General features: G+C 40.5%; 2 protein-coding genes and 1 pseudogene across 4 annotated transcripts; 1 reads left to right on the forward strand and 2 right to left on the reverse strand.

Moving 5' to 3' along the window:
- Positions 1-36,064: 36,064 nt before the first annotated feature.
- Tbx19 (T-box transcription factor 19) lies at positions 36,065-95,631 on the reverse strand. 3 transcript variants are annotated; one of them, XM_074047547.1, is made up of 9 exons: positions 95,604-95,631; positions 92,669-92,768; positions 60,327-60,591; positions 58,842-58,976; positions 55,441-55,502; positions 53,915-53,976; positions 51,169-51,357; positions 40,431-40,521; positions 36,065-37,398 (listed from the first exon to the last, which is right to left on the reverse strand). In XM_074047547.1, exons 2-9 carry the CDS (start codon positions 92,692-92,694, stop codon positions 37,104-37,106), a joined length of 1,125 nt encoding a protein of 374 aa, XP_073903648.1. In that variant the 5' UTR covers positions 92,695-92,768; positions 95,604-95,631; the 3' UTR covers positions 36,065-37,103. The 3 variants fall into 3 exon arrangements, with proteins under 3 accessions (XP_073903648.1, XP_073903647.1, XP_020034472.1); XM_074047546.1 differs by having other exon boundaries at positions 40,431-40,566; XM_020178883.2 differs by lacking the exons at positions 92,669-92,768; positions 95,604-95,631 and adding an exon at positions 68,150-72,306 and having other exon boundaries at positions 40,431-40,566.
- On the reverse strand, positions 92,422-107,803 carry Sft2d2 (SFT2 domain containing 2). The gene is made up of 8 exons (XM_020178884.2): positions 107,628-107,803; positions 102,944-103,030; positions 102,624-102,709; positions 99,206-99,287; positions 98,000-98,035; positions 97,853-97,911; positions 95,604-95,633; positions 92,422-92,768 (listed from the first exon to the last, which is right to left on the reverse strand). The coding sequence occupies exons 1-8, from the start codon at positions 107,688-107,690 to the stop codon at positions 92,729-92,731; spliced, it is 483 nt and encodes a 160-aa protein (XP_020034473.1). The 5' UTR covers positions 107,691-107,803; the 3' UTR covers positions 92,422-92,728.
- A 43-nt stretch (positions 107,804-107,846) lies between these two features.
- Positions 107,847-116,003, forward strand: LOC109696036 (c-Myc-binding protein-like; annotated as a pseudogene).
- The last annotated feature ends 7,585 nt before the right edge of the window (positions 116,004-123,588 follow it).

Consider the following 123,588-nt stretch of genomic DNA (forward strand, 5'->3'; position numbering starts at 1 on the left):
TCAAAGAGGCAGGAACCAGGAAAGGTGGCAGGGAAGGGTTGTGACAGGAGGACAGGCAAAAAGCTAATGTCCAAAGATGAAAGGGAACAGTTGGAAGAGATAACAGGTCCATTTAAAAACCTGTATCTACCCCTTTAGGTGTCACTTCCAGCCTGGGGCTTTCCCAGTGCCATAATAAGGTCAAGTCTTGGAATAAATGCAGAAAATACTTCCTTTCCCACAAACACCTGATGGTGCCAGATATAGACTTCCTTCAGCCATAAGTCAGCTAAGCACTTACAGGGCACATTTCTAACAGAGCTCATGCAAGCAGCCCCATGTGCAGGGGGATTGTACTTCATCTGTGTCTCAGTTCATTTTCATAATCTTAATAATAATTCTTATGGTATTATTTTTGCGAAAAGTGACTGCAATCCAAAACTACCTGAAAAAACTCATTTCCACCCAAAGTATAGCTGAAATAGTAGACATTTACAAAACAGAAAAACAGTAGGGAGGAAAAGAATGAGTTTGATGTTAGGAATGAATATCTAAAAGATTAAAAGAAAAAAGATTTTAAAATAAATGACTAAAATTAGATTGGGAGTTCCTTTAGGGCATAATTGGGGGTTTTGGTGGTACTAGGGTTTGAACTCAGGGCCTTGTACTTGCTAGGCAGGTGCTCTGCCACTTGAGCCTCTCTGCCAGCTCCAATTTTTCTTCCTTTTTAGTTGTTTTTCTGCTTGCAGGTGTTTTCCTGCCATCACTGAATGTTTCTGTTCATTAAATTTCAGTGTTTCAGAATAAAGCAGATTCCATGAAAAGTAAATTAGGAGGTATCTGGAGACTTGTGCTGGAAAGTGACTTCTGGAATGTTAGTGACTTCCTGACTGCTCCAGTTGCCTTGTTTCACCTCAGACATAGAACTTTCCTTTCTCTTCCACAGATATATTGATGCCATATTCCTGCAATTATCAATGATAATAAAAATTGTCTACAAATAGACTAAAGAGAAAACAAAAAAAGAAGTAAAGAGGCAAATGTTCCTAAGATGCTTGGAAAAAAGTTGAGGGGAAACGAACATTATTAAACTAGAAAATAATGAATGAAAAAGAAGAAGGGGAGAGGCAAAAAGAAAGAGAAAAAAAGGAGGAGAGAGGGAAGGAAGAGAGGAAGAAAAGACAAAAAAGTACGGCAAAACAAGATGAGGGGAAAGCAGTGGGTACCATGCTATTCCCAGGTAGGAAAGAAAGGCTTTGGCCAGGAATGGACATTAGAGCTGGCACTACAGGGGAACTTTTGCAACACTGACAGCTGTCCAACAACTAACTGTCTTAGTCTGTTGGTGCTACTACAACAAAATACCTGAAACTGGTTAATTTATACAGAACAGAAATTTATTTTCTAACAATTCTAGAGGCTAAAAAAAAATCCAGGGTCAAGGTGCCAGTGTTTGGTTTACATCCTTACCTGGAAGAAGGGTAAGAGAGCACCGAAGAGCAAGCTAGCAAGAAAACCTAATGCTAAGACTCCTCTTTTATAAGGACACAATCCAATTAATGAGGGTAGTTCTCATGACCTTGTCACCTCTTAAAGTTACAATATTATATAAAATTGCTAATACCTGAATTTTGGAGGAGACACATTCAAACCATAGCATTAACCACTTCTTATTTAGGAGAATTTACAATTTTGTGAGTCTTGGTAGGAGAGAGTCCATCCCTTCCAAGCCATAAAAGCCAGTTGAATTCTGTCATCCAGCATGATTAATAAAGCACCTTGTGTTTCCTTCTTTATGACCCATAGGAACCAACATGGTTCCCACCTATTGGACAGCCCTGGTTCTCCAGTGTCCTAGTGAATTGTAAGCCTCAAACTCTGATTCTGTTATTTATGCACAAGAGAGTTGTACCTGGCACTAGGATCAGTGAATTTAGTTGTTCCTCAGTTTCACTTCTTTCCCAGTGACATCCTTTTTCACCTCATCAGGTCACTTCCTCACCCAGAAGCCGCAGACTATCTTGAAGTCAAACATCCCAACCAAAGCAGAGGTAAACAGTACCCCACACGCACACCAAGGGACTTTCCAGGCCAGCACTTCTGCCCTTGAAGAGCTCTGATTTGGGGCAAGTACCCATTTATGTCAAAATAATATCCAGCTGTTCAAAACTTCTACTCACTCATCAAATGTTTAGAGAGCACCTATTTTGTCCTAGGATATAAATAAAACAGTTCCTGCCCTCATGGAGGATACTTTCTAGTGTGGTAATAATTTTAAAACAATAGGAAATTGTTGTTCAGTCCTTAGGCAGGCATTCTTCTAAACCCCTGGAAAGAATTGATCATTTAATGTTTACAGTTGCCCAGTGAAATGTAGTTCAATTTTTAGCTCCCACTTGTAGATTTGAAAATGGAGTGCAGAGAGATTAAGAAACATGGCTGTAAGGAACTGGGACCAGGATTTGGAACCGGGCAGTCAGACTCCACAGCACAGCACCATACACAAAAGTGACACAGCATCTCAAAAACTGCCTGGAAACAAGCAATGTGGTTATTCAGTGGTTAACGTGTTGTGAAGGGAAACACAGTAGAGAGCGTGGTAAGGAGGAAAAAGAGTGACATCTGAAATTTTAGGAGGATGCTCCGAGAAGGCCCATTAGAATGGAATTGCTGTGAACTGAGAGGATAAAGACTGGAGAAGAGCAACTAAGAGAACTAATGCTGACTTTGGGTGCCATTAAGAACTAATTCTATGTAAAATCTCTTCTATGTAAAATCCCACTTCTTTGTAAAATCTCTCCTGAGATTTGCAGGTAGCTTTCGCGTTCCCCCTTACTCTTCTGCGAAACACTCCATAATTCTGTGTGTTGCCTTCTTTCCAGTTCCCTGCCCATCCCGAGTACTGCTCTGAGCACGCCCCTCACTCTCAATGTCCTCCCTAAGCTGCCCCAGACCCCAGACTGCAATATGCCAGACCCCGCACAGGCACAAGAGCCTTCACATTTAATGTAGGTCCTGCCAGGCTCTGAATTCTCATTTTCTCTTTAGCTACTGCATCTTATTATTCCCGGAACTTTCCCCAAGAACACTTCTGTCTATATTTAGACAATCACTTCTTTCCAGAACTGAGACATTTTAACGTCATCCTGTTAGTTTCAGCCCATTATCCCAGCACTTCTAAATGACTTTGAAATCTTGATTCTGCCATCATTGTTACTCTGAGCTTTGTCTCACCTGCTAGATTACAAAATGTTTCTTTCTTCAACCAGGTCACGAATAAAAAACACACACAAAACAAAGTCAAGTTCAAGAACAGAGTCAGAGACCAAACCCACAGGCTAAGAAAGGAGACCAGTTATCAGGGCTGGGCACACCTGACAACAGTACCATCAAGCCAAGTATTACACACGCTTCTCCAACTAGAGAGCATGGGACACTCTTTCTTAAATGCCAGGCAGAAATGACAGTGTGCTGTATCCATCACTGCTTTTAAGTGTGCAGATTAATTGCCCTGGTTTAAAATGTAGAATCGTTACTTTCTTCTAGTTTCTTATAGAAAGTGATCAGTGCATCCATTTCAAAATACTCACCACCTCATTAAGTGGATTTTTTAATGCTATCTGTGTAGATAGCTTGCTTATCTGCATGTAGCTCTTTGTGGCTTCTCAGCTGTCACATGCAAAGCTTCTAAGTCACATTCACACATTTCTCCAGCAGAGCTCAGCTCCACCTCGCCAGGGTTGACAGTGGCTGGTGTCTTTTTAGTTTTCCTTTCTCCTTTCTGGGGAGAATGTATTCCTTTTGGAATACATTGGGGAATAAATAAGCATGCATAAAGTAATAAGAGAATCACAAGAGATTATTTTTTAATATTGAGTCAATTTCTCCACACAGGGAGGATTTCAAAGTCTTCGCTGTTACACCTGCCAGTTTTTAGGAGCCTCTCTCCTACCATGCTTTTCCCTAAGTATGGAGTCTAGTATCGTGACCTTTTCTTTCAGACCCCCCTGGGGGCTGCACCCTAGGTGCAAGGGTAGGAGAAGAATGATAGACCTGGCTTCTCCCTGACTCTGCGTGGGGTCTGTTTTGAGTCACTCTGTAACCGCAGGCCTCAAATCCAGCACCTGCTTACTCATTCCTAGAATCTGGCTTCAAGGAACTTGGTGGAGACCAATGGCTGAGTCGGTGACTGAATATTTCCCCTCAAGGTAAGGGGGAAATTATGCACCCTACAGCAAAGATGCTAAGACCCCACTGCTGTGTGTAAGGCACACCTGGCAACAGGCTGCTTACAGACAGCAAAGCCTGCTTTCTCCTAAACAAAATCTCTTTGTTAAGATTTTGTGGGCAAGGAAATGGTGCTTTTGGAGAAATGGTAAAAATGATAAGACCTAAGGGTAAAAGGTAAAAGTACTCATTTATTGCTTGTCACAAGAGAAATTAACATAACCATGTTGGATTGTTAATTAAAGCAAGGACAATAACAAATTTACAACTTTTGACTCAGTCACCTCACCCCAAGGAACTTACCCTGCAGAAACAAAGAAAAAATATATATATATATAGGTGCCAAGACATTTGTAGCAAAATGTCAACCCTATAAAGTCGCAAGTATGTACTAAAAAATTTGCTGAACAGTTTCCTAAGTCCAATAGTTTTATTTGATTAAGATTTAAGAAATTTCCTATCAACACATAAAATGTGTATAATATATTAAGCTTCAAAGACAAAAAAATGTTTAATGAATTTCAGTACTGTTAAAAGAAAAAATTAGAGCAAATTTAATTTTTGTGAATTTTTTGAGACAGGATCTCACTATATAGCCAAGGCTGTCCTGCCTCTGCCTCCCAAATGCTGGCATTACAGCACAACCACACTGGCTTCTAATTTTGTATATCCTTATGGGCTCTATTTGTGATTTAAACTCCGGTATCAATGTGGACTAAAAATGTTCCATCACACCACATGGGAAGGTTTTATATATGTAGCCAGGAAACAGGAAGTGAGTACAGAAAAGGGAAGGGAAGTACAGAGACAGACCAACTGGTTACTTTTCATCCTGTCTTCTTTGAACAGTTTGAACAGTTGGCTACTTGTGATTGGCTAAGACTCAGCTACTTGTTCCAGGACTGGGTAGTCTGTTCAGTCGTCAAGTCAGGTTGCAGTTCACTATAGGCAGAGAAATGTGAAAATAAGTGCAAAGACTGCTCTACACCAAATGACTCAACTTAGCAGTACACGAACAAGATGAACTATTATGTAGAAATTAAAACTATAAAGGAATACAATGGAAATATGGGGAATATTGTATAGCATAAAATTATAAAAGTGCCACACCCAAAATAGCATATAAATTGATGGCAATCAAACATTTATAATCATAAGGATAATATGATAAAATAAACATCATGCAAATTGAGAGAACTGAAAGCATTTCATAAGTTTTCAACTTTAATTTTTTTTTATTTAAAAAGATTTTTTTTTTGGTGGTAATGGGGTTTGAACTCAAAACCACATGCTTCCTAGGAAGATGTTCTATCACTTGAGCCATTCCCCTATCCCTTTTTACTTTAGTTATTTTTTTAGGTAGGGTCTCATTTTTGCTTATCTACATCTCTTCCATTGCTAGTGTGAGATTACAAGCACACACTACCACACCTGATTTATTAATTGAAATGAGGTTTCACTAACCTTTTGCCTGCACTAGCCACAAACTACAATCCTCCCAATCTCTGCCTCCTGAGTAGCTGGAATTACAGGTATGTAACACCATGCTCAGCTAGAAAATGTGTTTAGAGAAAGAAAAATATATGCTCATGAAGACAAGAGAGTAATGTTCTTTGAGATAAATTTCCCCCCGAATTTTGTTTTATAAACATTTTATTGAGGTACTATTGACATATAAAAAGCTGCACATATTTAATGTCTACAGCTCAGTGAGTTTAGGGATAAGTGTGCACTCATGAAATCATCACCATCAAGGTCATAAACACATCGACCACCTCCCAAAGTCTCCTCCTCTTTTGTCACTATTGTTAGTGTGTGTGTGTGTGTGCACGTGTGTGTCTGTGAACACTTAATATAAGATCTAGCCTCCTGGCAAATTTTAAGTACCCAATACAGTATTATTAGCTATAGGCACTGTGTTATATACTAGATATCCAGAACTATTTCTCTTGCATAACTAAAACTTTGTACCTTTAACTATCACCTCCCCTCTTCTCACTCCCCCCGCTCCTGGAAACTACCATTTTACTCTCCCCTTATATGGGCATGCCATCTTAGGCTCTATATACACGTGAGATCATGCAGTAGCCGTATTTCTGGGTCTGGCTAATTTCACTTATCATAATTCCCTCCAGGTCCATCCATGTGGTTGCATAGGGTAGGATTTCCTTCTTTTCTAAAGCTACATAATATTCCATGATTGATAGATAGATAGGTAGAGAGAGATAGATACTTCTTTATCCATTCGTTCCTCCGTGAACATTTAGGCTGTACCCTGGCTACTAGGAATCATTCGCAAATAAACATGGTACTTCTTTGAGATCTTGATTTCAATTTCTTTGAAGATATGCCCAGTGGTTGGATTGCTGGATCATATGGTACCTCTATTTGCAGTTTTTTGAGAGACCTCTGTATTGTGTTCCATAATGACTGTACTAAAATTTTAAATGGTCATTTAAAAAGCCATTTTATATGACTCTTGCAGGGTGAAACTGCCCAAAGGAAATGCCTGTCCAAAAGAGGGGCTGCCCTTGTGGGACACAACAAGGGTGTCACACTTAGACAGAATTTTCCAAACTAGATTCATCCTTGAAATTCAAAATCACTACACTTACCATCTCAACAAAAATGAATATTAAATATCTGCTCTGCCTCCAAACTCTCGTACTGTTTCTGAAGTTACAAGCACCTCTCTTTTCCTAACTTTGTCTCCTACTTCCTTGAGCATCTGAAAGTGTTTAGCAGGACTCATCTCCTCTTTCTGAAGGTCACAAAAGGAGTAGCCCCTGTTTGACCTATCCCCTGTACAGGGCAAAATGAGGGCAAGAGGGGAGATCAGGTACCCTGAGGACAGGAGAGCTGGGTGAATATATACTGGGCATCTCTGGCATCTTCTCCCCACTGAAACACTCATCAGCAGAGCACATTTTCAGACAGGCAATGATGCTGGTTAAATATAGAGGGTGCCTCTAGCTACAGGGGAAATAAGTCCAAATCTTCAAGGTAGGAGGAGAGTGCGGAAGTGAAAAGGAATACTTCCGGTTCTCAGCTTTAGTGCTGAAAGTGGACATGCAATGAGCAATGGCACACATGGGATCCTTGAGTGTGAGAGGAAACTCTCCTCTGCTCCAGCCCTGGCCAGTCCTGGTTGAAGGAACTCATTGATTCTCCCAAAAGATCTCAGGCCCAGGCAGTCACCTAAAATCCTAGCAGCTGCTCTGATACGAGACAGGAGCTTGGGTTTACTTGTTTCTGCTGCCATGGCTACCTACAATGTGCCTTAACCTCACAACAGCTTAAAAAATAAGCATTAGTATTCCCCACTGTACAGATGAGAAGGCAAGGGTCAGCCAGCTTTAAAAATTATGCCAAGCCGGGTGTGGTGGCTTATGCCTGCAATCCTAGCTACTCAAGAGGCAGAGATCAGGAAGATTGTGGTTCAAGGCCAGCCAGGGCAAATAGTTCATGAGACCCTATCTCAAAAAATACCCTTCACCAAAAAGGGCTGGTGGAGTGGCTCAAGGTATAGGCCTTGAGTTCAAGCCCCGGTACTGCAAAAAAAAAAAAAAAATTATACCAAGTCACCCCTGCTCATCAGTGAAGGGCCAGAATTTCAAGCTAGGAGTGCCTGTCTCCCAAGACAGTGGAGACTTTCCTCTCGCCCAGCCCATAGCACCACAGCTGGAGCAGAGGAGGACTCTGGGATGGAAGAAGAGCTTGATCCTTCCAGTACCTAGCTATCTAGGGCCAGCTGCTCAGAGCCACAAGAATAAAAACCATACCCGCATTGGCTTCTGCTTACTTGGGCTCTTTTTCTAGTTTTGTTGACCACAGTGATGGGATCCTTTGAATATGCAGAACATTTGTCTGGGTTTTCATAAAGAAAATTTCACTTTTCCTACAATACACACACTAAGTTTGAAAAAGTGGGAGACAGAGAAGACAATGAAAGAAAACATATGATCAATTAACCCAACTAAGGGTCCATTTCACCTTATCTGTCTTAACTTGGCCCACAAGGGCTTTGTCCCTAATCACCACAAATGTGCACTCAGCACCTAGTTATGTTAAACTTTAAACAGTTTAAGCCACCCAAGAAAAGTACAGGCTTCATAATCAGTGTCTTTCCCACTGAGGGCCTTGACCAGCGCCCTAGCTGACCTCTGAGCCTCCTCAGCGGGAGGGTGGGCACCTCAGCTCACAATGGCTCAGCAAAGGACAAATGATATAAAATATCAGAAATCCTTCTGTAAGTTATAAACCACCAAGCCCACGTTTGGGGCATTTTATCTTATACATGGATTTACTTAGCTTTCATCCTGTCAGCCTCCTCATTTGCATACCTTCTGGCAACTAGAAATATGAGACCCAACCCAGTGATTCTGGAAGCAGAGAAAATTCAAAGTATGAGCAAACCTGGCATAATTATACAAATTAACCAGGAAATCTTTTACATCGTAAGTAATTAATTTGGATGCATGAATGTAAGGGACTAACCAGCTCCCATTCACTAGTCAAAGGCTTCCTGAAGGAAAAGCAAGCTCAGGCAATTTGTAAATACCAGAAAGGCAAACCTAAGACACACTAGCTTGGGGCAAGCAGTCTGCTTAGTCAGGACAGAAAGTTAAATTCAACTCACCCAACCACCCAGGCTTATGGTTTGGATATGAAATGTGCCTCACAGGCTTGTGTGATGAGTGATTGGTCCCCACTGGTGGCACTATTTTGGGAGACTCTGGAAGCTTTAGAAGGTAGGGTCTAGCTGGGAGAAGTAGTCACTGGAGGCTTTTCTTTGAAGGTCATACCTGGTCTTTGAAGCCTCTCTTTGTGCTTCCTGTTCACCATGAGGTAATGAGCTTCCTCCATCACTCACTCCCACCATGATGCTCTGACCAAACAGCCACAGACTTACCCCTCTGTAAAGGTGGTCTAAAATAAATATTTCCTTCTTTAACATATTTTATCACAGCAATGAGAAAGCTGACTAATACAAAGAAAATTTCAAGAGAAGACACAGAGCATACAGACTGTGTTCCTGCTTCACTGTGAGTCACAGCAAGATCTTGAAAGGTGAGAAAGTCAGCAGAGTCATATGAAGGGCAAACTCCAGCTTCTGCTCAACTTAGTCTTACAGCTCTCAGCTGCCCTTGAAATTCAGAGTTACTAAGATTATGGAAAGAGAGAGAAAGAAAAGGTATTTGACCAGGGTGACCACCCTTGCTCTGATTCTGGCTTCCTCTCCATGGGCCGTTTGTGTCATTTCCTTGAGGTCTCTGGAGCCACACAAGTAGCTATCAAACAAGCTGGAAAACTCATCTCCAGCGAGATTATTTTTGCAAGCATAACAGCTTCAGCTGTTGGCCAGTTTCATTATTGTTGTTGCTTTTGTTTTTGTTTTGTTTTTTTGAGACAGGATCTATGTAGCCCAGGCTGACCTTGACCTTGCCATCCTCTTGCCTCCACCTCCCAAGTGCTGGGTATTACAGACATGAACCACCACAAATCCACTTGGGTTGACCTTAAAGGACTTTAACAGCACTCTTTTAACAAGAAGAGGATGAAGGAGGAGATGGAGAAGAAGGAGAAGGTGGAAAAGAAAAAGGAGGAGAAGGAAGAGGGGGAGGAGGGGGAGAAGGAGGAGGAGGAAGAAGAAGGAGAAGAAGGAGGAGGAGGAGGAGGAGGAGGAGGAGGAGGAGGAGGAGGAGGAGGAGAAGGAGAAGGAGAAGGAGAAGGAGAAGGAGAAGGAGAAGGAGAAGGAGAAGGAGAAGGAGAAGGAGAAGGAGAAGAAGAAGAAGAAGACCTGTTGAAGTAGCAGTCTATGTGGGAGGGAACAGAGACCCCAGGCAATTGGGGTGGACTTACCAAATACTAAAGACCAAATGATCTCACAGTGGTTGACCCAGATGTTCTGAGCCCTAACAAAGCACCCTTGCCTTCACTGACTGTATCTCATTTGTCATTGTCCTAGGACACAGCAATGCAACAGGGTTCACATCTACCTTCCTAAGTCTCTGCCAGAGAAGCAGATGAACGCTACTTCCTGAGCTAATCCTCCTCCATCAAAAGCTTCTCCACCAGCTCAGTCTTGGCACCTTCCTGGGGTTCATACATTATCCACAAGACACTCATTAATTCTACAGGCCCTCGAGGAAAACAAGCAGACCAACTCCTCCAGAGTCAACAGCTTTCAAAATCTTCTCATTTTCCCTGTCAGTCAAAGGGAACTTCAGAAAGCCACACCTTTCCCATACTGAATTGTCAGCTCCAAAGCACCACAACCAAAATTGCACCACAATCTCCTCAAAGAAGCTTCATAAATGGTGGTTTGGTTTGGGGGTTTTTTTGTTGTTGTTGGGTTGGTTTTTTGCCTATCATGCTCAGAAGGCAACTTTCTTCCTTTATAACCTTTCGGTTATGGCTTTCTTTAAAGTTGCTAGTCACAGATGTGCTTGAGTAGCGCTTTCTCTAAAAGGAAAATCTGCAGTACCACTTTTTTTTTTAAGTTCTGCGGCAAAGGACAACCTGGATGGCAGAGCCAGTGAGTCGGGCCTTTGCTGCCACCTAGTGTCCAACTGGGTTGGAGCCGCGAAGATGCCGGGACCGCGGGGGGCACTGATGCTCTCCCTTTCACAGTCGCAAGGATGAAGATTTGCAGGCCTAACCTGCAGCGCGGTGGGTGTGAGCGATGGTGCAGACATCTAGGGCACACGGTTGACTCTGATTAAAAGAAGCCGACCACACATTCCCAAGTACAGAAAGCCCCAGGCAGGTGCCTGCCTTCCTACCTGTCACCAGGGCGTGGAGGGGGGCGGGGGAAGTGGAGAGGAAACATGACCAGCTCCCACTTCTGCAAACCCTTCCCCTAGCTCTTGGCTAAGTCCTCGTCCACCTGGATCCTGCACCTGCTTCCCCAGTGAATATATGGAGGGAGAACGAAGTGGAGGCAGGAAAGCACACACAATGTGATTTTTCTCTGACTCCTCTGTCTCCTGCAGAGAGAGCTCTGTGCACCTAGACTGTGGAGAGGTCTCAAAACCCCAGTCCTGAAATATCTTGAAGATGCAAACCATGAAGATGATATACCTGACTTGCCACAATGGGGGGGCTGTAGGAAACCCTGTTGTCTCTAAAGCAAACACTCAGAAAAAATGGCTGAAGCTAATTCAACTAAAAATGAGTCTGATGTTTGGTTGTGATCCTCTGCAATTCAACCCCCACCGTCACCCCATAGCACCTAGTGTGTGTTATCCATGCCTGGAACTGGATACATTCACACACGACTTCTTCAATAATAATGCTGTGAACTCAGTTCATTAGAGAGGCAGGAGTCAAAAAAAGTCTGATTAATTTCATTTTCTAGCTAACTGGAAGTTAGTGAGGAAATTGTCTCTGTTTTCCAGAAAAGTGGTTTCTGGCAGTTACAACTTTCAGTGCTCACCTGCATCCTACTGACTATTTTTATCAATGCATGAGAAGACTTTGAGACAGGTTTGTCAGATTTTATATGGCACAGGCTGGGAAGATTGGCTAATGCCCTGCATGGCAAAATTTCACTCAAAAATAATTCTGGGTTTATAAGGTTAGAGCCCTGGAAGTAAACTTTTTTTAGGTTAATCACATAGATATAAGCTGTGGAAAATTGGCTAAATAGTAATTGGTGTAGGAAAACGTAGGCATTTTAGCCATCTAGTGTGGCTGCCAAAAACACCAACACAGTCTTCAGCAGCACTGATAAAGAAAGGATGTTTGAAGCAGGAATGGTGGTAGTGCTATCAAATCCGGCAAGAGTAAAAGCTGCATTCTACACTGCATTCTACAGCACAAGAGGAAAGAGAACCACACTGGTGAAAACCCCGGAAATCAAGTAGTTTGAGAAAATCTGAGGCTGCTGAGGATGGTTAGAAAGAAAGAATGGAAGACCCATGAGAAACTGAAGAGCTATATTCAAACATGTGAAGGTTGTCATGGGAAAACACATTTGGAATGGTTAAAAAACCAAAACTTTAGGTCAGGTGTGGTATCCCAAGCCTGTAATCCTAGCTACTCAGAAGGCAGAGATCAGGAGGCTCATGATCTGACCATTGTGTGATGTCATAGAAATATTCCTGACCTGGGTCAGGGATTGGCCTAACACACACACATATACACACACGCATGCACATACACACACGCACACACGCTCCAATAAAGTCTCTTCCTGGCTCAGCCATTTATCTGCCCCAAGTTTCTTTTTTTATTAATCTTTTATTCATATGCGCATACAGTGGGTCATTTCTCCCCCCTTCTCCTGACCCCTTCCCTTTCCCCCTACCCCCTCCTTTCCCCACCCCCCACCCCCTCACTTCCAGGCAGAAACTGTTTTGCCCTTATCTCTAATTTTGTTAAAGAGAGAGTATAAACAATAATAAGAAGGACCTAGCATTTTTTCTAGTTGAGATAAGGATAGCTATACAGGGAGATTCCTCAAGTTGATTTTCTGTACATGTGTGTTACATTTTAAGTTGATTCTTCTGGAACCAACCTTTTCTCTAGTTCCTGGTCCCCTTCTCCTATTGGCCTCTATCACTTTAAAGTTTCTGCATTAGTTCCTTTGCATTGAGGACATCAAATGGTACATGTTTTTTTGGGTTTCTTACCTATCCTCATACCTCCCTTGTGTGCTCTCGCCTTATTGTGTGACCAAAGTCCAATCCCCTTGTTGTATTTGCCCTTGATCTAAAGTCCACATATGAGGGAGAACATACAATTTTTGGTCTTCTGAGCCTGGCTAACCTCACTCGGAATGATGTTCTCCAGTTCCATCCATTTACTTGCAAATGATAAGATTTCATTCTTCTTCATGGCTGAGTAGAATTCCATTGTGTATAAATACCACATTTTCTTAATCCATTCGTCAGTAGTGGTATCTGCCCCAAGTTTCTTAACCTCTCCACACCTCAGCTTCCTTGCCTGTGAGAATGAGGGCAACTATGTCACAGAATGGCTGTGAGAACTAATCACGATAGTACACATACATCGTTTAATGCTTGGCACATTAGAAAGTGTTCCATTGATGAGCTAGTATACCAACTCTGGGAATTAAGGATCTGAACCTCCCCATAAGTAATGGAGAGATGAACAGCACAGGAGAGACATCACCAACAGTCTGGGTTTTGAGCTCAACCCTACCACTGCTGTCATTTAACTTCTATTTCTCCATTTCCTCATTCTATAAAATGGATATCATAATAGTCTCCACTTCACAGGTTTGTCATGAGTATTAAAAGAGGTAATATCCATAAAGTATTTAGAAGAATCCCTTGTATGTGTAAGTGGTTTCATTCACTATATTAGGAACTTTTGGTGACATTTGAAAGAAGAAATCAACTCATAATTGGATTGGGGATTCTGGGAAGGGAGGGGTTCTCTCAGGAACTAGTGAAAAGGTCAGGTAGAGATGAAACAACTTGAGTTGTACCACATTTATACATGGAAGCAATGCTAGGAATCTCTCTGTATAGCTATCCTTATCTCAACTAGCAAAAACGCTTTGTCTTTCTTATTATTGCTTATGTCTTCTCTTCAACAAAATTAGTGGTAAGGGCAGAACAGGTTCTGCCTGGAAGTGAGGGAGAGGGGTAGAGGAAGAGGGAGGGGGCGGGAGCAGTGGGGAGAAATGGCCCAAACAATGTATGGACATGTGAATAAATGAATAAAAAAAAATTTTTTAAAGCCAATAGCAGGAATGTAGCTGATCTTCAGGAAGTGATTTCAACTGGGCCCTGAAAAGCCCTCAGGATCTCACATGCCATCTCCCTCCTCTGCCTGTATCCCAGTTAATAGGAGTTCTCTGCCCTCTGCCTCTAAGTCTGCATGGAATGGGCCAGGGAGCACCCCAATAACCAAGGCTATCTCTCTGCCATTTGAGAGGCCAGCTAAGCTTGGACTGGAAAGTGAATACCAATTCCAAATTCCTGAGGACAAGAAGGCAAACAGCCTACTATGTCACAGTGAAGACAACATAGTACATACAGAGATGTCAGGGGTCTTAACTCCACTGTGAGTGAAGGGTCAAAGGACATGTAATACATTCATGTTCAGTAAAGATGGCCTTTCCGTTGTTTGCCAGTAGAGGGAATGTGTTTATACTAAACTGTGCCCTCTGCAGCCTCCTCAGGACTCTCAGGACCAAGGTCATCTTCTGATGGTTCCTGATGAGAATATCTCACTTGCCCAAGGGCGATTTTGCGTGGATTTCCTAGAACTTATTTGGGTGACTCTATGCCCTCTCCACAGAGTTTCAACCCTGGGTAAAGGACAGTATCTGATACTCCTTCCTGGAGATCCCATCCTGCTTCTTTCTCTACCCAATCCACAAATATTTCATCTCAGAACAATATCAGCTGATCTGCATCTGTTTCCCATACAGTCTTTCTTGACTCTTTTTGATGATATAGATCATAACACCTGGTTCTTTGGGTCTTTCCAAGTAAAACATTCTTTTCTTTTCTTCTGAAAAAAATCCAACTTTTACAAGTTTTAAGAGCCTATTTTGAATCATGAAAGCTGGCCTTCCTTCTAGGTTAAATGCATGGAAGGGCTAAGAGGATAATGCATGCCAACAAAGAAGGGGCATGCAGTAACTTTGGGGGCTGTGGAGATGGGCAAAGAATCTCACCATTTTATTCTGCTTCACGTTAGAAATAACCTAGAAATAAAAATGGCAGAAATGTATAGAATAGAATCTCACCCTTGGAATTGTTATTTCTAGGTGCCCTTCCCTTAGAAATCAGAGATACAGGAATCCTGATGACTAAAAAAAAGTGTGGGGTCAGCCTGGGAGCAAAGGACCTGGGGAGATTTTTTTCCTGGAACACTTGAGTGTTACATATTAAATTGACCCTCTCCCTCCATGTTAATTGATAGATATCTGAGCCCATAGAAAAGCCTTCAAATTGAGCAAATTACTCTGCTAAGCCATATACTCAACATTTGTCCGTTCTCCTCCAGAAGCTCAGAAAATCTGGGATAATCCCAAATGCTCCTGGCATGAGGCGAAAGCAATGGCCCAATGACTGGAAGATCATTAGCAGACAATGAATGTGGGGAAAGTGACTGGCTCTCCAGCAGAGGGTTCTCTTTCCAGTTAGATCCATGGACCCAAGAACTGAAACTTCCTGTGTGTAGGGCATGTTGATGGAATACACAGGACACAAAAAGAGGCATGGTTCTTAGTCTACAGGGAGGTTACAGAATAGTTAAGGAAATAATACACACTCATTAAAAGCACTTCACAGAAATGATCCATTGGGTTCTTGCTACCACAAATCTCCAAGAGATTGTTAGATGAAAGTATTGATCCAAATCTCTGTCCATTTATAACTCCTTTACTCCTCTCAGTAAAAGTTCAATTCCTTCCTCAAAGGATCCATGAGAAGTTTACCTTATCCTTGGTCATGGCAAGAGTAAGGCAAGTGTCTACCCAATGGGTAAGGAGGAAAGAATGAATCTTACCCTGACAGTTGCTCTATGATGAAGCCTTCCTGAAGTGCCCCGAAACCATCACCCCTTCCTCAGTGCTCACCACATTATCCACAGGTCCATTCCAGAACTGGTATACCGTATCACTGTGTATGGGCCTATTTCTCTCCACAGGCAGAGCCAGTGCACAGTGGGCATGTATTGCACATACTGCATTGAGATGAAATGAGAAGTGTTAAGCAGGAGATATAAATTCACAAGTCATACATATCCCACCTTTATTTCCAGTTTCTTGTGCATCTTCTTTAGAACTCAATACAGAAGGAAAAAAAAAAGAACTCAATACAGCTTGCTAAAAGGATTTCTTCTATTAGCCAGAGCTACCTGATCTATTTTCTGTCTTTCTTCCACTCAGAAGCCCCAGTTGGCTCAGAGTCAATGTTTAATAATTATGACATGTACTAGAGAACAAAGTGCCTGCAACCACACAACATGACAGGATCAAGAACAAAGACTTTTCATATTGATATTATTTTCCTGTTCTAAGATATTTGTTCCCAGGAAGATAAAATTGCAAATTACTTTATTCTTTGTTTCAGGAACTTCCTAAAAATCCATGTGCCTGAATAATATATCACTTAATAGGCCCCCTTCCCCAGCAACTAGGTAAACCACTTGCTTATTAAGCTATTTATTCATCAAAATCTGCTTCAAAGCCCTTTAACCTTAAACTATCATATCATGAACTTTTTCCCAGTCTCAATCCATTATTATCATCATTGAAACATGTATCTTAAACCACACCCTCAAACCGTAACTCTCCACCCTTGACCTTTCTCTTCTGACACAGGTGTGAAGATGGTGAAGATGGTGAAGATGGTGTGCTGCCTCACTGCATTAAGTAGTAAGTTTGGCTTGCTTCATCAACACGTTATGTTGGTGGTCTTTTTCAGTGATTTGCAGTCTACATACCAAGTTTTATTGAACTGAACTCTGTTGCAAAACTGGCCCTAAACTTTCCTATTTAGAATCAAAAAGCCTCAATCTTCTATGGGCTTCAACCCCAATTATTATGTATAGAAAGGCCAGTGGACAAGGAATTGACAAATAATATTCTTCCTAGTAACACAGCTTAGGTTTTGTTGTGACTTTGGAGTAAATCACAAAGATTGTATTTTTAGTAGATTCTAATTTTCACAAAAGAAAGGGGCAGATGTCTCTAAGAGAGACTACCATGGTTATATTCAAGATACCTTGAGATGACAGAGCTCTTGCCAGACTGGAGTGCCCTGACAAGAAGCTAGCCATCCACCCATGATAGGATTGAAGTCCTGCAAGTACAGACATCCCAAACCACTCTGATTATCTGAAATCCCACAATTTTTAAATCTCACTCCTTTTCATTTCTAGGACTTTGTATTTGAAGTGGAATTACTACCCTGCCACTGTTTCAGCCATTCTGTATGAAAACTTATAGTATGAATTTGTTGCCATGTAGTTTACAGCAAAGACCTTCCTTGGGCCAGAGAAAATATCTTAAGAGCAAGAGAGGAGGCTTCAGATGCAAAATGCCATGCAGTTGAATGTTCTTTGTTAAGTTCCTTGATGTATGTGGCATGCTTACCACAGAGGGTATGTATAATTGTGACCCAAATTTAACCCAAAAACAAAAAACAACTTAATTCAAAAATGGGCAAAAAACACGAATAGATATTTCTCCAAAGAAGATATCCAAATAGCCAGTTAGCACATTAAATGATACTTGAAAAAAAAAAGGATGTCTGTTCCTCAAAAACTTAAAAATAGAATTAGTGCATGATCCAATAATTCCACTTCTGGGTAGATACCCAATAGAATTAAAAGCAGGGTCAAAGAGATATTTTTACACCCCCATGTTCACAGCAGCATTGCTTACAATAGCTAAAAAGTGGAGTCCATCCAAGTGCCCATTGACAGGTTAGTGGTAAACAAAATGTGATATGTGTATGCATATAGGCAGATATACATTTATACAAACATATATACACACACAATGGAATATCCATCTTTTAAAAAGAATGAAATTCTGACACATGCTACAATATGTATTAAACTTGAGGACATTATGCGAAGTGAAATAAGCCAGTCACAAAAACACAAGAGTGCATGACTCCACTTCTATGAGGCAGTTAGAATAATCAAAATCATAGAGACAGGCAGTAGAATGGTGGTCCAGAGGCTGGAGGGAGGGGGAATGGAAAGTTATTATTTAATGAGAACAGAGTTTTTGTTTTACAAGATAAAAGGTGTTATGGAGATGGATGGTGGTGATGATTATACAACATTGTGAATGTGTTGAATACCAATGAATCATACACTTTAATATGATAAAAACAGAAAACTTTATGCTGTACATATTTTACTCACTAAAAGCATGTTTTAAATGACCCAAGTTTGTCGCCCCTCTTTATTCCCACAGCCTTTACAATGTAATGTAATGCCTGCCTTTCAGAAGGTGCCTATTTTCTAATTTTTCTAAAATCTGGCCTGGCCACGTGACTTGCTTTGGTCATTAGAATATGGTGCAGTGACAGTATGCCCATCCTGGGCTGAGACTTCCCACTTTTGCTCTCCTGAACATCTGCCTTGATGCGAGAACAAGACCAAGCTAGCTTGCTGGAGAATGACAGAGTACATGGAAAAGAGCCAAAACTGCCCTTACCAATGACATTCAGCTGGTCCCAAACACAGAGACAGCTCAGCCAAGGTCAACAGAGTTTATCCAGCACTTAGCCAATCAGAGACACATGAGGGTGCCTTCTGAAAGCAGAACTTCCAACACAATCCATAGACTTCAGACCAACAAGTGACTATTTGTTTTAAACCACTGAGTTCAGGGGGTGGTGCATTAGACAGTGTTTTTGGGACAAAAAACTGACATAATAATATATGTTATGTAAGTCCTCTGAAACTTTCTTTGACTCATATATGCTGCTTTTTTTAACTTTTGCATATCTGTAAAATATTCATCATTTCCTATATAGTCATTTTCTTTAAGACTTGTTAAGGCACAGTCCCCTTATCTTTACTCTTTTACACTTGCCTTCTTGGAATTTAAGATCCAGTGGAGGAGACAGATATTAATCATATAATCACACATTCAGTATTTAAAACTGTAAATATTTTAAACTCTGGCAACTGGGCATGAGATAGTGCATCAGGGAACTTAACCTATTATCCAGAGGAATGGAAAGGTTGTTTGCTTTTATTTTATTTTATTTTTTTTTATATTCTACCATGTGTAGTAACAGAGGAACTGCCTTAAATTAAGGAAGTGCTCAGGGAGCAGCCAGTGCCTCTCCACCTGAACTAAGTCTGGGAGACATGTGCCTTTGGTTTTAATTGGTGTGATCTGATCAAGCAAATCAAAGGAATGCAGTATGTATAAGCTCTGGAGTGCATGTTATTCTTTAGCCCCCTCAAATTATTTTTGTTTTAGAATTCAATGAGGAGAAATAGTTCTCAGCTGGTATAACACCACTCTACATGGTCATTGGGGATGTCTTAGCAACCACAGATGCTATGCCACCTGCAAAATATGGACAGTCCCATGCAAAGAAAACATTGTTCTACCTAAAATGCTACCATTGCCCCCATTAAAAAAAACTGTGTTATGCAATGGGATGTGACCTCCTCAAATATTAGTAGATGGAAGAAAGCTCTATGGATGGGGAATTCATGTGGCTTTACTTACATGGTAGCACCCAGAGGCAGGACTATCATGAAGCTAATACCAGAGCCCTCACTTGCAAGGAACCTACCAATTTCATAGTCATAATTTTTGGCGTTCCCTAAGTGATTCAGCTTCAGGCACCACACAAACTGGGTTTCTCCCTCAATCTCCAGTGTACTTAACCTGGCCGAGGGGTGTCTGCCACAGATGACCTTGAAAGACAGGCCATTTCTACTCCTATGGGGAGAGGCAAGCAAAAGGTAGAGAAGTGGTGGAGTTTTCTCTCCAGAACTACTCCTAGGGGAAATACATATCACCTGAAGACTGTTTCTTTAAGGGCTAATAACGGAACACTGGGAAAGGAGGGGAAAATATTGTAGTCTGTGAAGAAACCAGCTAGATGCTCATCGAATTCATTAACTCTTCCCCATGGGCACAGACCTAGACATTCCCCATCTTTTCTTGTAGATTGGGACAGATTCTAATAGAAGATCAGAGCAAGAAGTATCACCATTTCCAGCATTGGCTGATAAGAGTACAATTGGCCATAAACTTTTCCCTTCTGGTGACCAGAAATAAAGAAAATATAGGATTCTTGAGAGACTGTGTTAAAAATGCTAGAAGTATTTCTCTTAATATTTTTCTGTTAAAACTCCATCTAGGGCTGGGAATTAGCTCAGTGGTAGAGCTCTTGCCTAGTATGTGTAAGGTCCTGGGTTCAATTCTCTAAACTGCAAAACAAAACAACTCCTCCCCAACAAAACAGCAACAATGAAAGACAAAACTTTTAAGGTCTAGCAGACAATCTACTTCATGGCACTTTCTTTGATGATAAAAGTTTTCTCTACAAGTTCCTTTACCATATTTTTCATATTGCCTCTATCTCTGATTTTAACAACTGGTTAACTCTAAATGTGTCTGTTTTTCATCACTACTTATATAGGTAGGTGCCTTTGTTATTACCTGCCGTAATTGATAAAAGCCTGATTCTCAGTGATTTTACACAAGATTTTAGTTTTCACTTAGGTGACACCCTGATGTGGCTTCTGGTTGGAGGCACATTGTTGGAGAGCTTGGCCTTTTTACAAAACCTTCCATAACTACACAGGACAAATAGGAGGGAGAGTAGAAGTTGTTTTTCTTTTGTATTTAGGCAGAAACAAGAATGGAAGTATCACCCCATGGGGGCACAGAAATGGAAAGATGATTTCCACCCCAGTACCAATAAAGGCCATTATAGTGAAATATTTATGCCTGCTGCTTTGCAAATACAAGGAATCACATAAATGCTAAACTCATGACATTATTAATTTATCAGACATTTATAGCCCTACATCTCCAGGAATCACAGGGAGTCTTTAAACATCAAATGACTTTAAAAATAATACCAACATAAAATAATGAAGTCAGCAGAAATGAATGGATGCTCAACAAAAAACAGAACCATGACTTCACCACAGAAGAAAGAAAGTTCACCTTGGTGCAGTGCAGTCCACGCAGAAGCACTCAGTGAACCTTTACTATGTGATGGGTATTTATGTCAATTGCTAGAAAGATGAAAATGAAGAACACACAGCCCATGCTCTGTAGAGTTTCATCTAGCAAAGGAGAAAGATGCTTTAAATAAACAACACTGAGAAAAATCTACATCAGTAAAAGAGTGAACTTGAGAAAGACCCACCCACTGGCAAGGAAAACACATGTAGAAGGTTTTCCATCATTTCCTGGGCTCTGGAAGATAGAAAATTTCTCCCTTGATAGCTTAAAACCTTGACCTGAAATCTTGGATTTAGGCTGTTTAGCTTAAAACCTTGAACTTAAAACTTTGGATTTAGGGTTGTTTCAAAATTAGGGGAGAAAAATTCAAGTTATGAAATTAATATTAAAATTGGTAGCAGTCTGGTATGGCGATTGGTTTGTTGTTATTGTCGATGATGTTTTTAAAAATGGCCACAAGAACTCTTCCCATGGCACATGCTTTTGTCACAATGTGACTTGGGCACACTAACCATCAAAAGGCAGAATCCACATTCCTTCTCCACATTCCTTGAATCTGAGTGGGCTGTGATCGTGACAGAAGTGATGACATGCGACATTTCCAATGACAGGAGATAAAAGCAAGACAGCTTTTCCTGGTTCTCTTCTGGATGCTCACACTTAGAACCCAGCCCCATGCCGTAGGGTAGGCTTGGGATCATAAAATTTTCATGACAGTCAAGGTTCCTGATGACATTCAATGTCAACCTCCAGACACTGAGTGAGGAAGCCTTCAGATAGTTCAGTCTCCAGCCTTTGGCTTTTCTCTGCTGAAGTGCCCCGTATAATGGAGCTGAGACCAGCCTATCCCTCCAGAGCCCTTTTGTAATTCCTATCCATGAGAATCCATGAGCTAATTAAATGATAATTGTTTTGTGCCACTTAACCTGAAGTAATTAGCAATAGTAACTGGAACTGTTGGTGGCAAGACAGAGATACAGAATGAAAACAAATGCAAACCTTTTTTTTTTTTTTGAGACAAGAAAAGACATATTGCTATGTAGCCCAGGCTTCCTGAAATTCATGACCTCCTGCTTCAGCCTTCCAGATTCTGGGATTACAGATGTATACCACCACACTCAGCTCAAATGCAAACCTTTGGGAAAGGACATGCCCGTGACTCAAACACAAAGAATCACACATATAGCCCCCAATGAAGATGAGTTCCCACTCAAAAGGGCTGGTGGAATGTCTCAAGTGGTAGAGAACCTGCCTAACAAGTGTGAGGCCCTGAGTTCAAACCCTAGTACTGCCAAAAAATGCAAAAATACAAGTAGGAAATCAATGAATGAAAAGCCAATAGACACAATAAGTTGCAGAATTGGACCCCAAGAACTTGAGCTAATAGTGCAATACTCAGGAACAGAACATGAAATAAGTATATTTAAAGTGATTCAAATTGCTTCTTTAAAAAAAAAAAAGCCTTTACAAAACTTAGGAATAGTTTTAGCTGCAGCAAATAACACAAAACCCAAAATAACTGACTGAAATGAAACTGAAGATTACTTTGTCTTATGTAAACAAAGCCCTGAATTCTAGGGCCAATATGATGGTTCAAGAGGATGGTGAACTCAGACTCCTCCTATCTTGTTACTCCACCGTCCCTAAACTGTGTTTTCCACCTCATGGTTCAAGATGACTTCCAAGCTCCAGTCACTACATCTGCATTCTTACCAAAGAAGAAAAGGGAAGCAGAGGGAGGGCCAAGATGTTCTCAACCTTCCTTTCAGAACACTTTCTTCAAGTCGTATGAAAGAGTTTGCTTACACCCCATACTGGGTTAGATAGTGTTCCCCACAAATGGGTATTCTCCCAGAACCTCAGAATGTAACCTTTCTGGAACCAGGTCTTTACGATGTAAGCTAAAAGGATATCACACAAGATTAGGAAGCATGAGTCCTCCCTTAGAGTCATTAGAAAGAGTGTGATCCTGCCCACACCCTGATTACTGACCTCTGCTTCCAGAACTGTGTAAGAATAAATTTTTAAGCCATTCAGTTTGCGGTACTTTGTGACAGAAGCTCCAAGAAATCAATACACTCCCTATTAGCCAGGTTTAGGTACAGACACATACGTCACATCAGCAGGAGAGGCTAGGAGATGCTTTGCACCAGGCTGTCAGAAATGATACAATAGTTATATGAAGTAGGAAAATTTTAAGCTATAATCTCTAATCACTTCTTAACTTCCTCACCTCTTCAAAATGATTTATAATTTTATTTTCTATAGTGAAACTAAAACAATTAGTCTAGACAATTTAGTCTTTTCTCTAACATAACTGATCAAAATTTGGTGGGAGGAATTTTTTGGTATTATTTTAGAAAAGTTTCTTTCTGCTTTGCAATTATTTATTGGTAATTTCATGTAAATTCTATAATTGTCAAATTTTGGAAAATTGTATCCAATTTCACATGCATCTTCTGTTGATTCCTAAAGAGGAATAACGTGTGGTGCATGTATGACTATATTTGCTGTTCTATCAAGTATATTTCTGTCAGGAGATAATTTCTATTTTGACTAGGTGTCATTGATTACTGAGTTCTCTGCTTACAGATCTACACATTTGATGTCTGGATCAAATAAAATTCCCTCCTGGAGCCTCTGGGTCTGTACTTTTCAATCTTGCTTTCCTTCCATACCCAAACTCTTCTGGCGCATGTGCCACAGGATATGTTCATACCACAGTGCAATTTCTGGTGCTTTATTTTCATGTCATGAAGAGCAGGAGTGCCCCTGGAAGATATGTCTGCAGTGGGAGAGCCAGCAATCACATGGAACTGCCTGAGAACTCTGTCACTATAGTTCACTAAATCCGAATGTATCCCCACTCAGCTTCCCCTTAGCTCGATTCCACAATGCCCAGCGTCACTCAACATAAAGAGATGGGTTGCAGGAGGAAGTAGAAATGGAAAGAAAATTGGTCTTCACCAAACTGTGTGAAAATAATTTTCTTTTACAATATTTTAAAAATATAAGATCATGTAAACATGTGGCCCCTCCCAAGACACTGAAAGAGGCCTGACCAAGCAAAAGATCCTAAAGTCAAGTTTCATTAGCTGTACACTAGATTTGCTCTGCCAATAATGAAAATTCAAAACCTGTAAAAAAGCTGAGCACCAGCGGCTCGCTCCTGTCATCCTAGCTACTTGGGAGACTGAGATTGGAAAGATCATGGTTCAAGGCCAGCCTGGGCAAATAGTTTTCAAATCCACCCATTTTCAGAACAACCAGAGAAAAATGGATTGGAGGTGTACCTCAAGTGATAGTACATCTGCTTAGCAAGCATAAAGCTCTAAGTTAAAAGCCCAATTCCACCAAGAACATCATCTTAAAAGAAGTTAGCCAGGCTCAGAAGGCCAAAAATTATATGTTCTCCCTCATAGGCAGATTATAGACCTAAAACAAATGCAGTAATATTATTGGACATGGGTCACACACCAAGGGGAGAACATACAGGAGGAATAGGGAAAGGGAGGGAAACCTAAAACTTGAATGTGTTTGATGTGCCCACTGTAGAGGAGCTAATAAAGTAATCTTAAACTGAGAGGCCACTATGGGAAGGTGACTGGGAAGTAGTGAAGAGGTCTGGCAGATATGAATCAATTCAGGTTATAATACACTTGTGCATGGAAGCAATGCTAGGAATCTCTCTGTATAGGTATCTTTACCTCAAGCTAGCAAAAATCCTATGTCTTTCTCTATTATCTCATATGTTTTCTCTTCAACAAAATTGGAGAGAGATCAGAACAGGTTCTGCCTGGAAGCGAGGGGAGGGGGGCGGAGAGGGCGAGGGGTGGGGGGAGAGATGGCCCAAACAATGTATGCACATATGAAAAAAATGAATAAACAATAAAAATATATTGATGGCAAGGATATATATGTCTACTGTATCATCATCTATTCTTTTCTAAATGTTTTAAATATTTAATCATTTAAAGTATTTCTTAAAATGAAAATTTTAAGCCTTATAAAGATAATTGGAGCCAGGTGCCTTCATGTTGCTCTTGACTCTGAATCCTATCTCTATTTGCCTACACTCTCACACAGTGGTATCTCCAGAACCATCTCTGGGCTTGCCAGTGGAGCCTCCATTCCAGGCTTCTTCTCTGTCTCCAGGACCCACAGAGGAGCCTACAGTTGGTCTTTGTGTGCACAAAAGATTCACATATATTTCAAAAGAAATTCTGATTAATTTTCCTTAGAAAAGCAGATGGCTGTCTCTAAGCATTTTTTCAGTTGAGTTAAGAAAGCATGAGGCTTATTAGTATGGCTTTCACTTCTGGCTGAATGAGGGTAATGACAGTTGGAATTGAGAGAAGGAGATGGCAGAGCTGAATCAAAAACATATCTGAAGTAGCATAAACCAGACTTACTGGCTACTCAGATGTGGAAAATGAAAGAAAAATTCTCTGATATCTCACAGGTTTGGACTTTAGTATCTACACAAGTGATGCTGCTCATCAACAAGAGGAATATAGAAAAAATAATTACTAAGTTGAGTTTTTAAAGTATTGATTTTTGAGGAACCCATATTACACAAAGTGGAAATGTCCTATAGTGTAGCATAGATGAGTTTGGAACCAAAAGAGAAGGTTTATTCTGGAGAAATATTTATAAGCCTTTAGTACAGCCATGGAAAGCTGAAGCCACGAGCTGGATATATCATTCAACAAGTATGTAGAGAGGTAGACCTTAATTTTGGAATCTAATGGAGACTATTGGAAATCTAATAAAAGCTATAGATGCCTTATCCTCAACCTGTCTCCACACCTCCCAAAAATTACCCTGTGCACCTAAAATTCTGCCTACATCAAAGAAAACATTGAGGAGTCATTAATGTCACAGTTTTCTGTTCAACTCTGAGGACATTCAAGAAAGTTCCCCAAATCTCCCCGCATCCTACTTACAGCGAAACTCCTCAACACTCACAGGCACTGGCCCTTCGTGAGAGGAAATTAGAGCATTGGAAGGATGTCTCTCTACTTCCTGTTCCTTCCCTATGCAAACCCCCTCTCTCAAATGGCCCACCCCTCAAACAGCAGTCTAGTAATTGTTCCTGGACAATGTCATTACCATTCCGGGGTCTCTGTTGGAATGCCTGGAGTCTGAACTGGTAAATAAACCCTATGCCTGCGTTTTAGAGTACTGGGAGCCTCATGACCCCCCAACTCTGATTGTTGATCTGTTATGTGAAACAACCAGAAAAAAGAAAACCTTAAGACCACATGCATTATTCCTAGGTCTTAGAACATAACCATGCATTTGGGGGTAAATTCAATAGTGCTTGGATGGATGGACAGGGTTGTCTACAGTGAAACAAGCTGCTTTTACTGCATCCAACACTTCTAGATGCCTCTATGCAGGAGTTTTCCTACTGTAAATAGTTGTACTAAACAACAGACCCACCTACAGGATGCTGAGAAAAGTGCAGGAGTAGGAATTCTAGGCCACAAAGGAGTGACTCATCAGTTAGCTTCTCCACTTCTTCTCTGCTCTGCTCTACGTGCAATAAAAATATTCATTCCCTGTGTGGTTAAAATAGCAGAATCCTTAGCTCCCTCCAGGCATCCCACAAGTACATCCCACATGCCCTGATATAATAAGCTGACCAGATCATCTGCCCTGGTATTAAGTTGAAAAGCCCATATCAGTGGTGCCCCGAATCTTATCCTCCACAAGGCATGACATTCATGGCATCATCTTGCTGGTGGCCATCCTAACAATAGGTTCGCCAAACACTGGCCCCCAATTCAGACTAATCATTATAAATACAAATAGTCACGTCTGTGAATTTTTAAAATGTAAATTCTTAGGTTTCTCAATGTTTTCAGCTATAGCACTTTTTTTTGTTAAGTGTCAATAAGTGCACTTTTTAAAATCTAACCAAAAATCAATCACCTCTTTCCCAATTACTGTTAATATTTTCCAGGCTTCACTAGACTTTAAGATCACATTTCCATTAATAATTCAAATTCCAATGGACTTAAACCCACATTCTACTACTGCAGGAAATACAGTTTTTACCAGAGTCTGTCCCAAAGGTTTTCTGGGAATCCCCCAGAGATGTTTTTCTGACAGTCCTTCCTGGAACCAACAAGCTACCACCAAGCACCTGAGACTCTGTGGTTCATGAGGCGCTGCTTATTCCATGCCCCCCTGTCTTCCACTTCCCAGCCTTCCTACCAAAGAGCACGACCTTTTCCTTAATTGCCATGGCTGTCTTGAAGACCTGTAGTGAATGTGACAAGATAATAAGGGAGGCACCAATGGATTCACAAGAAGGGCAGCCCTGCTTGGGTCTCCTCTCAGTGTAGGACTGACTGGAGTTGTGGATAGGGACAGGACTATGCCATCAGAGAGGCCTATGGTCTGTGCCACTGGAAACCCCATCCCATCTTTGAAACGGCAGTATCTCACCAATAAAGAAACTTGTACACAGTGTTCAAAGAGCTATCATCTGATGAATGAGTAAACAAATTTAGCTATGTAAGAACTTTTATAAATGTCACAATGTACCCCAGTGTAACAATAATATAATAAAAAGAAATAAATAAACTTAAAATGAAAAACGCAGTTATATCTATACAATAAAATATTATTTGGCAACAAAAAGGGATGAAGTACTAGAGCATGCCACATCAGCAAATCTCAAAATAGATGAGGTAAGTGAAAGAAACCAGTCACAAAAGACCATACATGCCATGAGTCCACATAAATGAAACATCCAGAACAGGGATCTATAAAGAAAGAAAGGATACTTGTGGTAGGCTAGAACTGGGGGTTGGAGGTTAAGGTTTCTTTATAAGATGGTAAAAATGATCTAAAATTACTTTATGATGATGGTTTCACACAACTCTGTGAATGCTTTTTAAATCAACAAATTGTACACTTTAAACAGGTAAACTTTATGGTATGTAAGTTGTATAGTAATGAAGTCATTTTAAAAATAACGATAACTACCTTGTAGGTTTGTTATAAGGATTCAGCTAGATAATGCATGCAAAGTGCTTAGCACAGAGCCTGGCACATCCCAGGTGCTCAATAATGTTCGTAATTATGGTCAGCACACAGCAGTCCAACTTCAATACACTTAAGAGTCACTCTTTTTTTATTATTTTTGTGCTGGTGGTACATCATGACATTTTACAAAAGTTCACTCCCTCCACCATTCTCCTTTAGCCCTCCTCCCCCCATTCCTGGAATAGTTTCAACAGGTCTCATTTTTCAATTTACATACATGTGTACACAGTGCTTGCACTATATTCACTCTCCTATATCCTTTTCTCACATTCGTCCCCCTCCCACTGGTACCAACCCCTGAGACAGGGCCTTCTCTGCCCTCCTGTTCTCCATTCTTGTAAAAAAAATGACATTTTTGTTTGTTTAAGATAACTATACAAGGAATTTCCTATGACATTTTCATGCATATATGTATTATAACCCAAATTGGTTCATTTTCTCTATCTCCTTTCTATCATGGTCCCCTTCTTATGGTGATTTCAATGGGTTTAAAATTCTATATTCATTCTTATATAGAAAGTAAATCAACCATACTCACTTTCTTAACTTCCTTCTTTTACCCTCCATCTCCTGTGTATGACCTCCCCTTTGTGTGACCTTTTTTCATAATATTGCTTGTGTTTGTATTAGTTCTATATTCCACATATAAGAAAGAACATGAAGCCTTTGGGTTTCTGAACCTGGCTAACTTCACTTAAGATGTTGTTCTCCATTTCCATCCATTTACGTGAGGTAACAAAATTTCATTTTTCTTTATGTCTGAATAAAATTTCATCATATATAAATACATTTTCTTAATCCATTCATCCATAATGGGGCATCTTGGACTATTTCCATAGTTTAGCTTTTGTGAATAATGCTGTAATAAACAAGGGTGCCTTTATTGTAACCTGACTTATATTCCTTCAGGTGTACCCCTAGGAGTGCAATTGCTGGATTATATGGCAGTTCTATTTTTAGTTTCTGAGGAGCCTCCATACTGTTTTCCATAGTGGTTATTCTAATTTGCATTTCCACCAACAGTGTATGAGGGTTCCTTTTTCCCTGCATCTTCACCAACATTTGTTATTTGTTTTCTTGATGATAGCCATTCTAACAAGAGTGAGGTGAAATCTTAATGTGGTTTTGACTTACATTTCCTTTATGGCTAGGGATGTTGAGCGTTTCTTCATGTGTGTGTGTTTTTTGTTTTTTTTTTTTTTTTTTAGCCATTTGGACTTCTTCCTTTGAAAAAACTGTTCAGTTCGTTTGCCCATTTCTTCACTGGGTCATTGATTTGGGGGGAGTTTAGTTTTTTGAATTCCCTGTATATTCTGGTTATCAGTCCCTTGTCGGATGTATAGCTAGCAAAGATTTTCTCCCATTCTGAGGGCAGTCTCTTCACTTTGATGACCATTTCTTTTGTGGTGCAGAGTCCTTTTAATTTCATGTAGTCCCATTTGTCAATCCTTTCTCTTAGTTGCTGAACCATTTGAGTTCTATTTTAGGAAGAACTCAAATGCTTATTAATTCCAGAGTATTCCCTGCTCTTTCATGCACTAGCTTCAAAGTTTCAGGACTTATATCAAGGTCCTCAATCCACTTTGAGTTGATACTTGTACAGGATGAAAGACATGAATCTAGTTTCAGTTTTCTGCATGAAAATATCCAGTTTTCCCAGCAACATTTGTGGAAGAGGCTGTCTTTTCTCCATAGTATGTTTTTGGCACTGTTGTCAAAAACAGGTGGGTATAACTGCAAGGATTCACATCTTGAGTCTTCTGTTCCTCTGGTTTTCATATCTGTTTTTGTTCCAGTATCATGCTGTTTTTATTTCTATGGTTTTCCAGGGAACTTCTGGGCCAGCTTTGGTCTAGCATTGTCATTGGCCCCTCTTGTTCTGAGACATCCAGTTTCTCAAACTGAGCAGCTACTGGGCTTTCTGCCTTTCTAGCATGCAGCTGGCCGTTATGAGAGTCCAGGATCATGTAAGCCAATCTAATAAATCTACCTTTTATAAATACATAAATTCCCTTTTGAATTATATACTATATAATATGTAGAAAGAATATATATAATATATAGTATATCTATAAAAATTTTTGGTTCTGTTTCTTTAGAGAACCCTAACTAATACAGATGTTTAGTTTTATGTGTCAACTTGGCTATACTGAAAGTATTTTGTAGATATGATTAAAATCTATTTAACTTTAAACAAAGGAGATTATCTTCGATATGTAAATGGGCCTCATCAAATCAGTTGCAAGTCCTTAAAAGAGAAACTGAAGTTTCTCTGAGGACAAAGAAATTCCACTTGTGGACTGCAGAGTCCATTCCTGCTAAGCTTGCCCTACAGATTACAGCCTTGCCTAGCCAGCCCCCATAGTTACAAAGCCAATTTCTTACAATTAGTCAGCCAGTCAATATCTAATGACTGCTTCTCCATGGAATCCTAGCTGACACAGATGCCATCTTGAGTCATAATCACAGTGGTTGTCCCCCAGTCCCCTTGTCTGTTTTCTCCACAGTTTCCCAGAATGCTGCATACAAAACAATCAGAGTGCTAGATGGAGCCTTATGACTGGCTGCTAGCACTATTAGGGCCAGGAATGAACCTGATGTCTTTGATATTAGCTTGAGATAAACCAGGTACATTTTAGTTTAGATAAAAGTCATTTTTGTTCTGACCACTATATAAGTCCCCTCCCTCTGACCCAAATTGTGGGGTTCCACTGATCTTGCTGCCACCCATGACCATGCTCTGTCCGTATGCTCCAGTAAATTGCACTCTATTCAGTCCTGGATCTGTCTACCTCTTTCTTCAATATCTCAGCCCTGTTTGCCTTTGGCAGTCAGTTCTTTCATACCAGATTTTCCTGGAACACTGCGATTATAGACTTGTTTTATAGATGAAGAAATCAGAATCCAGCAATGGGAGATAACTCACTCCATGTTCATGACATCTGACATGTAAATTCAGCTTTCTTCCTCTGTGCCCAAGGCCCTTTCCCTGATAGTCTTTAGGTTGCTATTTATCAGAGATGAAATTTTATTGTTCTTCAAGCTGTTCACCACAGGAAATCCTTACTTCTTATAGCATTAATATTAAAAATCTTCTGCATGAGTACAAATACCTGCCTATCAGTGTCATAGTCGTACTGAGCCTCAACAACAAAGGTGGCCCACTGTATCGCCCCCATCCAGTTCCAGATACAGTACCTAGTGGGTCCTCACACAGTGATTTAGAAATTAGGAGCTGACCACTGCTCCTTTACCACTTCTGCTCCTGTTCTTCCCTGCTATCACCACCTGCTACAGGTGAGTGGGAAATATCCCTGGGAAAAATGATTGCTTTAAAATGCCTTCTATACCTGTTGATTCTCTCCCCTCTCTGCCCTGCTGCCAAATGCCAGCCAGGTTCTATTTAGGTGAGGTCATCTCCTTACCTCAGTAAAACTCATCTATCTGATATCCTTCTCTGGGCAACTCAATTACCAGAAAAATAATATAATTTATATTGTCTGATAAATAGCAAATTATTTATATATTAAATAAGTAAATAATAAGTTGATTCTTTGCAGACAAAATTTATATTTACAAAATGTTTTGTCTCATCACAAAAGAAAAAGAAATTGGCAAAATAGAATGGAGTAAGTCAGGGACCAATAGATAAAAACTTGAAAATCCTATACCAATGGTTTTCAAATCCTATCATATAAGTTGTGACCTACTCATTCATGGGTAATGTTAAGTTAATGTTTTCTCATCTGTAAAGTGAACAGAGTGCAGCAAATGCTTCCTAAAATCCTTATAAGAAAACAACTCTCTGCTCCTAGAAGTGTACAGAGGTTGGATTTACAATACTGCATTCTGATTCCATTGTCATGTAGAAATAGAGGGAGTGAAGATCTACAAAATGGAAGTGATGCTCCCTCTGCCAGTCACCCAGAGAAGATGGGAACCCTCAAAATGGAAACTCCCACTTTTTCCTGGGCATCAGTCTCTTGGTTTGAATATCAAGACTTCAAATATCCATTATGGGTATCTATGCCACAGACATGTGGGTCCTTATTATTTGATTCCACTTAGGTGAAGGTCAAGAACAGGTTGGACTAATGATAGTGAAAACAGAGTGTTGTTGATCTTGGGAGAAAAATCTCCTGGGAAGGAGTACAGGGGAGCCTTCTGAGTGCTAGAAATGTTCTGTATCTTGATCTTTTCTTGGGTTCACAGGTATACTGTATATGTAAATCTTTATCAAGCTGGATACCTATGATTTGTGTACTTACTGAGTGCTTTATCTCAATACAAAGAAACAATTTTTAAATAGAATGTTAATAAATTATAGATGATAAAACCAAATTTTCTAGATGTTTGCATCCCTTTGTATTTAGCTTCCATTTATATTTATAAGCCTCTAGAAAAGGCCTCACAACTTAACCTGTGCATCACTATGAGGCGATCATAGCTCCACATCTGAGACCCAGTGATAGAACCCAGCAGGATAGAGGCCATGGTGGTTTTGAAAGGCTCCCCAGGAATCTAGGAGCTGCAAAATCTAACCCTGCCCTCTCCCCAGAATATTCTCCCTGTGTGGCCAACTGAGAAGGATCTGAGTTTGACTTTGTTAACGATAATGGTGGCTTCCCTTTCAGTCCTTTCTTGGTATGGTACTTGTGCTACTCTGCAGTACTGCCAGGCAGATGAGCTGCATGTGGAGATGACTAAACACATGTAATCAGGCTCCAGCCACATTGGGGAAATAGTCAACCAGAGAGAATGCTATTTGTGCATCTAGCAGAGTGACTTGGGCTTAACAAAGACTCTCTAGGTACAGACCTGCAGGAATCATGTTTGATCCTTAATGGGAAAACCTTCACCTACTGCGTTCATCTCAAACCTTTTGTTATGCTTGACAACACTTTGGTGGTTTTTCTGTAAGCACACATGAACTATTTAAAACATCATATGCTGAAGTTGGATGCTCAGTCCAGTCTGCAGAGACTATTCATGTATAAGCCCTGCAAAATACAGGCAGGTGACACCTTGAGTTGCAAGGAGTTTTAGCTGCAGAAAAGGAAGAACATGACCTTCAGTCCAAGGTGTGGGTAATGCCTCAGACAAGTTTGTAAACTCAAGAAATATACACAACAGGCCAAGGGTTGCTCAGGTGCTGACTGCAAGGAAGGCCAGTGCCCAGTAGACCCCAAAGACTGGCAGGGTGGAGAAGGTCAGGCATTGTTTCATTGTGTGAATGACTGCAACCATAGAGAATGTGGCAGGAAGGGGGTCCTCAGCAGCCCTGGCATCCACAGCACAACTTTGCCATGGCTTTTAACCTCCTGTCTTCATAGGGGTACCCCATTCCATTTTGTTTACAATAAATCTCAAGTTTTGACTCCATTTCATCCATTTTGAGACATTTTTAGTATATTTTATATTTTTTAGTATATTTCACTTTTAACAGAATGAAACTTGGAATTAATAGGCCTGTGTGCATTTATCCATGCTGGCTTCTTGCTCTTCCTGTATAGTAAGTGGGACTCCTTGGTACAATGAAAGAAATCCTTTGAACCAACCAACTGCTCAGAGGGGCAGGGTCAATCAAGTAGGAGCATGGAGGTCCCTAATATAGACAAGTGGGAGGGAGTTCCCCCAAGCGTGTGTGGGGAGTCCTAGTTCCAGAGGAAGGTTGGGGTGCTGGACAGACATCATAGGTATCTACACAGCAATGATGGTGGAAAAGTTTTGGTATCTTCAAACCACAGAGGCTCTTCCCTTATGCTTCTGTGGCCCCACATATCCCTATCCTACTCATACTCATTATCCTGTCTCATACTCTGTTCACCAACTCTGCCCAGTAAGGCGGGACTAGGTGGAGAAAATCAAAAGGAAGAAGTTAAAAGAAAGGCTCCTTGAATACCCAAAAGCCAACTTGGACTTTTATAAAGTCACAATATAATATTTCACATTAGTCACAATATTCACAATGAAATATTTTAACTTGCTGATACTCACCCAAGTTTAGTCTAGTCTTAAGGTGGAATGGCATCTTTTACTGAGACTTTTTCTTAATAACTCATGTGATGGGAATATCACTGCCCTCCTATTACCATCCTCCACTTTCCTCCCAGCTCTAGGGGTACCTGCTGAGTGACATGAAGCAGGTCAGTAGTCACCTATAAGTTCCTGGTTCCAGTATAGTAGATAGAAGGTGGCTGGCTGGCTCACTTGAGGAGGGGAGAGTTGATGAGGTACAAACTCAAAGATCTGACACAGGGAACACCAGTCAAATAGACCAGGTGTTAGCGAATATTCAAACGTCTGCCATTTGGCTAGAAAAATTATATAACTCTTCCTATGCTGGTAAGATTTGGGTTTCTCTTAAATTTAATGTATAGACCTAAAAACCTGAAATGGCACCTTCTTTGTTTTATAATGAGCTGAATAAAGACTATACATGAGCAAGGAAATGGTATACAGATGCCAAAACTTTATCAGAGATTCAGTAATTTATTAAATGGATTTAAGTAATTAATGTTGTTCCTTCTAATCAGAAATTAGTCCTGGACCATTTGCAGAAAAGGCCAGAAAGTAAATCACTCTGGATGAATAGCTAACACCAAATAGAGATCCTATATGCAGAGGCAATTATCATGCTGAGTGTGGAAGAATCATCACAGATTCCAAGCTGAGCATTCCATAAAACTGACAAGACTTAATCACCCCAAACTCTGCTACAGCTCATTTTATTACTCTGCAAAGGACTAAGTCCACCTGAGCAACAAAAATGGGAAAACAAAAAAAGGAGTGAAGATTATGGGTGTTTTTTGTTTGTTTGTTTTCTGTTCAGAGCCTCTGGACCATGTCTTCTGTTTCCTTCATGCTGGGAGGAGGTACGGGAAGGGATGCTAAAGATGGCTTTTCATGACTTCATTGCACTGTTGAGTCAAGCACTCAGCACATGACTGGCTACTGCAGTGACTGGGAAACAGGTCTTTGCCAGACAACTGGAAGCCACCATGGCCTAGGGTTCTAACAGAATGAGATACAGCCACTTTTAAAAATCAAGCTAAAAAACCATCTTGCAAAGATGCTAATGTGTTAATATCTTACTGGCCTCTAATGATATCACAGAGAGATGAGGAAACAAGGAACATCACTGCCTTGGGAGCATGCTGACCAGAACATTTTTAAAGACTAGTTATATGAATACCATATGCCTTAGTCATTCACACACCAATTAGTGGCCCAGAGCTCTAGCCAGGCAACCCTGAGTTGGGTAATGTGACTTTCCAGGGCATCATGTACCTAAAGTAGCATCATTTCCAGAGATATGAGTCCAAAGAAAGGGAACATTACTTAGCTACAGTGGTAAAGCTTTTCACTAGAGAAAGAGCCAAGGATCAAGGATCCAACTATGCCATGTTTGTACTTCTGAGATTATACCTTGGAATGGGTGGTTTGCCCAGGTTCAACTGATATAATATGGTGGAAGTCACTGAGACTAGATTCCCTCAGTGACAGCCAGAGAAGGGCTGCTTAACAGAACAGTCCAATGTTCTGCTCATCACTCAGATCTAGAAACCTCACTCCCAGGGTTATTAGCACATCCCACAGCGAGCAGAAAAGGAAAAAGAAAACCAACAAAACAGTGATCTTGCTTATTGATTTTAACAATGACCTTGGCCTGGGCAGAGAATGAAACTCACCTGAAGTCACCTGGATGAAGTCACCTGATGAATACCTGGAGAATTCATCATTCTGTTTGTTCTGGCAAGCAGTTCCAAACCTGGCCCTGCAACCGTTGCTCAGAATATTTGCTTAAAATGCATATCCCTGAACTTCAGCCCCAAAGATTCTGATCCAAAATGTGTGGGGTGTGCTCAGGATTCTGGATGTTCTATTAGGAGGTCCTTGGATCTCAGCAAAGGAGATCCAAGGAACTGTGTTTGGGAATAATGGCTTGGCCTTGACATGCATCCATGTATTTTCAGTCACTGAGAATTGACTGGATTGTGCCTCCAATGAGGACCAGGGTAACACCAACATGTTCCTGGACTTCCACACTAACATGTTACATGGGGCTCAGAGCTCTGTCTCCCAGCCAGCTCCACACTGTCATTTTGATACACAAGCATGTCACACCAATTCAACTCAGCAAATGTTTATTGGGCCCCTGTGGTAGGCAAGGCACAGTGCCTAGTGCTGTGGGCACAAAGAGAGGAAAGTTAGGCCTCACCCCAAGAGGCTTACAGTCTAGTAGGGAAACAGATACACTCACAGGTAACAAAAATATGAAGCAAAATGAGGTGACCTCTATGATTGAAGAAAAAATGGTGGAAGAGCAGGGCAAAGAGAAAGATTCAATATGCTACCTCAGGTGATTAATGCAGCGTGTGGTCTTTTGGCAAATCCCTGCCATGTGGGTATTCACACAGATGGGACTGGAGGGAGGACACTTCAGATACCAGGGGTGAAGAGGGCAAGAGGACAGATGGTTGTCTACCTTGGCTGGAGTAGGTCATGATAAGGAGCTAACAGAGGAAGCCAAGGCTAGAGAAGTGGTGGGAGGCCAGAAAGGAGAATCTCCTTAGAAGAAAAAGATCTGACTTCATTCTTAGACAATGGTGAGCCACTGGAGGTATCTTAACAAGACAGTACATTTTCTCATTCCAAGCACACTATCGTGAGTAATACATGATTAACTTTATCATTTTTGTTAAAATGGACTCACACCCTCTCATGGTCTCAAAGCAGAAGCTAGCCTGAGCTCTGTAAACACACATAATTTCCAGGCCTGTGCAAAGTTAGGAAGCACTGGCCTTGCTAGATAAACTTCAAGTTCACTTCACAACTATGCACCACCTCCCAGGGAAAAGAAGTGAGGCTTTCCAGAACCACTGGAAGGTAAGGGGCAGGACATAGGGAAAGTACTCAGCAGATTTCTATCATCTAAGCATAGCAATGATAAGCTCAGAGAAAAATGGGAGTGCCAAGGAAAATGGTGGAGCACTGCAAGTGGCATAATTACCATCATCCAAACTAAACTACCTCCCAGAAGGACTTCTGGAATAATTTACCCTGCCCTCCAGCCTCCTGGGTGAGGAGGCTCCACAGTCTGACTCACTAGAATCAGAAGATCGGGTACATAGAGGTTCTCTGCTGATAGAGGCTCCTGGGATCCTGCCTAACTCTCCAAAGAGGAGGGAGAATGGCGCCCACCCCCACCTGAGCCTCCCCAGCCTGGGAAAGGATGCGAGGCCACTGCTGTCCAGGTGGACACAGCAATGCTGGTTAGCGAGGGCTCCCCCAGGACCTCCACACCAGATGAAGTAGATGCTTGGGTAGGAAGTACAGAGGAGGGCGAAGTCACAGCTGGGTTACCAAGAAGAAATGCTCCTGGGGTGCCAGCATGCACCTCTGGGCCTGATCCAGCAGGGCCCCCACCTCCATTGCTGATGGTCCACAGGCATGGATAGGGGCTGCAGAGACAGAGAGGGAGAATGTTTGATGACACTCTGACAAAGGAACATCACTCAACAAGCACACATACAGTGCTGAGAGGGCAGTGGGAAGGAGAAGGCTTCTGATCATGGCTATATTTTTAGCTATGACACATATTGGCCTTGTTTCTATAGAAAAGGCAAGAGAAGCAGTGAATTACAGTAGAACAAAAATTAAATTAGTGTCCAGAGACCTGGATCCTGGAGCTGACCGTGTCACTAACAAGTTATTTGATATTAAGCATAGCATTTCATTTTTCTGGGACTCCCTTGGAGCCTATATAAAATGGGTAGCATAGTGAAAGGAAGATATTTGAACTACATAATGTGTGAGTATGATGTCTTCCTGGCCAAGGAAGGCAAGGTGACATAATAATTAGGACACTGCCATCAGAAGCCCTGGGTGTGAATCCTAGCTCTGTGATGTTGGTCAAATTAGTTAATATTTCTAATTCTCAGTTTCTTTATGTTCAAGTATTAGAGTGATAATTTTACATACCTCAGAGACTGATGTCGAGATTAAATTAAAAAGTGATTGTGTGGCACCCTAGCACACGGCTGTCAGTAAATGGTGGCTGTTAATTGTTAATTCTTTCATTCCTGTCATATATGGTTCCTGGGAGAAAGGCTGGGAGCTGGACCACTTTCTTCACTTCTCTACTTTTACAGTGCTGATTTACAAACATGGTTGTACACTGGAATCACTTACTGAGTTTTTTTTAAATACTGATGCCTGACCCCCTCCCCTGGAGATTCTGATTTAATTCTGTTCTGGCATACAATCTGGATAACAGGAATCTTAAAAGCTCCCCTGGTCAATTGTAGTGTGCAGCAAAGTTTGCCTGTTAACGCAGAACTCAGAACACATGACAGCTGTTGGAACAGTAGAACACCCCCAATGTTCTAAGCATCAGTTGCCTCTGCAGTCTGACTTTCTAAGTTTCTGCATTGTCTGTCACTGCATTGCTTGCTAATTCACTCTTTATTCAGTAATACTACTGAACACATCTGTTTTTCTCCAATAAAATCCTTATGGAGTCAAGAATGGGTTAAATACACCAACAAGGAAACCAGAGTTAGCAATGTCACCCTCCATCCTGTGCCATACTTCAGGTTCTGGCAGACCTCTCTGGACCAGTTGAATCCTACAGAAGCCCATCCTGTCAATAGTCTGAGCTATGCACTTGCTGTGAATCTGGACTCTGTCTCCAGAAGGGGTTCTTCTACAGTATTCCCTAGAGACTTTTCTGATGCCTCCTGGATCAGAGGGAAACCCATAGCTCAGTTACTCTGTCTACCATGTGACCTTCAGGCAGGTGTGATGCCACTGAGCTTTAATTTCACCAGGCATGCAGGAATTTTAATACCTGTCTTAGAGACCTTTGAGTTCTTTGATGATTTGCATAAGGATCTAGTACAAAACTTGGCACATGACTATTCATTTCCTCAGGGACCTTCATCTTCATTCTCTTTCTCACTTCCTACCTTAACCTAAATCAGTTCTTTCCCCTTGGCTCCTGTAGCTAGGCCAGCACCATGGAACAGAAATAAAATGTGAGTCACAAATGCCAGCCATGTGGAAGCTTAAATTTTCTAGTAGCCACATTTAGAAAAAGGAAAAAAAGTGACTGGTTAATATTTTATATAACTGAAAATATTCAAAATGTTATCATTATAAGATGCATTTATATAAAAAATCAATGAGTGTTTTTATCCTTTGTCTCATCCTAAGTCTTCAAAGTTCTGTTTGGACAAGCTGTATTTCAGTGTTCGGCAGCCACAGTGCATAAGAGAGCTCTAAACCCCTGTGGGCAGCAGCAGCACCAGCAATACCTGAGAGCTTGTGAGAAATGCAGATTCTGGGTCCCATCCTAGACCTACTAACCAGATCCTGCATTTTAACAACATCACCAGGTGATTCTAACACACAAAGTGTGAGAAGCACTGCTGCAGATCGAAGACCATTACATTCTCTTACCTTTTCTAGACCTACAAATCACAATCCTCTGATTTCTCCCCAAGTCCTGTCATTCAATTTTGAATTCCTTTCTGACCATCTCAAAATTCTGCATAGCTGTATTGAATGTAAGGACTGACATTTACACAATCATTACTGCTTTCAAAGCCTTTTAATGCATTTCCTTATTCTGATGCTCACCATAGCGCTACAGAGTAGATCATATTATTTCTATGTTATCAATAAGAAGGATGAAGCTTGATAAGGCTAAGAAATTTTCCCAAAGTCACAAAGTGAATAAGAGGTAGAGCTGGGACTCAAACTCACATCTGTCAGACACCAAGGTGCCTTCTCTTTCCCTTCACCATGCTAATGTTCTGATTTCCAGAAGTCAGAACTAAAGGCAGGTCTCTGGTGTGAGAATTACACCATGGGTCCTATGTACTACACTAAGCCCTGTTACCAAGGTTGAGAGCCACGTACCCACAATGTGTCCCCTTTTAAAAAGGGGAGCATCCTAAAAAGGCAGCATGGACAATCAAGAGTCTTGACTTCTCACTGTATACTTATACTTTTGCCCTTTGATCAGTATCTATTTGTTACTGGTTCAAGACCATTAATCCCAGCCCACAATGTCTTTTACTTCTTAAATATAAAATGTTACACAGTTGGAGAACAGGAGGGCAGAGCAGGTTCTGCCTGGAAGCCAGGCAGGTGGGGAGACAGAGGGGAGAGGGTGGGAGGCAGAGGGGAGAGGTGGCCCAAACAATGTATACACATATGAATAAATATAAAAACAATTTTTAAAATCATATATATAAAAACATACAAATATATGTTTATAATGCTGCAGCTACAAAAGAAATGTGTAAAACTGAGTAAGTGCTTTCCCACCACCCTGTCTCCTGTTGTCACCTTCACTTCCTAGCAGTTTACAAGTGTCAGGACAACAGCTTACACTGAGTCACCCTAGAAAAAAAGCATGCACTTGAGTCCTAGTGCTACAGCATATCCCCAAAACCATCAATGAGCAAGGTGCTGGTGTTGGTCTTACCTGGGCCCTGGATTGATTGGTCCATTGGTGTGGGGCACAGACAGGATGCTGGCATGGGGTGTGGAGGATAAGGAAGTCCAGCTGTCAGGTCCTGAGAAAACTTGCAGATTATTGCTTGAGCTTTCTATCAAATTCACTTTGGAGAAATAACAACACATCAATTGATGGAACATACACAATATATAAAGGTGGTGGACCAATGACATTATTCCAGAGCAAAATATAATGTGGCTGTGCTACAGGTGGCAACAGTTTGTTAGCAGTCTCTGAGAGAAACAGAAAAGAGGGAGAAACTTAGGTTTATTGAATGGCAACCATGTGCCAGGTGCTGCTCACAGTTTATAACCTTAACAAAGACCTCCCATCTCCATTTTATAGATGAGACTCAGAGAGGGAAGATAATTTGCTCTTTGTAGCACAGATCTGTCTAACTCATTTTATCACATTCACTCTCCTTTAAGAATGGACCAGGTGAAGGAGGAGGTGAGGCTGTCAGGTGGTGTTGAAAACCTAAGCCCCACTACCCGAGAACAAGACTGTATTTGGAGAATGGGTCTTTAAAGAGGTAATAAAGTCAGTTAGACCCAGTTACAGAGAGAAGACCACATGAAGACACAAGGAGAGGATTCCAAGATGGCAGCCAGAGGGAGGAAGCAGAAAGCGAGCCTCCTATAGTGAAATCTTGGAGAGACGCTGGAGACACACTTTGCAGGCATAATCACTGAGAAAAGGCATAACTTTGACCCCTCCACACCTCCAGCCAGTGCAAAGAATCTCCACTTCATGTTAAACAGAGAAACCAGGAGGGCCCCGGGGCCACCAGTCGCCCGCGCCCAGACAGCTTCGGAAGATGCGGACCAGGTGAGCTTCACGGTACCACCGTAGCCCCACAGACAAGCCTGGGCCAGAGCAGCATAGCCCCCTGGACAGACTGACCTCCACCCAGGGGAAAAAAGAGAAACTGAGTAATAAGCAATAAGAACAATAAAGACACACGGGAAAGAGGGTGGGGCACCCTGAGCGCTGAAGATTGGGGGAAGGGAATCCTTCCCGGGACTGTAAATAAACAAGCCGGGCAGGCGGAGAGGCTCTGGCAGGAGCGGGGGTACACGCCCAGCAACCAGGAGCGGGAAAGCTTGTGAGAGTGGTAGAGGGAGGAAAACTCCACAGGAGAGGAGGGAAGACCCACTTCCCACGTGAACTGTAAACAAACATGGCGGATGGCAGGACCAGCAGCACCGCCCAGTAATCAGGAGCAGGAAAGCTTGTGAAAGTGGCAGAGGGAGGAAAACTCCACAGGAGAGGAGGGAAGACCCACCTCCTACATGAACTGTAAATAAACACGCAGGCCTGACAACTCGGGTGCAGTGTCACCTCCCCCAGTGTGCTTGGAAAGGGGAAAGCTTGTAGCACAGGCTCAGCACAGGAGAACTCTGAACAAACAAAGCCTACAGGGCCAGGTGAGTGCTAAGCTCACCCCAAAGATCTGCATAAATTAAGACTCCAGCAACAGCAGGCTGACAGCAGTGGGCAGACAAGCTACAGCTGCAGATACCATTCTCAGAACTGTCTCCAGACCCTTTTTTTTCTTTTTCTCCCTACCCTTGATGAGAGAACAACTGAATTACACCGGCAAGCTGAAAAACTTACTGAAACTGCATTGCATTTTAACTTTGGACACCTGGTGGGGTTTTGTGTGTGTGTGTGTGTGTGTGTGTGTGTGTGTGTGTGTGTGTGTGTGTGTGTAGTTTTGTTCTACTTTATGCATCCCCTTTGATGAGACAACTACAGAACAACATCTGAGGCACTATCTCCAGGATTGGAGACCGAGACAGACAACCAAATTATTAAGACTGAAACTTCATTGCATTTGAACTTGGACTTTTTTGGTTTTTTGGGTTTTTTTTTTTAATTTTCTATTTTCCATTTTATTTCAATTCATTTTTATATATAGATATTTCTTTCATTTACTTATTTTTTATTTTTTTATCTTTAATTTTCAATCCTTTCTCTGTCTCTCTAATGTCTGTTCAGCTTACTGTCAATTAGTACACTAATGCTCCCTGTTTATACCTTTGAAACTTTCTTGTCTGAAACCTTGTTCTGCTCTCTCCTTTTTGTCTGTGTATTTGTTTTCCCCTTTTCTTTAACTTCTAGCTTTCCATCTCGGCTCACCCTTCCATTCTAAATATTACCATTGTTATTATTACAAGCTAGAAAATACTTAATTGCACACAGTACAGGGACAGTAACAACACCAAAGACAATGATGGGAAGACAGAAAAAACAGGAAAACCAGTTTCCCCACAGCAAAAAATTAGTACAGGAACCAGAGGGGAATGAAGAAAACAGATACTCAGAACCAGACTCCAACAAAATGAAGATAAACTATGCCAAAGGACCCAATGAAGCCCACAAAATTAATTTAAAAGAAGACATACTACAGGTACTCAATGAGAATTTTATAGAGATGATACTGGATAGGGTCAACCAAAATGTACAGGAGACACTCAAGAAATTCCAAGACAACAAAAATAGAGAATTTGAAAAAGCAAAAGAAGAAATAAAGGAAACCATAGAAGCACTGTATAAACACCAAAGTGAAACAGAGAACACGATGAATAAATGGATAAATGAACTCAGGACAAAAATAGACAACATTAAAGAGGAAACCACCCAGGATATGGAAAACCTCAGAAAAAAGAACGAAACAGAACTGCAAAACAAAACGGAAGGCCAATCCAGCAGAATAGAACAAACAGAAGACAGAATCTCAAGACCTGTGCAAAGAAAATGCAGGAACTCACCGACTCCATCAAAAGACCAAACTTGAGAATCATGGGCATTGAAGAAGGAGAAGAGGTGAAAGCGAAGGGAATGCGTAATATATTCAACAAAATAATAATGGAAAATTTCCCAAATCTAGAGAAAAATATTCCCATACAGATGCAAGAGGCCTCCAGGACACCAAGCAGACCAGATCAAAATAGAACTACCCCACGACATATCATCATTAAAACAACAAGTTCAGAAACTAAGGAAAGAATATTGAAGGCTGTAAGAGAGAAAAAACAAGTAACATACAAAGGTAAACCCATCAAAATCACAGCAGACTTCTCAACAGAAACATTAAAAGCAAGAAGAGCGTGGGGTGAGATCTTCCAGGCACTGAATAAAAATAACTTCAACCCCAGGATACTCTACCCAGCAAAACTATCATTCAAAATAGATGGAGCAATAAAAGTCTTCCATGATAAGCAGAAACTAAAATAATATGTGACCACAAAGCCACCACTACAAAAGATTCTGCAAGGGATTCTGCACACAGAAAGTGAAACCCAACGTAACCATGAAAAGACAGGCAGCACCAAACCACAGGAAAAGAAAAAGCAAGACAGTAGAGAGTAACCTCAACTTAGGTACACACAATCAAACCTTCAAACAACTAAGACAAATAAATGACAGGAATCACCACATACCTATCAGTACTAACGCTTAATGTTAACGGACTTAATTCACCCATCAAAAGGCACCGCTTGACAAAATGGATTAAAAAGGAAGCTCCAACAATTTGTTGCTTACAGGAGACCCATCTCACCGACAGAAATAAGCATAGGCTTAGGATAAAAGGCTGGAAGAAGATTTACCAAGCCAAAGGCCCCCGAAAACAGGCAGGAGTAGCAATACTTATCTCTGACAAAGTAGACTTCAAACCTACATTGATCAAATGAGATAAAGGACATTCCATACTAATAAAAGGGGAAATAGACCAAAAGGAAATAATAATTATCAACCTGTATGCACCCAATGTCAACGCAACCAATTTCACCAAACATACCCTGAAAGACCTAAAAGCATATATAAACGCCAACACAGTGGTTGTGGGAGGCTTTAACACCCCATTATCATCAATAGATAGGTCATCCAAACAAAAACTCAATAAAGAAATCCAAGATCTAAAATATGCAATAGATCAAATGGACCTGTTGATGTCTACAGAACATTTCATCTAACCTCTACACAATATACATTCTTCTCAGCAGCCCAAGGAACCTTCTCCAAAATAGATCATATCCTAGGGCACAAAGCAAGTCTCAGCAAATATAAGAAAACAGAAATTATACCATGCATACTACCTGATCACAATGCAGTAAAAGTAGAACTCAACAACAAAAGTAAAGACAAAAAACATGCAAACAGCGGGAAAATAAATAACTCATTACTTAATGAAGAATGGATCATTGATGAAATAAAAGAGGAAATTAAAAAGTTCATGGAAGTCAATGAAAATGAAAACACAACCTACCAGAACCTATGGGACACAGCTAAGGCAGTCCTGAGAGGAAAGTTTACAGCCATGAGTGCATATATTAAAAAGACTGAAAGATCCCAAATCAATGACCTAATGATACATCTCAAACTCCTAGAAAAACAAGAACAAGCAAATCCCAAAACAAATAGGAGAGAAATAATAAAAATAAGAGCTGAAATCAACGAAATAGAAACCAAAAAAACCATACAAAGAATTAATGAAACAAAAAGTTGGTTCTTTGAAAAAATAAACAAGATCGATAGACCCCTGGCAAACCTGACTAAAATGAGGAGAGAAAAAATCCAAATTAGTACAATCAGGAATGAAAAAGGGGAGATAACAACCAACACCATGGAAGTCCAGGAAATCATCAGAGACTACTTTGAGAACCTCTATGCAAATAAATTTGAAAATCTTAAAGAAATGGACAGATTTCTAGATACATATAATCATCCAAAACTGAACCAAGAGGAAATTAATCACCTGAATAGACCTATAACACAAAATGAAATTGAAGCAACAATCAAGAGTCTCCCCAAAAAGAAAAGTCCAGGACCTGATGGATTCTCTGCTGAATTCTATCAGACTTTTAAAGAAGAACTGATACCAACCCTCCTTAAACTGTTCAACGAAAAAGAAAGGGAAGGAAAACTGCCAAACACATTTTATGAAGCCAGTATTACACTTATCCCAAAACCAGGCAAAGACACCTCCAAAAAGAACTATAGGCCAATCTCCTTAATGAACATTGACGCAAAAATCCTCAACAAAATAATGGCAAACCGAATTCAACAACACATCAAAAAGATTATTCACCACGACCAAGAAGGCTTCATCCCAGGGTTGCAGGGGTGGTTCAACATACAAAAATCAATAAATGTAATAAACCACATTAACAGAAGCAAAGACAAAAACCACTTGATCATCTCAATAGACGCAGAAAAAGCCTTTGATAAGATCCAACACCATTTCATGATAAAAGCTCTAAGAAAACTAGGAATAGAAGGAAAGTTCCTCAACATTATAAAAGCTATATATGACAAACCTACAACCAGCATTATACTTAATGGAGAAAAACTGAAACCATTCCCTCTAAAATCAGGAACCAGACAAGGATGCCCACTATCCCCACTCCTATTCAACATAGTACTGGAATTCCTAGCCAGAGCAATGAGGCAAGAAGGAATAAAAGGAATACAAATAGGTAAAGAAACTGTCAAAATATCCCTATTTGCAGACGACATGATCCTATACCTTAAAGACCCAAAAAACTCAACTCAGAAGCTACTAGCCATCATCAATAGCTATAGCAAGGTAGCAGGATATAAAATCAACATAGAAAAATCATTAGCATTTCTATACACTAACAATGAGCAAACTGAAAAAGAATGTATGAAAACAATTCCATTTACAATAGCCTCAAAAAAAATCAAATACCTAGGTGTAAACCTAACAAAAGATGTGAAAGACCTCTACAAGGAAAACTATACACTTCTGAAGAAAGAGATTGAGGAAGACTATAGAAAGTGGAGAGATCTCCCATGCTCATGGATTGGTAGAATCAACATAGTAAAAATGTCGATACTCCCAAAAGTAATCTACATGTTTAATGCAATTCCCATCAAAATTCCAATGACATTCATTAAAGAAATTGAAAAATCTACTGTTAAATTTATATGGAAACATAAGAGGCCACGAATAGTCAAGGCAATACTCAGTCAAAAGAACAATGCAGGAGGTATCACAATACCTGACTTCAAACTATATTACAAAGCAATAACAATAAAAACAGCATGGTACTGGCACAAAAACAGACATGAAGACCAGTGGAACAGAACAGAGGACCCAGATATGAAGACACACAACTACAACCAACTTGTCTTTGACAAAGGAGCTAAAAATATACGATGGAGAAATAGCAGCCTCTTCAACAAAAACTGCTGGGAAAACTGGTTAGCAGTCTGCAAAAAACTGAAACTAGGTCCATGTATATCACCCTATACCAAGATTAACTCAAAATGGATCAAGGATCTTAATATCAGACCATAAACTCTAAAGTTGATACAGGAAAGAGTAGGAAATACTCTGGAGTTAGTAGGTATAGGTAAGAACTTTCTCAACGAAATCCCAGCAGCACAGCAACTGAGAGATACCATAGATAAATGGGACCTCATAAAGCTAAAAAGCTTCTGTTCATCAAAAGAAATGGTCTCTAAACTGAAGAGAATACCCACAGAGTGGGAGAAAATATTTGCCAACTATACATCAGACAAAGGACTGATAACCAGATATAGGGAACTTAAAAAACTAAATTCTCCCAAAACTAATGAACCAATAAAGAAATGGGTAAGTGAACTAAACAGAACTTTCTCAAAAGAAGAAATTCAAATGGCCAAAAAACACATGAAAAAATGCTCACCATCTCTAGCAATAAAGGAAATGCAAATTAAAATCACGCTAAGATTCCACCTCACCCCTGTTAGAATAGCCATCATCAGCAACACCACCACCAACAGGTGTTGGCGAGGATGCGGGGAAAAAGGAACCCTCTTACACTGTTGGTGGGAATGTAAACTAGTATAACCACTCTGGAAAAAAATTTGCAGGCTACTTAAAAAGCTAAACATTGACCTACCATTTGATCCAGCAATACCACTCTTGGGGATATACCCAAAAGACTGTGACACAGTTTACTCCAGAGGTAACTGCACACCCATGTTTATTGCGGCACTATTCACAATAGCCAAGTTATGGAAACAGCCAAGATGCCCCACCACCGACGAATGGATTAAGAAAATGTGGTATCTATACACAATGGAATTTTATGCAGCCATGAAGAAGAACGAAATGTTATCATTCACTGGTAAATGGATGGAATTGGAGAACATCATTCTGAGTGAGGTTAGCCTGGCCCAAAAGACCAAAAATCGTATGTTCTCCCTCATATGTGGACATTAGATCAAGGGCAAACACAACAAGGGGATTGGACTTTGAGCACATGATAAAAGCGAGAGCACACAAGGGAGGGGTGAGGATAGGTAAGACACCTAAAAAACTAGCTAGCATTTGTTGCCCTTAACGCAGAGAAACTAAAGCAGACACCTTAAAAGCAACTGAGGCCAATAGGAGAAGGGGACCAGGAACTAGAGAAAAGGTTAGATCAAGAAGAATTAACCTAGAAGGTAACACCCACGCACAGGAAATCAATGTGAGTCAATTCCCTGTATAGCTATCCTTATCTCAACCAGCAAAAACCCTTGTTCCTTCCTATTATTGCTTATACTCTCTCTACAACAAAATTAGAAATAAGGCAAAATAGTTTCTGCTGGGTATTGAGGGGGTTTGGGGGAGAGGGAGTGGGCAGAGTGGGTGGTAAGGGAGGGGGTGGGGGCAGGGGGGAGAAATGACCCAAGCCTTGTATGCACATATGAATATTAATATAAAACAATAAAAAAAAAGACACAAGGAGAAATTGCCAAGCCAGGGAGAGAACCCTCAGAAGAAACCAACCCTACTAACATTTTGATCTTGGATTGCTACCCTCTAGACTGTGAAAAAATAAATTTCTGTTGTTAAAGCCCAAAAAAAAAAAAAAAAGAATGGACCAGAACCACATCCCAACAAGCTAAGTCTAAGGGCTACCAGTGCCCAAAGGAGATTTCTGAAGTCCAGGAGTATTCTTTTCAATGATCCTCAAGTAGATTTTAACATCTCAAGAATAGCTTCTTTTCACAGTGAAAAAGACTGAATGACCTATCTTATATATAGAATCTAAAGAGTTGAATACACAGAAGCAGTGAGTAGAAAGGGGGATGAGGAGATGTTGATCAAAAGATATAAAAATACAGATATGTGGGATGAGTAAGTCGAAAGATCTAGCACACAGCATGAGGACTACAGTTAATAATATTGTACTGTATTCTGAAACTTTATTAAGAGGGTCAATTTCAGGGGCTCTCACCTGAACAAAAAAAGGTAACTATGTGAGAAAATAGATATTTTAACTTGCTTGACTGAAGTAACCATTTCACTATGTATATCTGAATGTCATTTTATATACCTTAAATGTATATAACTTTATGGGGGAAAAAAGACTAGCGTCTTCTTCTTCTTTGAAACTTCATTTGCATAAATAGTGTATACAAGAAAGAGGAAGAAGAAAAAGAAGGGAGGAAAGAAGGAAGGAAAATGGGGGGAAAGGAGTGAGAGGAGGAAGTTTCCAATGTATATATCCTGGGTGCTATGGTTTGAATGAGTTCCCCCAAAGTTCATATGTCAGGAATTTAATCCCCAATGCAGTGGTGTTGAGAAGTGGGACCTTTAAGAACCCTCATGGATGGAGTGATGCCATATTGTGGGAGACATTTCCTTATAAAAAAATGAAATTCTCTCTCTCTCTCTCTTTCTCTCTCTCTTTCTCTCTCTCTCTCTCTCTCTCTCTCTCTCTCTCTCTCTCTCTCTCTCTCTCTCTCTCTCTCATAAGATGACTTCTGCCATGTTATAAAACAGCAAGAAGGCCCTAAATACCCTTGCCTTGATCTGTGACTACCTAGCCTCTACAAGTGTATGGAAGTAAATTTCTGTTCTTTACAAATTATCCCATGTCATTTTGTTACAGCGGGACAAAATGAACTTGGACAGGCAGCCTCTTTTAAGGATCTGGCACTTGCAACCATAGTTCTTGTATCTTCCAGCTGTCTCCTTTCCCATTCTGTTCCAGATGTCTGGTTCCCCAGACAACCCAGGCCCTTTCACCCTTTCAACCTCTGTGCCCTTGCTCACGGGGCTCCCTCTACCTGGAATGCCCCACATTTCTGCCTGAGTCATATGTCATCCATCTTTCACTCCTGCCCACATCTACATCTGTTGTTTTCTATTCATCCTTCAAGGCTCAGTTTAAATACTAACCCCTCTAGGCAGCCTTCTCTGCCTCCCCCAGGCAGATGTCATTGCTCTTTTTTCTTCATTCCCATAGCATCCTGGCTTATGTGTTGTTATAGATTGCCTCTCAAACTTCAATGTGCCTACAAGTCTCCTGGGGACTTTGTTAAAAGGCAGGCTCTGGTCCAGGAGTAAAGCCTGAGTGTTAATAGTTCTAACAAGTTCCCAGGTGATGTGCAGGTCTGAAGACCACATGAACACTCACTATATTGTATTATGGCTAATTATGTGTATAGTTTTGTAGCACTGCGTCCCTCTACAGAGAAGCTGTGTCTTAATCACCTTCTTCTCTCCACTACCTGAAAGAACCTGGTTCATGGCAGGTGCTCAGAAGAGGTATTTCATGCACTGACCACAGGAAAGCACCTGGAAACAGAGTGAGACTCTGCCAGTTTCTACTACCAGTAGTCACTCCCCTCCTGGCAGCTGTTGAGGGTTCCAGTGGTAGCCACCTGTGGGGCACAGGGTAGCTGATGACCAGGACGTCCTCTGTAAATGCAGTGCTCAGGATATCACTGAGGAAGGAAGGAGGCAGTCCCCATCCCATGAACTTTTACTTATTTGTTTTATTCACTGTTGATCTCTCCATATTAGAATAGGATCTCAAGGCTGGTGGAGTGCCTCAAGTGGTAGAGTACCTGCCTAACAAACATGAGGCCCTGTTCAAACCATAATACCTACAGGAAAAAACAGTATTCATCTTAGAACAGGATCTCCATCACAGTAGAGTACTTTGTTCATCTGCCTAAAACAGAGCCTGACATATAGCTGGCCCTCAATAAATATTTGTTGCATGAATAATCAAATGGAAATTTGACTTTTCCTTTCATTTCTCCTTTAAAAAAAAACAGCTGTAATAATCAGGCAAGGTCTGGGCATACACAGGCCAAGGTAGACAAAACAGCAAAGAATAAGAAAAAAACATGCAAATAATAGAGCCAACTTAAAAGAAAATTGGGCTGCAAAAATTATTAAGTGGTTTCACAACTCCAACTGAATCAAACTAAGGACTGAATGGTTAGCAATGCAGCTCTGCAGAAACCTTCCTAATAATAATCCTCCAATGCTGGACCCAGTATACCCTGGACTAAGCCCTGAATGCAACTGTAGGAAAGAACTAGCTGAGTGCTTCAAACCCACAATTTGACTTGGCTTTCAGAGATCAGCCTGAAACTGTTCAGGATACCAGCACCCTGGAACAAGGCTTTTCACACCCATTAGGAATTTCAGGTAACTGTGTGCTTCATGAAATAATTACAAAGCACTAAAACTTTTATCACCACACCATCAATACTAGAATGTAAAATAACAATAGAATAAAACAAAAATAATACTATGCAATATTATAGATATAATATACATATTATATGAAAGAGGTTCCATCTTCAGATACTTCTTTTTACTCACTGTTTATAGATCCATTTCTCTCTCCTCTTCCCCAACCCTCAGCTTATGCCCAAAGGTTTAATTAGCTGAACCACACACCTGAGGGAGAATGGTTTCTATGCATGTACGCAGAAGGGTAGGGAGCCTGCCGGTGTCCTCGGAGGCCAGAGTAGTGCTCACAGCCATGGTGGGTGTGGGGAGCAGGCAGAGGCAAAGAAGCAGCATACTGGTAATTGGTATTTCCTGCCGCACACATGGCATCCGGATTGGAAAAGATCCAGCCTCCCACTAGAATAGACAAGAGGAAGACACAGGGACTTTCACATCACTATCAGTTGACCAGCTACTTTGCATGGCTATTTCTTGTGAATGACACTGATGCCTGCCCATGTGGGGATACCACCACCCAGCTGCCACACCCTTACCCATGAGCAGGTGACCTAGCTTCTCTGGAGATGGATGACAGGTGCTATCAATGTGTAAAAATCATTTTAAAATGCTGGAAATAGCCATGCAAAATACAACCAGAATGCAGAAGCTAATAGAAATGCAAGTTAAGTAGCTGCCGGCTTAGTTTATAAGCATCAGTCTAGGAGCATTAGATGTGTATGTAAGTCACTAGCCTACAGTTACTAAGAGCTGTTTAAAGTGGTTACACAGAAAGAGTGATGGCCCCTCTCTTTATACTCAGTGGGAAGGTAATGCCTTCTATCACCAACCCACAAACAGGATTCTGAGAACACAGAGAAAGACAGAGAACTGGCCTTGCACACCTCAATAGCAAGCATTTTACAGAATATTTAGGAAGGCAGCGGAATAATTCACAGAAAATAATGAAGATTTTGAACAGAAGACTGTACTTAAGAGAATTCCTGGGCAAAGACTGAGACTTAGTAATGCAAGCTCTGAAACAGAAGCCTGTTCTACCAGATCTCAGCTGACATGACAGATGGGGGATTCAGATAAGACCAGAGACTCCCTTTAAAAATACTGACTAAGTAGTGTCACCTGGGCTTCAGCAATGTCGAAATGGAGCCGCGGTATTAAAACCCACTGTCATTACTTAAGTACTTTTGAAATATCAGTAAGCAAGCTATACACAGTTCATATACAAAGTGTGCACTCAATCATTTCAAAGAAGTCCTTTGTCACCTTCATTTTGTAAACACATGACCCAGGGGTTCCTACCTGGTGAGGGAGATTGAAATAGGCCACCCCAAAATATACTTCCTTAGAATATTATGAGATGGATATTCAGAGGGGCTGTGACACAAATATAGCTCAGAAAAGCTGTCCTTCTGTGGGGGGGAGACATGTAGGAGATAAACAGCATATGCAAACAGGCTTTTCATGAAACTCCCCTTACAGATTTACCTGGACCTGTCCAGAGATTTCCACAGGCTGTCACATATTTTTTTGAAAGCTATTACCTGTGCAACTTTATCTACATAGTAAGACAACCTCTATTCAATGCATTTTTCTTCCCTTTACCCTTCTACAATTTATGTTGCCACTTCCCCACCCCCAGCAGTCTCAAGTCCCTGTTTCTCTCGCAAATAACTCAAGGTGCTGTTGAAACACCAATCATCTGGCATTTTCTTTGAGTCTTATATTTTTGTATGACTCTCATGTTTCTGCACATATATAAATTTCTGTGCTTTCTTTCCTATTAACCTGTCTATTATTAGTTTACATCATAGACTAAAATAATAGCAACTTTAGAGGGAAAAGAGAAATTTTAAGACCTCCCTACACTGGTTAATAGAGTCAAGATTCAGGTGTCTAATGGGCAAAACCAGGCAAAAGACCGCAAAACCACTTAGTATGCCACCTCAAGAAGCTTGCCAAGATTACAATACATGAAAGTTAAGAAGGTGTGGCTTTACATGTGGCCCTAATCTAAACAAAAGGGGTTTTGATTCCAGGTCAATGAAATGCTTTTTTTGAGAGCTGCTTCTCTGTGTGGTTATTCTGCCGCTTCTGGCATAGAAGATGCATTAAGGTTTGGGGAAGGCGGGACTGAAGAATTGCACAGCTTTAAAATGGTAGCAGGGATCTTCTTAGTGAGTCACTGTAATCGAAATCAAACAGTGTATCAAAGGGTTAACTTTACTACTCTGATGTCACTGCCCTTGCGTTACTGCTGCAGCTTCAGAGGACTCCCTCCATTGTGGGGCCTCCTCTATCGTCCCAGGACAGGCAGAGTGGTACCCTACGGGATGTCCAACGCTGCCTTTGGAATACCAGCTGTACTGCTCCAGCTCTCCCTCAGGCCCTCCTGTCAACAAATGCAGACCCTTCTCATATGTGCGTCCACAGCCTGCATGAGACATTTCAATGGTGACCAACTCCAAAATTAGCAAACATTAAGTAAAGTGAAAAAAAATCCAAACCAGAATGACAAGAGAGCAGAGTATGTAGGTAAGAAATAAGCCTAACATGAACTCTTGAGAGCTCTTAGCCTCACTCACAAGAAAAAACAGAATGTAAGCAATTCAACATTTCCATTCATATCTCCTGCCTAAGGTTTGTTTATGTACCTTAAGCCAAGGAACAAACTAACTCTACTCTCTCTCTCTCTCTCTCTCCCTCTCTCTCTCTCTCTCTGTGTGTGCGTGTGTGTGTGTGTGTGTCTTTCTCTCTCTCTCTTCCTCCTTCCCTTCTTCTCTCCCTCCCTTCCTCCTTCCCCTACAAAGGGCATGAATTTGTCTTGAATTGAAGGAATAATCTGCGGGGTTTTGATTTGGACTAGGCCTTAGGCAGTGGTGATAGTAAGGTATCTGGGTGTGGAGGGAACTCACCCCCAGTGTAGCCCATACCTCCCCCTGCTATTCACCCAACTCACAGTGAGAGTAGGCAACTTGCTGGCTCTCAGAGATAGCCTCTGGAATGTCTTTTAAGTGATTCCTGAAAGAGTAACGAAAGTCACAACCATGTTACAAGTCCAAAATAAAGCAGACCCCAAATTCTCTTCAGACAGTAATAAATTTCTGGGAATAAGAAAACCAAACACCTTTTTTTTCCTCAAAGCTGCTATCTTTCCCCCATTCTTTATCCTCCAGGGCACTATTTGTACTTGTGCAATTGCTCTGTGAAGTTGCCTCTATTATCATACTTATGATTGTTGATCTTTATTTTGATCTTACTGATTTGTTATTATTGCACATGCCTGACAAGATTTAGGGACTGACAACAGCTAAGATTTCCATAGGACTTTGGAACATAATTACATATGTGATACGCAAGATCCACCAATGACCCTGTGAGGAGAAGATTGCTATACATATTTGCAGAGTAAAAAAGTAGATCTCAAGAAGGTAAATTGACTTATACAAGATCAAAATGCCAAAGCTGGGACTCAAAATCAGAACTTCTTATGCAAAGTTCTAAATTTTCTTCATACCAAGCTATGATCATTTTGAGTCTAGATTCTATCATCTCACATATCAGCTTGTCCTTTAAGACTTTGCTATCTGAAAAAGTTATGTGTCATCTGCATCATCAAAATTCATTCAAATATTGAACAAAACGCATTCCTGTGATGTATCATTATAAACATCTGTCCATTAATCCAAAGCCTTTAAAATGAAAAGGAAATATGAAAAACAGTTATAAAACAAATGAAAAAAATTCAAAGCTCAGGCAATAAAATCTGAACACTTTAAAGGTAATCATATTTATATTCTGGGTGTTGTCAATAGAAAAGTCGGTGATAAGTACTACTATCTTTGAATTTTTTCCTAGAATGGAAAGGAAAGATAGGATGATGTTAAGTCACTGGCCCAAAGTGGCAGTCATCATTCACATCTCCAGAAGTTTCGAACTTTTCTTCTCAGACCTGAAAAACATGAGCCTCCAACCATTACTCACTTCTCTTAGGCTAAGTGTAGCTTTAAAAAAAACTTAAAGCCAAGAGTGGTGCATGTCTATAATTACAGTGCTCAGAAGGCAGAAGCAGAGGATTTCAAGTTCAAGGTCAGCCTGGGCTACATAGTAAGACCCTGTCTCAAAAACACAAACATACTTCACAAACAAACAACAACTTATAAAACCTTATTACTCAGAAGTAATTGGAAAAAGGACAAAGTAAATAATAAAATCTAAATAACATTTGTAATGTAGTTGTGTACCTTCAAGAACCTACAGTAAAACAGAGCTGACAAAACATTGGAAGTTAGAGGTTCTCCTGGACCTCTACTATAGAAACTGACAATTATAATTTTGGTCAGTTTTGTGAGATTTTTGAACATCAAATTGCATTTCTATCAAAGATAATGCAAGCATCACTATCCTATTCCCTTTCAGTACAATCATAAATCTCACATTTACAGAACTCAATCCATAAGACTTTACTGAAATTCCTCTACTCACCTTTCCTTGGCATCCAGGAAGGCCTTGGCAAAAGGGTTGTACTTGATTTTGAGAGCTGTGATCTTGCATTTGCAAAGACAGAAAGTGTTAGTGAAAGTGGAACATGTATGGAGCAGACAGAAACCTTTGTGTTCATCCATGAATTCCTGTAAAATCAGAATTCCTTCTCTTTTTCTGCTCCTCCTTCCCCATGTTTCTTTTCTTACTCCTGCACTAAATCCCTACTGCACTGTCTCTAGCAAAGAACATTTCATGATGGCATGTGGTGAGAATGATAAATGCTGTGTAAAGTCAGCAAAAAAAAGTACAAAGCTTCAGAAATGAGTAAAGCCCTGCTGTGCTGAACCCAGCATTCCCTCTTTGACTCATTTTTCTTTTTGTTCAAGAATCACTGAGCACATACCACATGCAAGTTCCTTTTCTTGTCACTTGGAACCCAGGGGACAGTAGGACAGGGTGAGCCTACCTCTCTTAGACAGTCCAGTTAAACATCAATTCCTTATTCTTAAGGAATCACTTCCCTACTAGGCCATGTAAATGCAAAACACATTACCCTCCACTCCTGTCACTTAGCCTGAAACTGCTTCATTTCTCACCAGAGACATCTGACAGAAATATAGAGTCATAAAAATCGTATGAAGATACAGATAGAGGAAGAGATAGAATATTTGTTTTCTTATCCCACCCATGAGATGTGAAGGCTTTGAGAACAGGGTTCACATCTGTTTTGTTTTTGTTTTTACATCCGTTTTATTCATTGTCTCATTCCCAGCTTCTAGAAGAACAACCAACATATAATAATACCCAATATGATTTATTAAATAAATATTTAACCAAATATTTATGTTAGCAAGAGCCCAAGACTCTCTGGTGAAGAAAGAAAAGTAAAATAAAAACACAACACATTCTGTGCCAGAATTTGTGAGGAAAAAATCAGGAGAAGAAGGGAGGAGAGGTATGGAGTTCTGATCTTTTTCTTGGCTAAAACCTGAAGAGATTGGGTGGTAAAAAGGTGCAAAGCCTTTGGCTACTCTCACCCAACTTCAGGCCCACTTGTCTCTCAGGGAAACTTGTGGGCAGAAGGAGTCTCTGTGGTTAGATTTGCATAATCTGATTACCATGGTAATCAAGTACTAGAAATAGGCAAGTCAGGCTGAAGAGCTTGTTGAAAAATCACGATAAAACAGGCAAGTAGTTCAGAGGGAACTGTCCAGCATATGCAGCCAGGATAAATTTTTGGGGATTTCCCAAATCAGGAGCCAAATGACAAAGACCACTGACTGAGAGAGCAAGCAGCATGCAAATGGTCAGGGGGCCTGGACACCAGAAGGGGCTAGGATACTTCCCAGAGATGCAGAAGTCACTTCCTCCCTCTTGGACCCAGATTCCACCCACAGTGAGAAGCAGGGGAGGGAGGGCTAGCTGTGGAATTGAGGGCTGTCATCCTAGAAAACAGTACCAACAGAGCACTGCTCCCACTGGCCTGCTGCAGGGCTTCTGCCAAGAGGCCAGATTACTTTATATAGAAGCACTCACATTTCCTCTGCACATCTCTGCAGGGAACTAAATCTGCATCCTCGTTTCACCTGTAGACACTAATACAACAGTTTCCAACCTGATGGTACCAGGGTCCTCTAGGGGAAACTAAAAACTACAGATTCTGGGCCCCATCCTTGGAGATTCTGACTCAGTAGCCTAGCTGTCTTTGAAAGCTTCCAAATAAAGAAATGAAGATTAAGGCAGCAACAAGGGATTGTTTTTTAACCTATCAAATTGGCAAAAATGAAAAAGACTGAATATATGTTGATAAGATATGGGGGCTATCAATGGCGATGCCCTTTTAAGGGAAGCAATTTGACAATATCTATCAAAATTCTGAACATCTGTTTCTCTTAACAGAACAAGTCTATTTCTAGGTGTTTGCCATGCATGCAAACAACAATAGATACACCAGGATATTCATTGCAGCATTACCTATAACAGAGAATAAAAGAATTAGAAACAACCTAAATGTCCATAGGTATGGCGCTGATTACATGAAGCATGGTATTTCGTTACAATTGAATTCTGCAGGTACTGAAGAAAAGGAGATTATGCCTGAATATAGCTGCAGAGAAAGATACCCATTATATACTTCTAAATTGAAAAAAAATCAAACTAACATAACATACAGGCAGTCTATATTGCATATATATTTATACATCATAATAAACACATGGGGAAACATGCTTTAAGTTGTTAATTGCAGTCTTCAGGAAAAAAAGGATTCCAAAGCCAAAAAAAGTACATTTATCTTTGATTTTCTTTTCAGTTTTACTTTGCCTGCTTCTATACTATTAGTTCATTTTATTCCTTTTAAATAACCATACATTATATTTGGGTTTTTTTCAAGTTTAATAGAAAAGAATCCAATGTTCCCCAGCTGTTCCTATGATCAGAAGCCTGGGAACCCCTCGAGAACATGAATGGACTCAAATCTGTCCATGGTAAGACCAGGCTCTGAATTCTGACCAATCAGTCAGTGTTCAAATTATTGAGCAGGACAAGACCTAAATGTGCTCAGATATTAAAAGGTGACACACAGGAGAGATAATAAAAACCCAAAGAAGGGTACACATTTGGATCAATTCCCACAGACTTGCTTCTCGAGCAGGAGAGTGGAAGAAGAGCAGTCACCTCTATTGGCCCATACTCCCCCAGACACACCCAGCTTGGTACAGGCCAAGGGTACCTCAGGACCCCAAAACAGGACTTATGAGTTTCAAAAGAACTCAGGAGTTTTACCACAACATACAATTGTGCCTTATTGGCACCAGAAAAAGACACACTAGCAGGCTGCTATAGTTTGGATCTTCAGTGTCCCCCAAAGGTCCAAGTAGTAAAGGCACCACCCCAAGGGTGGTGCTTTAGGAGGTGGTGGAGTCTTCAAAATCCTTCCTAGTGGAAGCATACTTTTGGATGGGATTGTGGGACCCTGGCCCTGTTCTCACTCTATTTTTGCTCCCTGGCGGTGAAGTGAGTGATTTGTTTGGCCTTGTACACCAACCCACCATGATGTGCTGCCTTATCTCAGGCCCAAAGTCAAGGAGGGTCACGTGATGGCTCATGGCATGGAACCTCCAAAACTGTAATACAAAATAAACCTCTTCTCTGTGCAAGTTGTGCTGTATTCATTATGGTGATGGAAAGCAAATACAGAGCCTTTGGCAAACAGACAAGAGGAAGGGAGAACAGCTAACCTATTGTTTAACTCCATTACTCCTAAGAGTATCTGAATTCCAGAAAACTTATCTTTCATCCAAGTTTGCTCATGATAATAACAGAACCACTGCCTACTCTGCCATGCTCTCTCAGGTGACATTTATACACACACACACACACACACACACACACACACTTACCTCCTCATTCTGATAGGCAGTGACAGCTATGAATTGGGTTTCAGGGAAGGAGCAGTTCATGACCATTCGATGGGCACCTCCAACGCGCACTATGTGAACCTGGGGTTCATACTTGTGCAGAGAGTTCAGCATTATCTGTTGAATTGGGGAAAGAAGATAAAGAGAAGCAAAGTCAAGCACAATCTATCACAGGTGAAAGGGAATTGGCTAACCAGCATGCTTGGTTAGTGCCAAACTTGGCACCCACCCCACCTAAGTCACCTGAACGTTCACCACCTCTGAGAAATGAATGGGGGTAGGGGGGTTTTTCCAGCAGCTCCAGAGAACACAACATTGACACTTATACAAGGGTCACGGATGGGATGCTGACAGGAGTTGTTCTTAAGTCTTTGGTGTTCTGCCACCACATCCTGACTTCCATTTCCTTCCCCTATTTTCAACACAACATGCACATTTCAATCCATTAAAACATATGTTTCTTTTCAAATGGAGAATCCTAGTAACTCAAAATGTTGACAATGACATTTTACTTGTGACTAAAGGGTGAGGAAATCTGACTTCTGGTGGTTATACATAATCCACTCTTTATAATTCAAATGAAAGGGCATTGAAAGTCTCATGCTGTGAAAGCTACTAGACAATGACAAACTACTTCTCAGTTTCCCATTGTAATAAAGAACTAGAACCTTCTGGATACCACAAAGCCTTGCTGGCATTATCTGTACCTTCTAAAGCAGAACTCCTACATTCCCCACCAGCTAAGCACAGAAAGAACAGAGAAGGCACAAAACAGAGAGCAATAGGCAGAACAAAGCCAAATCTGTGGGGTGGGGGAAGAGAATCAAAGCCTTTTCCTCCCAGTACTGTCTCCAATATCCTGCAAAAAATCTATATTTTATAAAGTAACTAACAACCTTACACAACCGTACCATAGAAACCAAAAAGAACCCCCCCCCAAATTGTGTTTACTTTAATTGGAGACCTTAAATAAAACCTTCCTTATTTAAGGTTTGTTTGGATTTTTTTTTTCTGAAAAACCAAAGCTGATTCAATATTCTATTGATAATTATCATAATGCCCAAGCAGAGGAAGTAATTATTTCATTTAGGAGCAGCTTTTTATTAAGGTATTTGTCTATTGCCAACACGCCACTTACACCAAAAGAGAGGAGAGAGAATAACAAAACCCTGGTACCCACAAACATCTCCCTCCCAGGGAGGGGCTAGGTAAAAAGCAGCACACACAAGACAAAACTAAAAAGAGCCCTGATGATTAAGTAAACTACTGCTCTCTCTCACTCTCTCTTAACATCAGGAAGTCCATTAAAAACTGAAAGCACCAATTAAGAGCTGTTTATTCCTGTTTACATTTGGACCCCAGGGAATAATTGGCTTCTGTAAGAGAAGAGGCTGGTGAGGACCCCTCTAATTGCCTAAATGCACCCTTGATATTTCTTGATTGGTGTGTGGGGAGGCCAGTGCGCACCTGCCCACCTCCGTTGAGCTTGTTGGTCAGCTTCACTTTGCTGAAGGAGATGGGAGCTTTCATCCAGTGGGCCCCAAAGTTGGGGGAGTCGGGGTGGATGTAGACACAGCTATGGCTGGAGACCTCTGGCTTGCCCGCAGGTACCCATTCCCCATTGACGTACTTCCAGCGGTGACTGTCCGTTGGAACAAAGTCCAGCAGGAGGGAGTACATGGCATTGGGGTCCAGTCCAGTGACACTGATCTTTAGGACAGGGAACATCCGTCTAAAAGAAAAGTTAGAAACTCAGGCACAACAGAAAAGTCAAAGGACCTCCCCACCATGTCCAAAGGCCTCTCAAGTCTGAAGAGACTTCCATGGAATGCCCTCGATGGGAGGCCACATAAACAGGGGCCAAGTCCACAGCCCACCAATTCCACAGCCCACCAATTCCACCAGAGCCTCTCTTTAGAAACGCATTTGATATTGAGGCTTGACTTTAAAATATTGTGCTCCATTTCAAAGTCTGAAAACCACTCATCTAGTCATTTCACAGAGGCGGAAGCTAAAGACCAAGGTGTATAGTCAGGTGCCACATTCTCACAAAGATTACCCACCCCCTAGCAGAGTAATGTCATAAAGTAGCCCTTTCCAGACTCACAAAGAACATTACTCCTGAATAATGATAATAGCATTTATAACAAAAACAAAGAATATGACAAAATAACTGAGAACTCTTGGCTGTACAAAATTAAAAGAGTTCCTTTCCTCCAGGATTTCTCAGAGCCTTTATTCTTCTGATGAGCACTATGAAATGGAGATGTGGGATTATGCACACCCTAAACTTATGTTACAGTGGAACCATCTTTTCTCTGAGCATTTTGTGGGAATTTGTGTTCGAGGAACACACTTTGAGCTATGCAGATCTGGAGTCATTGGTCCTTCTTCCACCTTCTAGAGCAATACCAAATGTTTCTTCTATGTGGAGATGCTATCCAAATAGTTGGCTTCTAAGTCTAGAGCATTTTCATCACTCTAAAAGAAACCCCTTAGCCATTAACAGTCATTCCCCAGTATATTCAGACTCCTTGCTTCCAGAAAGAAGAGCAGAGAGAAGTGGTCCTGGACAGTCAGGCAAGAAAGAGGCAGAGCTGATGTCGTCTGTGCTTCCAACTTCCAAAGACACCAAAGGTGCAGTTCTAGAACCAGGAGCAGAGCTGGCCAGCTGAAGGATGGTACTCTCAGGGCCACGCCAACACTTCACAGAGCACTTATTAGGTGCCGGGCATTAGAACAGCACTTTACAAGAATTAATTCATTGAGTTCTTGCAACAACTTTATGAGGCTGTCTTGGAATGTTTGAGGAAAGAAAATTGGTTTAAATAGACTAGGCCAAGTATCTGAATTAAATAAAATTTCTAGGGAGGAAATGCATCAGGTGATGCATTGCACATGTGAATCTTGGCTGAAAACTGCTTTTTCCACCTCACTTTCATGTTTGCTAAAATGATGATCCTGCCCTGAGGAGGCTGCCTGTACAATGTAGAATTGTTCCCACTGTATTTTCTTTTGTTCTTTCTTCAATAGAAGGATTTTTTCCCTCTATTATTCTGTCTAGATACCAGATTGAACTATTTCCTTTTTCCATATAATTTAATGTTTTCAATTATGTTAAAAGTATTGGCCAAGTGTAGACTACAAAAGGCCCCTGAACACACAAATGCCATTTGCAAAGAATCATAAAAGTGAGCATCAGAAATAATCATAGCAATCATATCAAAGTCTAGCTTGTTTATAGGAGGAACACAGAGAAATGGTCTCTGTCTTCTGGTCCCATGCTTTTTCTAAAGTGCTAAAGAATTTTTTTCTTTTTTGGCAATTTGAAATCAGAGCCTTGTGCTTGCTAGCAGGTGCTATACCACTTGAGATGCACTCCCAATTCTTTTTAGGTCTGGTTATTTTTCGGATAGGATATTGCATTTTTGCCCACAGCTGGCCTGGGACAGTAATCCTCCTACCTAAGCCTCCCACATAGCTGAGACCAATAATCTTTTTACTTTATTAATTTTAGTTTTTAGTTTTATTTTATAAAAATTCAAAAGTGAATAATTGTCATTTCACACACTAAAGTTAAAAAAAAATAAGTAGTACATGTAAATGTTTTAAAAAGAAAGAAAAAGGGCTGAAGATGTTTTTCAGTGTTAGAGTGCCTGCCTGGAAAGCACAGGACCCTGAGTTCAAACCCCAGAATGACCTCCCCTAAAAAATAGGAATGAAAGCCGTAAAACACATCTGTTCCCCATGCAATGAACTGCCAGAGTAATGATGCAATAGCTCAAGACGACAGCACGGCTGGTGTCATCATGATGTGAAATGTTGGAAATTTCCTACAGTTCTCACTTATCATTGAAGAGATGATTTAATGCAAGACAGTATTTCCAATGATAATAGGTATCATGTACCGTGTTTACTCTGCTGGGATTTAATGTATGTGATACCTCACTCAAGTATTACCTTACCCCAAGCAGGTGTCGATATGCCCATTTTACAGATGAGGACACAGGTAGAGTAACAGTTACTCTACCTGATGGACTTCTCTTTTGTTACATTCATCAGACCTTTTGTTTTAACTCTGTCTTTATTGAGACTTCTAGAAAGTTGATATGGTTGGGCCACAATGAAAGGGAAAGCCCCCTCAATGTTTTCCTATATCTAAATACCTAATTAAAGATTTATTTGCTCATTTCATGGATGATTTTTGAGTGCCTGCTCTGTGACAGGATCTGTTCTAGTAGGGATTCGATGGCAAAAGAATTACAGATCCAGTCTTGCTCAGGAAGCTAAATTCTAACAAGGAAATCAGGCGATTGTAAGGGGTTCATTGCTGTTTTCAATGTGTAAGACAATTTTAGATTACAAGACGTCACGAACTCTTTAGTTAAGCATTAAAATGAGTAATGTCACAGAGGGAGACTGAAGGGTGAGGAGGTCCATTAGCAGATCTGGACAAACCTGAGGTTGTCAGGGCAGTGACATTTGAGCCAAGACCTTAATAAAGAGAAGAGATGAGTCATGCAAATACCACAGGAGGTGCACCCACAGGCAAAAGGAACAACTAGCACAATGGTCCAGAGGTCCCAGTAAGCCTGGCCAGCTGAGAAACTGAAAGAGAAGGCCAAAGTGGCTGAGACAAAATGAAGAAGACGTTCAAATTGTTATCCCCACTTCCAGTAGGTTAGCATGTCCCCCTTACTCCCTCAGTCCTATCATGCTAGGTCTCACAGAGAATACTGCACAACTTTTCAATCCACAAAAGAAAACGGGTAATGGCCTTCCTTCTTTCATTTTGCATTCAGAGCTCTACTTGATGTTTTAAAGAAGCCATGATCAGCAAAAAAGATGCTCAATGTCTCTAGTCATCCAAAAAGCACAACAGTGAGATGTCACTTTGCACCCACAAGGATGATTATAATAGATAAAAGCAGACAATAACAAATTCAGGGCCTTGCACTTGCTAGGCAGGTGCTCTACCACTTGAGCTATGCCCCAGTCCTTTTTGCTTTCATAATTTTTTGAAGAGACTCTTGCTATTATGCCTGGGTCAGTCTAGACTGCAATCCTCCTATTTCTACCTCTCATGTAACTGTGATGATAGGCACTGCCACCACACCCAGTTTTATTGGTTGAGACCAGTTCTCTCAACTGGTTGAGAGGTTGGCCTCAAACCACAATCCTCCCAATCTCTGCCACTCAAGTAACTAATTACAGGAATGAGTCACCACAACTGGCCCTATTCTTGCTTGGTTTTTTAAATCACTACATGAATGAACTAAGAGATTACATGTACTTTTTAATCTTCATTATGCCAACAAGGAATAAATAAAAGTCTGTCAACTTGCCAAAGGTCTTGTAACTGGGATGGGCCTGCCTCTAAACCAAGATCATCTCTCATCTCCTCTGATCCCCCCACCCCTTTGTCTTATCTGACAATGACCTTGAAGACCTTGATACATCATCAATTTACCTGTGGTCATCACCCATGACCAGGCTTTGTTTCTGAGGATTAACCGTTCTTCTAATCAACTCGGTTGTTTCTCCATTTTCTCCCAACGTGCAACTAAGCACAGAGAAATCCAAGAGTCTTTGAGGAGTTTACATATATGTGAATCAATCCCTAACTCACAACTTCACTTAACCCACCCTTGAAAGAAATTCTCCTCAGAGAGAGGAGGCCAAGAGGGACCGTGAAGGAAAAAGGAGAAAATGTGGCAGGATAAGTAGTAGTTCAAACACCATCCTTGAACAACGGGTGCGTGGGCCCAGCCCACAGCTTAGCTTTGGTTTTGCTGTGAGGCTACCTTTCTGGCTTTTATTTCACCAACAGGGAATCTTGAGATGCAGCCCTGCTGGGGAACTCTAGGAGAGTGAGGTCTACAGGAAGAAAGGGGGCAGAGATTAAGCAGATGTTATAGGGAGGGGAAGAGTACAGATGGTTTAAAGCAAAATTCCAGAAATTTTACTCTGAAACACGTTCCTCCATCTCTCCACCAAACCATAATAGTCATGGAACACTTATCAGCACCTTCTGAGCTGAGCGTGTGTGTGTGTGATATGCATAGTGCGCGGATGTCGACACTTAGGTGAAAGTGAGCAGACGTAAAAACAGCAGCAGGTGTCAGTTAAATATAACCAAAGAGGACAAAAAAGGGTAGCATCAGGGAAGGTGGTTTAGTCAAAGGCAGATGACACATGTTCATGTGATCCTCTGAATTGTAATTATAAAATTTAGAGAACACGAATCCATGAGCTATCCACCCACGGAACTGAACCTGCCTGGCGTGCAACCTTAATTTTCTCCTCTCTTGCACTGCTCTCAATGGAAACTAGGAACATCAGCCCAGTGGTGTCACCACACCAACACTCCTTAATTATCAGCAGATTCACACCAGTTACATCAGAAAATGCCTTTGATTTCTTAAAACCTGCTCATGGCAAATTTAATCAAATCAAAATTATTTGACAGCATGGAAATATACGTGAAATAGAGCATTTCCCACCCCCAGATACATATGTTAGACATTAAAAAAAACAAATGCAAGAAAAGTTGGGAATGAATTTTTTTCTGCCACCAAAAGAATGAATTCCTAGTTTAAAGGCTGGAGATAAAAGGAAGTACAGCTGGATGCAGTAGAAGTGAATCAAATAAACTCTAGGAAGGCATTATAATTGTCACTATTAAATCTGAAAGGCTACTGAGTATGACTAACTAAATTTAACAGAGAGGGGGAGGAAGAAAAGGAGGAGAAAATGCAAAGGAAGATGTATGAAAACAGGAATGGAAAGAAGAAAGGTAAAAAGACAGAGAGAGAGAGAGAGAGAGAGAGAGAGAGAGAGTGTGTATCCTGGTTTCTGGGGATAACAGGGAATAATTTTCCAGGGGAAATCCTCTCTCTTTACTGCTTCTGATCAATGTCAGAGACAAGCCTCTTAATTGTATTTATTTGTGCAAACGGAAGTAGGTCTCCCTTTGACAATGAATCTCAATCAGCCATCCTATGTTAGTTCAAATTGTGCTATTTTGCAAAACAATCCAACCACAAATGTTCAGACTTATCTGATTACCCCAACTGAAGCTTCTGAAAAATAACCAAAAAAACGTTAATGACCTACAGGGCCAAGCAGATAATGACAATCAGAAAGGACTGGGTTGAAGGGCTCCAGATCTAGCTGGGTCAAGAAGGCAGTGTGGAAGGCAGGTCTCTAGCAGAGAATAATGATAAGAACGAGACCTAGGGGAGCAGATGGCTGCGGGAAAAGGGAAGGAAGAAGGAGTAAAGAAGAGATGAGGCAAGAAAGCTACATCTATGTCAGGAACAATAAGCTTCTACTAATGTCTTAATCTGAGAAAGGAAAGAGATTGAGAGAAATTCCAGACCATGCACATTCATTATTAACCACATCAGTTTCTTACAGGTTTCTTCCCTCTCTTTATTTAAAGTACGAAGGGATCATTCATCTCCTGGCAAGAGAAAAAGATTCCAGCACCAGGACATCCAATTTGAACACAATTAGACTTTTCCTACAAAAATATTTTTCACATAGCTAATATTAATAGCTTTAAACATGAAGAATTTTATAACTTAAAATATTGGGGGCAATTTTATTTAGGTGAAAAAAGGGAAGAGACACTTCTTAAATCCTAAAAATATATTCAGATATGACTTACAAATTGGATTTTACAATGTTTCAAAAACTTTTATTACTTATTACTTTTATTATTTCTTAAATATATGCACTATATTTTAATTGGTTTATTGTACTTATTTTTATTGTAATACATGGCCACTTTGATAGCTAGCTAGTGTGAAAATTGGTATTAATATAACTACTATCCAATGAGCACAAAGCATAAATAGAAAGTTCTATCTATAATCAGACATAATAAAATTTTGACAACTGCATCATCATTCATCTTTGAAAGAAGCTAAGTTCAATTAAGAATTTGGAGTAATTCCTTGAAATTAAAAATGTGTCATATTTCTTTCTACCAAAGAGACAAAAGTAATGTATAAATACAGATGATGAGGAGGAACAAGTATAATTATAATTACAAATATTAAAAGCAATAAATCCTCCATAAGGTTTAAGTGTGGGATCCATTTAGAAGAGAAATACAAATATTAAGCAAGGTTGATATGATAGTCTTGCTACCAGTATAACCACAATTTTTCTAAATGCCTTTCCAATAGAACCTTCACTTACAAAGCACTTCAATATCATACCACAGCTCTCAAGTTCATAATTCATGAACAAAGAATAGTTTATATTCTATGCTGTGTTTTATTCAAAAAATAGAAAGCCAAGACATCAGGAATGGAAGCATTTTGTCCAAGCACAAAAGCCTGCCAAAAGTTCGGTTGGCTTCCACTTTTCTCTATTAACAAAATTTTTCTCAAAGTGTCACAAGAAGAGTCCTGCCCAAACCAACCCTACTGAAAATGCCTTTCAGTATTTTGTACTTTTGAGCCTATGGGTACCAAAAGTATGTGAGCATCAACTGAATGTTGGGAGCTAGTGTGGCCAAGCTGCAAGCGGTGAGATTTTTTTTTTTCAAAATATTTTAATCTCCTCTAGTGAGCAAAAGCTTCTAATATTACGCCATAGCCCTTTCGTGGACTAGAATTTATAGAATTGAAGAAATACCAGCAGAGATCAGTTTCCTTTAATACCTAGTTTGTTTCAGTAAGAAAAGGATACTTCTCTAAGGCAGTGTGTCACAATTTTGTTCACTATCACTACAGCAGCTGTCACATCACCACAAACACACAATCACAAATGAACACTCACCCCCAACACACATGGGAAGTCAGATGAAATGATAGGGAATGAGCTTAAATCCTCCCTTTTGCTCCCAGTCTTCAACTCATCAAAAATTTTCTGGCAAGTTTGCTGTGCTTAAGAAGAAACCATCCAGCTTCCAAAAAAAATTGACTTTCCCATTATCTGAATGGAGTTGGAGCTCAGGTCAGTCAAAAATACTATTTTCTGACATTTGAGTGCATCTCTCCAACACACAAAGCATGCCCCCTCTCATAGTAATTTCTCAGAATTTCTCCATTTAAAATGCAAGTGAGACAGGTGGCTTCATCTTCCACTTCTCTGATGATCTCAGAAAAATTAATTAAGTTGGCTGGGGGACAGCCGTGCAAGACGGTCCTTCACTGAATATGTTCAGTCAGACCCTGCTGCCTCTGAATAAAGAGCTGCAGCCTCTTTAATATTCAAGGGTTTTCACCTCCCTTGCCAAGCCGTGCCAGCCAGGGCAGGGCAGCAAATAAACTCACCTGCCATTCTTGGTCACAATCATTTCATTAGTGACTTCCTTGAATCTCTGCCAGAGGGGTGCATCCTCCAGGATGATCTGAAGTTGCTTCTCAGTGGGGTCACCTTTCTCCCTCCCTGCCTGAAGCTCACTTTCCACCACATTGAGCAGGCGAGAAACAGTGCCATCGCTGGTCTTCTGAGTGCCTGGATCGCCCATGGCCATAGGCCCCTCTCAAACTTTGCTGAGAGCTCGTACCCACCTTACCCGCTTCTAGCTCCTTCCTTCCCTCACCTGCCTGCTTGGCAAACCCAGCTGGTCGATTCCTGGGGAGACAGAAGATGCCCTGACTCTTGCCTAAGCTCTGACACTCCTTAAAGTCTCCAAATTATACCACCAACCTGTTAAGCTTCAGTTGGGGAGCAGGGTGGAGGAAGGGGAGAGGTAGGGAAGAAAAAGCCCTCTCTTAATTACTCATTGGATAGGAGGGAGTGAGCCTGGCTTTCCCATTGGCTGCTGTGCATAGGGTAGACGTTTAAGAAGAGTACTCCATCCAAATTATCAGGCTTTTATCTTGTTGTACCTGAAGAGGTCTAATCGGTGTATTGAGTACCATTTTCCCGTTAATTAAAATTATTCCAGACCCAGACTGCAACAATCAGGCAAATCATGTTTGTGTATAAATCGTGGCATGTGGCACCTATAGTAAAGGAGGTCCTGGAGAGAATCAACAAATTCGATGCCAACCCAGGCTATCCTGATACAGTAGAGACCCTAAACCCCTCAGCTATGCTCCAAAACTCTGGGCAAATGTGGAGGCCCTGGAAAGAAGACTAGCATACATGGAAGGTCAAAGGCATGGTGCCAAGAAACAAGACTATTATACCAGAGAAACAAGAAAGATTCTCTGTGTGCAAACTCCAGTGTCTAAACTCAGGAGAAAAGCGAAGAATAGAGGATCTTCTTCCTAGGTGATCCCCTCTGGTCGTCTCTCTCATGAGGGATCCCACACACATTTATTCACTTCAAGGACCCTGTTTTCCTCCAACAACCAGAGGAGCTTTGAGCCTTGCCCTCCCTAGAATCCAGAGCCCTCAATTTTTCCTATCTTCAGCCCTAGCCAGAGGGAGGTGGGAGGAAGGCAGTTAGTGCCATATTATTCTAAGAAAGCATTTTGCCCTGAGTGAATGGAAGCAAACCTTTCACATTATTACACAGAGCAATTTTAATCTTTGGTCCAAAAGGACATTCTGGTTTTCCAGAAGTAAAGAAACAAATTAGGAGTCTATGATAGTGGTTCAGAGAAGACATGGTGATGGCTTAGTCAGGCATGATAGCAATGGCCACAACATGACAGAGATAGGTTCTAGATACTTCTTGAGATAGATATGACAGAATGGCCTAAGGGACTGGATACAGGGATGAGGGAGGGTGGGGAACCCAGGAATTATACGAGTAGTTAGTCCATAGTAGGGCCATTCATAGAGATTTGCAAAGTGAGGGAGGTGGGAGGTTAGGCTGAGGTACAATTTGGTTAGGAAAATCAAAATTTTAATTCTATACAGTTCATAATGAAAAGAATGCCATAGACTGAATAATGACCTACCCAAAAGATGTTTTTAAGTCCTGATCCACAGAACCTGTGACTATATTATCTCACGTGGTGGAAAGGACCTGGATTGTCTGGGTGGACCCAATGCAATTTCAAGTGTCTTTATAACAAGGGGGATAGAAGCAAGAGTAACAAAGCCAGAGGGTAAAGATGTAAGGACAAAAGCAGAAGTCAAAGAGGAGATGCCACACTGCTGGCTTTAAAGATGTTGGAAGGAGCCACAAGCCAAGGGATGCAAGCAACCTCCAGAAGCTAGAAAATGCAAGTAAATGGATTAACTCACAGAGCCTCCAGAGGGAACACAGGCCTGCCAACTCCTTCATTTTAGCCCAGTGAGACTGATTTTGAACTTCTGATGTCCAGAGGGTAAGACAACACATTCTTACTGTTTTAAGGCACTACATTTTCAGTAGGAAACTAATGCAAGGACCATGAGGTATCTCAGTGGATTTTAAGAAGGCACTGCTTAGAACTCTGACCCAGTGTGGCTCTAAGCGTCTAGCAGCCAATGCAAAGAGGCGAAATTTAATCTGGCATACTTCATACTGTGTTTCTAAAATAAAAGCAATCCATTATCCTGTGAGAACTTTCTCCCATAAATTTTTATAGGAAATATACTGTGTAGTGTAGGGAACAGTGTCCCCTTGTGTTAGTCAGCTTCCCTTTAATGTGATAAATACCTAAGTCAACTTTAAAAAAGGAAAGGTTTATTTTGGTTCATTATTTCAAAGTTTCCATTACATGGTCACTTGGCCCTGTGCCTTTGGATAGTGGCAGCAGAGTACATTATGGTGGAAGCGTATGGCACACCTAATGCCCAGTGTGAAAAAAGAGAAACAGGAAGAGTTCAGGTTCCACATAGCACCTTGAAGGGCACACCCCCAATGATCCAACTTCCTTCCACTAGGCCCCACCTTCTAAAAGTCCTACCACCTCCCAATAGCACCACAGATTAGAGCATGTGGGGTTTTGGGAGACATTTCATATCCAGACTATCGCACCCCAAATAGTCTATAAATAACAATAATATAGGGATCACTGCCTTCAAATGATTTATAATCTAGGAAGAAAAAAAAGGTATATGCCCTAGAGGGGCACTGGTGGCTCACACCTGTAATCCTAGCTACTTGGGAGGGAAAAATTGGGAGGCTTGTGGCTCAAAATCAACCTAGTCAAATAGTTTGTGAGACCCCATTTCCAAAATAACCAGAGCAAAATTGACTGGAGGTATGGCTCAAGTGGTAGAATGCCCAAAGCCCCTAGTTCAAACCCCAGTCCCACCAAAAAAAAAAGCAGTGTTCTCCTATAAACCAGGTTAGCATTGCATCTCTTCAATCAGGAGATCCAGGAGAAATGGCTGTGTGACAAATCCTAGGACAGAGCCTTCTAGCAATTAAAAAAAAGTGGCCTGTATGCTCTTCACTTTGAGTCTGGCCTGTCTAGACAATGACTCACTTTCTAGACAGTGTGCCCTGAAGCTGTATTATATTAGCTATATTAGATTATAATATATTTGATATATTAGATTGAATATGAAATTACTGACAGTTGACCTTTATCTTCAAAAACATCAATTTTATATAGTTTAACCTAATAGTTGGATCTAAAACTAGTATCAATAATATAAAATCCTTTAATATATCTACATAATCTCTTTTTACTTGAGTGAATGTTTTCTAGTTAATAAGTACCTTACAGCAGACCATATTCTAAAACATAAGCAAGAGGGAAAAAAAGAAACCCTATTCGTAATCTCAACATCCAGAGATGACTTCTGCTAACAAATATAGCAAATTTTTGTGACTTGAAAATATATGTATATATTCTGCTTTTTAAAAATGATTCAAGCCTGGCATGGTGGCATGGGACTACAACCACGTGGGAGGCTGAGGCAAAAGGATCACAAGTTGAGGTCAGCTTCAGCTTCATAGCTCAAAAAAAAAAAGAGAGAGTTAAAAATGCATCTGGTTAGGCATATTGAATGCATACTTTTATATCTACTCCCCCACTAAGTCCTTCTAAAATGAGACCGGGGTAAAATAAATTGTAAATCCACAGAGCTGTAGCACACAGGAGAGGGAACAGCAAAGGTAAGAGATATCAACAAGATTGTAGAAATGGACGAAACAAGTGGATGCATAGCAAGTAATGGAGCAGACCACAGACACCTAAGCTTCAGGGAAGAAACCAGTAAGAAACAAGTCAGGTTAGACCACAGAACTCTGAAATCTCTTAGGGAGCAGATGCATCATACAGCTCTTTCTAAAAGGGTGAGTAGTTCTTGCTAGAACCAACCAGAGGATATCATGAAATTTTTACTCTATATAAGAAACAGTTAACCTTTGAGATCTCTACCCTTAGCCAGCAGCAACTCTTCCTTACCCACTGCAGCAAAAAACAGGAGATTGATTTTCTGACAAGATTGGACTTGAGGAGATTTGATGGAGGCAGAGAACAGCACCATACTGAAAATAGGGGATTTAGACACTCTTGAGAACCTACCTTAGTCAAGTGGGAAGAGCCAGTTTTGAAAAGTCTGCGTGTGCACATGGCCTCCACTGGTGCGTTCATGTCTTACCCTTAAGTATGATTACACTGTAAGGGGTCATCAGATGTCTGATATGGAAGTTAGACCAAAGCAAACACACATTTTAAGGAATTCTGAGAAACAGAAACCATGAAGGCAGCATAACATAGTAAGAGAAAACAAATGAAAATACTACAGTTATTTTCAAAGAAGAAATATCACATTCATGAAATAAAACAAGGAAGGAAGTTAGGAAGGAAGGGAGGGAGGGATGGGGGAGAGAGGGAGAGAGGCCAGCCTTGAATATTAAAAACAATAAAACCTGAATTTAAAATTCAGTGAAAGGTTGAAGACAGAGATGAAAAAGACTCTAAAACTATCAATAACTTGACAGAGTTACAAAAAGAAAGAACAGAGAAAATAAAGGGGCACAAATTCTCCAAGAAATAATGCAGGGAAATTTCCAGAATTGAAAGACATAAACTTTCAGACTAAAAGGTACATGAGATGAAAGCCAGCACAATGAATACAAGAAGACCTACAGACAGTCACATCATCATGAAAATTTAAAAACCAGTGATAAAGAGAAAAATCACAGAATCTTCCACAGGAAAAAACAGGCCATATACAAAAAATCATAAATTATAATGCTATCAGCCTTCTCAATAGGAACCCAAAAGCTATAAGAAAATTGAGTAATTCCTTCACAATTGTGACAGAAACTGAGTATTAATCAATCATACCATACCTGGGCTGGAGATGTGACTGGTGGTTAAGCACTTTCCTACTTTGTATGAGGCCCTAGGTTGCATCCCCAGCACCACAAAAAATAAAAAGGAAAAAAGAATACTAGACCCATTCAAACTAGCAAGTGTGAAACAAAAATAATAGGACTAGGAACATGGCTCCAATGGAAAAGCATCTGCCTAGCAAGTCCAAGGCCCTGAGTTCGAACCCCAGAACTGCCAAGAAAATAAAAAGAAAGAGAGGCTATAATAAAGACATTTGCAAAACCTACAAGTACCAAAACTTTTGCTTCCCATAAAGTCTCAGAGGTTATTATCAATGTTCTTCAGCTTAACTGATAAATGTATTTTTAATGTGGCATATATACATAATGGAAAGTCTGCGTGTGCACATGGCTATTTGGTCATACAAAAGAATAAAATCTCATCATTTGCAGGATGAATGTGAGGACATTATGTCAAGCAAAATAAGCTAAGCACAGAAAGACAAATACCTCATAATCTCACTCATATGTGGAATCTAAAACATTGAACTCACAGCAGTTGAGAGTAGAATGGCAGTGACTAGCGGCTATGGAGAATGAGGGGAAAGATGTTTGAAGAAAGGTTGATCAATGGGTACAAGTTACAGTTAGTTAGGAGTAAAATGCTCTGGTGTGCAAGTGCACAGTAGGGTATCTATAGGTAACAGTTATGCTCTGTATATTTCAAAAGACTAGAGGAAATGATTTTGAATAAAAAAAGAAAACATGTTTAGCCAAAAGTAAACAAATGAATAAATAAAAACTACTTCAACAAAAAATGTTCAAAATCAAAACAAGGAAGTAAACCAAGAAAAGAAAACAAAATATGAAACTAGAAAACAGAGGACCCAACACAGAAGAAAAGTGAAGGAATGTGTCTGGCATGACGCTGGTTGACTTTGTGCAAACAAATGCCAATGGCAGGCAAGGGTTTATGAGAACAGCAGAAACTGAGTCCAGTCAGATATGATGGTACCCCTTATCTATAGCTTCACTTTCCAAAACTTCACCTACCTATAGTCAACCACAGTCCAGAAATATTAAATGAAAAATTTCAGAAATAATTATTTTAAAAATAAACAACTTAAAACAAGTTTTAAAATCAGGTGCCACTATGTGTAGTGCAATGAAATCTCATGCCATCCAGCTCTGTCCTCCCTGGGACATGAATCATCCTCTTGTCCAGTGCATCCATGCTATAGAGGCTGCCCGCTCATTAGTCGGTGGCCATCTTGGTTATCAGATTGACTGTCATAGTTCATAGAGTTTGTGTTCAGGTGCATATATTTTACTTAACAATGACCCCAAAGTGTAACTAAGTTTACTATAATATAGTATAATTCTTCTATTTTACTATTGGTTATTATTTTTAATCTCTTCCCATGACTAATTTTCAAATAACTTTATAATAGGTATGAATATATGGGGAAAACACATATGATTTCAGTACTATCTGTAGTTTCAGTCATCTGCTAAGGGTGTCTTGGACTACATCTCACACAGATAAGGGACAGCAGGGACTACTGTAAATCAACAAATTTTATTTAAGAGCAGAGAAATCAGCAGCATTCCCCAGAGCAGACAGACAAGTGCACGTCTTTCTCAAAAAGTCCTTCCCACCTTACCATTAGGCACAGAGCTGACAATGAACTTGAGTGAATGAGAGTCTCATCAGTCCTCTCCTAAGCCTACGTTCTCCCACTCACACGTGGAAAGCTGGAAAAGCACTATACATACACACCTATTAACATAGAAAGAGCCACCTCGTGGGGAACCAGTGCACCTCAGTGCTCTTGAGGCTGGGCAGTGTTACAGCAGAGTACAGGGTCACCAGGTACCATCCAGTGCCATAAGTTCACACAAATACAGAGTCATCCTTTCATACTCTCAGCATTTCCCAGGGTGACACTTAGCTAAAGATATTTTTCATCTTGCACTGTGGAAATTGAACCAGGTCCAGACCCCTGGCCATCTCTGAGGATTGTATTAGTAGTGTTAATATTAACTGACTCAAAGACTAGACACAGTCTCCATCCACACAACTGTAGCTTAACAGCAGAGAAACCACCCAAGGTGAAGTAGGAACCTGGAAGGCTGAGGAAGGGCATCTCCTTAAAAATGGAGTTGATAAATTGACTCTAACAAGACATATTTATAACTTTGATGGACACCAGTTGGGTTGATCATAGACATGGATGCATTTTCTATTGCTACATAACACATTGCCACAAGTATACCAGCTTAAAACAACTCCCTTTATTATCCCATAATTCCCATGGGTTGGAACTCCAGGCCCAGGTAGCTGGGTTCCCTGCTCTGAGTCTCACATGGCTGCAATTAAGGTGTCAGCTGGGACTATGATCTTATCTGAGGCTTGGGTTCTCTTCCATTCTCATTCATATTGTTGGCAGAATTCCATTCCTCTGGTTGTAGGATTAAGGCCCTCGTTCCTAGCAGGTACCATCTCCATTAGCAGTTCATAACTTGGCTGTTTGCTTTCTCCCTCCAGGCTAAGAGGAGAACTTCTGCTGCTTCATGTCTCTCTTAAGAGCTTGCCTGGTTAGGCTAGACCCACCAAAGGTAATCTTTTATCTCAAAGATGGAACTTTCATTATATCTGCAAAGTCCCTTTGCCATATAGTGGATATAGCAAAGTCACAGCAGTGACATCCCATCATATTCAAGGGTACTACCAATACTCATGGGAAGGAGATGATTATACAGAGCACATCACCAGGGAACAGAAATCTTGGGATCCATCTTAGAATGTTGCCTATCAAAGTACATTAAATATAAACAAGCAAGAAAATAAGCTTAAAAACTGAAACAATCATGAAATACAAAGGAAAAAATTAATTGTCCAAGAAAGAAAATGTAATTACAGTATACCATAGTTCAATTACAAACAGTTGGAAAAATGTAAATATTGATTTAATTTTAAAAATCATGAAATTGAGTGATAAAAGGACACTTGTATTGCCAGGGAATAGAGTACTAAATTCTTATCTTTTATAATAAGAAAACAGGAAACAATGTCAAAATTTGAAAAATCAAGAAATAGCTGTATAAATATGCTCAGAAATGTGGAGACAAAAGGCAGAAGTAACAGCAAAGAGAGGAAGGCAGGACAAAGGTTGCTTTTTTCTTATAAGCTCTTAACCATAGAACTAAATGAAACACTAATAAGACTTGTTATTTTCCACCTAATTTTTAAATTTAAAATGTTTAGAGACTATCTTCCCATGTCATCAAATAATTCTCTGCAATTATAAAAAGAAAACAAAAAAATTTTCCTGCAATTATTGTGACATTTCCAATTTATTCCATCTTATGAAATTGGTCATGTTTTATTTAATCGATCTTCTATTCTTCTAGATTTACTGTTTCTCTATCCAGATAAAATTCTGGACAATAAATATGTGTGAATATCTACAATTGTTTTCTTACAACGAATTTTTTTTTTGATGGTACCAAGGGTTGAAGTCAGGACCTCATGCTTGCTAAGCAGGTATTCTAGCACTGGGGTAACACCTGTAGCTTTTTTTGTTTTCATTTTTTCTTTAGATAGGGTCTTGCACTTTTTACCTAGGGTTGGCCCCTGCCCCATTTAGTTGAGATTATAGATGCGAGCCACCATATCTGACCATCAATTTTTTTTAATTGACAAGAATGTTAATTGCTAATTGACAAGAATAAAATGTGTTGTGCGTATTTACAATTCCTTTAACCCACGTGACAATGCTGTAAGGCATTATTACACCTATTTTATGGGTGAGAAAGTGGAAGCTTACAGTGTTTAAGTAGCTCCCCCACAGGAATCTAGCCATTGAGTAGTAAGGCCAGTATTTAAACCCAAGAAGTAGCTTATTCCCTGACGCATGTTGTACTGAACACTTAGCGTGCACCAGACACTAAGTTCATGCTTTATGTACATGATCTCATATAATATTCATAACTGTGGAAAGAATCATTGCAACTACTCTGGTTTTTTTAATAAGGAAGACACTGAGATTCACAGTTTTAAAAGTCTCAGTCCATAGTCACTTGCCTTTGTGCTTCTGGGCTGTGGTGAGGCAGATCATCACAGAAGGATGTGGTGGAGGAAAGCTGCTCTCCCTGAGGCAAGCATGCCCTTCAAACACATGTCCCAGTGACCTATTTCCTCCAACTAGGCCCTCCTATGGTGTCCACCACCTTCCAATAGTGCCATCGAATTATGGATCCATCAAAGGATTCATTCATTGATTAGGTCAGAGCCCTCAGGATCCACCACCTGGGGACCAAGACTTCAACACATGAAACTGTGGGAGGACACTTCATATCCAAACTGTAACAATGTTATATATTGTCCTGCCAAAAAAGTTTTTGTTGGGAAAAAAAAAGAGATGGGAAGGTATCCTCATATTTTTAAAAAGTAGATTTTTAAACTTTATAAATATGCTGCCAAATCTTTGCAGTAAATGATACCTGTGATATTTCCCAATTAGCAAGGGACCAACTTTTATGTATTTTAAAAAAATAAGCCAGGGTGGCTTACACCTGTAATCCTAGCTGCTTGGGAGGCAGAGATGGGGAGGATAGCGGTTGGAGGCCAGCTCAGGCACAAAGTTAATGAGATTCCATCTCAACCAATAAAAACTGGGCACAGTGGTGCACGCCTGTTATCCCAGCTGTGTGGGAAGCATAAATAGAAGTATCAAAGTGTAGACTAGCCCAGGCAAAACCACAATACCCTACCCCAAAAATAACATAAGCAAAAAGGGATGGGGATGTGGCTCAAGTAGTAAAGCACCTATCTAGCAAGCACGAGCCCCTGAATTCAAACCCCAGTACTGACGATAAATAAATAAATACTTTCTCAGATAGGACATTCTGTCTTTTACATCAATAGGTTACTACTTTCTGAATCATTCTGTAAGAGCTTCACAGTTGTGTCTCTGACATATTTTCTGAGTAGGGTCCATGGTCAACCTTTTTAGAAAACAAATCACTCACAATACAGTACTTTTTACCTATGTTTAAAATACTTTCGCAAATCTTACAAAACTCCTGTCCACCCGAACACATTGCTGGGACCCCCACCTACTTCCATCCCCAGGGGGAGGAAGGGAACCCTATAAAAGAAAAACCCTGCAGTTTAAGCCCCACAGGGTTCCAGAGACCAAAGCCATATGCCCTGCACACAGAAAAACTCTGAAAGTAATTCAACAAACAAGATGTCAAATTATATTATAAACACGAAGAAATCACTCATTTTCTCTCCGCAGGTGTCTTTGCAGGACAATGCTTCCCTGAAATAGAGTTAAATCTTAGACAATTTGTGATGCGATGTCATATCTTCAATACTTAAGGATAGCCTCATATCTCCATCTTAGAGTTGAGTCACTAAATTGTTTCGTCTCTGATATCATACGCCCATGTTAGTTTTAATCATAAACAATAGAAGCTGGTACTATTGTACGTAGATCCTCTATTATTAATGCTGATTTGTTGTTTAATATAGCAAGATGTAATGAGGCAAAAACTAATGTTAAAAAATAAACTTATTTAATTACATACATCTAAAGACATCACAATATTTGTTGAGGCACTTTTAAGAGAAAACTAATATTTCATAAAGACTTTTTCAAGAACATTTCTGACTTAAAACATTTTGCTCTCTTTGAGAGAACAGGAATTTTTATGAAAAAAAAATTGTTTACATTTAGAAACCCAAAAATATTAAAGACAAAAATTAAAACACTGAATAATAAAAGTATCGTGTTTTAAGTAAAATATTACATGAGGCTAGGCACTGTGGCATGAGCCTGTAGTCCCAGTACTTGGGAAGCTGGGGTGGGAAGATCACTTGAACCCAAGAGTTTAAAGACTAGACTGGGCAACGTAGCCAAATCCTGTCTCAAAACCCATGCTTCCTCTCATATTCTGAATTTTCAATGAAGTATTAAATCAAATAGAAGAAAGACACATAAACACACAAATTCAAAAAACAATAATTCCTACTCTGTGAAGACTATGAAGAAGCTAGGCCCTGGAGATTTGAGGATGGAGATGGAGAAACTGAGGTCTCATGCAAAACTCTGAACTCCTTAAAGTTCTGACCCTACTAACTCTTCCAGGTAAGGAACATCTCCACTCTTCTCCATCACATATGATGTGATTTCCATAAGCTACCACCTCAATCATTGCTCTAGCTGTTCACCAGCGTGTGCCAGTAAGCATGAGCAGCATACAGATGCTCCCCGCACATGCATGAAAGTCATCCTAATTACCCAAATCCTCTTTACCCCTGTCTTCTAAGTGTGTAACAGGGACGCTTACTACCTAGTAATCCTATTGTGTGTTGTATAGTAAAACAGAGTCCTGTAAATAATTTCCCCTAAGAATTTGTGTGCACATTTGGATTTTCATTCACAGGCCCACTTCAAAAAGGGCATGGCTGAAGCACTCCAGAAAAAGGAGGAGAATTAGAGCAAAGTTTCCATATGGGAAGGCCCCAAGGATGATCAACACAAGTTAATCAAATAGGCACAAGGTGGGCTAGAACCACTTCTTTCCCGACACTGGCATGTTTGATTCTCACATTAAGCAGCTGTATTTCATTCCTATGAAAGTCTAGCTATGGAGAAACTGAGTTCCTTTTTTAGTTGGTTAAACCAGGATCTCCAGCCACTGAGGGGCAGGTTATGGCAAGGCCAAGAAAACCCTAATCACTGGGGACCTTTTTGCTCCAATATGGGCCACTTTGTCAGGAGAAATATGAAATGTTGAGATCTGTGGGGAAATGGGCAATAATATGGATTCTAAACTCTGCCACAAATTACCTGGTGTCTGTGGGCAACTGATTTTGCTGTAGCTCTTTTTCTTCAAGTGCTAGAAGAGCTGAAAACTTTGTTCTTTGCCAAATGATCTTTGATTTTATAAAATGGGGCTCATGGTCAGAAAGATGGGGCAACTTCCCCAGCATCTTCTCCCCCCATTTCTTCACCCAACAAGTGTTCCATTGTGCAAGGCACCACATTTGACCTCAGGGAGACATCACAAGTGGGAGGGAACTGATAACTTTTCTGCAGTGGAAATTCTGGAAAGAAATTTTAGACTAAGGAAGTACAGAAGAGAGAAAGCCTACCACTCTAAGCTACAGGAGCCAAGGACACCTTCCCAGAGCATGGGATATTTAAGCTCAGTCTTGAAGGAATAGAAGTTAGGGTTGGGCACAGAGACAAGCTACATTCCAGGAAGAGAGAAAATTCCAGGAAAAGGTGAGTATTCACATAACATCAAATTTAGCCAGTGGACCACAGACTAGAAATAATTAAAGGGGTTTGAATGTTCAGCATTTCGCACAAGGAAGCAATTTTAGGTGGCATATAGACTAATATTCATTATTAGAATAGTTACAATAGACAAATGCAACTTCTTATGAAACCCATGTCTTTAAGGATAAATTGTTTAGGGCACAGTAAAAAGATAAACCTAGCTTACCTAGCATGCACAGGACCCTGGGTTCAATACCTAGCATCACGATAAATAATTTTTTTATTAATAAACAATATGTAAAAAAGAGCGGCTCAAATTAAAATGCTAATACAGCAATAATGGAGGTAAAACTTGAAAATCATGAAAGGTGCTAAGATGATTGAAGTTTAGCAAACACTGCTGTATGTAGGTGGTAAGGAATCACTGAATAATTTTGAGTAAGCAGACCACCTGATCAGATGTGGATTTAGGAAGAGCCCATCAGTGGCAGTGTGGAAGCTGGATGGGAGAGTGATGCAACTGTAGGCAGGTAGGCAAACAGATGCTGTAGGAATCCCTGAAGCAGTGAGAATAGGCAGGGGTGATGGAGAACAGGGCACAGTACCTGGTACAGCTACTAAGAGCATACAAAGGAATTAGTCACCACTGGGTATGTCTCTTAAGGGAAAACACGTCCAGGATGATTGCTCAGGTATCCAACTGGACAATTGGGAGGATGACAGGCCCATTCACCAGCATAGCGAACACAAGAAGGAAAACAAGTTGGGAAGGAATGACATTCCATGTTCACCATGAGCAGAAGCGTTGATTGATTTTTCATTGCTGGGAGTTAAACGCAGGGCCTCATAAATGTGAGGTAAGTGTTCAACCACCGAGCTGTTCCGGGGACATTAATTTTGATGAATTGTCTGCAATCACAGGCTGGCTGTGAAAACATGCTTGGACACCACCTGAATATTTGGAACTGAGAGCTGAGGAAAGGAGATGCCTTGTGCTGTGATTTTGGGCCTTGAACCTTGCTGAAGGGATGGGAGTGGGGGAGCTAAATGTTCCTCTTCTGCCTGACAAATTGACTTCTATTTCATAGTCCCAACAGCTGCCCTGCTGCTGGTTGATGGGGGGCGGGGGTTGGGACAAGGGAAATAGAAGATGATGAGATATTAATTAAGGTGACAGTCTAGTTGATACCTGATAGTACTATTGTGTCCTCTGGCACAAAGTGACCTGTGTCTCCAACTTAAAGGACAGAAATTAAAAGTCACGCAACCTGAGCTCACAAGATTGAGCTCCCCTGAACTGTGCTCAGGTCCCTGGGCACAGACTATGCAGAATCCACATCTGCACATTCAGTTCCTGCAGCCTGTAGAAACCTAACACCTTTCTCCACCCACAGCCAGCGCCACCAGGAAATTAACACTCGCCCAGGTACTTGGGCATAATTAAATTCAACAAAGAGACAGCTGCTCTTACCTTTCTTTTTTAATCACCAACACACAACCTGAAGATTACTAGCTTTAAGGTGATTCAGGGAGGATTACTCTTTCATTAGTGTCTGGGGTCAGTTCCAATACAAAGTAATAAGAGCTTTTTAAGACACTCTTCCATGCCAGCCCAGCTCATCCCTTTTAGTGTCTGAAAGGTTAGCTTTGGCAAGCCACTGACAACCTACTATAGTTAGACCCCCCAAATATCTATTATTTTAAACCAGTAACATCACACAAAAAAAATTACTTCTGCACTGAGTTTCTAGGCAACTATGAGAATGACATCTTAAATCCCCACTGCAATCTCTAATAATGACAAGATGGGATAAATTTGGCTGATTATCCCTGTTGACAAAGTTAAAAGATCCTTGACTTCCCTATAGTTCCCAATCATACATTTACCATGCCCTCGTGTAGCTAAACCAGGGGACACAAACCCACTGACAACCCTGGCAAAAGATGGGCATATCAGAGACTGGGGAAAATGAAAGGTGCACATCCAACAGAGGCATTAAAAGACAGTTTAAATTTTGTGTGTGGGTAAACAAAATATGTCTGCTGGCTCAAATCTGTCTGTTCCCAACCTCCTTTATGTACTTATACTTTCATTCATTCAGCAATTTTTTTGAAACAGGGTCTATGTAGTCCAGTCTGGCCCCAAATTCATGATCCTCCCAAGTGCTAGGTGACAGAGCAGATATTTCTTTAATGTCTATTCTTCATTAGGTGATGTGTTAGATGCTGGGGATACAGTTCTTAGCAAAAACAGATTCAGCCCATGCCCTCATGGTACTTAGAGTTGGCTGAAAAACAAAGGAACTAAGTCATGGAGGTCAAGGAAGTCTTCCAGGAAGACGTGAGACTTACTCTGAAATCAGAAGGCTAAGAGGTAACTTGACAAACAGGAGAAATATAGGTAGAACAGTATTGCAGAGGCCAAGGGGCAAGAAGAAATATGACAAGAGATTATACAGGCAAAATGAAGAAGAAAAGGTAGGTAGAAGCCAGACCACATAAGACCATACAAAGTCTTGTAGGTCAAAGTATGAAACATTGTCTTATGTGATGGAAAAGTGCATTTTGGAAAGATCACTCTAGCTCATTACAATGAAGAGAATGTATTAGAGAGAGGGATGTTAGAATAGACATAAACAGAGTAATAGACAGCTTCATTACGTCCCCGCAAGTGATGGTGGTAAACAACCTGTATTACCTCTCAGAATCACAAATATATGTTTAGTGCTCTGCTAAATAGATTAAGACTAAATCAGTCTCCTTTCATCTTCAAGAAGTGACTCTAGCTCTTGGACTCAAGGATTTGGTGCACCAACCAGTGTTTACTTCCTCATATGACTCCTATCCTTTCTATACCAATAGTCTTTATTCAAACCTCCTAGCTAGTTCTATCCTAAAATTCCCACAACTTTTTGTTGTTGATTTTGGTTGGGTTTTTGTTTGTTTGTTTTTGTTGTTGTCATTGTATGTTGTTTATTTGTTTTGAGGTAGGGTCTTGCCATGTAGTCCAGGAAAGTCTTGAACTCATGCTTTTCATGCCTTCTACCTCCCAAGTACTAGGATTGTAGATGGATACCACCATACCCAATCCAGAACTCTTTATTCTGGCCCCATTCAGAAGTCCTAGGATTTTGTTAACCACTTTCAGTCTACCCTTAAAGAATGAAAACGAAATACAGGAATTTTTCAGATAAACAAAAAATAAGTCAATTTGCCACCAGTAAGACTTGTACTAAACTAAATAACACAGGGTATTCTTTGAGTAGAAGGAAAATCATCTCAGACAAGAAGGAATGAAGAGCAATAAAGTGGTTAAAGACATAGATAAACCCAACTACACAATAACACATTTCTGATTAGTTTTAAATTTCTGTTGAATTAAAGTACATGAAAGTAATGATATATAAATTGGGAGGAGGCAATGATGTTAAAGTGAAATAAATCCTTATAATGTCTAAGAAGGAGAAAAATGCCAATTAACATTGTACTTTGGTAGGGTAGGATGCATGATGTTGTATCGAGGGTAACCACCAAAGACCAGTACAAGAATTTTCACGTTAATGGAGGGGTGGAATATAAATTTTAAAATAACAGCTCAATACAAAATAAAGTAACAAAGGAGATGGGGAAGGGAGAAGGAGAATGTATGCTTACAAGGGATAGGTGGGAGGAATTAGGATTATTTCATTAATATGCAGCACTTACACTCCCCGTAAGACACATGCTGGTATTTTAAACTTAACTTGGAACAGTTATGAATACATATTGCAAACAGAGGAGGAGGCGGCAAAGAGAAGGAGAAGGAGAGGAGACAGAGAGGTGGCAGAGTAGATGAGTACCATTACACCACCATGCTAAACAAGTGGAGACAATGGAACCATAAAATGTTCAATTAAAAACCACAAAAGACAGAAAAAGAGGAGACACACATAGGAACAAAAAACAAGAACACTGAATAGAAAACAGTAACAAACATGGCAGATATTAATCTAACTATATCAATAATCCCTTTATTTTTTGGCAGCACTAGGGTTTGAACTCAGGGCCCCACACTTGCTAGGCAGGGTTCTTACCACTTTAGCTACTCCACCAGCCTCAATAATCCCTGTAAATGTCAGTGTTCTAAATTAAAAGGCAAACATTGTCAGAGTAGATTAAAAAATAAGACCCAACTATATGTTTTTAATAAAAGACACAGAGATTAAAAGTAAATGGGCAGAATTTCATTTCAAGATAGTACTGGAAGACCTAGCTAATCGGGCAAGAAAAATAAAATTTGGGGGGGGGGGTGGAGAGGGAGGAGGCGGGAGACGGGGAGAAATGGCCCAAAAAATGTATGCACATGTGAATAAATGAATAAAAATTAAAAAAAAAAGAAAATGTACCCAAATAGGAAAGTGTTCTCTGTTTGCTGAGACATATCCTATATAGAGAAAATCCTAAAGACTAAACACACACACACAAAATTACAAAAAATGAATTCAGTAAAGTTACAAAATATAAAATTAACACACAAAAATTGGTATAGCCAGGCATCAGTGGCTCATGTCTGTAATTCTAGCTACAGTGCAGGCAGAGATCAGGAGAGTCACAGTTTGAGGCCAACCCAGGCAAAAAGAGAGAACCTACCTTAAAAATACCCAACACACATACACAAAGAGGGAGCTGACAGTGTCTTGGTACATGGCAGAGTACCTGCCTAGCAAGTGTGAGGCCCTGAATTCAAATCCCAGTACCACCAAAAAAGTTGGTATAATTTCTATACACTAACAACAACCTATCTGAAAAAGAACATAGCATTAAAAAATTAAAATATGTAATAGTACATTTAACCAAAGAAGTGAAATATTTTTAAACTAAAAACTATAAAACATCGATGAAATAAATTTTTAAAAACACAAATAAATGGAAAGATATCTCATGTTCCTAGGCCATAAAAATTAATATTAAAATGTTTACACTACCCAAAGCAAACTATAGATTTAATGTAATCTCTGTCAAAATTCCATTGTCATTATTTGTAGAAATAAACAATCCTAAAATTCATATGGAATGACAAAAGATCCCAAATAGCCAAAGCAATCTTGAGCAAAAAGAATGAAGCTAGAGGTATCATATTACCTGACTTTAAAATATACTACAAGGCTATAATAATTTAAAGAACACTGTACTAGCATTAAGAACAGACACATCAACAAATGGAACTGGGCAGAAAGCCTGAAACAAGCCCACACATTTATGGTCAATAGAGCTTCAATAAAGATACCAAAAATACATAATGGGGAAAAGATAGCATCTTTAATAAATGGTGTTGGGAAAACTGGATAAACCAGAAGTTAAAAAAATATGAAATTAGATACTATTGCACATGTTATACCAAAATCAACTCAAAACAGACTGAAGTCTTAAGTATAAGACCCAAAACTAAGAAACTACTAGCAGAAATCACAGGGGGAAAGCTCCCTGACATTGATATGGACAGTCACTTTTAGATACAACCCAAAAGCATACCCACAAAAACAGACTAACATGATGACATCAAACCAAAAACTTCTGCACAGCAAAGAAGCACCAAACACAGTGAAGAAATATCCTAAAGAAACAAGATTTGCAAACCCTACCTCTGAGAAGGGGTTAATAACCAAAATATTTAAGGAACTCAAATAACTCAATAGAAAGAAAACAAGTAACAATGTAAAAATGAACAGAGAAACTCGAGTGGCATTTTTCAAAAGAAGACCTACAAATGGCCAACAGATTCATCAATGAAATGTAAATTAAATCACAATAAGATATCGCCTTACACACGTTAGAGTAGCCACTATTAAAAAAGCAAGTAACAATTGTCAAATGTGGAAAAGATACCATTATACACATATTTAAATGGCCAAAATCCTGAAAACTAGTACCACCAAATGTTGGTGAGGATGTGGAGTAACCTTAACTTATTCATTGCTGGTGGGAATGCAAAATGGTACAACCACTTCAGAAGTGTGGCAGTCTTTTACAAAACTAAGCATAGTCTTACAGTAAGATGCAGAAATCATGTCCCTTGGTATCTACCCAGAGTTGAAAACTTACATCCACACAAAAACCTGCACATAGGTGTTTAAAGCAGCTTTCCTTATAATTGCCAAAATGTGGAAGCAATAAAGGTGTCCTTCAGTAGGTCAATGATTGAACTGCAGTACTTCCTAACAATGGAATATGATTTAACACTGAAAAGAAATAGGCTATGAAGCTATGATAGAACAGAGAGGAACTTATGTGAAAGAAGACAGTCTCAAAAGGCTACATATTATATGATTCCAACTATGTAACATTCTGTGAAAGGCAAAACTATGGAAATGGTAAAAAGATAGGTGCTGCCAAGGGAGGGGAGGGGCAAATAGGCAGAGCACAGAGGATTTGGGGGACAGTGAAACAATTCTGTATAATACTATAATGGTGGGTACATGTCATTATAAATTTTTCCAAACATATAGAATGTAAGACATCCAAAATGAACTCTAAACTATGGACGATGAGGGATAATTATGGTTAATGTAGGCTCCTCTGTTGTAGCAAATGTAACACTGTGGTGAGGTGTAGATAACTGGTGAGATTATGCATGTGTAGGAGCAAAGGATATATGGGAAATCTCTGTATCTTCCACTCATATTTGCTGTAAACCTATCCTAACCCTAACTGCTCTAAAAAACTAAAGTCATATTAGAAGATTAAGGCATTATCTTTAGAGAAATTTTAAACTCAACAAAAAGTATCTTTCAAAGCAAAGGCAAGTATTTTTCCAGATAAACAAAAGCTCAGGTAATTTAACACCATCAGTCCTGAACTCAAAAACTAAAGGCAGTTCTCTTTAGGAAGCAGAAAGTGGTATTTCTAGATCTACCCAAAGCAATGAAAAGCAAATAAAATGATAAAAAGATGAGAAAAAAGTAAGAATGAAGACTTGACAGTGGGGACTGTAACAGTGTAATGGAAACCATATTTATACTGTAAATGTGAAAGTACAGAAAAATGTCCAGAACAACAAACTTAAGTTGGTTGCTTTAGAGAATTAGAATGTGAGCTTATGAATTGGGGACTTTAGTTTTGCCTCCTCTCCCAATCTTTTCCCTAATATTTTAGTGATCCATCCTTTTCACATGATAGTCTCTATAATACCCCCACCCCGTCACCCCCTGCCACCTTTCTCTCCTCTTGTTTATACTAGCTCCAGGAGGTTGAGATCCAAATCAATTGAGACTTTTAAGAAGAGGAAGAGGTGGTGCCCTGAAGAGACAGACCAGGCCCCTTATGTCCCAAAAAGCCCTTGGCATTCCCTGAGCCCTCAAAGATGGAGAGTCGAGACAGAGAGGTCTTCCTCAATCCTTCATTTTCCTTAGGGTCAGCCTTAAATAAACCTGTTTACTTCCACAAAAAAGAGAAAAAAAAATCTATTAACATCCAGTTATATTGATCCATGCAAGAAGAAAGGACTCAAAATGCCAATGCTGAACTAGAATAACTGGCCTGAACTCGTCTCCGTACTTGACAGATAAGTATGGACAAATTTATCCTCCATACACAATGAACTGAACCCTAGCTTAAAGTGTGAACAATTGTAACCTAAGAGTACACCTTTATAACCAAGTTAACTGCGTCAGCCAATCACAGGTTCCTTGATGACCAGACAATATCCATAAGCTAAGCGCCAATCAAGTTGTTTCTATGTTACTTCCTTTTCTCTGGCAATAAGTATAACTGTACATGGGACATTTGGAACCATCTTTAGTTTAGAATGCTGCTGGGCTAGAACCCTATTTTTGCTCAAGCAAATTTTGTTAAATTAAACTGTTTTCAGTTTTTTGTTTTGTTTTGCAGTACTGAGGCTTGAACTCAGGGCTTTCACCTTGAGTCACTCTACCAGTCCTATTTTTGTTAAGGGGTTTTCAAGATAGGGTCTCGTGAACTATTTGCCCAGGCTGGCTTTGAACCTTGATCTTCCTAATCTCTGCCTCCTGAGTAGCTAGGATTACAGGTGTGAGTCACCCAGCTAACTTTTATTATAAAACCAGTATTAGCGATGAATAAGGTAAAATCTTACGGATATTAAAATAAGAAAATATGGTAAACAACTCTATGCCAATTAACTTAACTTGGTTTATACAAAATAAACTAGTTAGGTATACAGGAATATTCCAAAATAAACACTTAAGGAAATTTCTTACCTTTCAAAAACCTTCAAAAACTACCCTCAGAGCCATTTTAAATCCCAAGTCAAATATTAAAGGTATGTAAGTCAGGATACTGATACACCCATTTGCACATCCATGTTTATTGCTGGATTATTCAAAATAGCCAACAGCCCAGGTGCCCTACAACTGATGAAAGGATTTTAAAAATGTGGTCTATATACACAATGGAGTATTATTCAGCCACAAAGAATGAGATTATGTCATTTGCAGGTAAATGGATGGAACTGAAGAACTTCATGTTAAGAAAAGTAAATCAGGTTCAGAAAGACAAAGGTCACATGAGCATACAAGATTGAATAGAGAGTGAAAGAGGGTGAATATGGTTGATGTACCTTGTAACACTTGCATGGAAAGAGAGCAATGAAACCTGTTGAAATTGTTTTAAGAAGTGGGGGAAGGGAGAAGAGGGAGAATGATACAGGGAGTAAATCTAACTGAGGTACCTATATGGAAATGTCACAATAAAATCCTCTCATACAACTAGTATATGTTAATATTTTAAAAAAAAAAAAGAGGACTACATAGCCATTTAGGGGAAAAGCTCTAAGTGTCTACAAGGTGTATTACACACTAAGAAATCAGATTAAAGGCATGGTCTTTTCTTATAAAGGTACTCTCTTTATGTGGCTTAGTAGCTCCTGGAAAAAGACATGAATAAAACACAACACTAGATTTATGAAAGCTCATAATGCTATAATTTATTGAAAGGGAAAAAAGCAAAACTAATAACTGACAGAAGGAAGAGAACACAGCTTAGCTCCTGCAATGTTCTTTGAAATAAATTTACAAAAAGAAAACATTTATCACACGAAATACATTATCAAGATAGGAAAAGTTGTACTCAAGAATATATGTTTGGATATTAAAATTTAGTTCTGTAATCAGTAACATTCAAAATTAGTTGCATTTATAACAATTACAAAATATGATTCATATTTTAACAAAGTCTTTTAAAAGCTCATCATATTAGAATAGGCACAATGTTCTGAAGGCATACAAATTCACCCTAAGTTTTCTTTAATGGTGCTGCTAGACAGTGAACTCCTGGCCTTGTGCATGCTAAGGCAGTGCTCTGCCACTGAGCTACACTCCCAGCCCTCACCTTAACATGAGGCTAAGAAATGGGCAAAATGATTTTCTCACTCCCAGCTTTACAACCAGAATTCATAAAAGCAATAAAAGATCAGATGCTGGAGTCATGGCTCAAACAGTAGAACACCTACCTAGCAAGTGTGAAGCCCTCAATTCAAACCCCACTACCAACCAAAAAAAATATTAGAGTTCAAAGGATTACTTTTTCCTTTTCTTATTCAAGGTTGCTAAGTCAACCAAATACATTGAAAAAGGCAAAATGAACACTTTTCATAGCAGTGATTCCTTCTTCACCTGGTAATGAACATGTTAGGGTAAAAGGCACAGGAGCAGGAAGCACATCTGCAACCTTAACTCCACTTCTGTCTCATTCAGAAGGTTGCTTTTAACCAATGATGTTACATGGTACTAGATTCCAGCAGATTTGCAGATTTCTTCCTCCCACAGTCCAAATAAAAATAAGGAAACAACCAAAGGATAAGGAAAAATTTTGGAGTTTGGAAGATCCTGAAAGGTAAGATCATCCAAAAACTGCTGTGTCTAGACTGGAACTGCCTGAGCAAACCCGCCACAGGCCATGGGAGTTAGGGCAAAACAGAAGCCTTTATGTAAGAGTGATCTCTCACCAAGAACACTCTCCCACCACCCCCTCCTGCTGGGAGCTGGTATAAACCCTTCCTTCTCTATAATGAGGGAAGAAATACTCTCATCTGGCAGTCACTATAAATATTCCATGAGAAAATATATGGTAGCGGCTACAGGGCCAGATAATAGTACTAAATATTTGTCCCCTATCACCTTTAAGGGTCATCAGCTATTTCTGAGATTATATAATACCACCTACCCCTCACTGAGACTCTATGTTTTGCCCCATGTTAAGCACATGGTACATATCTCACTGACATGCTGCAACAAGCCAGCAGGACCACTGTTTTTAAACAAGAAGAGCAAATGAGGTACCAGATACTAACTTGTTCAACGTGACACAACTAATATGTGACTCAGTCACAGCTCACATTTAGATGTTTGACTTCTAAGCTTATATTCACTGCTGCTTTGCTATTCAGCCCTGATGACATCTTAAAAGGTGTCTTGGCCTTAAGTCCCAAAAAGAAAAGTCTAACCATTGAAGAGGTCATGGAGTCTTTTGGGTCTATCACGCCAGGGTGGTTGGAGCTTGCAGTGACCAACCCAAAGAGAAGGAACTGAGCACTCCTAACTTTCTTCATGGCAATTCTGACACTAGAGCCCTTCTGAACTCTAACCTGTCCCCCGAGGCACCTGGGATGTGACAGAACCTCACAAAAAACAGAGGATAGCATATAATTTCCCTTCCTGGAGGACGACAGGCTGAGAACCTTAGAAGATGCCATCAAAGACTCTGGAAAGGACTTTGGAAGACTGATTCCACCCTCTGACCCAATCAGCCTGTTAAGACCTCACCAGCTCAGAAAAACCATCTGAGTCCTTAGCCACAGAAGGAGAAAGAAAAATTCAGCAATTAGCCACAAGCAAAGAGATCACAGTAGCCACTGCCTCTGGTTCAGAGGTGCCAAAGCAGGAACTCAAATGAACCAAATGGTCCTGAGTAAAGAGCAAAAAGGCAAACCCAGAAAGACTCCACTTGTAGGGTTCTTTGGAGGTCCTGGACTGTCAAGAACTCCAGTTGATCATACAGGACACCAATGATGGCCAGGCAACATAGAGCAGCTGAAAGGGAACACAAGTAACAACAAACATCCTATAGACCCAGGGGAAGTTGCCAAAAAGGGAGATGGAATGGCAGCAGGTAGGAAATGGAACAAGCAATGGAAAGACACTGAAACAGAAAAGACAAAGGCTAGGATGATGAAATTACAACATGTTACAGGAGGTACAACCAGAGACGTGCTAGGAACTTGTGTCATGAAGGAGGCTAAAGTTGGGGTACCCAGACTCTAGGCTCAACTGCCACAGCTATAGCTTTACATGTATGTGGAAAAAAATTATGAGCCTCTATTTCCTTGACTACCCAGTGGGTGACAATCCTTGCTTCATCGCAAGGCTCTCATGAGACCAGAAAAGGACACAGACACAAAGCACTTTGTATGTGATTAGATATCAGGCTGAGACATGACCACCTGTGGCCTAGTGTCCTCTCAGCACCTACAGCTGTGTAAATGCTGGGACTGTTCAAAGGCCACCATGCAGGCGTGCCTACTTCCTGCTGGCCCCACAGCAGGGATCTGTTTTCCCACCCATTCTCCCTTGGCTCAACTCCAGAGAACAGGAAATAAAATCAATTTAAAAACAAACATTTATAAATAATGAAGAAAAAAATAAAGCAGGAAACAGCAAGATTTTTGCCTCCTATCAGCTCTCATTCAAAAGGAAATAGCAGTGATTTTTGCAACTGCTTTGTTCTCATTCCACCTAGTGCCAGGAGGTCAGGAGTAAGATATGTGTAGGCAGGGTGGGGCTGCACCCAAGAGAAAAAGAGTCTGAACTGAATGTTAGAAAATACATTCCAGAGTCAGGTGTGATTCAGAACAGCAAGAGGGTCTAGGTCCAGATTGAGAAACAACTTATCAGAAGAAGTGCTTATTTCCTACTTCACTCCTCTGCCAGGTTTGGGTAGGACAGAATCACTTGTTCTCAGACACCAGGGTAGAAGCACATCCATGCTGTATGGTGATGATCATTGTGAGAGGCAAGTCTGCAAAGTTCCTGTTGACCCAAAATTCAGTCCCTTAATGTTATCTCCAATGGAGCTGCCTGCTGCCAGATGGGACTCAGTGGCTCCGAAGCTTATCTGCTGCTGTTTAACAGGTTTTTATTTATGAGAATCCAACAGATATCATCCAAAGAAGAAACAGAGCATGAGGAAGATTCCACTCCATAAGATACAAAACCCCCCTCCTCATATTGTGCTATATATACATTTGGGTTTGGGAATACATCATTGCTTCCAAAGGCAACTCCCAAATGTTCAAATAGCAAGCAACACTTTGCTGCAAGATAAAAGGCACATGTCTGTAAGACAGAGATTTAGAGGATATTTACAAAACTCTCCACCAGCTTCCATCCATAGTGCCTTCCACACTTTTGCAAACTGGCAGTGTATTATGCAAGACATACAGCAAAGCACTTCTTCACAGCATCCCTAGGGAGAAAAAAGTACAAAGATGAATAGATATTATCATCCCAAAAGCCCCTGTAAGTGGTAAAGAAACCTCCATTAATTTCCCACAGTAGCATGCTGCTGAGGGGAAAGTGATTGGACTGTGGGGTCAGACCTACTCCCATCAACTGCAGCTTCAACTATTTTTTTGGTGGTACTTGGGCTTGAATTCAGGGCCTCATGCTTGCTAGGCAGGGGTTCTACTGCTTGAGCCACACCTCCAGCTCTTTTTGCTCTAGTTATTTTGGAAATAGGGTCTAACTTTTTGAAAAGGTCGCAAAATCCTCCTATATTAATTTTCATGCTGTTTCTAGAATACAGGAGTGTGCCATTGGGCCCAGCTATTGGTTGAGATGGGATCTCACAAGTTTTTTTTGCCAGGGCTGGCCTCAAACCACGATCATTCCCAGCTAGCCTCACAAATAGCTAGGATTACAGGCATGAGCCACTGGTACCTGGCTTTGCTTCGACATTTATTAGTAGTTTCCCCTGGGGCAGTTACTTGTCCTGTGTGAATTTCAAATTCCTCACCTGTCAGAGGATATGTGTCCTCTCACCCTGTGGACTGGTTGTGGGGATCAATGCATTACAAAGAATACATATTCAGTAAATGACAGCTATCATCATACTTAGAGGAAACTAAGAAATTAGTCAGCACTGCTACACTCTAACAATCAGTTATGTGCTGAAAGCATTAAGTCAGAGTCACTAAAGTTTTCTTCACTGCAAGTAAGGATGTCCTTCAGAGCTTCCTAACACAGAGAGTTGTCTACAAATACTAAGCACTTACTAACATGCTGCATTCAATCCCTGAAAGGAAAGAGTGGGTGTTCACCAGGTTGCCCAAGCAAACTTTTCCACTTCCACCACCACCCCTCACTGTATAACAGGGCATCAGTGTTCTCATCCCCTCACTCTGTTCTTTGTGTTACTGGCACCACTTGCACCAAGGACACTGGTAGGTAGGGGTCATACAAAGCAGGCAGAAGTGAGTGGATATATTCGCCTGGGCAGACACAGCATTTTAACACCAAGAGAACTTGGAGCCCAGCATGGTGGTGCATGCCTAAAATTCCAGCACTCAGGAGGTGAGCTACATAGCGAGACCCTGTCTCAAAAAAAAAAAAAAAAAAAAAAGACTCTAGAGTGGCAATCCTTAAGATGTTCTGCCTAAGAAGGGTTTTTTTATGGCCAAATAAGTACCCCTCTTGACAGCTCACATAGCACAATAAAGCATCTAGAAAGCCAGACAACAGGAACCTACCTAATTTTATCAACCTATTCCTCAAACTCACTTGATCATAGAACCATTTTCTCCCACATGAAAGTGTTTTTGTGGAACACTATGGCAAAAGCTCTGCTAGAAGAAGCCACAAATAGAAGGGTAAGACCTAGCTTTGTAAGCCTCTCCTTGCTATAAGAAATTTTCACCTGCTCAACACATGAAACTCACTACTTTAAACAAAATTCCATTATTCTACCTGTTACCCATACATAAGATCTATAGATGCCAGTCCAGATCAAGTCTGAAGCCCAGAAGAAAGACACCATGCAAGTCCAGCCTCATGGGTGAGTGCTTTGCAACTGCTCTGGGCCCTGTGCTCAGAAGTGTCCACATTTGGTTAATGCCTTGATGTCATTATCTTGAAGAATTTTGAACAAAGGGCCCACATTCTTATTTTGCACTGTGCCCTGAAAATTATGTAGCTGGTTCAGACACCAAGACAAAACATTGACACGCTGATAAATATCTCCTTAGATTTTCAGAGATAGCAGTCCTTGGCTTATTTCACCTAGAAACCTGGCTTCCCAAGATATCCCTCTCCATACTCTTCTCAAACCAGCCACAATCTCCCCAAACTGGTAAGGTGAGCACGGTGAGCATGGAGTATTTCATGACTGTTATATACCTAGAATGTTTACACAAAGCCACCCAGCTGCCTCTAACTTGATGGCTTATTACTTTCTCATCTAATAAGCCATTCCCCAGCACCCTCAAATCACTGTCATCAACAGACTTGGAATGTACAAGGTGTAAGCCAGCCCTCTCTTCTTCCCAGCTCATGTACAATTTTTCATTTCCTCAGCAAAACTGGGGGAAAGATAAGTTTTAGTTAACATGTTATGATGGAGAAGAATGGAAATTAAATGGTTGCAGTAGAGCAGAGGCAAAGATCCTGGGGCTAATTTTGAGAGGCCCACCATTGAAAGTGCTTATTTGGCAACGGAACCTCTGAGCTAGGAGGGGCCTCTGATGATCCAGCCCTGCTGGCTCCAGTTATGAAAGCCTCATCTGAGGCCTGAGTAGTCAGGAGAGTTGCCCAAGGTCACAGCACTAACCAGGAAGCCCTGATCCTCTAGTCTTAATCCTGCTTACTTTCCCTTTATAAACTCTTCTGAAACTTTCCTCTAAGTGGGATACTGTAAGAAAACAAGCATAAATTGAGATTCCCTCCATCTCTTGCTCAGTGAAATTAAACTGATGTTCACTTAAAAAAGAAACCTTCTCAATGCTATCATATTAAGTGATATTGTGCATAAATGTAATTTATATTAAAGTAGAGTATCTACAACACCAGGAACTAATGATCTGGTAAAAACTTATCATTCGTTGTATTATTAAGTTTAGTGGAGGGGTGAGCTTTAACATACTAGTCTACGAAACAGATACATAACCTTTGTTTATTTAGCTCAAAGAATTTTAGTAAAGATAACAACAAGTACTCTCTGAAACCAAATTCCCTCAACTGAAAGGCACTATGCAAACATGATTGTCCATAAATGACAGAAATTACATTTCCAAATACATAGTCTTACCTTGCAAATGGTATGAAGGAAAGGCTATACCTGCAAAGAAAAGCAAACAAAAGATCAAACTGAATGAAGGAGGTGGGAGATTACAAAGTACAATGTTCTTGAGTTCTTGTACCTACAGTGATTTATCTAGACCTGGTCTGGGGCATGTACATCCATATGCACACACACATGCACACACAGTTTGCCACATGCATACCTAGGTGGTCATAGAAGGGGACAGATGGCCCATATGGTGATAACCCCTGTAATTTCAACCTCATAAGAGTGCTGCTTTATCCAAATAAGCCAACAGAAATCACCTAAAATAAGCAGATTCCAGATATCCAGATGGCCAGGAGCCCTATTCTGAAAGAACTGCAAATAAAATATAGAAGACTTGTCCTCTAACATTTTATACACCCTCAGAAGTATTTAATTTCAACCCAGTTGAGATAAATTTTATGCTCTGCTCCTACTACTAAAAAAAAAAAAAAACAACAAAACAAAAACCTGGGCAAAGTAGTTCATGCCTGTTATCTATAACCCAGCTACTCAAGAGGTAGAAACTGACAGGATCACAATTTGAGGCCAGCCTGGGCAAAAAAGCTCATGAGACCCCTATCTCAGCCAATAAAAGCTGGGCATGGTGGTGGTAGCATGTGCCTGTCATCCCAACTACACAGGAAGCATAAACAGGAGGATCACAGCCAGGACATAAATGTAACACCCTATTTGAAAAATAACAAAAGCAAAAAGGGCTAGCAGTGTGGCTCAAGTAATAGAATGCCTGCCTAGCAAGCACAAGGCCCTGAGTTCAAACCACAGTTTTGCAAAAAAAAAAAAACCTCTACACTACTCTATACTTTATGGATGAGAATGCTTCAAGAACCCAAGCTCAAAGGTATCTTTATAGATCTCAGTTAGTTCAGGGTGATGATGGAAGAGGCTCCACAACTCTAAATAGCCAGGCACTGTGTATCAGACAGGATTTAAGTTGATCAGCCCTAAGAAAAGCAAATAAAGTCTGAATAGTTGGGTGTTGGAGGATACATCACCATTAACCTGAGACCATAAGACTGTTACCCTCTGAAACTGGTTTCACAATTAGTCCATAAACAAAATGAGGTGTGTGTATGTGGGTACCAATTTGTGCACACAAAAGAAAACACAAATATAAACATACGCCAACCAACTAAGTTTTTGTAGCACCTACTACCAAATGTATATCACATTATAATAAGATTATCATTCTTCTCCTTGCCTTACATTTTTCCATATACACAAGCTCACTCACTTGTGAACACAGTGAATGTTCAAACACAATTCTGGAAGGCAGTTTGAAAGCATATTTATTCAAAAGTCCAAAATTTCTGAAGAGGGAGATGAGTGTTAAATTTAGTTTCAAGATCCATTTCTACCAAATAGGAGTTCTTTGATCCTGGAGAGCTTTTAAATGTCCATGGCCTTCTCTTTTCTCTGCATTCTAGTAAAAAATTTTTCCCCTAAATACATTAGTCACATCTATACTGAAACCACTCTGACAGCTGTCAACCCTTGATAAACTCTGAAAGTATCATAGAATTGTCTCAGAAGCCACAGATCCCACATGTGCTACCACTCTTCTCCCTTGAATACTGTGCAGATTTCTAAGGACCACAAACTGTAGCTCCAGTCACAGTTTTTGAAAACTCATGTCTCTGGTATCCCTTTCACTATGCTTGGCCATTGAACTACAATTTCCTAGTCTTCACCTGAATTCTCAAAACCAATAGGACGCAGATTTTCTGTTTCATCAGTCATTGCTCCTCATCTACCACTGACAATTCCCTCTTTGTGGTACTGCTAAATGATTCATCCCATCACAACTGTAACTATCATTATTTTCTTACCACTTTCCCTTTCTGTTAATGTCTCTTTGACACACAATTTTTACCATGAATCCTTACAATGCTTTCATTGTCCTTACACTTACCAGATATGAGTGGCTTAATAACATTTGTACATCTCACACTTAACCATGAGCTCAGCAATAATGATGCAGCAGCAAACCAACAGCCTCCCATGACCACTCAAGACCACTAATGCCATCTATTGGCCACCAGCCGAGTCAACCAACTGTTGGCTATTGCTCCAGAGCCTCACTTCATTTGCATCACTATAATTCTTCAATCCACCCTCGCACCTCGCACCCGTAACACATGGGTTTTATCTTCTTTAGCAACATTAGTCAGAGGTCTATGAGGAAGGGAACTACTGAAAAGGTTACTTACCACGTCAAGGCCAAGGACTGCAAGATGCAGAAGATAAGTGCAAGTCCCTTGTTATGCCACTGAAAGAAAAAATGATATGGTTACAGGAAGGTATGCAACAAGAAGCACAAACCAAAATGGTTAACAGAAATTAAAGTCCACACTTACCCAAAAGGCAGAACACAGGGTAAGTGCAAAACACAACTAAAGGGAGAGAGGAAATATTTAATTAATACAATGATAATATGGCAAAAAAATAAACCACCAAACTGTCAAGGTTTATCCTTGACAAACTTACAGTAATATTTAGTAGGCTGCAGTGATCAGATTCTATAATTATTGCAGCACCAAATGCATCCTTCATTTCAAACCATTTAATCCATCTGAGCATGTTTGCTCCATGTTCGGCAAAAGAGCTAAAATCCCCAAGAAATCATATCAGCCAATAGATTCATGCAGGTTTTCTGGGTAAACCTCTATATTCAAGTTTTCCCAGAATCTCTACCCAGCAAATACAAACATGTTTCTGGCCCACCCATTCATCCATCCATCTTTTCATTCTAACACATGAAAGTAAGCTTAACAGAAACCTCTGTACTTTGAATCTTGCTGAACAGAGTTTCTGCAGAGTGTATGAGGACAAAGATCAGTATGAGATGTCCATCTCACAATCAGCAAGCCAGTTATTTGTTTACATGTCACCTGATACTTTTCCTAATTCCTTTCTTAGAAAGTTCTTTCCATGAGAGATTTGTCCACACCATCTATAACTGGCTGGCCAAAAACAGCTAGTGTCCCAGCCATCAGCCATGCCTTTCATCTCTACCCATCTATAATAGCACCTACTCAATCAATATGCCCTAAACATTGTCCAGCATTGTCCCCAGTATGACACAAAATAAATAGCAAACATGATCATGTCTTAGAGAACTTACCTATTTAAATAAATGAGAGGTACACAAATAAAACTAAAAATAAAAGTATGCTGATCAGGTTCCGTATGTTGTAATACCAGTATTAAGCCAGGAGTCTAGAGAATGGGATCTGGAATGTTTTTGATGGCTGTATGGAAGATTGGGTCAAAGGGAGGGGCATTCTGGGTTAATAGGACAGAAGTGAAACTCCCTGCTAGTCATGGTGGTACATGTCTATAATCCCAGCACTTGGGAGTCTTAAGTAGGAGGATCTTGAGTTGAAGGTTGGCCTGAGCTATATTGAAAGACCCTGTCTCACAAAACAAAAAGGGCAGAGAACGTAGCTCATTGGTACAGTGTTTGCCTAGCATGTGTGAGGCCCTGGCTTCAATCCCAGGGAGGAATAAAAGAAGGAAGAGAAACTCCCATTTCAGAAGTCCAGCTAAAAAGCAGAACATACCAGCACCAGGATCGTAGCAATCAGACGCGTAGGCTCAAACATGCGCTTCAGCTGCTTCAGGGGTCCCATGAGGAAGATGGTGCTAAGAGGCAAACATACACACAAGCCATTCAGAGCAGAACAGAACTTCATGAGACACAGTGAGCTGCCTCCCCAGGTTTCCTGTGGTAATAACAGTAGGAAGAGTAGTTGACATCTGAACAGCTATTGCTGTGTGCCAGGTACTATGTCTATGGAGCTTTATGCATTGCTCTCATTTAATCCATCAAGGACCTGTGAGTAGGAACAATTATACTTATTTTACAGAGGAGAAGACTGAAGTCCAGGAGCTTACATATTAGTAAAGGATTGAGCTAGGCTCTAAGGGCATGTAGGTCTGACTCTAGAGCCACACTCACACCATCAGGTTAGAGGACCCCTTTCTCTGAGAGGTACTACCTTGCCTCCTTGACAACCTACCCACGGAAACAAACCAACCAAAAGGCTCATGTAATTTAAAAATGAAAAAACATACCTTATAGGCTTAGGTTAGTTATGTTAAAAAGTAGAACATTTCATTTTCTTTCATAATCTCCAGGGAATCATTTTAATAATGATAATAGTTTCATCTATTATTTTTTAATGTTTGCTAAATGCCAGATACTACACATATTTTTCATTTTATCCTCTCAACAACTCTATGAGGTATTATTACACTTATTTTAGAGATGTGAAAATGAAGCTCAGGTTAATTTACTTATTCAAGATCACACAGCTAGGAACCCAAAGAGCTGGCATTCATCTCCACATCTATTTTAAAAGACATCTTCAGCATGCCTTCTGAGTAGAACTTGAGAGCTGGCTAGTGAGTGAGAGTAGTCACAAAGGAAGCAGAACCCTCACGCCTAACACATCAAGTGCCAGGGCCAGGTTTAGGTTATATTTCTTGAGTCCCAAGGAAACGCCCACATGGCATCACTCCAGCATTAGCTCCTTACAGCCACTATTTAATACAAGCCAACCAGCAGATGACATTAGCAACTGAGAACTCAATAATTCTTATAGACAAAAAAAAAAGTCTGCCTCTCTTTCAAGTCCATTAAGTTTCAACTTGAATTTAATGCTACTTTCTGCTTTCTCAGTTAAAGAGATCTACTTCTTTAACTGAGAATAAGAAGCAATAGCCAAGACAGGTCCTAAAACTTAAATGCAGCATATATAAGTATATAACAGATTTTAGGTAAAGCCACAGATTCCTAGTACACCCAGGAAATAACACTTTGCTCCTTTATTATTTTACTTCCACAGTGCTATGAAGAGTCTGTCCCATAAGATTTGCTAAAGACTTCTTTTAGACTAAACAACACACCCATATAATTATGTTCAGTCTAGACTATAAATTTAACACACACAGTCTGCCCAAAGCAAAAATTCCCGAAAGCTAGTATTAGAGAAAGCTTTAGAGGCAACATAAGACATCTCTGAGGGCCAGCTTAATAAATTAAGATTTAAGAAGGTGATGAGAGTTGTGCATTTCAGCCATCTGTTTAACTATTCCAGCCAGAGCTGGGACAAGTAAAACACCAGCATAGCCCTTGTCAAGAGACAATAGCAGTCAGTCTAATAAAATGCTGCCTGAGCCATCATATCATGGGGTAGAGGGAGCCCCAAAGGAGAAGAGTCTGTCCCATTAAGATTTGCTAAAGAGTTCTTTTAGACTAAACATTTCTAGGGAGGAGAAGGTAATTAGGGAAATTTTCACAGAAGAGGTGACTTTTGAGCCAAGTCTTAACAAAAGTAACCACCAAACCCAGGAAGGGAAAGATGGGAAAGCACTCCAAGCAGAGAAAAGAGCCTGAGCAAAAGCACAAAGATGTTTACAGAAATTCAAGAAGTGCAGCCTCGCTGAGGAGTGAGACCCAGGTGAAGCCAGATCTCAAAGGGCCCTGCTTGTAGGCATACTGAGGAGTTTGTGGTCCACCTGTAGACAGGAGACTAGAAGCAAATCAATGGGCTAAAAATGAATGGCTCCACAGCTCAGTGGAAAATGACCTGGAAAGGGGGAATAAGGAGGCCAAGAAACCCCAGCAGAGGAATGATGGGTAAGAAGGATATGGGCCAAAGCTAGACTAGTTCAGAAATCACTGTGTCTAGGAAGTCCTCCTTAACTCCATGGCAGATCATGGCCAGCTGCCTCTCCCCCAAGCATGCCTTTCATTATATTGTTGTGTCACCAGTTGATACCTGTCTGCCTTGCTGACCACTGAGCTCCAGTGAGGCAGAGACCAAACTGTACTTAAGTTTATAGCCTCAGAGCCCACCAGAGTATGATCAATACTTAGTCAGTGGGCATGAAAGTCAATCAGTGAGGGACAGAGAGGAAGGAACCGGTTAAGAGAAGTCAACACAAAGCCTTGGTGAATAATCATGAAAGACAGAGGAACTTGGACCCCTGAGGACTGTGAAACCACTTATAGAGATACAAGGGAAGATGGAAGAAAGATGACCAACTTCAGGTGTCTGCAGGCCATTTTTTAGAAGCCAGGCCAGCACTCCAGGTGGATAAGCAGAACTGGGGTGGTCAGCACAGGTGTGGTTGAAGCAGAGTGAATGAGGTTGACCTGGGGTATCTGTGTGGCCGCAGCATGTGTAATGGCTGCCCACTCTGGACAGCACCCTATCAGATGCCCTGCCACATGAGCTGATCCTCAAGTCGGCATGGTCTGATGCTAAATAATAACCAGTTTCATTTACAGCCTCTAGCCTGGTGAGCCCTTTTAGAACCTGCAACTCTGACAGCAATGAGGAAGACTGTGTTATTCCCCTTAGAGAAATCAAATGCTTTGTCCACAATTCCCTCATACATAAAATCACAGTGGAAACAGATTTCTTGCTTTCTCCCAGGGGTGTTTCAAAGACAAACTTAAGATATGAGAAGTTAGAGGCCAATAGGAAAAGGGGAACAGGTACTAGAGAAAAGGTTAGATCAAAAAGAATTAACCTAGAAGGTAACACCCACGCACAGGAAATCAATGTGAGTCAATGCCCTGTATAGCTATCCTTATCTCAACCAGCAAAAACCCTTGTTCCTCCTATTATTGCTTATACTCTCTCTACAACAAAATTAGAAATAAGGGCAAAATAGTTTCTGCTGGGTATTGGGCGGGGGAAGGCGGAGTGGGTGGTAAGGGAGGGGGTGGGGGCAAGGGGGAGAAATGAACCAAGCCTTGTATGCACATATGGATAATAAAAGAAAAATGAAAAAAAAAAAGATATGAGAAGTTAGAAATAATAGGATATGAACATGCTATATTCCAACTACCTCTTACCTCTCCAAAACCTTAAAACTACTGGAGCATCCTCCTTCACCTCCTTCAAACATAATCCATATCTGCTTTCCCACCTAATGATTGGCTGAAGTTGGATGAAAAACAGTTACCTTCCAATTGATGCAATGTTCCCGAAGGTGTAAAACACTGCAAAGAGGTGTAGTCCTTTTTTGGGCACCCACAGTAGAAAAGTACCCTAGAAGGAAAGTGTAGAATGTTTCACAGGAGCAGAACAACCCCTCCACCACAGCCACACAGCCAGGAACTCAGACGGAGCTCTAAAGAGCCTGTTGTCCTCCCCGCCTCCCCATCTCCGTCTCCTCTTACCCATGCATCTCAGTGAAGAGCAAAAGAAAAAAGCAGGAGAGCAGAAGGAAAAGAATATAGCAAAGGAGGATGGGGGAAAAGACAGAACAGAAGGAGATCTTACCAACAGTGAGCAGATAATTCCTATAGCAAAACACGCAATGAAGCCTTTTATTCTGGTTCCCCAGCTTAACGAAGATGACTCAACTACCTGAAATTTCAAAATAACAATTACATATATGCACATTTACCAAAAACAAAGGAAGCACACAATTAAACATGTATTGTTTTGGAGAAGGCAGGGAACACAGAGTCACACATGCTGATGGCTACAGGAAGTCATCACATCCAGCTCTTCTCAGAGCATTAAGCTCTTACCCAGACACAAATCTCTCCACAGGTCACAGCTGATAAGAGCTCCCTATGCCTGTGGTAGGACATCTCCAAAGGTGGAGGCATCCTTCCTTGAGCACAACCAGGGAAGCAAACCAGCAGACAATAGTGTAGCCCAAAGCCTTACCACAGCCCAGGCAGGATGAGGACCACGACTAGAAAGGATGACCTCTGCCAGGCAAGGCCTGGGTCACAAGGGAAAGACAAGGGCCTAGAACTCAGGCAGCTGGATCCACTGGTCATCCTCTCCTATGCCCACTAGCCCAGCTGCAGCAGTTGCTGCTCCTGTGGCATTTCTGGGACCTTGGAGAGAAAAGGTTCTCATCCCTGCTATTCACTCTCAGTGAAGATGTTGTACTTACAGAGTGCTGGCATCAACCAAGTCACCCAAGTGTCAGACAGAGCCAATTTAATTACTGCCCTGTTCATCCTGGTTTTCTGCCATCATGATTAATTCCTCCTCTGAGCAAAGTTCAGGGGGAGCTAAGGTTTCTGGAAAAACTCTACAAAACAGGAAAGTTCACCAGCAGCTCCCAATGGTTCTTTTCCTGTGTCAAAGATAACAATCAAGTCTCAGCACCAGTGACCTTCCTAGGCTGTTTATCTGATTCAAGAAGGCACAGGTGCCCCCAGTTGAAAACAAGTACTACCACTGAAAGACCAAAGTCAAGGAGGGCAGCTAGCCCAGCATTTGTTCATGAAGGGTCCCTTTGTATGGGCAGCAGAGTCTCCTCCTGACAAAGTGGCCAAGATGCTCACATTTCCACCTGACTAATACAGGAAGGTTAAGTGTGCAGAGGTTGCAAGGATCATTTGACTGGCCCTTACCTCAACCTGGACTGCCCCCAGCTCAGATACCTGTCAAACCAGAAGTGACCACAGGCTCCTCAGGTGTGACAGGTACTGCTGTAGAAGGCCTTAACCTCCACTTAGGAGGAAGGTATTTAGGTCATCAAAAGGTTCTCTTTCCACTCCCATAGAGTCACACATAGTGACACTGAAACTGGACTCATGAAACTGTAATACCCCATGTGCAGAAACTTGTGGCAAAGTATGACCCTGCATAGAAGATACTGTTAGGGATAGGACAGGCTGGAGATATAGTTCAGAGGTAGACTGCTTGCCTAGCAAGTGCAAGGCCCTGGGTTCAATTCCCTGCACCACAAAAAAAAGAAAAAAAAAAAAAAGAGAGGGGTGATGGAGCATGCAGTAGGGAGCCATGTTAGATGTTAGGACCTGACAGTTGAGCCATCTAGTTTTATGCTGGAGACCCCATGAAGAGTATGTCTCTTAAACATTGAAAGCTCTATTACAAGCTTTTCAAGGCCCAAGACAATTAAGTTAGACCATTTCTAACTAGCCCGTGTAACTTCCCACTGAGAAAATGAAAAATGACTGCTCTTCCTACTCAAAAAACTTACCTTGTGAGGGTAAAAACAAGAATGAAGCTACAGTCAGGGAGAAAGAAGTGACAGAAGACTTGGACTGAGCTCTATTTGGCATCAACAGGGATATTCAAAACCATTGAGCGTTTTTTTTTTTAAGGATAAACCATAAGGTTAAGTATCAAATTTGAACTGGTCTTAGCATTTAGAGTGCTAGATAATCATCTTAACAGGATAGTGAGATTCCAGCTCTTATAAAAAAATCAAAATCAATGGCAAGAAGAAGTATGTCTCTGGTTTCTACCTTCGGAAAGGAAGGTGACACTCTGGTTCCACAAGTGTCTCAAGTCAAAGCCAAATGTTACTGTTTTTGCCAAGGAATGAGGATAGGTAAAGCACCTGCCTAGCAAGCATGAGACCCTGAGTTCAAACCCCAGTACCACAAAAAAAAAGAGTAGAGAGAGGGAGTTGGATAATTTCGTCATTGTGTTCTTTCACTGTATGTGGCTGGGAGTTCTTTTACACTTGGCCAGGGAAAGAGGAAATTGTTATTCCACTTCTTCTAACTGGACGCAATGAAAGCAAAACACTTCTTTTTTGCCAATTTATGAAAACGAACTCGGCTGACGTCTCTCTAAATCATGGCTGCTGGAAGCTGGGCTAATGTACAGCTTTTTTGGAAATTAGAGTAGCTAAAACAGCCCCTGAATAAAATTTGTAGGCTCTGTGCTCACAAGCTGTCTGACTGGCAGTCATGCACAAAGGTCCCTTTGATACCAGGATGTGGAGGGAAGAGGGACTCTTGCCAAGAAGTAAAGCTAAGGATTGTTGGGATACAGGGCTGGTAACCAGAAGAAGGTGAGAAAGGAATGCTGCTTTATTCCTGTGCTTTTAAGATCAGATACCATTCAAAACTTCCTTGTGTGGAGAATCCTATACAGGAGACACAAAACCTGTACTTCAGAAAGACGTCCATTGAAACTAGACCTTAAGGAGTGTTTATGAAGATGAGGCGATGGTTAGAAAACTCATCATGGGACTGTTTATTAGACACTACCATGAAAACTTTACAGTTACCAAGAAGAGGTAGAAGAACCAGAAATACTCATACTTTCACAATTGGTATTAAAATAATTAAATCTAAAAGCACTTCTGGTGACCTCTGACAGATTATGTAATTGAATTTGAAGAGATTTTTAAGGCCACCTCATCCAGCATACTATACAAAACAGGGATTTCACCACACAATCTTTCAGCTTTGCCAGTCTCAAAACCATGGAAAATGTAATCTGATCACATTAGTGCCAGTATTTCAAAGGAAACCCTACCCAATAAGTGAAAACTAAGCCAAAATATTCCTGAAAATGAAGCCTGTCGCCTACAAAATGTTTCCAGGAGTTCAAGACTCCAAAAGTGTCACACAATGATGCACATAAACAGGATTCTCAGTCTGAAAGAGGAAACTGACAACAGTATTTTAGAACAAGAGAGAAGTCTCTAATCTTTTAAATACAGCTGTAATATGTGCCTGACTCTACCAGAAGTTAAAGGCCTTCATTGTATCCAACACATGCATTCACCATTTGGGGCCAAAACTCAGCTTTTATGTTTTCAATGGTATTGCATCATTCATTGCTTCGTGTTGATCTTCTAAATATATAATATCTGCATCATCTCACTGTCAACACTCTACTCACCCCAAGAGTCTTCTGGAAGAGAAAGTGTGTCTCTCTCCATCTCCAACTGGAGCTTGTCATGAGTCTATAGAACATGAAACTTTAGGTGATGATGAGGGGTCAACTTAGTGTCAGACCTTTCTAGGGCCCCATCTGAGATTCAACTTGAGAGTTCATAACAAGCCAGAAATCAAGAATCCATGAAATTACTTTTGAGTCTTGACCAATTAACAACAAACTTTAAAGAACCCACTGAGCTGCTGTGAAATGTCAAAAGGAGTGCTAGAATTCCTCTAACACTTAATTCCTACAGTGTACAAGGTGAAGATTCAGAAGGCAAGTTCTACATTTTGTGATTTCATGGAGGGGTGGAAGAACCAGTACCAAACAAAGCTAAACTCATTAAAATCAACCACAAAGGCTGAGAAAAAACATGAGAAACACCAATGAAAGTTAGAGGAAAACTGAAGTTCAACACCCTCCTTTTACAGATGGAGAAACTGAGGTTAAGGAATGCACCAAAACATAAAATGCTTTTTTTTTCTTACATTTTTTTGTCTTCCAAACAAATGCTAAAAGCAGTCAAAATAGTAAGACATCAATCCTTCTGTGTGAGTCTAGAACACAGGGCCTTGTTGGCCAAGTTTCAGCTCCATCAAATGTTCTCCAGGCAAGTCTCCTGAGACACCGGTAGTCTACAGGGCCCAGGTGCGCACGAAACAAGATGTTCTAGGTCCCGGGAGCTTAACAACAAAGCAGGCTACCAGGGTCGGGTGGGCGTGTCTCACATACACACACACACACACACACACACACACACACACACACACAACCTACACACACCCCACAACCTACACACACCCCACAACCTACACACACCCCACAACCTACACACACACACAACCTACACACACACCCCACAACCTACACACACGCCAGAACCTAAACCCGGCAAGTGACCCTGCACGGTGGACAGCGATCGGGGAAAGCTGCGGGACCGCCACCCCACCGCAGCCGGTACAGCAGACGACCGGGCCGGAAAGGGCTTTCCCGACGGCCTCGCCCGCATTGCTGGGGTGTGACGCAGGGCTGTCCAGTCTTTTAGAGAGGAGGGGATGGAGAGGAAGGGGCACGGGACGGGAAGAACCCGGACGCCGCCAAGGGCCGTACGCAAATGGCCTGGTGTGCACCTGTGGCTGGTCCTGGCCGAACTCTGCGGGCAGACGGAAGAAGAGGCCGAGATGCTTTCCAAGAAATTCTGAAAGATCCGCAGACGCTGGCGGAACGCGGAGACCCGCGACCCCACGGGCACCCGAGGCGCGGGCGGTGTGCGACGGCGACAGGGCGCACTCACCTCGGACAGGCCGCTCCGGTCCTCGGTGTCCTGCCCGCTCAGCACCTTCTTCAGCTTGTCCATCCTGGGCCTGTTCCCCGCCGCTCCGGTCCCCGCCGCTTCACTCCCGGGGCAGCAACCTGTTGCGGAGCTCAGCAGAGGGCTCTTCCGGGGTCGGCCCCCGCCCTCCGACTGCAGCCAATCACAGCGCGCCCCGCCCAGGTACCTGCCCGCCCCGGCATGCCCCGCGCGCCGCCCTCCCCACCCCGTGGTTTGGGGCTGTTGAGAAATGGACTGGCAGCGAGTGTTGGGATTGAGGTGGACTGGGCGTTGCCAAAACCCGGGCTGAGTCCGGCGCCGCGTTCCCAACCGGAACTGGCCGCCGTCTACCCGCAGTCGCTGACTCAGTTGCCAGCGCCTAGCCCCGCCACGTGAGGGGCCCAGGAGACTCGAAAAGGCGAAGCCTGGTGCAGATTCTTGAGCAAACGCTGGGGTTAATTCGTTTGAGATGGCGCTTTTACCGGAAAAGACTTTTTAACAGTCACTCCAGTCACTTGGAACGAAAAAAGTAACACTACTGTAATCCAGCTGGAAATGCATCCAGACGGATGGTTTAGACAAACTTGGATTAGAACTTGGCCAAAGGGAAAAGAATCTTAGTGATACTGAAATGTTCCCCAGTTAGTGCCCTGGAGTTGTCGCTGATTAAAGACGCTGGACCAGGAGTTGAAAGTAAGCACATGGCTTATTGAAAAGATAGCAAAGCACCTTAACTGGTGGGACTTAGAGCTAAGCCAAAGAAAGACTGAAGTCCAGGAGATGATATAACTGACAGGTTCAACTATTCTATATTTGTGATTGGTTGGCGCCTAGTCAACATCTCATTCAGTCTGACCACCTGTCCATCCCTCTCCTTATCAAACTGAACATTCCAGGAAGGTCTGGTCAGCTCTTCCTGGCCTTGGCCCCACCCCGCACATTGTGCAGCTGCGTCTTGTTTCTTTGGTAAGAGGCTTGCTATTTCTCTGAAAACCCGTTGTTTCCCAGGCCTCTTTAGATGTGTGCTTTTAAAATGCCTCTCTCATCCATAATGGAGTCCCTTCTGTCATTGCTCCTGTCATTGCCCTGACATTAGGTTGTGTTTGTTGAATGGATTGTTTTACTGCAAAAAGAAAGAAAAAAAAATCCACAAAGAAGTTACCAGGAACACCCTCTAGAAGAATAGTTACAAACCTCAAACACACAGAACACATATGAAAGAAGAATAACGCTGTGTCTGTGCAGGGAGAATTCAAATATTACTAAGAAGTTGAGCCTGTTAGAAATTATTAATCAAAAAAGTCAAAGACTTTCAACTTTAGTAACATCATTATTATTATTATTTGGTGGTACTGGAGTTTGAACTCAGCCTCACGATTGCTAGACAGGTGCTCTACTACTTGAGCCACTTCATCAGTAGTTTAATTATGCTTCTTCTCTTTATCTTTTATAAATGGTTTTGAGTATTTTAGAAAAACAATTCTTCAAATATGAAAAATTATTTTGAAATTCAATTCATAGTTATAATATATGCTAATTTTATAATAATTCAATTCGGCCATCTTTGGTATTTTGCCAATTTTGATCATACAAAAGTCATAACTTTATACATATTTATTGATGTAGGAGGATCAAACATAATTTAACAATTATATAGCTTTGTTTACAATTTTTAAATACTTAATCATATGATACATGGATTTCCATCTGTACTCTTTCTCAGGCCCCACAAATCTTTAGGACATGCCCTCTGGTAAGTGTCCCAGCCACAGGATGTCCAGATGCCTAAGGGGAAATACAAGATCCCTTCAAGATATAAAAATGTAAGGAGGGTGCTTGCTTAGATTTGCAAGACTTAAGACTCTATCCCTTAAGCCATGCCTTCAGTTTAGATTTTCTGTTTTAAAACAAGCCTGCTATCAAATCAGTGCATAAACTTAGTGTTTAAGTAGTGACAAAACTAACCAAAGCTGGAGATTATAGATTTTTCAGCCCAGACAGCCACTTCTACAACAAGGCACTAGATGCAAAATCTCAGCCTGAGGCAGAGGGAGAAATGTCTCCACCACGCAGGACTACAGCACATGGCTCTTGCTCAAGAGAAGGCCTTCTGCTTTACAATCTCCATCCACTTAGGACTGACAAGTGCCGTGTGAGGCCCTGTGTTCAAATTCCAGTACTACCAAAGAAAACCCTCTCCTTTAAAGGCCCTAAGAAAGCCTGCTTGTCCACTACTGACTTATACTCACATAGCACTTATTCCTGCATTTTTGAGCACTTACTACATACTATGCACTATATTATATATAATGTACTTTACATACAAATGTAGAACTAAGAATATGTTAGCTCTGCCTACCAGGAATTTTTTTTTTTAAGTCCAACCTCCTCTCCCACTAGAAAGCAGAAGAGTTGATTGTAGGGCCCATAATAGAGAGGGAGAGACAGAATGTTTTGTTTTGGGTTTTTTTGGTTTTGGTTTTTTTTGGTAGCACGGGGGTTTAAACTCAGGACCTAAGGCTTACTAGGCAGGTACTCTTACTGCTTGAGCCACTCCCCCATTTTATTTTGTTTGGTTGGTTTGTTTGGTTTTTATGATGGGTTCTTTTCTTTACAAACTATTTGCCTGAGACTGTCTTTGAACCGCAGTCCTCCTGATCTCTGCCTCCTGAGTAGCTAGAATTACAGGCATGAGTCACCAGAGCCCAGTGAACAGAATATTCAAATTTGCACTGGAGCCCAATTTTACTAATTATGCCACTATTCAAATAGTTATGTAATGTTCAAGGAGTATTATACATCAATATCTTAAAATTAACTTTCTCCCCCCATCCCTTTGTTCACAAGGTTGCTGATTCATTCTTTTAATCAGTATTATTCACTTGAAAAACATTCAAGTGCTATGTGCTGGTGAAGAAATACAGTATCCATTTTGTGCTCTCAAATTAGATAAAGTCACAAATGCCAGTGTACAATGAGGTTTTTCAGCAGAGAAATTAAGGGAAAAAAGCAAACAACAAAACAGTTGTTTTGTTGAATGAGGAAACGTGGCCCAGGTAGATGATTAGGAAATACTTAATATGTAATATATGACAACTTGTATAATATGTATGTGTCTTCAGAATTGTTCTTTTACTATACTTACAATTTTCTAAACTGATGATGATGAATAAGGTAGATATTTAAGTGCTTAGCAAGACTATTAGCCATCTTCCATAGTTCTGTGTTCGTGGCCCCTTAATTGGGTATCTATGTGAGTTGAATGCATAATGTTCACTTATCCTAGCTAAAAAACATGGATCAAACCCAAAAAGTCTGAGAACTACTCATCTTACAGACCCACAGATACAACCAGTCCTTCTCTTCACTTCTTTTTTCCAGTGTAAGTAGGTGTTTTTCAATGCTGGCTTATCTGTCTTCTGTTTCCTCTCTTTATGTACTCGCCTTTGGAAAGCTTATTTCTTTAAGGGTTTTAACAATACACTTCTATACTGCTTTATAATTTATAAAATTCTTTTTACAGCATAAAGTAGCACTTGGTGTCAGAGGGATACGGATCCATATCTAGGCTCTTAATTCAGGATACAATACATGGAAATGTCATAATGAAATTCTCTTATAGATATCTTAAGCAAAAAAAGAAGTCTTTTTTCAAAAACGAGGAGAGGAAGGTAAAACAGGTCCTGTCTGGGGATAGGTACCAGTAGGAGGGAGGAGGATATAAAGAAAGGGTGTAGGAGGGTGACAATATTATGTATTCATGTATCAAACTGGGAAAATGAGACCTGTTGAAACTATTTTAAGAAGGGAGGAGGTGTAATAAAGGAGAATGATGGAGGAGATGAATTTAACTAATATAAATTGTAAGCACTTTTGTAAATGTCACAATGTACCTCAGTACAACTATATGATAATAACAAATAAATGAATGAACATATGTCATGTTGGTACTGTTTTGTTGTTTGGTTTTTTCTCCATTTCTCTGGTGAAAACCTTATCACACACTGGCATTTGTGCCTTTAACCAATTTGAGAGGAGGAACTGCATAATATATTTCTTTACCAGCACACAGCACCTAAATATTTTTCAAGTGAATAAATAAAACATAAGTTATAAGACTTAGTTTCTTCATTTGTCAAAAGAGAAGAAGAATATCTACTAATAGGGTTTGTGTGGTATACAGGAGATAATCAGCATAAAATGTTTTAGGATATCTTTTCAACAAATGGGCACAAACAACTGGATGTCCACATGCAAAAAAATGAATATGGACCCCTTCCTCACACCATAGCAAAACGTAAGTCACAATGGATCATAGACCTAAATGTAAGATCTAAAAGTCTTCTAAGAAAATGTAAGAATCAAATTCATGATGTTGGATTGTGCAAACCCTTCTTAGATATATGATACAAAAGGACAATGACAAAAGAAAAAATTGAAATTTGCCAAAATTAAAAGCTTTTGTGCCCAAAGGACAAAAGGGGGGGGGGGGAAACACTACAAGTCTTGTACCTAGAATGCATAAAGAACACTTACAATTCAATAAAAAAAGACAACCAGATATCAAAACAGACAAAAGCTCTGCATGAACATTTTTAAAAGAAAATATGCAAATGACCAGTAAACACATGAAAAGATGCTCGACATCATTCATCATCAAGGAAATGCAAATCAAAACTACAATGAGATAAAACTCATGGCTATTGGGATAGCTATGATGAGAAAGACAGGAAATAACATCTGAAGGTATGGAGAAATTTGAGACCTTCATACACTGTAAGAATGTAAAATGGGAAACCCATTATGCATAACAATTTAGCAGTTCCTCAAAAGTCTAAAACTAGCATTACATATGGCCCAGCAAGTCTACTTTTAATCATCTAACAAAAGAAATGAAAAACTTTTACACAAACACTGATAGCATGTTTGTCTGTTTGTGAGACAGGGTGCTGCCATGTATTTCAGGCTATCCTTGAACTCATTATGTAGACTAGGCTGTCCTCAAACTCTCAGTCATCCTGCCTCAGCCTCCCAAGTACTGGGATTGCAGTCATGCACCACCACATCTGTTTAGTAACTTTATTTATAATAACCAAAAACTATAAACAATCCAAATTCCATCAACTGATGGATGAATAAATAAAATGTAATATATCCATACAAGGCAATCTTATGCCACAATAAAAAAAGGGAATGGTGATACATGGTACAATTGTAGTAAGTGGAATAAGCTTGTCACAAAGGACCACTTATTATATGATTTCTTTTATATGAAATTTCCAAAATAAACAAATCAATAAAAATAGAAAGTGGACTAGTATTTGCCTAGAACTAGAGGAGTGGTAATGAGTGACTAATGAGGTGATTAAAATGCTAGGAAATTAGATGATGGTAATGGTTGTTTGCACAAATCTTTAAAAACCTCCGAATTGTACAATTTGAGTTAATTGTAAGGTATATAAATCCTACTACAATAAAACCATTTTTAAAATGCTTGTTCAGGGCCCAGCACATATTCCCAATTCATGAATGTTATCTACTAACATGCCAGCCTCTCAATTTATCTACAGATCTATTTGCACATTGTGCCATTGACCCATTTCATTATAAGGTGACTCATTATAATATTGTTTATAATAGAAAAAGATTGAAAACAAGCTAAAAGTACATGAATGAGAGAAATACTTGAATAAATTAGGATACATCCATTCACAAGAATACAGAACAGTCATTAAAAAGAGAAGAATGTAAGTAAATGTAAAAGCAATAAAAGGAGAAAGAAAAAAAAGAGAATAATGAGGAAATTTTTTATGTATTGATAGGAAACTGTCTCCAAGACATGCTATTGGGGAAAAAAAATCAGGTGCAAAATAAAATACATAGATGACAGATAGATTGATAGATAAGATAGATAGATAGATAGATAGATAGATAGATAGATAAATGTACTTACATATCTGAAAGGGTAGTAAAAAAAAAAAATAACAACATTCTGATGCTATTCTTTACCTCCAGGGAGGAAAACTAGGTGACCATGGGGTAAAGAATATTCTACTATATACCTTTTAGTGCCTCTTCAACTATGAATCTTATGAGTGTATCTGAAACTAAATATAGACACAAAAGTCTCACGTTACATGATTCCATCCATCTGAAGCAAGTAATAGATAAATCATAGAGACAGAAAGCAGACTGGTGATTTCCAGGGGCGAGGAGAAAGGGGATGAGGAGAAATTGGTTGATGGATATCTTAGTCCATTTAGTGCTATAAAAAAACAACATAGACTGGGTGGCTTATAAGCAACAGAAATTTATTTTTCATGGTTCTTGAGGATGGAAGTCCAAGATCAACCAGCATGGTCAGTGGCTAGTGAGGGCCTAATTTCTGATTCGTAGATGTCACCCTTCTTGCTGTGTCCTCCCAATGTGGAAGGTTGAAGGGATCTCTCTGAGTCCCTTTTATAACTGCACTAATGTCATGAGGGTAAGGGCTCCATGCTCATAACTTAGTTACCCCAAAGTCCCTCACATTGAAGACAGGTTTCAACATATGAATTTAATCTATAGCAATGGGCCAGGGATTTTTACTTCAGAATAATGGAAATGTTTTGGAACTAAGTAGAGAGAAGGACTTGTACATCATTGTAAATGACCTCAATAGCACTAAATTGTTCACAGTGAAATAGTTAATGTTCTGCAAATTTTATCTCCATAAATTATTTTTTAAATAAAAGAAGAAAAGATATGGGGGAAAGAGGAAGAAAAGAAGGAAGGGAATGAGGGAGGTAGGTAGAAAGGAAAGGAAGAGGAACACACAGCACTGCCCAAATAGAACAGAAGCTAGCCTGGAGGGTTTCTAACAAACAGCTTTGTAATGGAATGGCATGGGCCAAGAAAGTTTGCTCAGTGTGGATACACTTACAGAGCCAGGAGAAGCTGCCCTGACTCTTCCAGCACCAGCCCAGGAAGAACTGTCTAGAGGCTCCTGCTGCACACTGGTCATTCTGCCCACCTGCCCTCTAACTCTCCCTAGACTCTACCCATATCGAATAATAAATCATTGTAAGAAAGATTCTCTTCACACTTTCTCTCCATCCCCTCTGCTTCTTCCCAGCTCAGTTCCTACTCACCATCCTGAGTAAAAACTGTAACATCTCCTAAACAGCCTCCTCACCTTTCCTTGCTTCTACCCCAACTCTATCCTGCCTCCACCACAGGTTTATCACCTCCATGTGTCATTTGTCATCAGATCCTGCTCCTTACTCAAAAGCCTTCACCATCACATCTGAGGCCTCCGCTGGAACTCAGAGTTCCTATAAGTGCGCCCCAACCTGACTGTCTGGGCTTGACTTCTAATGAAGTAATTTGAGCATCCCAACTCTACACATAATTTCTTGACTAAAATTTACTAATTGAGTTTAAATACTACATGTGAGCATTTTAAATGCATTATTTTATGATCTCAGAGGAGCTCTGAGAGTCTAAGAGAACATTAGTTTTGGATAATTTTTGCTTTTGAACTTGGCTAAAAATATCCCCTAAGAATCAGGAGTCCTTATAGTGCTGAGAACAGACTATGACTACCTAGTAGACTGGGTCAACTAAAAGCTGGTCAGAGGCCAATGGGAGAAATGTGTTCCATCTCATTCATGGCTTTCCAGTCATCTTTGCCAGGGAGACTAATTCCAGAAAGCATTCATGGCCACAGCAGTGCATTGTTGAATGTTATTTATGTCCCAATCTCACAAATCATTTAGGTTACTCCTCTCAACAGCCTCAAATGATGGATGCTTTTCTAATCTCCCTTTCACAGGTTTGGGTGGTTAAGTAACTTCCTCTGGGTTTCTGAGGTTCAAAGCCAAGCACTCCAGCTCCTAAGGCTCTGGTCAAACCAGCCCCCAGGCTGCCATCCTCACATTAGATAGAGTTAATTTGTAAAAGCTCCCTCCAATCCACTGCTCTACCATTCAGAGGTTTCTTTCTGACACTTCCACACCACCCCTTGAAGAATCTTTGAAAATCTAAGTCTGGGCCAGCTATGCCACTGCTGTCATCCCTGTGGCCCATTACAAAGCCGCCCACTCAAAGCCTGAGCAGTTCTGGAGGTACTTGGAGAATTTGGGGTGCTGGGCCAAGATGTTGGAAGGCTTATAAGAAGAACTACAGAAACCTGATAGTGCTTGGGATTTGTTAAAGCATCACCTAGGAGCTGCTACCCTACAAAATCCAGAAATAGAGCTGCTTTGCCTAGAATTGGAGAAAATGAAAGTAAAACAGAAAGCTAATACAGAAGAAAACAAAAAACTGAAGGCAAACCTTATTCAGTTTGAACCACCTCAGGAGAAGTGTGCTAAATAGGATTCTTCTCAGTTGAAAAGACACTGAAAAATGGTTTTGCATGACTTAGTTTGTATAGTACATGATCTTTTCTGAGCAGATGCTATAAAACTCCTTTAGTATGTTAAATTTGCTTATCTCATTTTAACTGTTATAAACACATATATTTAGAATTACCAATAAAAAGTCAGTATAACTTTCTTTGGGTCTTTCTTAGTCTTATTTGGAAGGATGGATCATTGTATTTTAGCCAAGAATTTTAATGTGGAGCTGTTCCTTGGTTTAGTCTGAGATATAAGCATAGGTGCAGCCATTCTTCACAATGAAGATGATAGTGCTTATATTCCCTTAGGCAGCTGAGAGATCTGTGTGACTTAAGATGCTTTTATGTGGGTCCCCACAAATCTTCTGCTCTTGTTTATATAATGCAAAACAAATACCTCTTCTTTGCCCCCACTTCACCTTAGGTAACTGTGTGTGTGCCACTGTTACCTTGCCTTATTTAACTGCTTAGTTAAGCACCAAGGTAATACAAAATTCTAGGTTCAAACACAAGCTAGTATGGGAGGGGGAATGAGCCATGTAACATCAACAATTATACTTTATGGGTATAATCCTATAGTGCTTTTTTACCTTGAAGTACTTTTCTCGCCTTCAATTCATTTTATCTTCATTATCCCTGTGAAGTAGTTAGGGCAAGAATGAGGGGAGGCCTCAGATTGATATTTATACAAATTAGTTACTAACTCTAGAACCTTGGGCACACTAGTCAATTACTCTGGGATTCACTTTCTTTATCCATTAAGTGAGAGCAATATCTACTTTCTACCTCACAGGGATGTTGTGAGGATCAAATGAAAACGTATATGCAAGATTTGTAAATGGTAAAGCACTATATTCTCAAAAGAAAGAAAGAAAATCTAAGTTTGATTGAGTTGATACCCTACTTAAAATCCCTCATGATATAATAAGCTGAAAAAATTATCCTTAAAAGATAACCATGTACTATTCTCTTAAGCTTTATATGGCTTAAAAAGTACTTTGCACATGGAATTCCTTTAAAGATCTTGAACTGGAGAGATGATTCTCCTATTTCAGTGAGCCCTAAATTCAATCACAACTATCCTTGTAAGAGGGAGAAAGAGGGAGACAAGACACACATAAAAGAGAAGAAGGCAATGTGACTACAGAGGCAGAGAGTGGAGTGATGCATCCATAAACCAAGGAATGTCTGTGGCCACTAGGAGTTGAAAGAGGCAAGGAAGGGATTCTCCCCCAAGAGCCGTCAGAGAGAATATAGCCTTGCTAATACCTTGATTCTGGCCTTTCTGGCCTCCAGAACTGCAAGAAAATATGTTTCTGTTTTTTTAAGCCACAAATTTTGTGATCATTTGGTACAATGACCCCAGGAGCCTAAAGCATGTGGCTCCCACCACCTACAGATAAACCACTGCTGACTTAGCTACCCAGACCTCTGTTTTGGACTCATCTCTCACCTCTCTCTCACACATCTCAGGCTCTAGGCATAGGACACTGAGATTGCTGAATTCTGTGCTCCCCTCCTTGTACTACTAGAAACACCTATTCCATTCCCATTTTTGTTCCCTCCCTTGTCCCAACACGTGTGCTTCCAAGTCACCTTATTCTTAACCTCCACCATGACACTTGTTCGGTTTACTCACATTAGGGTCCTTACTGGGTATGGATCCCATCCTACTTGTCTTTGTACCCCCAGTGCCAAGCACAGTGCTGTGACACACAGTAGGTATTACATGAAATAACCTCCCCCAGTCACTGTTCAGATGGCTTGCTGTTGTCATTCCCCTCATTCCCCACTATGCAGTGTGCACACAAACCAGCCCTCAAGTTGAATTTCTGTACCTCTGTCTTGCCAGGTTGGATGAGCAGGCAGCTTTAGAAGGGAGAGTCCGAGGCAATATTGGCAAAACCCATTTCAGCACAGCACAGATATGACATGGTTCTGGTGCATGGATCTCACATGAAACAGGTAAATCCTCATCACAACTCTGAGAGCCTGGGGACATCATGCAAATCCTGAGCTCTGTTATTATGTTTTGATTTCTTGTATGCCAGGTAGCCTTCTCCACTATAATCTGCTGCTACTAAAAAGATGTCAGCCTTCTGAGTGGTCACAGGTTAGATCTGGAACCTAGGAAGTCAAGATTCTGAGCTATGAAGGAGGTTCATTCAACCTGTGGGAATTTGCCTGGGCGACTAGAATTCCTCTCTCTATCCATAAGGTATTCTTGTCTTCACTCTTCCATGCAAAGTAAGTAAGTAGAAAGGGGCCTTATCTGAACCAATCTGGATAGTTGGGTTTTTTTTTTGGATAGTTGGGTTTTTTTTTTTGGTGGTGGTACTGGGGTTTGAACTCGGGGCCTCATGCTTGCTACACAGGTGCTCTCCCATTTGAGACACTGCCAATGCTGTGTGTGTGTGTGTGTGTGTGTTGGGTATTTTTGAGATAGGGTCTCACTTTTTGCCTGGACTGGCCTCAAACTGTGATCCTCCTGATCTCTGCTTGCCCAGTAGGTAGGATTACAGGCCTGTCACTGGCAGCTGACAGGATAATAGTTCTTATTTCTTGTTTAGTTTTAGTGGCACAGACCCTTTTCAGAGTGTGATTATCACAGAGCCTCTCTCCATATGCAAAAACTTTGCCTACAGTTCCAGGAGGTGTGGCTCAAGCAGTAGAGTGCCTGCTTTGCAAGCACAAAGCCCTCAGTTCTACCAAAAAATAACAGTAAATTACAATATAGCTGACTGATAAGAACAGCTGTGTAGATGGGGATAAAGGAGTTCAGAAATGTACATTATTGGAGACAATGAGACTCTTCTAGTCATCACTGCAGGGAAACTACTCTGCAATCCATGAACTTTGAACTTTTAGATGTAGTCACAAGGGCTGTGGGTGCCCCACCTCATTTTTGCTTGCCCACTGGACGCCATCTACATTGGCAGTAGACACCTGACATGTACACAGCTTCTCTCCTCAAGGCCTTCTTGTGGATATAGAGGTGTATGGGGGATTGGATGTGGGGAGGAGCAGAGTCCTCACTCTGGAGCTAAGTCCCAACTGTGGGATGGGAGTGTAAATAGCCCAGCCTTGTGCTCAGGTAAGACGATGCAATGCATGCCCACAAAATTTCTCACAAGTCCCCAGCAAGACTGACAGGTGACCACAGCTGTAACCCACTCATCATTACCACACCTTTTTGTTTGCCTTTTCTGCCTTATCTCATTGGCTCTACTTTCCCATCTGTTCTTCCTGAGATGGCATCTCACATACTACCTGCCTCCTAGTGCTTTTTTCAGGGTATGTTTTGGAGGAAACCAAACCAAAACAGAGGTGGCATTTGCTGAAATGGCCTTTTATTTGTCTGGGACAGATTCAGGTCTCATAGCATACCCACAGGGGGTCTGCTACTATACTAACCTTAAAACCCACATGTGTGTTTTCTCTGCCAGTGCTCTAAACATCCTAAGTAGGAAAAATACACATATCTCAAGAATTTGACTGGAAAAGCTACAAGAACAGGCCAGTTTTCCAGAAGGACTGCCTATGTAATAATGCAACTCAATAAGGCCCTAAGGCAAGTGTAGGCTTCACACTTACAAGGAGTATCATGTCTTAGGGAGAGCTAAGTGCTGTTCATAGAAACAGGGAAAGATTTTGGTACTTTGTGAATCACTGAAAGAAGCTATGTGGTTAAGCATGTAAGAAAAGAAATTGGATTATTTCTAGTTTTTGGAGCAAGTGTTCTCTGGAAACTTGTTTTGAGCTTAATAATCCTTTACAAAGTTACCACAAGAAGTGACTAATACAAGGCTTTAATTTGCCTCATTTGTGTAACACCAATTGCTCCATTGGCTATGCTTCCTCCTGCATCACCAGTTTGATTACTGGCTAATCTCATGGACATGACTGTTCCCACAAATACCAGCCTATTTCTTTTAAAGCAATTTCTGGTGAAAGGCCTATATTCATATTTGATTTTCCCAGTCCTATCTGACTTCTGCTTTCACCAACTGCCAAAACCACATCAAAATCAGCAATACCCTAGGCTGCCAATAAAACTTCTATCACCCAGCTCATTCCCTTAACAGCATTTAGTACAGGCGACTACGCTTTCTTTCCTTGAAATATTCTACTCTTCCTTGGCTTCTAGGACACTGTGATCTGGTTTCTACCTACTCATAGGCTATTCCCTTCCCCCCCACACACCCTATCCCCACTCTAATCTGCAAGTGTTGCTCAGGGTCCCTTACAAGGCCTCTTCATTTCTTTTTGTTGTTGTTCTCTATTTTGCTTTGGGGTTTTTTTGATGCTGAAACCCGCCTCTTCATTTCTTTACCAACATTCTGTAAGTAATCTCATTCATTTATATGGCTCAAATGCCATCTGTATTGGTAATATCCTCAATTTCTTTCTTTACCTTAGACATCTGAGCTACATATTCAGTTACTCATTAAACTACATATTAAACATTCCCATTTGGGCATCTTGAAGGTATTGCAAACCTAACATGTTCCAACAGAACTTTCACATTACACACCAACATACCCTAATTGGTCAAGACAAAAATATCTAAACATCAGCTGGGCACAAGTCCCTCACACCTGTAACCCCAGCTACTTGGGAAACTGCAATGGGGAGAATCACAGTTTAGGCCAACCCAAAATGCCATCTTGCTAGACATGGTGGTATGTACCTGTCATCTCAGCCATGACAGAAAGCATAAATAGGGTTGCAGTCCAGACCGGCCTGGGCAAAAAGCGAGACCCTATCTACAAAATAACTATAGCAAAAAGGGCTGGAGTCAAGCGTTCAAGCAGGGAAGCCTGCTTAGCAAGCATGAAGCCCTGGGTTGAAACCCTAAAAAACACAAAAAAACACAAAAGCAAAAAAAATACTAAACATCCTCCTTCCTGCTTCCATTTCATTTTTCATGTTGAATTCATTGAAAATTGATGGTTGATAAACCATCAAAATATATTTTTAGTCCAGTCTTTCATATCCATTGTCACAAACAGTATCACCACTTTCCTGGCCTATTTCAATAGCCCCCTGAATATTCTGCTTCTCCTCTTAATACCATCCAACCCCAACATAGCAGCTAAAGAGAACCCAACATGTCATATCTCTTGCACACACGATTTTCATTGTTTCTCAGGGTATCAATATGAAATGTACCCTCCCTTATAAAGGGACTACAAAATGCTGCAAAATCTGACCTCAGCCAGTCTCTTCAACTTATGTTCAAGCAACACATCTTTCTTCACTGCCAGGAATATACCAATTTTTCCTACCTTGAAAATTTTCTCCACTTTTTCCTCTTCAAGCTCTTTCTACTCCACACATATCACATGACCGAATTATTGTCATCCTTCAGGTTTAAGGTTAAATCACATGCCCTCAGAATAGTTCCCACACTGCCTCTCCTTTCCTTCATCTCTGATGTTGTGGATCTCCCCTCTCTTTTCCCCCAGCCCCCAGTATTTCCACTTGATTCTTTCTTATCCATTTCTCTGCTGAAGTTCCTTGATTGTGATTTTCTACTAGATATGTGTATTAGTCAGTTTTTTGTGCCTATGAGAAAATACCAGAGAAAAGCAACTTGAGGAGTGATTTATTTTGGCTCTTGGTAAGGAGTTTCAGTTCAAGGGTGGCTGGATCCATTGCTTTGGGCCTGAGGTAAAACAGAATTCCATGGCATATCAGCTTGTGCTAGATCCACTTATCTCATGGCAGCCAACAAGTATGTCATTCCAAGGCACGACCCAGTGACCTACTTCCTTCAACCAGGCCCCACATCCTAATTTCTATCAACTCCTAATAATGCTATCAAATTATGAGCCCATTGATTAGGTCAGAGCCCTCATGATCTAATCATCTATGATTGAATCCACCAGTTGGAGACAATTTTTAACAGATGAGCTTTTTGGGGACACTTCATATTCAAGCCACAACAATGTTACTTTATTGTCTTAAAGTCTATCTAATAGACTTCATGATCCCTGCAAGCCTACACCACCAAGAGGATCTACATTTATGCTCTTGCTGCTTTCTCAACTATGTTCCTTGTTACTTAGTGGGCACTAGGCTCATAGTGGGGACAGTAAAGTACTCTTAGGTAGGCTTTGTGTCAGACCTTCAGGAGCGTAGCTTTCTCAACATTCCTATCCCATTTCCCAACAGTAGTCAAACTCTACCTTAAATCTATGGTTGATCTTCTGTGAGCATTTCATGCCCACAACCAGGGGCAGAATTATCTGTGTGGGATCCTGGGCCCAGATTGTTTTACAGTCCTTCCTCCAAGGTCAATTTTTGCTTTCCTCCTTCTCTATCAGTAATCATTCTTTGCTTGTCCTGAAGGGAATTTTCTACTACTCCCCCAGATGCAGGTAAGTCTTGCCAATATTCTCCCAGAAGCAATGGATTTTTGCCTAGGGGTGGTGTGATTTGTTGCTCCTCCCCACAACACCCACAGGCTTTTGTATCCTTCAAGAAAATACCATGGGGGAAGTGATCAGGGCTTTATACCTATCCCCAATTACCTCCTGCATGTCTAAACTACTGACCAGGACTTGCTGGTCAAGTCCTTGGCCCTGCTCCAATCTTTCTCATGAGTACCAGGTATAGGCCCTTGCCCTTGGGAAAGAATTTACCAGGGAATATGTCCCCTTGAGTATTTCAGCTATTCTAAACTGATACACTAACCCACATATAGCTTTCAAGAATCTGTTAAAATTTTTGCCAGTGTTTTCTTAGTGCTTATATAGTAGACACTTCTTTCTTCTGTGTTCTTCTGAAGATGAAAATACTATCCTTACTCTCCTTGAAGAACTTACCATTCTTTAGGATTCAATTTACTTGTGTGCCTTTTAATTTGTTTGATTCACTTAAGAAAAGCTGTAATTTTGTAAATTACCCAGTGTTTTCTCCATATTAACTTGGTAAGAACATTTCTTGAGGCTTTCTGTATCTTCAGAAGCTGAACTCTACTAAAATCTACTAAAACTGATTGTTATTCTCTTATTATTTCCATCATTGAACCTACTAAAATTTGTTATTATTTTTGTCTACTTCACTAGATTTTAACCCCATGAAAATAAATACAGTTACTCCTCAGTATTCATGACGAATTGGGTCCAGGACACCCTGTGGATAACAAAATCTGCAGATGCTCAAATTCCTTACATAAAATGGCAAAGTTTTAGCATGTACCTACACATATCCTCACATTCTTTAAATCCTCTCTAAACGATTTACAACACCTAATACAATGTAAATGTTATGCAAGTAGTTATTAAACTGCTTTGTTCAAGGAATAACAGCTAGAAAAAATGCATGTTTAGTACAGATGTAATTTTTTTTCAAATATTTTGATCCAAGGTTGGTTGAATCTACATATGTGGAACTCAAGGACACAGAGGGTCAACTCTACTATATCTTTTCATTATTGTATTCACTTATACCTAGCACCATGTTAGACACACAGTACTCAAAGCTGAATGGAATGATACATGACAGGTATCTATATTTTCAAAAACAGAAAACCTTAACTCAGTATACAGAAAACGC

Source organism: Castor canadensis, chromosome 11, assembly GCF_047511655.1.
Source record: "Castor canadensis chromosome 11, mCasCan1.hap1v2, whole genome shotgun sequence".
In the NCBI taxonomy this organism is placed as follows: domain Eukaryota; kingdom Metazoa; phylum Chordata; class Mammalia; order Rodentia; family Castoridae; genus Castor; species Castor canadensis.

Coding starts and splice junctions, on each gene's coding strand:
- Tbx19 (XM_020178883.2), bottom strand. CDS start 68,352: ATGGCCATGGGCGATCCAGGCACTCAGAAGACCAGCGATGGCACTGTT. Junction 40,567..51,168: donor TAGAAACCATTCTCCCTCAG/GTGTGTGGTTCA, acceptor ATTTCTCCAAAG/TGAATTTGATAGAAAGCTCA. Junction 37,399..40,430: donor CCAATCAATCCAGGGCCCAG/GTAAGACCAACA, acceptor CTGTCTCTGCAG/CCCCTATCCATGCCTGTGGA.
- Sft2d2 (XM_020178884.2), bottom strand. CDS start 107,690: ATGGACAAGCTGAAGAAGGTGCTGAGCGGGCAGGACACCGAGGACCGG. Junction 103,031..107,627: donor ACCGGAGCGGCCTGTCCGAG/GTGAGTGCGCCC, acceptor TTGAAATTTCAG/GTAGTTGAGTCATCTTCGTT. Junction 99,288..102,623: donor AACATTGCATCAATTGGAAG/GTAACTGTTTTT, acceptor TTTGCCTCTTAG/CACCATCTTCCTCATGGGAC.